Here is a 140,037-nt window from a genome sequence, read left to right as displayed (position 1 = left end):
GCAAATAATATGTATACACTAACCACACCATTTTTACTCTAACCCACAAATTTGTCACTCTTTCTACTCTACCTCTGATATTTGCTGATTTCTATGTTTAAAAACAAAACAGGTTTCATTGTTTCTCAATTGGAATCGGGACCATTCACATGCTTCAGAGTAACTTATTTGTACAAAAAATATTCAAAATGTGATAATATAATAAAAATGTATCGAAGGATTAAGAAAAACAATGTTGACTAAACTGCAACTTAAGCGCCTTATTATTAAAAGTTTTCTGTGCATTTATGTTTATACCACACACAGATTGTTGGGGTATTAATTCAGTTGTATAGTTGTGTAGGCTCATGAAAGGTTATTAATAGAAACAGCACAGGTGTTTCCCTCATAACAAACAAATGTTTGATTGACAAAAGTAAGAATTTACAAGCACACAATTAGGATCCAAAACATTTATAGAAAAAGCCTTATCCCCCCCTTTACAAAGCTTGAGAAGATAGGGACTCCTACTGGAGGGAGTTTGACATTTAGAGTAAAGTTTTGAATTATACGTCTATTCAGTGTTTCATGTTTGGTGAAACTATGATCAGAAATGGAGTATTATTTTCCCCACCTGACAGAAATGAAGGAATTGTTTAATAAACAAGCTAATGTTCAGTATTGTGTTTGTAAAATAGGGGGCATCTGTACTGTTTCTCTGAGTATTATATGTCTAACAGCATATCACTGATCTATTAATTTAACTGCAAACTAGTAGGTATCTTGTTGTGCCAACTTAAGATGGAAAATTGTTTGAGCACAACATAAGTTGACTTTAATCAATATGACTTGTTAAATGAGCTTAATTTGTTTTTATGTTCACTTGACTTCAGTAGTTCAATTACTTATATTATTATTTAATATTACTGATGGTAATCATAGAGGTGGTTATAACTATGCCATTCATAAAAGGAAAATAAACTGCCATTTAATGGTAAAGGCTAGTTTATTATCAGAGAACAACTTTAATCCCTCTATCATATTCAGACTTAACTTGTCAAGGAGACACATACAGGCCTCAACACTTTATACGCAAATCACAGTGATGATGACAATCATCAAACACATTACTGAGTAAAAATATGAGCTTTGAATTATTGCTGCATGACAAATAACTGAAAGTAACAACAAACACAACAACCAAGAGCATAAATAAGAGCAGCAAACAGTAAAAAAAAAAAAAAAGTAAAGGTAACGCAGTAACACTGCAATTTGCATAATTTATTCATGCTCCAGTACATGCTGGAAATTTGAATATGTGAGCGGGATGTGCGTAGTTCTCTTGACTTATATTTTTGATTACAGATAATAATTTTTCTAAGTTCGATAACTTATCACAGGTGTAGTAAAAAAACTTGGATAATTGAGTTATCTCAACAAGATCAGTCGAGGGCAGTTATTCTATCTCTACATTTTAAGTTATGATAACTAAAAGGCAAAATTACTTTTTACAGCATAGAGATCAGACATTGGGAAAGTCTGAGGAAACTGAGCACTAGAGGTCTTTTTGTTATTCTAGATGTAAAAGCTCATTTACCATATACACCGATCAGCCACAACATTAAAACCACCTGCTTTGTGTAGGTCCCCCTCGTTCTGCCAAAACAGCACCAACCCGCATCTCAGAATAGCATTCTGAGATGCTATTCTTCTCACCACAGTTGTACAGAGTGGTTATCTGAGTTACCGTAGACTGTCAGTTCGAACCAGTCCTGAGTAAACTCTAGAGACTGTTGAGCATGAAAATCTCAGGAGATCAGCAGTTACAGAAATACTCAAACAAGCTCGTCTGGCACTAACAATCATACCATGGTCCAAATCACTGAGATCATATTTTTTCCCCATTCTGATGGTTGATGTGAACATTAACTGAAGCTCCTGACCCGTATCTGCATGATTTTGTGCACTGCACTGCTGCCACACGATTGGCTGATTAGATAATCGCATGGATGATTGTTGGTGCCAGACGGGCTGGTTTGAGTATTTCTGTAACTGCTGATCTCCTGGGATTTTCACACACAACAGTCTCTAGAATTTACTCCGAATGGTGCCAAGAACAAAAACATCCAGTGAGCGGCAGTTCTGTAGATGGAAATGCCTTGTTGATGAGAGAGGTCAACAGACAATGACCAGACTGGATCAAACTGACAAAGTCTACGGTAACTCAGATAACCACTCTGTACAATTGTGGTGAGAAGAATATCATCTCAGAATGCTATTCTGAGATGTGGTTTGGCGCTGTTTTGGTGGCACGAGGGGGACCTACACAATATTAGGCAGGTGGTTTTAATGTTGTGGCTGATCGGTGTATTTCATACATGTATGCATTAGCTTAATGATCGTTACTGCAATACATTATTTTTCATACTTATTTACTTTTTGTGGTTCTTTATTTTGGTGGTCAGTATCTTCATCTTCATAAGGTAAACATTTATTTAGGTACACATTTAACCATATGTGTATTTTCTTACCCTCATGTTGTTCCAAATCCCTGTGACTTTCTTCTGCTTAACACAAAAGGAGATGTCAGGTCAAATGTTAGGGACATTTAGTCTGTCTGGACAAAAGATGCAATGAAAGTGAATGGTGACTGATACTAACATTCTGCCTGACATCTCATTTTGGGTTCCATGGAAGTCATATGTGGTGAGTGAATGATGACAGAGCTTTCATTTTTGGGAGAACTATCCCTTTAAAAGTGTCAGTTTAGTCCATATACCAGATGTCCATACAGCTGCTCCTTAAATCTGTATAACAAGCTCAAGCCTTGATTTACTAGAAAGGTCTCAAGAACATCTTTTTTAAACAACAGCTTTGTAACCCTCAAATGCATGGGAATTTCACCAAACACTCTTACATATTTGGGTCTTTAGAGACCCGGCACGTATATCTATCACAAATGGATCTACAAAATGCCCAGATTTTTCCAAATATTTTCAAGAATATTAGAAAATAATTGAATAAAATATATTTTGATGTTTCATTTTTCATGAAACAAAGAGATAATGCAACAAATTAGGACAAAACAGGATTTATTACTTTCACACTGAAATTTTATGAGACGCAACTGGCTGTCAAACACATATTGAGCTACACAAACAGTCAAATATAAGATCAACATAAGCTACACATACGTAATGTCTCAGGCACTTATTGAGTCTAAATACAGTAGATATACAACTTAATTTCAATAGTTCACCCAAATGACAATAGTCATATACTGTTCATGTGTTGTATTTGCTATAGTTTACCTCCATGTAGTTTCTTCATCAAATAGCAATGTCAGATGTAAATCAAGTCAATTACTGAAACAACAGCACCACCTTGAGTAAGAATAGCATGTCTAATATGTATGTGTACATGCATATGGGATACAGATAATTCCCCACTGTCACTCAGTAAATCAACGTGGTCTAGTATATATTTGTATGAATATAATATTAATTTCTCTTGTAATAAACAAAGAAATAGATATCCTGCCATAGTAAAATGATATAGATATTAAATAATCATAAAAATATAATTTATGGAAGTGCAGTAAATAAAAAGATAGACAATAACACTCCCCTTGCGTCTCGCTCCTTATCTCAGTTATTTTGTGGCATGTGAATGTCCCTTTGTTGTTGGATGGGCTGATGAAACAATAGAGTTCAAAAATTGATTGCATTGGTTAATGATTTCCAGTGTGCTGAGGACTGACGATAGCGTCTATGTGTGGATTTGCTTTGGGTCTGCCCTGCCTCTGCTGACTGGCGTGCCTTATCTCACAGGAGATGACAGGCGGAGGGGTGCGGCATCTGGGGTTTAAAGAGGTGGCAGCAAGGACCTGTCTCTTTCCTTTCCTGAGGAAAGCTCCCATCACCTTTAGCTCAAACTAGAAACATGACAGTCTATTTTTGCCGCTCTGCACTCCAGGTGAAAAAACGTACTGCTTGAGATGACTTTATAAGGAGATGAAGTCTAGTGTTTTATGGAGGAAATGTAGCAGTTGAATTCTGTCTGACATTCCTTGTGTGAGAGTATTATGAGATGCCTAAACCATAATCTCAGACCTTAGTTTGGGTGCAACAGCAAAATGCCTATAGGCTACACATCAGGTAATTAGATCATCAATATTAGAGCCAATATTTAGAAAGAAATGAGTCACTGTGTGTGATGCAACACTTTAAATGTTTTATAAACCCTGTTAATTGGTTATGCAAGTATGTGGGGTCCATTATGAAACATTTGGTGGTCCAAAGTGTCACACAGAACCTTAAAGGAATAGTTCACCCAAAAATGAAAATTCTCTCATCATTTACTCACGCCATCCCAGATGTGTATGACTTTCTTTCTACTGCTGAACACAAATTAAGATTTTCAAAAGAATATCTCAGCTCTGTAGGTCCATACAATGCAAGTGAATGGGTTCCAAACTTTTGAAGCTCCAAAAAGCACATAAAGGCAGCATAAAAGTAATCAGTAAGACTCAAGTGGTTAAATCTATATCTTCAGAAGTGATATGATAGGTGTGGGTGAGAAATAGATCAATATTTATTTCCCTCTTTATTATCAATCTCCACTTTCAATTTCACTTTCACATTCTTCTTGTTTTTGGTGATTTGCATTCTTCATGCATCACCACCTACTGGGAAGGGAGGAGAATTTACAGTAAAAAAGAAGACTTAAATATTGACCTGTTTCTCACACACAACTATCATAATGTTTCTGAAGATATGGATTTAACCACTTCAGTCTTATTGATTACATTTATGCACCCTTTATGTGCTTTTTGGAGCTTAAAAATGTTGTACCCGTTCACTTGCATTGTGAGGTCCAACAGTGCTGAAACATTCTTCTTAAAATCTTTGTTTGTGTTCAGCAGAAGAAATTCATACATGTCTGGGATGTCATGAGGATGAGTAAATGATGAAAGAAATTTCATTTTGGGGTGAACTATCCCTTTACGAGAATTCACATGCAGAGTTGTCACAGTGAAAGGAAAAAAGAGGAATGGAATGTTAGTTTACTACTTAATGTGCAGTATGCTTTGTAAAAACAAAACAAAAATATGTATATATTAAAAATGGAAACAAAAATATTACACTGTTTTTTTACTTACTATTTTTATTTTTTTTTTACAAATTCTAAGTAGGCACTATTACAAAATAAACATTTCAGACAGTTGTATGCTACATTGTTGTCACCAGACCCCATCATGTTGCATCTGAGAGATGTACAGTAGGCTAAGCATCTTGGAAATAAAAACATATTATTTTGCACTTTTAATTCAACTTTGTTTAGAACAAAAATCTTAACGTTCCAGTAACGAATCTAAAAGAGAAGATGTGTCATTCATCACAATAGAAATAGAAGGTCAAGTCGAGCAAATTACATTGTAGAATACAGTATTCCACGCAGTATGTGCACATTTTTACAGATGTAGTTGATCATCAGGGTATGCTATGCTTAAATAAAAATTGCATGCTGTATACTTTAGAAATAGGACGAATAGTATGTTAGTATGCTATTTCGAACATACCCAGAGACTCTCATAGCCAAAGTCACAAGAGACTGCAAAGGAGTCTGTTCTGTCTCTCCCATTTTCTGCACCTCTGCAAGATGAAAGGCCCCACTTAAATAAAGGAATCTTTATGACTGTTACACCACCCACAGTCTTCATGCCATGTAGAAATGGAGATCTGAGAACAGCTGCAATGATATTTATGGAGATTGGCTGCAAAAATGCACTTACATCAGAGGCAGTCATTGCATCCCATCTATGCAGACCCTCAGGGGCTGGAGCCGCTCTAAACAGAACTCATGAACTAATATGTCATCCAACTTTGCTTGCACTCGTATAACAGGCTCAAAGGCATTGTTACTGCCAGTGAAACAGATCGCTAGGTCACATGTTTAACAGAAATTACAGAAAGCCAATTCACATTAGAGGGCCAGTGGACTATTAAACTGTCACTGCAACAGTCTACAACATTGTGCCACATCATATTACATAAAAAAGTATTATCAGTGATAACAATGCCAATGTTATTTAAGGCAGTGATTTTGAACTGGTTTTCTTCAGGACAAAGATTTTATATTGGACATCAAGTGGGGACCCAACACAGAATCATAGGTAACACTTTCTATGAAGCCCATATTTATAATGCATTGTAAAAGCATTATAAATGCATTCATAATGTCTTATAATACACCTTACAGTTATAATGTATTATAGTACTTTACCTGTTCATAGCTATACCTTAAAGAGTATAATGCATTATAACAGCCAACATCCAATTTTATCTGAACAGAGTTTATAGAATAGAGACCAGTATAGAATCCATTTGATTTGTTTTATACTTGGGTGTGTTATAAGTAACAAAATTTAACTATGTGTGACCTACATGCATAAATCAAATGAGAGTTACTGAAGTTTTAACCTTTTAGCTTTATAACTGTTTTTCTTAATGTCTCAGTTTTCATTGAATGCATGTTCCTTTGTATTCTTTGTATTCATCTTTATATAACTTACATTTTAGAAGCTTGACTTGCAATGTCTTATAACCACTTAAAAAAATCTTTTGGATGCTTTTAAGACATTGCTTTTGTCACTTCTTTGAAGCAAACCTAATGTACACTTACTGGGCAGTTTATTAGGAACACTATGGTCCTAATAAAGTGCCCGATGCAGTCTTCTGCTGTTGTAGCCCATCGGCCTCAAGGTTCGGCATGTTGTGCCTCACTTATCTGAGTTACCGTAGACTTTCTGTCAGCTCGAACCAGTCTGGCCATTCTTCGTTGACCTCTCACATCAACAAGGCGTTTTCACCCACAGAACTGCCGCTCACTGGATGTTTTTTGTTTTTGGCACCATTTGGAGTAAATTTGATAGACTGTTGTGCATGAAAATCCCAGGAAATCAGCAGTTCCAGAAATACTCAAACCAGCTCGTCTGACACCAACAGTCATGCCACGGTCGAAATCATTGAGATCAAATTTTTTCCGCATTCTGATGGTTGATGTGAACATGAACTGAAGCTCCTGAACCATATATGCGTGATTTTATGCATTGCACTGCTGCCACACGATTGGATGATTAGATAATCACATAAATATGTAGGTGTACAGGTGTTCCTAATAAAGTGCTCAGTGAGTGTATATAATACAAATATAGAGTATATAATACATTATACCCTCTGCAGACAAATTTTATGTTGGTCATGTTTAATGCCTTATACTCTAAGGTAAATTCATGAATATGTAAGTATTCTAATGTATTACAATTGTGGTTACAATAACTTATGAGAAGTTATAACATATTATATAGCGTACTATGAGACATTACAAACGCATTATAAATATGGGATTCATAGAAAGTGTATCCCAAAATTGTTTTTCATACACAAAAGTAACATGTTCTTAATATCAAACCTGAATTTATTAATATTTATATTAACTGCATGGGCCAAACAATATGCCAAATTATTAAGATGAGGCTGAAAAAGAAAATCAGCAATTTTATAAAATGTCTATTTATTTAAATGCATTTATTTTGGCATCCTAACAATGCATGATTATATGGTTAGTTGCATTTTATTATTTGTATTAAGCATTGTTTTCCCTCTGTTTTCCATGACCATACAAGAACAGACCTTTGGAACAATATGAGGGTGAGTGAAAGATGACAGAACTGTCATTTTTGGGTGAACTATCCCTTTAAGGTGGCAACACACGATGCTCTGCTGTCATAGTACAACAATTCCATGATCTGCCAAGGGTACTGCTAAATAGGTTCAATGGGCGTTGTACCAGGGTCAGTGAACAGAGAATGAGAGGAATCAGGAGCTGTTAAACTATTTCCCCGCTGAGATTAGACCCTGTGCCAAAAAGGATATTATGTAAGAGAAAGTGGGGGTTGTAGAATGTGAGAAGAAACAACAGAATATGCATATGCAATTATGAATCCCCTTCCTCTGCTAATGGAAAGCACACCAGATGAAAGGGGGAGGAGAGCAGGATGAGAGGTGGTAAACATAAAAGGACAGGAGAATGAGGAGATGATCAATTACAGTCTAATTGCAGGTTCTCTAGGCATGGAGTGGAAAAGAACAACACAGGAGGACAAAGAGGTGAAAACAAGGTTGAGGTAGGGGCTGGAAAAGCGCTCCGTTCACAAATTATTACATATTTCTATGTTGAGCTGTAATATGCATATTCAAGGTATAATGGAAGCAGGCTAAATGACTTTTTATTGCAAGGGAAGGATGACAAAAGGACAATTAGTCTGCTCTGTTTAGAGACACAAAGCTGAACAGATATTTGGATCTATCCAGGTTCTAGAAGATTTTATGCATGCTGTGGTGTGCATCAGGAGTCACATTACAAATGTATTCTCCAGCATTTGTAAGTTATGTATCATCATGTAGACTGCCAGAAAGAAGAGAATGTATTAAATGGATTCTTTGAGTTCACCTAAAATGCTTTTCATTTTTTAGGGAGAATAGATAAATCCTAACATTCATATGATAAAAGTTCTCAGAATATTTACAGTAAATGGTAACTATTTTAGGGTTCTATTCGTTAACCTCACATGAATTAACAATGAATTAACATTTTGCAGCATTTACTAATCTTGGTTAAAAGGAATATTCCGGGTTCAATACAAGTTAAGCTTAATCGACAGCATTTGTAGCATAATATTTATTACCGCAAAAACATAAATTCAACTTTTCTTTTAAAAAAAGCAAAAATCTAGGTTACAGTGAGGCACTTACAATGGAAGTGAATGTGGACAATTTTTGGAGGGTTTAAAGGCAGAAATGTGAATCTTATCATTTTATAAAAGCACTTACATTAATTATTCTGTTAAAACTCTTAAAAAACTTACATTATTTGAGCTTAAATTAAATCTTTTTTACAGTCGTTTTAGGGTTTGTTGACATTACATCATCAAGGCAATGAAGCTGTAACATTGGCTATAACTTTACACAGACAATGTTAGTAAGTGATTTTAACACACTAAAATCATGTTAACATGAATATCGTTTACGTCTTGTGACTATACTTTTGAAACAGTGAGTATTTTAGAGTTTACGGATTGGCCCCATTAACTTCCATTGTAAGTGCCTCACTGGAACCCAGATTTGTGCTTTTTGAAAGAAACGGTGAGGTAAATCAAATTATTTTTTGTGGTAATAAACGTTATGCCACAAATGCTATTGATTGAGATTAACTTGTATTGAACCCGGAATATTCCTTTAATGATAATAAAAAAATAAAAATATTTAACATGTTAATATCAGTTAATGCATTCTGAGCTTACAAACTAACAATGAACAATTATATTTTTAATCATTAATAGAGATTAACAAATACTGTAAATAATTATTGTTCATTGTTGGTTCATGATGTCTAATGCATTTACTAATGCTAACAAACAGAACTTTATTGTATAGTGTCCCCATTTTAATGACACTACTCATATTACATTCATGCACGTACCTCAGTTTAGCTCTGACAACTAAAAAAATAAATGATAATAATTATTATGAGAAAAAAGATTGTCTATGGCCTCACGAGATGTGGTATTTAGTGTGGTATGTTCGTTTGCTTGTTTACCTTGTTTTGTTCCATAAAATTGACAAGACGTAAACTTTGATCAATATTTAAGTCCTTTTTTACTATTAAAATGTATTGCAAAAAAGGAATTAAATATTGATCTGTTTCTAACCCACAGTTATCATATTGCCTGGATCACACCACTGGAGTCCTGTGGATTACTTTTATGAGTTTATCTGCTTTTTTGAGCTTGAAAGTTCTGATCACCATTCACTTGCATTGTATGGACCTACAGAGCTGAAATATTCTTTAAAAAATCTTCTTTTGCGTTCAGCAGAAGAAAGTAAGTCATACACATCTTAGATGGCATGAGGGTGAGTAAATGATGAGAGAATTTTCATTTTTGGGTGAACTATCCCTTTAAGGCACATTTCAACCTAAATCTATCTATTGGAAGTTACAATGAAAAATCTGTTTCTGACATTTCTGACCAATTTGTTCTCTTTTAATATCCACTCCCTCAAAAACAAATGCCATAAGTTCATTTACATTGTTTATGAAAACTCAGTTTAGCTGTCAGTTACTATTCTTGAGGTTTTAAAAAGAACTGATGGACCTGATGCACCCCATTGAGAGCTAGAACCCTAATCGTGACCTTGAGGAGGTTACTCCATGTGACTCTACCCTCCCTAGCAACTGAGCCAATTTGGTTGCTTAGGAGACCTGGCTGGAGTCACTCAGCACGCCCTGGATTCAAACTCACGACTCCAATTGTGGTAGTCAGCGTCAATACTTGCTGAGCTACCCAGAGGGGCTGGTTTGAGTATTTCTGTAACTGCTGATCTCCTGGGATTTTCACACACAACAGTCTCTAGAATTTACTCTGAATGGTGCCAAAAACAAAAAACATCCAGTGAGCTGCAGTTCTGTGGATGGAAACACCTTATTGATAAGAGAGGTCAACAGAGAATGGCCAGACTGGTTTGAACTGATAAAGTCTATGGTAACTCAGATAACCACTCTGTACAATTGTGGCAAGAAGAATATCATCTTAGAATGCTATTCTGAGATGCGCGTTGGCGCTGTTTTGGCTGCACAAGGGGAACCTACACAATATTAGGCAGGTGGTTTTAATGTTGTGGCTGACCAGTGTATTTTAGAGCAGAGCGTAATATGTAAATGTATATTCATTATTGAAATGTTAAAATTTTTGGAAACTTGAGATTTGTGCAAACCCTAAATTTAGAAGTTGAAACAATCTTTTTACATCAATAAACAAATGGACTCAGTTTAGAGAAATTACATTATTTTATTGATTCCTGATGTATAATGAATGAAAATGCAATGACAAAACCAGTACCAGTTGAATGGACTCGGCAGATAAGCCTATCCCTTCCTTTCTGCTTGCATCAACCTCTCCCATCCCATTGGCTGGGGTTAAAGAGAGAGGCGTCATAAAGAGGACAGTGGACATTGCTGTTCTGCTGCAGCCATTCATATGGCAGAACTGGCATTCTGGACTCACCCACTGAACTGAGAAAAGCTGCTCAACCCTTTCTCAGATCCATGGGGCAAAACCGAATACCTTGTTTTTCAACAGAATGAAAGCGAAGAACATGAGTTTATTCATTCATAGCACGTCTCACCACAATCATCAATCCATTAAAAATTACACTGCTGCCCCTAAAACCATGATGAATATTGTCCATACTCTGACTATAATGAATGAAGTTAGCACTCCACCCTATTCTAACCAGCAAGAATTCTATTTAGGAAAATGACCCAAGAAAGAGAACATCGACCTAACTTCATCAGGCATATGACAATGTTACATGGATTTCCTACATACTAACTATTACATGTTGAGGAAGCAGGTTGATGTGGACAATGCAAAATAAACAACACCCTAAATTTGGACAACTGCATTTAGATCTTTGAAACAAAATAAATAATTGATTGTACTATTAAATATCGATTAAATTAAACCAATTAATTACACCAATATTTATGACTATTCAGGCCCTAGGATGCATTGGTGTGGTAGTGTGTCCTGTATTGAAACATTTGTCAGATGGCTTAAAAGATAAAACTCTGACTTTGATTGTCAATTTTGGATCTTTGCAATTCAAAGCTTTTTATTTATTTTATTTCATTTATTTTTTTAATCGTTGGAATGTTTTCTTAGAAAAAACAAACTCCATTGTAGTGTGAGATCTCAAAGCAAAATACAGTGCTTTGTAAACTCCATCTCATCACACTGAAAGAGTTGAAGGGATAGTTAACCCAATAATGAAAATTCTGTCATCATTTACACACCCTCATGTTGTTCCAAATCTATGTGGCTACACTTTCATTGTATGGAAGAAAAAAAAAAAGGAAATGAAAGTGAATAGTGACAAACTGATACACATTTTTTGTGTTTCACAGAACAAAGTCAGTCAGTCATACAGTTTTGAAACAACATGCAAGTGAGTAAATTATGACAATATTTATTTTTAGGTTTACTATCCCTTTAAACATCAGATGTATTGGATACTGTTTAAAACTCATTACTGGAAAAAAGTTCCAAAACATGTTTGTCAAACTTTTCCCAGAGTTAAAAAAACCACAAAAAAACCCCCAGAGAAAATAGAAAACATAGTAACAGCTCTATCATGGAAAAAATAAAGCATAAGGATTTGACAAAAAGAGTGTTTGAAAGAATGAGATGTAGAAGAGAATGAGATGACCAAATACACTGGTTTGTTGTCCATTCCATCTCCCACCAGATAAAGAAAAATCATTTTTGGTCTGTTGCTCTCAACCCTTTTGGTTGAACAGGGGGAGGAAATGGACAGCAGATTAACCACACATACTCCGTCTTAAATCTTGACACACACACACACACACACACACACACACACACACACACACACACACACACACACACACACACACACACACACACACAGTGTCAGTGACTCCCACAAACACTATCTCTGTTTTAGTTGCACACACACTCAAATCAAGACCACCAAGGACACAATAAATGAAAGGCAAAGTTAAAGGGGGAAAATAATGTTGATCAATAAGAGACTTTAGTCCCTTTGTGGTGCTGTGGATTTATGTCAGGGTTGGCTGCACCTCAGGCAGACTTGCATTATTGTTGCTGTTGCCCTCCTGTGTGCCGACCACTGAGCCGCGGTATGGCACCTCTATGATTCTAGGTTTGTCGATGATGCGGGCACAGCGATTGCCCTTCTCCACGATGCCAATGATCCAAGCCTGTTGCCCATCGCCCGTTCCGCTGTCCTGCCCCAGTGCTCCTGACACATCCACATGACTGGATTTCATCTCGGCGCAAAAGCGGGCAGCCTGCTCCCGTGGCAAACAGATCAACAGACCACCTGAGAGAGACAGAAAGGAAAAAGACTTACAGAAGACTTTAAAGCTGAAGTGTGTAAATTCAGCATCACCAAACGGAAATGCAAAAATAAACATTGTTTTCAAACAGCTTCCCAAATACCCCTCCCATCTGCCATTGATTGAACAGACAGACAGTTTTGTCCCAAACTTACATTATTGGTTGAGAAAATATATTGTAATGGTGGGCCGGTTGGGATGCTCAAACAAACAGAGCCACATTGCTAAAGTATTTTAACATCGAAAAAATTACTTAAGTTTTAAGGGCATGTAGAAATCTCAGCTGACAATATATTAATTTTAATTTCTATGCAAATGTATTGTCAGGGTTCCCACACTTTTTGACCAATATATGTCTGACCACATTTACACATGGTATTAATATCTCGGGTGATCCGATCACGTTGTCAAGCGAGACACATCACTGTTTACATCTGGTCGCTAAATGAGTCTCCTGTGACCATTTGTGTTCAGATTTGGAGGGGAGGGTCTCTGATTTCATGACAATATACACCAATCACTGTTACTGATTAACAGCATGTTTAGTTTTTGTGTATGTATCTGCTTTTTTGAATGGTTACTTCCTTTTAACCCTTCTATTGTCTTAGGGTCATATTTGAACCGGCATGGGTAAAGAATACACTACAAATACTGCATAAGTGCATAGTTTTTGATACCAGAAGCAAATGTTGTGACTTTGTCAAGACAATCGAAACAAACAAAATAAAGAAAATGTGTTTCTGTACATAATTGTTAAGTGAAATAACTATTTAAAACCAGTTGTTCCTTCCATTGTCTTAAAATGTCAATTTTGACCCATATGGGAAAAAACAGTTGTGACCTTTCAACTTCTGGCATTCTGGATGTAATGCAGCTTTAAATAGGTTTTTGCACATATATGAATAAACTTTGACCTAATAACATTTCAAATTTTCTCAAATTTAGCCCCTAGCCCCATACTGTTCTCTAGCTTCCCCACCTGTTACACTGGGTACTGCATCTTTCCCACAAATTGCATAATTTTTCTCTAAAAAATACTTTTAGTAACATTATTTTTTTTATGGAAGGGAACAATGGGGCTAAAAGCCCACACAATGTGAAAAGACCACTGGATGTAAGTTTCTCCAAAAATATTAGATGGCAGAAAGAATTGTTACAGCACCTCCCTAAACCCCTGTAACACTGCAACAAATTGTTTTAAATTAGTTGGGAAGTAATGGATTTATTGCCATGGACATGACATCTGTTATGAATGCAATGGAGATTCATTTGTGAAATAGGCATGTACTCAAATTGTAATTCCAAAATGTACACTGTTGATTTTGTACAAGCAGAATAAATCAGATTTACAAATTTTTGTATTATAGATGAAACAGTATAAAATGCTCAAAATGACCGAAATAAACAAACTGAGAAATCCTTTGCCAATATTTGCCAAGTTTTTAAACTTTTTTTTTTTTTTAATTCTTAATAAAAACAAAAAACATTAAATGTTCAGAATGTAGGATCCAAGAATGTACAATAAAAAAAAAAAAAAAGAGAAGCACCCAAAGTGTGTTTGTCCATTATGTTGAACTGTGGCTCTTACCTGATGTTTCAGAGGAGGTACCCTGCAGAAGCCCAAATAGGTTGCCGCAAGCTTTGCTGACTGCAGCCATTTTAGAGATAATGGGAAGGTTGTGAATGACAAAGGCGACGTCATTTCGCTGCTGCTGTGCAAGATTACGTGCATGACCAATGATCCCAAATCCTGTGATGTCCGTGGCAGCATGTGCATTAAATTTATGCATTAAAGCAGCAGCTGAAAAATAAAATATACGAGAAACATTAGCAAACCTTACAGTACATAGACACCTGTGAATTCATTCTAATTATGCTCAAAATCACCCAAACATCTAAAAAAAAACCTCCCAATACATTGCTAATAAGAACCTTAGGAAATAAATTAAGCAGCAAATAAAAAAATTATCATCCCTCTTAGCTCCTCAAAAGACAGGCAGGCATTTTATGTTGGCATATAATATTGGTTAATTATCCTGTCTCCTTTGCTTATCATTTCAAAAAGACAGATAAAGGGCATTTAAATTAGAACAAAATCTACATGGTGTGTACTGAATATTGAACCCATTGTTAAAATTAATCCATGCAATGAATGCTTATGCAATGTGGTACCAGTGCGATTGAGGGTGGCCATATTGAGCATAGCTTCCTGATAGGCATGCTCCACCTCCTCCTTGGAAATCACCAACTTTATCTTGTTCCATTTATCTGGCTGGAAAAATGAAGTACAAATGTGAGAGACAGAGGTGAGATCGAGGAGATGTGATGCAAACATGCATGATTGTCATCTCTTTATATCGCCTACTCAAACAAATATATAAAAAAACAATATAGCAGCACTCACCATATCCATCCACTGATGGGCATTAACTGCTACTTGAGTTCCCAAAGGTTTGGTAAGAACTAATACATCTCCAGGTACAGCACTGTCAGGCCTGTTCACAAACAAGCACATGTAGCCAGACACGTGAGCTTTTACAAAATGACAAAAGCCTCTGAAAGGCTAACAATTCATATTTGTAACATTTTCAAATCAGATAAAGCAAATATTAGATGTAACAGTCTTCTTTGTTATAGGATGAATAGAAACATACATGATGAAGTCATTGGGCTGGCACACCACAGTGGCCACACCCCCAATGATTATCCAGGGATTGATGACTGTTTGTCCTCCAGTTACTGAAGTCCCGCCCTCCTCCGCTGCATCACGGAAGCCCTTCATCATTAAAGGTATCACATGCTCCCTCTCCTAGAGCAAATCAGTACAGTACATACTGTATAATTAACCAGATAATTAACCATTTCATGCCCAAGTTCCTTAACCCCTTAAACCCGCCGACGTATCCAAAGAAGGGTGCTATATCATGAAAAGTTTACGCTTAAAACTTTAAAGTCCCCGCATACATAGATCAGGCATTTAGGGTATCATTTGACAGCTCTGAATCTGAACATTTCAAGGAATAACTTCGCATTTCACCTTCACATTTATGTTACATAAAATAACAAAATAAGGTCTCAGAACATTTGTGTCGCAAATTAGCACTTAAATGGACAAGTCATATATCAAATGAAAGGTCTGATTTTCAGGAATGTGTATGTACAGTTTATTATGTTGCCCTAATAGCACAGTTTGAAAGATTTTCAAAAGAATCACAAAGTGAAATACGATTTCGTAAGTCATCAAATACAAATGCTCTTATGCGCCGATCATTGCTGCTGTAAGCTTCAAATAGCCAAAAACTTTATATCTGCTCTTATCTTAGTTTTCTAAAAAAAGAAAAAATGACCAGCTTTTTACTTTACTGTGAGCTTGCTTGGCTGGATAATGCAATTTTTTATTTTAGATGTCCAGAACAAAATATGTCATCCAGCAGGAAATGCATGATAAACAAATTATCAGAAAAATTTTTCCACTATTGATGATAGTGTTATATATATATATATATATATATATATATATATATATATCTATCATAGCAAAGGGATAGAATCTCAGCTTTCTAATTACTAGCCTGAGCTTCTAGTCCACTCAGATAATGAGATATTCAATAAAACAATGAGGGTGGTGCATGAACTGAAAATTAGACTGAATGTCTATGGAGGGCTAAAATGCATTAGAGCGCCACCTACATTTCAGAACTGTATATTATGGAATGTGACAGAGAAATGTTTTTTTTCTAGTGCTTGCTGCCCTCTAGTGGAATGAAATAAGACTTTTCAAAGTGAGATGGAGAGAACAGAACCAGAATGTGTGTGTGAATGGTGAACTTATAAATTGGAGTGTGAAAAATTGCAGGTGGCAGGCCAAAAATGCACCACAGTTTTCCTGCAAAAACCTAATGTAAAAATATAATCAAATCTATGTTAACAGAAAATGAAACCTCTCGAAAACATTGTCATTCTTTTGATTTATTATATTAGAGAGAGAGTTAACAGCTCACCTTCTCATTCATCTTCTGACTGACACTAAGAAGCATGAGCATGTTGTCGCACTCTGTGATGCCCATGGCATACAGATCACTCAGTACATTTGCACAGGCAATTCGTCCCTGTAAAAGGAGGGCGTGATAGAACACACAATTAATAGGATATTCATTTATATGTGAGGGACACACTTTTATGAAGCATTACTTACCATCATGTAGGGATCCTCCACTAAAGGATAGAAGAAATCAGTGGTCTGGACCAAAGAGAGACCTCCATGCCTCAGAGGAATCACACATGAGTCCATTCCAATACCTGCAGCCAAGAAAGATTGTTAAAATCATAACACCTAAAAGCCTAATTATGTTAAATTAAAATGACCATCTATGTCTGCTTCAATCTTTAGTTAATCAGCTTGCTTTAGCATTCTTACAGGATTACTTAAGGCATTTCTAAAGTGTCAAGCATTAACTTAAGATCAAGTCCATAGTTCACATCCCTTTCAGATGACTGTATTACACTTACCAGTAGTTTTTAATCTAAAGGACATAAGCCAAAGGTAAAACAAATCTGACGCTGTTATGTAATTTAATAGAACGGGACTAGGTAAATCATATAAAAACATACGGTTTAATTAAAATTATATGGGTTTCGAACTTCGAAGTCTATGTTGCACTGTGCCACCAAGTATGTATAAATCACATTAATGTTCTGTAAAAACTTGCACTGCACATTTCTATTACTTGTTATATACATTGCTGCTCTCCTACTATTTAGTGCACATAATGCCTTCCACTTTAGGAGTTCATCAGTGGTGCAACTGTCCCATTACCATGTTTTAAATACAGAAAATTGTATTCACTTTTTTTTACTCTATACTTCCTACATCATAACATTTTTGTTTACATTCTGTGTCTTTCTGCACAATTGTCTATTTTGTCATTTTCCTGCAACCTGAGCCACGTCCTATGCATTTCTCAGTAAAGCTTGTTTAATCTGTGCAAGTGATAAAACAATTAGACATTTTATGACATTTATCTAGCACAAAAAAAAACATATAGATGAATGCACATACTTTTACAGTGTATGAATGCATCAATATACCTTGCTGACTATTGCTAGTAGTATGAACTTTATACAGACACTTATTTCCTTAATCAAATAGATAGAAGACGGAGGTTTGTTTCAGGAAATGGTTCGTTTCTCTTTTATTTTGGCAATTAAAAAGCATTTGTTCTTTGCTTAACTAGCTGGTTAACTATCAAACTGCTATCAGACGTGTCTATATGCACAGCTATTTCATTATGCCAGTTTGACAGGCAGCACGTGTAATGATTTACCTAGTCGAGGACCCTGTCCAACTGATACGAGCTGCCCGAAATCCGCAGTCTCGTCTCCAACACCCGTCCCCGAACCGCCATCCGCTCCGGGCGGCCGGTCGGGCTCCAGTCCCTGCAGGAGTTTGAGCAGAGCCTCCTGCGGGACTTTACACCCTCATCCTTTCAGGTCGGAGAGGGCCGTGAGTCGGAAGCTGCGGTCTAGGCCGTGCTCCACCGGGTGAAACGCCTGGTATCCCGCCGGGTAAAATGCTCCATACCCTCCCGCTCCGCCAGAATCACCGGAAGGTGGCTCGGAACCTGACATGGATAAAACGCTTTTATTTACGCCTCATTCAAACGGTGATAAACAGACACGCGAGACAACGTGAAATAAAGTTTGATGGACTGCAAGCGCGTGTGTTCGTTTGGTCAAAGCAAGAATGGAGGAGGCGCGCGAGCAGACTCAACCATTTTACTCTTTAGAGGGGAGTTGTGTGTTATTTTAGGGCGTGATTTTCGGGAATTCGCAGCTGACATATTACGGACAGTGTGCATCCAAAATTTGACACTATTAATATAATTAAAAGACTCTTGCTTCAAATTTAACGATCGAACATATTTTGCACTTGACTACTCACGCCTTCCCCACCCTCCCTTAAAAGTAAACTTCGACTCGTCTGCTATCATGAGCTCCGCCCATTATGGATCTGCATTAAGACACCTCAGATCAGAATCAGAATGAGCTTTATTGCGTTGTGTTCTCACGTACACAAGGGATTTTTTTTTTTTTTTTTTTTTTTTTTTTTGGGTGATAGGAGAAACAAGTGCACACAGAACATTACAGTGAGACACAGAATATAAAACAAGGTAAGAGTATAAATAGACATACAAATAATAGTACATATAACAGAATGGCGTTTGTACATGTGCAAGTTGTAATATATGTGCAAGGTGGGGGTATGTACAGTTATTGAATTAAATATGTGAATTTACATATGTACATGAGATACGTATTTACATTATTGCACTATGGGGAGTCCTGAGGCAGTTAAATTGTTCATGAGGAAAATGGCCTGAGGGTAAAAACGGTTCTTGTGCCTGGATGTCCTGGTGCTCAGTGCTCGTAGCGCCGGCCAGAGGGTAACAGTTCAAAGAGGGAGTGGGCAGGGTTTGTGGGGTCCAGAGTCATTCTACCTGTCTCATCACCTGGGCTGTCATTATGATTAACACCTGTCTCATGTTATAGTGATGGCAGAGGGAGACCTGAAAAGGCTGACAAGCGCATCAGTCGGGAAAGAGAGAGAGAGACTAGAGAAAGACTGTTCCTATGTGTGCGCAACAAGAATAATTGTCTCGTTTGTGTGTGATTACTTGGCCACTGAATGCCCTTTTGTTTGAGTTTTGTGAACGACGCTGAAGAGTAATAAAATATTCACGTTGACTGTTTCCGCTGCCTCTTGACTCCTCCATTTTTCCTGCAAATACGAACTCTGTTACACTGGTGCCGTAACCCGGTATTTGGAGGATAACGTCATCATGGACCCTTCAACTCTGGATGAAGTAATCAATTCCCTCGCCAGCATCCAGCAGAACCAACATCAAGCCCTCATGGATTTAAGCCTGGAGCAGGAACAGTGTTTCCATTTCCTGCTTCAGGCCTAAGTGGAGGATCGGCAGACATTCCGGAGCCTGATCGGCAGAGAGAGGGCTGCAGCTGCGACCCCATAGCCCACAATCCCTTTTACCCTCATCAAAATGGGGCCACGCGATGATCCCGAGGCCTGCCTCGACTAATTTGAAAAGTCGGCCGAGGGTGGCCATCTCCACACCGACCAATAGGCCTGCCTGTTACCTTTGCTAGCACAGCTAGGGGCCCAGCAACTTCCTGCCACCAGTCTCCTCAACTACAGAGACCTGAAGAAGATAATCATGTAATGTGTTGGCTGTAGTCCTGAGCAGAACCACAAGCACTTCAGGACCATGAAGTTTGGGAAGCACGGCCAGTCATTTGCTTTCACGCATCAGAGCCGGGATGCCTGTTGAAGATGGCTGCTGGCTGAGGGAACCCGCGGCGCAGTGGATATTGGCGACCTGGTGACAATGGAGCAGTTCATCTCTCAACTCTGTTGGGGGATGACCGAGTGGGTCCAGTGCCACCGCCTGGCATTGCTGGAAGAGGCCTTCAATCTGATAGAAGACTACATGGTGGCGTTTCCAGGAGGTAGCGAACCAGAGGCTTCTTCTTCTCTCTCTTCTCTTTCTTTCTCTCCTACCTCTCAACCCCCCCGGAAGTGGGGAGGAGCCCTGCCCAAACCCTTCCCCTTGTCTGTGTCTCACCCTTCCCCTGTCTTCCTCCACTCTCCCCCCCAGGTTGTCGAGACTGCCCCCTGGGCACAGTAGTGAAACCTGGGCCGGTCTGTGTGAGCTGCGGGGAAGCCGGGCACTGCCAGGATCCATGTCCAGTGATGGAGGTGGGGATGCTGATCCAGATCCCTGATGCTCTGTAGGCCGCCCCCGATCGGGCAGGGATGTATCGGATACTGGTGAGTTTAAAAGGGGATACATATCAAGCTTTGGTGGATTCGGGTTGTACCCAAACCTCTATCCACTCACGCTTGGTGCAAGGCGGGGCATTGGGTACGAATAAATGGGTGAGTGTGCAGTGTGTGCATGGGGATATTCACAGGTATCCAGTGGTTACCATTGAGATGCTATTTAGGTGGAAAAAGCATAGAGTAGAGGCTGCAGTTAATTCCCATCACACCCATCCACTGATTTTGGGAACAAATTGGCCTGATTTTAGGAATTTATTAACGGAAATATGTGTGGATGTGTCCTGTAAAATGTTGTCTCGGTGTGTGACGTGCGATGCTATGGCTGGGGAGGCGGTGCCAGGGCCGTCTATGTCTGCTCCGTGTCAAGATGATGCAAGAGAGGGAATTCCTGTCCTCAGGGGTTTCCCTGAGGGGGATTTCCCTCTAGAGCAGTTATGTGACGAGTCCCTCAAACACGTGTTTGACCAAGTGAGAGTCATCGTTGGTCAAAAGCTCCAGCCTGACGTTGCACTCACATACCCATATTTTTCAATTATTAAAGATCAGTTGTACTGAGTGATGCAGAACATTCAAAATAAAATAACCCAATTATTAGTGCTGAAGAGCCGTCAGGAAACCCTCTTCCAGGTGGCTCACCATAATCCAATGGCTAGCCATTTAGGTAATGAGAAAATGCTTAACTGAATAATGGCCCGTTTTATTTTGGTTGGGCATTCACGGACACGTTCGCAAGTGGTGTGCGGCGTGCCGTGAATGTCAGTTGGTGAATCCACCAGCCACCCCAAAAGTGCCATTGTGCCCTCTACCGCTGATCGAGGTCCCCTTCGAAAGAACTGCCATATACCTCGTTGGGCCATTAGAATGGACCGCATGTGGGCATTGCTTAGTATTAGTTCTGGTGGATTATGCAATGTGAAATCCGGAAGCAGTGCCCCTGCCCAACATTTCAGCACGTAGTGTTGCGGAGGCACTCTTTAGTATAATCTCCCGAGTATGGATTCCAAAAGAAATCCTCACTGATCAAGGCACTACATTTATGTCACGAACACTACGTGAAATGTACAAATTGTTAGGTATTAAATCGACTCGCACCAGTATTTACCACCCACAAACAGATGGGTTGGTGTAATGATTTAATAAAACCTTAAAAAATATGATTGGTAAGTTCGTACACAAGGACGCTAGAAATTGGGATGTGGCTCGAACCCCTGTTATTTGCAGTGCAAGAGGTCCCACAAGCCTCCAAATGGTTTTCCCCATTCAAGCTGCTGTATGGGTGTTGGCCGCGCGGCGTGCTTGACGTGATGTGGAAAGCTTGGGAGGAGGGACCTTCAAACAGTAAAAATGAAATTCAGTACGTTCTTGATCTTAGAGCAAAGCTCCACACTTTGGGTCATTTAACACAGGAGAATTTGCTCCAAGCTCAGGAACGTCAAAGCCGACTGTATGACAGGGGTACTCAACTATGGGATTTCGCACCGGGAGATAAAGTGCTTGTATTACTGCCCACCACAAGCTCTAAATTACTCGCCAAGTGGCAAGGGCCCTTTGAGGTCACACGGCAAATCGGAGATCTCAATTATGAGGTTAGGCGAACGGACAGGGACGGGGCACATCAAATTTACCACCTCAACCTCCTAAAATCATGGAGGGAGGTGGTCCCTGTGGCCTTGGCGACGGTAGTTCCGGAGAGGGTGGAGTTCGGGCCGGAGGTGACTCTCAAACCAAATTCATTCTCCCCGGTCCCGTGTGGAGACCACCTCTCAACGTTGCAGCTCACAGACTTGGCCAAGTTGGAAGCGGAATTCGCGGATATGTTCTTGCCTCTCCCCGGTTGCACGAACCTCATAGAACACCATATCGAGACCACCCCGGTGGTGGTGGTTCGTAGCCGCCACTATCACCTTCCTGAACACAAGAAAAGGGTTGTTCAGGAAGAATTAGAGGTAATGCTTGAGATGGGCGTAATGGAAGAATCGCACAGCGATTGGGCTAGCCTGGTGATTCTGTCAAGAGTGACGGAAGGTCCGGTTCTGTGTAGACTATCGCAAAGTGAATGCAGTGTCCAAATTTGACAAGTACCCAATGCCTCGGATTGACGAGTTGCTAGATCGGTTGGGCGCAGCTCAATTTTATCGACACTGGACTTAACAAAGGGTTATTGGCAGATCCCTTTAACTCCAGTCTCCCGAGAAAAAACTGATTTTTCCACACTGTTCGGCTTACACCAATTTGTGACTCTTCTGTTCAGTTTGATCAGGGCCCCGGCCACGTTTCAGCATCTCATGGACAAAATTCTCAGACCACATACAGCATATGGCGCTGCATATTTAGATGATATTATTATTTATAGTACTGACTGGTGGTGGCACATGCAACATCTGAGATCTGTCCTGAGATTGCTGCGATAGACGGGACTCACGGCCAACCCTAAGAAGTGCACAACTGGGGGATGTAAGTTCGGTCCGGTGTTCCACTTGGGTCACGGGCAGGTGTGACCCCAGGTTAACAAAACCGCAGCGATCGTGACCTGCCCGAGGCCCAAGACCAAAAAGGAGGTAAGACAGTTTCTGGGGCTGGCTGGCTACTACCGAAGGTTTGTGCCTAGTTACTCTGACGTCACCAGCCTGTTGACTGATCTTGCAAGAAAGGGGGCCCCCGATCCAGTCCAGTGGATGGAGTCGTTCCAACAGGCTTTCCTAAAAGTAAAGTCTGTGCTTTGTGGGGGGCCGCTTTTACATACTCTTAACTTCTCTCTCCCCTTTATTTTGCAGATGGATGCATCCGACAGGGGGCTGGGGGTGGTTCTCTCGCAGGAGTTGGGAGGGGAGGAACGGCCGGTACTGTTCATAAGTTCTCCTTGAGGGAGACAAAGTACAGTAACATCGAGAAGGAGTGTCTTGCGATTAAGTGGGCTGTCCTAACCCTCTACTACTACCTGCTATGGTGGGCCTTCACCCTCTGCTGAGATCACATCCCACTCCAATGGCTCCTCCACATGTAAGATACCAACGTGCGGATCACCCAGTGGTACCTGGCACTTCAGCCGTTTAAATTCGAGGTGATCCACAGACCGAGATGGCTGTGGCTGAATTTTGCTCCAGAAATGGGGGGGCATGGATGTGCGTCTGTCTGCTGGAGAAGGAGAGCGGTAAGACTTGTCACCTGGGCTGTCATTATCATTAACACCTGTCTCTCATTATAGTGATGCCGGAGGGAGACCTGAAAAGGCTGACAAGCGCATCAGTCGGGAAAAAGAGAGAGACCAGAGAGAGACTGTTCCTGTGTGTGTGACAAGAATTATTGTCTCGTTTGTGTGTGATTACTTGGCCACTGAGTGCCCTTTTGTTTGAGTTTTGTGAACCACGCTGAAGAGTAATAAAATACTCACGTTGAGTGTTTCCACTGCCTCCTGACTTTGCCCTGAAAGTACGAACTCTGTTACACCTTCTCTCTGATTTGGTAGCTGAACCAAACCAGACAGTTATAGATGTACACAGGACAGACTCAGTGACGGCTGAGTAGAACTGTGTCAGCAGCTCCTGTGGCAGGTCTAATGCAAATATACTGCCAAACTGCCCCAACTGCCTTAAGTAAATATAAAATATCCATATCTGTAAAAAAAAAAAAAAAAAAAAAAAAACGTATGCAAATAGTGGAGTGAAAGCACATCAAACAAAAAATATATATATATACACTGGCGGCCAAAAGTTTGGAATAATGTACAGATTTTGCTTTTATGGAAAGAAATTGGTACTTTTATTCACCAAAGTGGAATTCAACTGATCACAATGTATAGTCAGGACATAAATAACGTGAAAAATTACTATTATAATTTGAAAAAAAATTAAACTACTTCAAAGAGTTCTCATCAAAAAATCCTCCACGTGCAGCAGTGACAGCTTTGCAGATCCTAGGCATTCCAGTTATCAGTTTGTCCAGATACTCAGGTGACATTTCACCCCACACTTCCTGTAGCACTTGCCATAGATGTGGCTGTCTTGTCGGTCACTTCTCACACAGCTTACAGTCTAGCTGACCCCACAAAAGCTCAATGGTGTTAAGATTCATAACTCTCTTTTCCAATTATCTGTTGTCCAATATCGGTGTTTCTTTGCCCACTCTAACCTTTTCTTTTTGTTTCAAAAGTGGCTTTTTCTTTGCAATCCTTCCCATAAGGCCTGCACCCCTGAGTCTTCTCTTTACTGTTGTACATGAAACTGGTGTTGAGTGGGTAGAATTCAATGAAGCTGTCAGCTGAGGACATGTGAGGCATCTATTTCTCAAACTAGAGACTCTGATGTACATATCCTCTTGTTTAGTTGTATCTGGGCCTTCCACATCTCTTTCTGTCCTTGTTAGAGCCAGTTGTCCTTTGTCTTTGAAGACTGTAGTGTACACCTTTGTACAAAATCTTTTTTTTTTTTCTTTGCAAATTCAAGCATTGTTTAGCCTTCATTCCTCAAAACAGTGATTGACTGACAAGTTTCTAGAGAAAGCTGTTTCTTTTTTGCCATTTTTGACCTAATATTGACCTTACGACCAGGGCGACAGGTCTGTAGACTTAATGACTACAGACCTGTCACCCTGACGTCTGTGGTGATGAAATCATTTGAGAGACTGGTGTTGGCCCACCTGAAGAACATCACTGGACCATTTCTAGATCCCCTTCAATTTGCTTATCGAACAAACGGGTCTGTGGATGATGCAGTCAACATGAAGACTATCCATCTCATCAACAGTTAAATTGCCCCATTGAGCAATAACTATGTGCAATACACAGTTTAGTCTTTTTTATATTTATCCAACACATCCAACCTCTTCTGCCATTTCATTCCTCTGGAGAAAAAAACTTTTAAAAAAATGTGCACTGTACATAACAGATTTGTATTAGATTGCACTACGTATGTGTATGTGTGTATGTATGTGTGTGTATGCACGTATGTGTATAACTATTTTTTATTATTGTCTCTGTCTTGCTGCTGTTTTTGTATTGTTTTACACTGGAAGCTCCTGTCACCAAGACAAATTCCTTGTATGTGTAAGTATACTTGACAATAAAGCTGATTCTGATTCTAAAGACATGTCAGTCTATTGCATACTGTGGCAACTCAAAAACAAACACAAAGACAATATTAAGCTTCATTTAACAAACCAAATAGCTTTCAACTGTGTTTGATATAATGGCAAGTGATTTTCTTGTACCAAATTAGCAATTTAGCATGATTACTCAAGGATAAAATGTTGGGAGTGATGGCTGCTGGAAATGGGGCCTGTTTATATTTGATCAAAAATGACTTTTTTTCAAATAGTGATGGTGCTGTTTTTTACATCAGTAATGTCCTGACTATACTTTGTGATCAGTTGAATGCCACTTTGGTGAATTAAAGTACCAATTTCCTTCCGAGACATCAAAATCTGTACATTACTCCAAACTTTTGGCCGCCAGTGTTTGTGTGTGTGTATATATATATATATATATATTATTGTATATCATTAAATACAGGGCCATAGCAAGGAATTCTGGGTGTCCTGACTGTATTTTTGTCTGGACCCTTTCATATTAAAAGTAGTTTAATATTTGTTGTAGGCCCACCTGGTCCTGTAAGCCCCTAAAATAGTTTTACCGCCTTTCACCCCATTAGCTATGCCCCTGATTAAACAGGACTATGAATCAGTATTTAACAACAGTCATTCATAGTTAAACTAAACTGTTTGATCTAATTTCACAATGCCGATAGGTTGAGTGGTAACTAAAACTTAAAGGGATAGTTCACCCAAAAATAAGAATTCTCTCATCATTTACTCACCCTCATGCCATCCCAGATGTGTATGACTTTCTTCTTATGCCGAACACAAAGATTTTTAGAAGAATATCTAAACTCTGTAGATCTTTTCAATGCAAGTGAATGGTGACCAGAACTTTGAAGCTCCAGAAATCACAAAGGCAGCATAAAAGTAATCCATATGACTCCAGTGGTTTAATATACATCTTCTGAAGCAATGCAATCAATTTACAGTAGGTGAGAAACAGCTCAATATTCCAAAAACAGGACACCTATCATACTGCTTCTGAATATATGGATATAACCACTGGAGTAGTATGGATTACTTTTATGCTGCCTTTGTGATTTTTGCAGCTTCAAAGTTCTGGTCACCATTCACTTGCATTGTATGGACTTACAGAGCTGAGATATTCTTCTAAAAATCTTTTTGGGTGAACTATCCCTTTAAATTTACGATAAAAAAATCTGAAACATTTCCAAAAAAGTCATTTATTCCCATATTCAATTAATTTCATTGACATTTCAAAATACAGAACTGGACCACGATGATAAATTACACATAATTCATCTCAGTCTTTGTTCTTCTGAGGTTTCAAATTAATAGCACAGATGTAAAATACGTAAGTTTTAAATTCTTGACAGTTTTTGTTACATATACACATACATATATATACATATAGACTTCTCATCTCCTCTACGGTATTAGTGATTTTAAGCCTGGATGGCACTTTTGGTGCTGTAGGCCACGTAGTACACCACAATGCCGATCAGTGCAGCCAAGACCTCTGTGGACACCCAGGGACCACTCCATGCACCCTGTAATTCATAAATACATTGAAAAGGATCAAAAGATGAGCAAGAAATAACATAAAATAAGCAAAAAATTATTGACTTTGTAATAATACATTGTTGTGTAGTTATATACATTTTGAAGTGGAATTTTTTTCTTGGCTCTGATCCTTACTGTTCTATAATTCAGGGATGCAAAAAGTGAGAAAGTCAGAGCAGGTGTTCCAAATGTTTAATTTCTGTTGATTTGTTTGTTGTATTTAAAGCTATTTGTTGCATTTAAAGTAGAGCTGTCAGAATTAACGCGTTAATGCATGCGATTAATTAAAATTATTGCGATTTCTTGATCGCAATTAACCCATTTACTTTTAATACAGCATAAACACTTTGAAGGGCGGAACCTTTGTAATGTGTCTGCCCGGAGTCATTACACTGACGCACACTTCACAACACACACACCAGAGCCCTTTATACCTAGCTTAGCATAAAATAAATGCAGCAGTCCCACAGACATTCTAAGGGCGGTACTGTTGTAAAGCTCCTTGGTCGTAACACACTTGTTGGCCGTTACGCTCTCTTCTATGATAGAGAAGAGAGCGAATTATTTACTCAGATAACAATAGGAGGTTGTTATCTGAGTAAATAAAAGAAACTCTGCACACACACAACAGCGCTTCCCTGTCAGTGATAAAATGGAGAAAGGAGTTTTTAACGCTATTTGATGTACAAAACACTGGGACTTATGGAAATCAGGTATATTTCAGCCTACGTAATGTGCATTTTAATTACCACAGAAGCATGTCGAGTCTTAGCTATCACTAAAACCCATAATGGGATGTTTTTGTCTGCAAGCGCTTTCCATGTGGCATTCAAAGTGACTGGAATTGACGCTCTGACACAAATCTAATGTGGGTTCACGATTGCTGTAACAAAGCGGATAGCCACAGCCTACCGGATGATTAATATTGTGGAGGATGAGGGTTTAAGAGATTTAATGCCCATTACAATGAACATTTACCTTATGGGGTTACTAGTTCTTTCAATTAGTAAAACTCTGAATTAGGCTTTGGGAAATGTTTAATGTTACTTGAATTGTAGCGATTTTAGTGCATTTCTATCTTTATATTGTATTTATATTTATATTGGACGGCTCTGTTTGGAAAATGTTAAAAGCATTATATTGTTACATATTGTTTTGTTTTCTTTCCTAAGATGGAAATAAATGCATTTTAACAGAAAAGGAATTATATAGTGTCATATTTCAACACTTTCAAAATCTGCGATTAATTGCGATTAACTGAAAAAAATAATAATAAAAATAAAAAATATTTAATCTTCCAACAGCACTAATGAAAAACTGAAGTATGTAATTTCTGCGACACTAGCGCCATCGAACGGAATTGCAAAAATATCCAATGTTTTCAAAACATCCTTTTGAATATGCCCCTCATCTACAGTCAGATAGTGTACGCCATTGGTTGAGTAACATTACTGGGACGGGTCTAAGCGGATCGCTAAAAACAAATAGGAATTTTTATAGTGCCACAGAAACAGTGTTAACAGTTTGAAAAAATGAACCTATGAATGGTTTACTTATAGTTGTCTCTGCATGTTAAACTGGGATAGAAGTATTTTAACACTGAAAATGTTACATAATTCAGCTTTAAAGCCTTTTACGTGTTTAAAATCACCCTTTCAAATGATTTAAATAAGAAAAATGTTGAAAATTTCTCCAAACAATTTGGGCAAATTAGCTTCAGATAAGGTGACTTCATGCAAGTAGTTTGCATCCCTGATTAGTCTTGCAAGTTTTTGTTGACATTACAGATGGAAATGTGTACTTACCCTGTGATCCACATTGACAGTGAACAAAGGCTTGATGGCATCAACGTCTTCGTTATTTCTCTGAGCCTGAAACCATTCAATAAGCATGATTAGCAAAACAGACAGTCTCCGCTGCAGACTTTTCCATTGTTTTCCAACACATTATCCATACCTTTCTTAGAGTACTATAAGACTCCTCATCAAAGAATTTAACCTGGTATGTGCCTGAGCTGGCCTGCTTGTGAGGAAAACTCCACGAGACCTAAACAAAAGAAGTTGCAGTTAATTCCATGTGAAGAAGTGTCTTGCAAGACTTCTTTAGGAGAGTTCAAAAATAACTTTAAGAAAAGGAGAGGGAACTTACCTGGTATTTACCAACATCTTGGCCTCTGGTCACAGGAAACTGTTTGCCATTGACATCTGCATACAGGGCAACACTCTAAAAACAAAAGAGAAGCTTTATATTTCTGTGCTAATAAACGGTGAATTTATGTAACTGGTAAAGGAACTGTCAGACGTCTCACCTGTGCTCCGTTTGCACACGCCAGACTCAACTCAACAATGAACACTGTCTCAGAGGAGATGAGCGCATCTGTCGTCGTGTATGAAGACGGGGAAATGACGGGGTCTGTGCAAGTCTCAGCTGGAAAGACAAAACATTGATCACTGCTAAAATCATTGTGAATAATAAGCTCCGTGTCAGTCAACATACAAGATAAGCCATCGATAGCCTTTTTAATGAACGAATGGATGTATGAGAAGTGTACCGCTGAATGAATTGAAATAAAAGGAAACTCAAACACACTACTGCTTACAGTAACTATAAAGATGGGATTTAAATTAATAAACATGATCAAAACGGAACCAATTCAATTGTGCTTGCGACCAGCAGCAAACACATGAAATACAAAGCTATTTGCCACAAACGGCGGTGTTGCTTTTGTATCAAATATCCGAAAATAGGACATTACCTGCACAAAGGCTCAGACAAAGAGCCAAAATAGCTGCTATAAATCGCATCATATTGATCCCTGGTCACTTGAATCCAGCTCTATTCACTCAAACCTGAAAGAAAAAGACTAAACGCGACCGTCCACCCAATGAAAAACAGACAGACACGTCACCTCTAAGAACTAATGACGTGTGATGGGGACTGAGCCCTCTAGTGAAAGCCTCCGATATTGCAGGCCTATATAATGACACTCATGTCCTCGGGTGAAAAAACAATTCTTTTCAGTCATTTGGGAATGATTTCTACACCCTCTCATCTACAGTGGAGCAAAAGTATCTGTACACGTAAAAATGTATGAATGTCATTGCATTAGATAACAAAACATCAAACAAGTGGAATCTGCAAACATATTGTGATATAATAACTTTCTTATAAATCTTCCCAGAACAAACTTCACTTTTCTTAACCACTTTTGCCATCCATTTTAACCAGCTGGTTTCAAAGATAATTTTTTTTATTGGTGGTATGAACTCAGTTCCTCCCAACTTACACAAGTGTAGTTCATGACGGTTACAATTGCTATGTTCCACTCAGTTTGTCAATAAGTAAGTGTCCAAATACTTTGTCTTCATTTTTGAAGAGTATATCTGTTGTAGGTTTTTTTTTTTAACTATCAAAAACCTACCAAACTTCTTTTTGTGAAATGTTTTGCATGAAATATGTGCTTGCGCTATCTTTCTTTAAAATAAATTCCACTGGGTTTGTAATTTTGTTATTGAACGTAATAGAGCTCTTCAGGTTGTAGTCCAAAAACCTGGAAGAGAATTTGCCATGGGTTCCCTCTGGATTTTCCTAACCCTAACTTACAAGTTAAGTAGGATTTTGTAGTAAACATTACTTGATGATACTTGGACGTTTTGTTTTACAACATTACGTGAATTTTTAAGCCCTATTGAATTACATACAAGATTTTTTTTTTTTTAACACACGGCGGATTTATGTTTGAAGCATGAAAGTGTGTAATGTATGTTGTAGAACAAAATGTCCACGTATCGTCAAGTAATGTTTACCACAAGTTATTTAACTTTTAAGTTGAAAACACCCATTATAAAAATCCAAAGGAAAATCCAGAGGGAACCCATGGCGATTTCTCTTCCGGGTTTACCAACAAATTGACATCACGGCTGAACAGCTCTATGACATCTATACATGTAAGTGACCCTTAAAGCTAAGGTGTGTAACTTTTTCACCTATCCCAGAGTAGTGCACTGCCTGGCCAAAAAAATAAAATAAATTGCATACTCTAACATTTTGTTGGACTGCCTTTGGCTTTGATTACGGCACGCATTCGTCGTGGCATTGACCTTATGCAACATCACAACATTTATATCCATCCAGAGTTGCATTAATTTTTGGCCGAGATCTTGTATTTGTGGTGAGTGGGGCGTGGTAAGAGGTTATGTTTAGCAAAGAAGCCTAAATTAGGATTTTGGTAATTGTAGATATTAGAATGTAGCCAACTACGCCACCCTGGGAATTTCACCCAGGGAATATACACAAACATGGAATTAAATCCATGCACAAAATGGGTCACACAGGTCCATTTTCACCAAAGAAAGGCAAAGAGATGTGGATACCAGTATAAAAATATATTTTCTTCTTATTCGTCACCAAATTATTAAAAACAGTAAAAACACTGGTAAACTCTGTGGTGGATCTAGAATCACATCAATCAAAATTCACACACAAATACACACTAAACAGAGCTGAGGCTTTCCAGCAGGGAGCAACTAATTGCAGAGACCATCTGTCCTGGAAAACACCACAAATCACACACACACACTTACACACACACACTTACACACACACTCGAGTCCCTAAAAATCATATAGTGATAAGCACAGCACGTAGTGAAGAAAAAAACACAACCAGGTACAGAAGGTAAGTAGTCTCCCTGCCTCAAACACTCAGATTCAGCAAAAAAATAAAAAAAATATATATATATATTTTTATATTTTCATTCAAACATTTAGTAAGAGAATGACACAATAATTGGCTGAAAACCCCTTAAAACAGGGCCAAACACAAATTGAGCCAAGCAACGTTTAGTACAAACACAAAAACATGTACGCATATATCAGTGTGATTGGGTTTCAGAATCACTCCGAGAAAGGTAATCACAGTAAAACCCAGACCAAATTAATTGACCCTCCTTAAAAGGAAAGCCTGAGTATACCAGATTGTATGAACAATCGAATGTGCGTACTGAAATATGCCCGTGCCGTCAGGGAAGAAAAAAATCCATTGTTGGGATAACCTGGTCATTCAGGTAGTCAGCTGACTTAATTTTATTGCCACATAAGGATGCTGAGCCTAGACCCGACCAACTGAAGCAACCCCAGATCACGACACTGCCTCCAGAGGCTTGTACAATGGGCACTATGCATAACCACAAAACTTTTTTCCATTGCTCCACAGTCTAATCTTTATGCTCCCTAGCAAATTGAAGTTGTTTTTTCTGATAAGCCTCACTAAAAAGTGGCTTTCTTGTGGCCACACAGCTGTTTAGTCCCAATCCTGTAAATTCTCGTCACACTGTTTGTGTGGAAATGCTCTTACTTTCACTATTAAACATAGCCGTGAGTTCTACTGTCGATTTATTACGATGTGACGTCAAGCATTTTAGTGATCTCTGATCACGATCATTCAAGATTTTTTTCTGACCGCATTTCTTCTGCGAAGCTGACGGTTCACCACTATACTTCCAGGTTTTAATAATGTGTTGGACAGTTCCAATAATTTGCCCCTTCTGAAACACAGTAACATCTTTTCCACGACCACAGGTTTCGTCTTCTGACATGGTTGTTTAAGAAATGAGAAGCTACACACTCCATCAGTTGGGGTTAAAAGAATTGTTGCCAGCTGAAATGTATTAATCACTGCAATAATGATCCAATCATAGGCTCTTAAGTATCTGCTTATTTAAATCCACGGTGACTTTCTTTTTGGCTAAGCAGTGTATGCAGAGACAAAAATATCAAATTCATAGGTTTAATTTCTCAAAAACTGTAAACACTGTGATGCTATAAAAATTTTGAGTGACCTGTCCAGCCCAACACAACAACATCGACTCAACCAACTGCATAAGTTAGGATGTGGGAGTATCTGCTGGATCAACAGTAGACGGACTCATTCGCTGTTAGGTTAGGTTTAGGGTTAGATTTATTGGCAGGGTTAGGTGAAGGCAGAGGTGGGTACAGTAGCCAAAAACTGTACTCAAGTAAAAGTACAATTACTAAAAAAAACTCAAGTAGAAGTAAAAGTACTAACATAAATAATTACTTGAGTAAGAGTAAGAAAGTATCTAATTAAAAGAGTACTCAAGTAGTGAGTAACTCAATACTTTCACAAATGACATAATAGACGTTAACTCCCCAATATTCCATTACATAATACACATTGAACATGTATTACAGAATTATTATTATTATTATTATTATTAATGGAAATTATATCATCATTCACCATCATGTTGTTCCAAACCCGTTTGACTTTCTTTATTTAAGGAGATAGTAGACAGAATGTTTGCGTCACTCTTTACTTTCAGTGAATGTGTTTTTTTCCCTCTGTATGTTGAAAGTGAATGGTGAGTGAGACTGTCAGTCCCTAACATTCTGTCTAACATCTTTTGTGTTCCACATAATACAAAGTGTCACACTGGTTTGGAACATCATGAGGGTAGGGAAATGATGTCAGAATATTCAATTATGGCTGAGCTATCACTTTAAAGGGATAGTTCACCCAAAAATGAAAATTCTCTTATCATTTACTCCCTCATGCCATCCCAGATGTGTATGACTTCCTTTCTTCTGCTGAACACAAATTAAGATTTTTAAAAGAATATTTCAGTTCTGCAGGTCAAAATTTTTATGCTACATAAAGCACATAAAGGCAGCATAAAAGTAATTCATAAAACTCCACTGGTTAAATCCATATCTTCAGAAGTGATATGATAGGTGTGGGTGAGAAACAGATCAATATTTGTCATTTTTTGCTAGACAGCAGGGGGCGATAGGCAGAGAAGAATGTGAATCACCAAAAACAAGAAGAATGTGAAAGTGATCTGTTTCTCTGTTTCTCATCCACACCAATCACATCGCTTCTGAAGATACTGATTTTACCACTGGAATCTTATGGATTACTTTTATGCTGACTTATGTGATTTTGTTTAGCTTTAAAAAGTTGCCAAGTTGTTCATTTGAGTTCAGCATATGAAAGAAAGTCATACACATCTGGGGTGGCAAGAGGATGAGTAAATAATGAGAATTGTAATTTTTGGGTGAACTATCCCTTTAAGGGCTCGTGTCAGATCTGGATGAATTTGTCAATAAGAAGAGAGGTTTGGAAATATTTCTAGTAATTTTTACAGTGAAAATTTGAAAATGTCCCACAGGGACATTACATATAATGCTGAAATATAAACCAAAGCAAGATCATGCTTTATTAATGCCTTCTTTCACTATTTCATAGCTTTTAAAGTCCTGTGTGGATTCTTATTTCAGTGTAGTTACAGTTTTCAGTGTCGTAAGTATTTAGATCATTAGTTCTGTACAGTAGTACCGCCGCTCTCTAAATGCATATACGCAGCCTAGTGCGTAGGGCACCAACCCCGGTCGTGAAACACTCGCTGTGTCTGAAACCGCCCCCTATCCACTATATAGTGCACTATTTCAGGTGTCTGCCATTTTGTAGGATTGCCTGAATTCTGAGTGAGCCACTCATTCCCTACTTTTGTTCACTCATTCTTACCCACAATGCACTCTAATTTCGAGTGTACATTTGATGTACTTGATTAAAATAACAACATCTAGAGAGGCAAAACATACAGATACATTATAAAATGTACTCTTTATTTGATAAAATGTGTTTACTCTTTATATTAACGCACATTATATATTAAAAATGACAAACAGAATGAAGATTTATTGTATTTAATATATTATTTAATAACAAGAAAGGTCCAAGTATTTTAAAATTTCATGTTAAGTTGTTTCTGCGACAGAACCAGAGCTCCGACGTCAGCGTCCGAATTCACTCATTTCGTTCACTTACTGCTGAGATATAGTGCACTAACTGCCATTCACTATATAGGAAATAGTGAATGAGTGAACGATTGAGGACACAGCCATTCTCTTCGCCAAACGATTGCCTCGCGCCCGCACATCTCTCACGCACGCGCTCCGCGCACCTCGCTGTGAATGGCAGTGATTTACACTTAACTTGGATGTTTACATGTATTTATACATTTAATCCGCCTGAAGTAGCTGCAATAGTTGCCAGTACCCCCGCGGGGGCGCGGGGTAAATGCGTACTGATATATTGCTGCACTGATTTAAAAATGTACACTTAAAAACTGATGTCATAAGAGCCCAGTTACATTATCACCCTGAAAATGACCATCTCATTACAGAGAAAAGCCCGCGTTAGGATTAGAGCCAAAATTTACCTCAGCCTGCTGCCTTAAATTGGAGCTGTGATTTTAATCTTGAAATATCAGCTTGTCTTGGTGTTAAATGAAGGCACTGCATGATGAAACTATACTTTTTTCACTGCTCGGAGCGAAGAAAGTGTTTCACTTTGAAGAGTTTTATGCTGCAGTAGTAATTGAGTGACAGTCTGTGACAGCAGCGCCTGCAGCTGTGTGAACTTCCGCTGTCCTCAAAGTCCCATTCAGTAATCTCTCAATAAATTACACATTAATTAAAATTAAAGCCAGTAATTTAACGACAGGAACGCCACCCACTGTAAAGAAGTAAAAGTAAAAATATATATATATATATATATATATATATATATATATATATATATATATATATATATATTTTTATTTTTTTTTTTTTCAGATTAACCATTTTTATTGATTCACATATATGAACAAAGTAAAACAAAACATATACACAGAATCAATCTTAACCCCCACTATTACCCCTCCCCCTCCCAATCCCACCCTGACCCCAACAACATCACAGTGGTCTCAAATAATATAGACACACACACACAAAAATAAACAGATAAAAAAATCAAATAAAAAATATAATAATAATAATCACATATTCATAAAAGACAAATACCCACCCCATTTCTCCACAACATCTTGTACCTCCCCATTCTTCTAAATGCCCCTTCCTCAAAGGCCGCCACCCTTCCCATCTCCGAGCACCACTCCTGAAAAGAGGGTGCTCCAGCCAACCTCCAGCCTCTTAAAATAATCTGCCTGGTGATCATGACACTGGTTAAGACCAAACTTTTTATGTGTCTACTTTCAATGTTGATGACCGCCCCATTGCCCAAGATACAGAGTCTGGGGCAAAATGATACCCGAGTGCCTAACACAACGCACACCAGACTCTGAACCTCTAACCAAAACTTCTGTATCTCACCACACCCCCAAAAGACATGGGTTATATCTCTGTCCTCTGATTGGCATCGCCAGCAGGTGGGTGTGTCTTTGAGACCAAGCCTATACAATTTAGAGGGGGTCCAATAGAACTGATGCAAAATCTTGAATTGTATAAGGTGCACCCTTGCATCTCTAGATGTAGTTTATATGTTTTTAGAATCCTAACCCATTCTCCCTCCACCAATTCCAAGTTTAAATCTTTCTCCCATAATCTCTTGAGAGTGGTCGAGGCTCCGTCCCCCAGACTCTGAATTAACAAGGAGTAATACACTGATGCCTCATGACCTTTTCCAAAAGCAGTAATCACCTCTCCTAGAGTATCTGCTGCTTTAAGGGGGTATATGCTATTCCCAAAAATAGTACAGAGTAAGTGGCACAGCTGTAGATACCTAAAAAACTGAGATCTGGAAATCCCAAAATGCTGAACCAAATTTTCAAAGGATCTCAACACACTGCTCTCATAAAGATCACAGAGTGTATTAACCCCCCTAGCAATCCACTCTGACCAACAAAAAGGAGACTTATTAATGCATACAGGTGCATCTCAATAAATTAGAATGTCGTGGAAAAGTTCATTTATTTCAGTAATTCAACTCAAATTGTGAAACTCGTGTATTAAATAAATTCAATGCACACAGACTGAAGTAGTTTAAGTCTTTGGTTCTTTTAATTGTGATAATTTTGCTCACATTTAACAAAAACCCACCAATTCACTATCTCAAAAAATTAGAATACATCATAAGACCAATAAAAAAAAAACATTTTTAGTGAATTGTAATACTTCCACCTCTCTCAGGTGGAAGTGTCCAATGAACCAAATGTCTAAGACTGAATGCATAATAATAAAATAAAATCTTGGGTAGGCCTAACCCACCTTTGTCAATCGGCCTATGTAATTTACTGAAATTTAACCTGGGACGCTTACCATTCCAAATGAAGGACTTCACTATGCTATCAAATTGCTTAAAATAAGAGAGAGGGACATCTACAGGGAGAGATTGTAGCAGATAGTTAAATTTTGGAATGCAATTCATTTTAATAACATTAACCTTCCCAATCATCGATAAGTGTAATGAAGCCCACCTGTCCACATCATTCGAAAACCTTTTTATTAAGGGATCAAAATTAACTCTGACTAAATCAGACAAATTTGCTGGGAATAAAATTCCCAAATACTTAATTCCCTGTTTGGGCCACATGAAGGCGCCCGGCTGGAAAGCCGTTACTGGACAGTACGCTGTCAAAGCCAAAGCTTCGGATTTAGACCAATTGACTCTGTATCCTGAGAATTTGGAAAAGGAGTTAATAATTTTGTGGAGGCAAGGCAAGGATCTAGTGGGGTCGGAGACGAATAATAAAATATCATCTGCGTAAAGCAGAAGCTTATGCGCTACACCTCCTGCAATCACCCCTGGAAAATCATCCTCCCTTATAATCGAGGCTGCTAATGGTTCCAGGGCAAGACAGAACAATAATGGGGAAAGAGGGCAACCCTGCCGGGTGCCCCTATCCAGAGTAAACTCATTTGTTTGTACCGCTGCTACAGGGTGTCTATAAAGTAACTTATTCCAACCAATAAATGTATTCCCGAACCCATACCTTTTGCAAAATCTTGAAAAGATAATCCCATTCTACCATATCAAACGCCTTTTCGGCGTCAAGTGAGATGGCAGCAACCGGAGATTGATCATTCGCTACTGACCACATGATATTGATGAAACGCCTAATATTATCAGAAGAACTATGGCCTCGAATAAACCCCACCTGATCTATATGTATAAGAGATGTCATAACTTTACTTAATCGATTAGCCAGAATTTTGGACAAAATTTTTACATCTAACTGGATCAGCGAAATTGGGCGGTAACTTTTACACTCGCTTGGATCTTTATCCTTTTTTAGAATCAGACTGATCCGGGCTTGTGTCATGGTTGGCGGAAGCTTTCCATTCTTTAATGAATCAGTATAAACTTCTAACAAAAGTGGCGCCAGTTCTGTAGCATAAGATTTGAAAAACTCAGCGGCAAAGCCGTCAGGCCCTGGAGCCTTGCCTGTAGGCAGGGACTTAATTACCTCATCAAGCTCCTCCAAGGTTATCTAAGAATCAAGAGAGTTATTTTGCTCATTCGTCAGTTTAGGGAGATCTAATGGTTCCACAAAGTTCCTAATATCTTCCCAGTAGACGAAGACGTGGACCTATAGAGATCAAGATAGAACTCATTAAAAGCATTATTAATATCAATAGCCGAGGTAAATATTTCACCACAAGCAGATTTCACTGAGGGAATGATAGAAAAAGACTCTCTCTGCTTTATATATCTAGCCAAAAGTTTTCCTGCTTTATCACCTGACTCAAAGTATGACTGTCTTGCCCTGAATAACCAAAACTCCACTTTCTGTGACAGAATAGTATTACATCTGTATTTCAAACGAGTCAATTCTCTGAGGCCATCAGATGACATACGGCGCTTCAGCTCTGCCTCTGCACTTTTAAAATTCCCTTCCAACTCCACGAGTTCTTGTGTTTTGGATTTTTTGATGAATGAGGCATACTGTATGATCCGACCCCTAAGAACCGCCTTAAGTGCCTCCCAAGCCACGCCCACAGAGGATACCGAGGACCAGTTGGTCTCCATATAAACACTGATTTCAGTCTTTAACATTTGTTGGAAATCAGGATTTTGCAAAAGGGACACATTAAGGCACCAACTATAAGATTTATTTTTCTCTATATGTGGCATCACCTCTAAACTCACCAGGGCGTGATCTGAGACTAAGATATTTCCAATTGAGCAATCAACAACAGATGAAATAAGGGATTTGGATATTAAAAAAAAAAAAATCTATTCTAGAATAAATCTTGTGGACTGATGAAAAAAATGTATAGTCCCTACCAGATGGGTTCAAAAGTCTCCAAATGTCTGTAAGACCAAGATTTTTACACATCCTGTGAAGCATCAATGTTGCTCTAGGGGATTTGCACACTTTTGCTTCACTATGATCAAGCACTGATTCCATCAAAAGATTAAAGACTCCTCCCAATATTATATCATGAGGGGTGCCAACGGTTTGCAACATCCCTTCAAGATCTATAAAAAAGCCATGATCATCAGCGTTAGGTGCATAAATATTAGCCAAAATCAACCTTTGCCCTTGAATTTCAGCTAAAACAATAATTACTCTTCCTAATTTATCTTTGCTCTGTTTGAGACATTTGAATTGTAGATGTTTATTAATCAATATAATGACTCCCTTGCTCTTACTTGAGCCAACACTAAAGAAAACATGTCCACCCCATATCTTCCCAAATTTTTCAGCTTCCTGCGGGGAGAGATGTGTTTCTTGAAGAAACACTATATCATATTTCTTACGTTTAAGAAAAGTAATAACCTTCCTTCTTTTTATGGGGTGCCCCAACCCATTCACATTCCATGTGGAGAGAGATAGTACACTCATATTAACATTTGACATTTTGATATAGAAGAAAAAATAAATTGTGTGTCAAAAACAAAATTATAAAGACCACATTCCCCAATAGTGAAACAATCAACCCCCGAAAAAAACAAACAGAAAAAAGAAAAACGTGCGCATTAACCCCACGCACGACAGCACCAACCGGCGACAATCCCTCTAAACTCAAAAGGTCCATGAACGCCCACGAGTCCCCACGACAACTTTGCCATCGGATTGCTCAATTTTGTCTCACAAATTTGCAAGGCAAAATTACATAACAGAAAATACTTTGTAAAATAAACCCAGTCAATAGGAAGAATGAACACTAAGAACGTGTAGATTCATTCACAGAACTGTTTCAAGGATGTGATCTTCCACAAGACAAATTCCAGCTGATATAAAACCGTTCAGATCCCTCGGACAGACAAACGAATGTTCAGTGAGCCAGCTGTTATGAGTTCAGCGGATGACGTAATCATTCCAATGTCCCATAAAAATAATAATTAAAAAAACTCAAAACAAACTACAGCCAGCAGGAGGAATAAGCACGAAGAACGAACAGATTAATCCACAGCTGTTCCAAGGAGTGTTATTCAATAGAACAAGCTCCAGCCACTAGGCGGAACCAATACAAAAAGAAACAAAACCGGCATCCCGGTTCCCCGGATGGTCGAGTCAATTCACTCGGAGGCTGCATAAAAGTATATACCATGACTTACATAATCCGTCGGCTTCATAAAAAACATCCTTTGTGTGAGCAGCATGTAGAAATTTTGCGGTCATCCATAGTGTCCACTCTCAATCTGTCTGGGAACTTCAATGCAAAAGTAATCTTTTATCAATGCAAAAGTTTCTTTAAGGAAAAGTGTTATTCACAAAACAAGCTCCAGCTGCTCGGCGGAGCCAACGCAAAAAATCCAAAATGTCGCCCAGCATCCTCAAGAGTTAGTACAGCGAGTCAGGCCCACTCACATGAGAAACATCCAATGGTTTACTCAGTCATTGATTCTATAAAAGACATTGCCAGATTTGGACATGTGAATACTTTGCGACCGTTTATCGTTTCTATTCTCAGTTTGGCAGGAAACATCAGAGCAAACGAGATGTTTTTCTGATGTAAGAGTTTCTTACATTCCTTGAACCGATCGTGTTTCTCTCGTCGAACTCGCAAAGTCCGGGAACAAGAAAATATTATGGTTCTTCCAAGAAAGCTTTCCTTTGCTCCTCGCCTGGTGCAACACAAGATCTTTATCGGATGATCTCAGAAATCTGGCCAGAATCGATCTAGGCCTGTCTCCCTCAGCAGATCTGTGAGCTGGAACTCTGTGAGCTCGCTCAATTTCCAGCTTGTGCCCTGTTATGTCGAGCAGACTCGGGAAAAACTCGTCTAGGAATTTCACCACATCTCTGCCCTCCTCAAGCTCAGGAATTCCAACAATTCGAACGTTATTCCTGCGGCTTATATTTTCAAGATCTTCAAGCTTTTCAAGGAGATGTTCCATATCAACTTTGGTCGCGGGTGGATTAGCGGTTAATTCCCTCTCCGAAGATTCCAGAAAATGTTTTTCAACATCAGTCACTCTTGTACCTAACTCAGAGAATTTTATTTCCATCGCCGTGATCGCACAGCTCGTTGCTCACACGTCTGCTCCTTGCATGGCGTCCAGGGTGTCTCCGAGCTCTGCCTCTGCACTTTAACATTTCCTTCCAAATCCACGAGTTCTTGTGCTTTGGATTTTTTGATGAATGAGGCATACTGTATGATCCGACCCCTAAGAACCACCTTAAGTGCCTCCCAAGCCATGCTCACAGAGGATACTGAGGACCAGTTGGTCTCTATATAAACATTGATTACAGTCTTTAACATTTGTTGGAAATCAGGATTTTGCAAAAGGGATACATTAAAGCGCTAGCTGTATGATTTATTTTTCTCCATATGTGCCACCACCTCTAAACTCACCGGGGCATGATCTGAGGCTAAGATGTTTCCTACTGAGCAATCGACAACAGATGGAATGAGGGACTTACATATAAAAAAAAAATTAAAATCTATTCTTGAATAAATCTTATGGACTGATGAAAAGAATTAATATTCTCTACCAGATGGGTTAAAAAGTTGCCAAATATCTGCAAGACCAAGATTTCTACACATCCTGTGAAGCATAAATGTTGCTCTAGGGGGCATGCACACTTTTGCTTCACTATGATCAAGGACCATCAAAAGATTAAAGACTCCTCCCAATTAGGACTGCACCTAACGATTATTTTTTTATCGATTAATCTAACGATTCTTTTTCCGATTAGTCGATTAATCTAACAATTAAATTGCCGATTATTCTAAAGATTTATTATAATTATTACTTGATTAATATAACAATTAATTAAACCAAAATAAATATAAAAAACTTGTCTCATTAATATTTCAATATTTTATTAAATCATCTTCTCTTAAACACAAACAAATGTACAAGAAACAAAGTGTGCCCTGCAGGGCATTATTCTGCAACAAAAAACAGTGTTACTATGAATGCAAACTTTAATACAGTGAAAAAGACACTCTATTAGCATAACATAAATATATATATAAATAAATAAATAATTTCAACATTCTTTTGAATGTCCATGTACTAAAATAAAATATTTGATGCCATGAGTGTACCTTCATTTACTATTACTATTATTCTGAATGGCCATGGAAAATGAAGCAATGTGATAATTTTACCTGGTCACAAAAAGTAGTCTGTTAATTTACTTGATGAACTTTCACCTTTTGCTGACCCTTTATGCTTCACAGAGCTAATGTGTGCTTCTAAATCACTTGCACCTTTATTAGCAACTAACACATAAGTGCCAGCTTTACATGTCAAACATTCTGCTTCACACGGATCTCGACCTGGACGAAAGCATGGGAATTTTTTGTGTAAATCTTCTGTAAATTTGCACTTTCGTTTGGGCATTGTTTCCACTCAGCTGTCATTTACTGCTACTGTCAAGATGTTTGATGGCGAACACAACAGCGCTTTACGCGTTCGCGGAGAGATTGACAGGCAGGAATTTGGCCAATAGTTGCTGCAAGCCTCTTATAATTGACCAATTGGTGTGCGAGAAGGCGGGACTTACAAAGAGGTGTTAAAGCAATGCAAATATGCACGCACACACAATGAAGTATCAGACCAGATGCACATCATAATGCAACTAAAACTGGATGCATTTTTAAGGTCCGAAAAAGAGGACATGTCCGGGAAAAAGAGGACGTATGGTCACCCTACGTTAGCAGCGGTGCAGAAATAACTTTTAACATAGGGGCGGAAACATTTAGAAAATCAATTTAAAGTGACTACTACTACTAATCCACTCGTGGTGAACATTTGACATTTGATATAATAGAAAAAATAAATTGTGCATCAAAAACAATATTACAAAGACCACATTTCAACATCAGTGCAACAATCAAAGCCATCCAAATTGAGTCCCTGGTCTGCAGGCCCGTCAGAGGTTTCAGCTTGAGCACGTAAGTGTCTTTTAATATCTCCAGAGCCCTAGTATTTTGAATTATTTGCCATGTTGACTTTAAAAAACAAATATGTAGAAGGATGTGTCGAATCTAATCTATTTATACCACAAAAATAATTAAAAACTAGCAAAGCGCACAGAGTTCGTGGTTTACACCTCTGCTCCTCGCACCGCATCACCAGCAACCTCTCATACAATATTAAAAGACCAACATGGGGAAAGAAATCTCCAGACATAACCAAGCAAACAAAGCAGAAAATGCAACTCTGCTCATGGATATCCGCTTTAATTTCTGCAACGTGCCTCAAATGAAACTCTGAATATCTTTAAAAGACTTTGTCACTAACATGGCAAATTTGGGCAAAATCTGTTTGTTTTTTTTTAATTTTGTCCTCAAAAGCGCTCATTCTATCAACGCAGAACCTTGTGAACACAACTCAGCTTTTAGGTGGACTGATGAAACGTCCTGTGTGCGTCTACTCGTGGAAGTTCCATCGAACCTGCCAATCGGATTTGCGCTGACTTGATCGAAAAAGCGTTTTCCAGGTTTGTGTGCTATAACTATCATACGGTTGTAGTTATGGGAAGATCGGATCATTTTACTGACTTGAATCTTTGAGTCTCGTTCAGCAAAATGAATGTAGAGCGGAGGAGGGCAGGGCAGGGCTGGAATGACTCACGCCCGGACCCCAATCAGCCTGAGGGGCGCACGAGGGATAAAGGGCGGCCGGGACGACAGTTCGAGAGAGAGACAATTACAGGTAGCTGCCCTGTGTGTAGTAATGTTTGTGTGTTTTTGGTTAAGTTGATCATTAAACTATTATTTATATTCTCAAGCCGGTTCTCACCTCCTCCTTTCCCTCTAACCCCCTTACAATGAAGTCATTTCGTTCATTTGAGCAGAATTAAATTAAAATGTTACATTTTCAATAGACAAATGCCCCACAACACGTATATTTACGCAAACTTTTATTATAGTCCCAATAAGGAAAAACTGATAATGCAGCCAAGGACAAATTATGAGAAACAGAAAGATTAGTTCACCTCTGGAATCTTCTTGTCCCAGTGGTTGGATCTTTTGTCACTGCATAGCGAATACGACGTCACGTGACAAAAGAACAAACGACTTGGACAAGAAGACTCGAGAGCTGAACTAATCTTTCTGTTTCCTGTACAGCGCCTGTTAGGTTTTCACGTATCAAACGAACGGAGGTTGCGCAATGCACATGCGCAGCCAACACAAAATGAACGAATCACTGTCTGAGACTACTCGTTCTTCTGAGTCACATAAAAGATTTGTTCAAAATGAACGAATCGTTCATGAACGACCCATCACTAGACGGTTGGTGCACGGACTGTGGGTGGTTCGTGGGCGTGCCGTCTGAGCAGACAACGGCTGTATCTCGTTTGTAAGGCTGCATGCTAGGTAGGACGCGTCCTTTGAAGGCTGCAGTATACCGAGTGTCCTCCTTTAAACAAGTCTCGTTTAAACGAGATGGAAACGGAACGTAACATGGTTGCTATGACAGCACGTCACTCTTTAACAAGCGCGAGCGCTTTGAGTGAGAAGGGAACAAAGTCCCTTTAGAAGGGAATGTATGAGATACATTTTAGGAGAGTTATAATGATGTAAAGAGAAAAGAAAATAGATTTTACACGTGTACTTTTAGTCTAATACTTTATTTTAATTATATATTAATATAACTATACATATTATATAAACTGCACCCATCTACTGAGGTACTTAAACTTGGGAATTAACATTCCTTGCGTTTGAACATCATATTTACGGGCAAATTGGCGTCATTTTTTTTTTTTTTAGACATTTCCGTTGAAGCAAATAATTGTGGGTTATGAGTGCCCACGAAGGTTACACCTCATGCATCCTCCGAATTCCCGTGAAAGAAGGTCGCATTTGAAGTGTCCTGCTCGCTTTTCTGAAACGAGACAGCCTCGATGACGTATGCGGCTGACAAACGTGACCTCCGGAGGACGCAGCCTTCCAAATGAGACACATCCTACGTGTAGGAATTCTGTAGAACTCCAAATAAACACAGCATGTGAAAAGAGGTTACCTTCTAGATACGACTGTTCGGATGGCTGTTTAAAAAATGTTTATTTTTGCAATTCTGTTTGGTAAAGCAGAAATGACACACTTCATCTTTAATTGTGCAAATACTTTTTTGGGACACTATGTGCAAAGAATCAAATCATAAGATGTTCATAACATTCATACTTTTATTTCTTTAAATTTCTCCATAACAATAGTCTGTACAAAGTTGTTTTTTCCATATTCACTTTGGCTAATATTACACAATATTAATACAGGCCAGCATGAATCCTCAAGAGAGCATACATCCAGAGAAACAAATACCACAGGTATAAAAGAAACATTGTCACTGTCAGATGTGTGCAGACGTAAAGCAGACACAAACAATCACACATGCAGTACATTAGACTATGCAGACACAGAAAGGCAGCACAGATGAGCTTTACCTACACTAAATGTACTGGAACATGGTGGCAGCTCTATAACCACAAAGATAAAAATATCTGCTATGTGTCTACTTTAACAAGTCACTCTGCAGCAGAAGCAAATGTTCAATGTTTTCAGATTGTTCTCGTCTTCTTGTCTTTAGCATGTTCTAGGTGTCTTTTTTTTTATTTTTTAAAAGAGTTCACACAGATGTTAAGAGAACACCTGAACCTCTCATCCTCTCACTGGATACAGTCCATGACGTGAATTTGCAGGGTGTCCATGTCCGGAGCCTTGTACATACATTTGGGGCAGCGATAATCAGGCAGCTCTTCTTGATCGTCTTCTCTTCTGCGTGCAGATGGAGGTTGGGCTGGGTTGAACATGGCTGCTCCTTGGAAGGGTGCTTATAAAACATTTCAAATTAAGACCCCAAGCAATATAAAGAGTAGAATACTATACTGCACTAATCAAAGACTATAATAATTTAGTTAGATAATAAGAGACTCCTTTAGGGAAAAATAAAGGAATGAAAAACATGGATTGGTGTATGTTTTACCAGCTGCAGGTGGGAGAAGTGGTCGAGGCCTGTAGTCCTCCAAATGCCTCTGTTGCATCTCCTCTATGCGAGCTCTGTGAGGTAACATGCACATATAACCCATAAAAATGTTAATCTTACATTAATATTGAAAGACGATGGACAAAATTACTATAGGATTCTCTAACTAGATACGAGAATAGCAAGTTCCCAATTTTTGTATTTTAAAGCTGATCTAGAATCAGTTTTGTCAATTTTGTTGTGATAGAGGTTATGAGCGGTGTGTAAACGCTTCACAAAGCAGAAGCATATTAAGTAAACAAATATTGTGGTTTTCACTCTCAACTCCTACCGTGAGGTTCCCTCCAGTTTGAGTCTATCTATCTCGGCCATTGCCTTTGTAAGCTCCTCCTGCAGCTCCTCTTTCTTCTGATTCAGTTTCTCTCTGGCTTCCCTCTCAGCCAGAAAGTCCATTTTGTAGATCTCCGCCTGCAAAAGAACATGTTTGTAATTGTGTTTGTGCACAAATAAATGTAAGGTTTTACAACAGTGAATGACTTATGCAATTATTAGCAGATCATATGAATGAGGAACTGTGTAAAGTTAACATGACTGGAGAGGTGTACATGTGTTCACCTGAGCAGTTAGCACTGGTATAGTCTCTAAAGTAGCTCTCAGCTGCTCAGTTTCTTCCTTGAGTTTATCGATGAGGTCCTGTTTCAAAGCGAGAGCTTTCTCTGCCTCTGCTAACCTGTTAGCCAGTGTATCTGCCTCACCGCTCTGCAATGGAAATACCACACACTCTTTCCATTAACATACTTATAATCACAAACCATGCACTGTCCTATTTAAAAAGGTGCCGCAACACAAACATTAGTGAAACAATTTTCTAGTCTGGGGCATGTAAATCTGAAATACAGAAATGTTTAAGCTTTTTTTTAATTTTTTATAAATGTACCAAATCACTTACCCGGTGATTAGCTTGCTTTTCACTTTTAAGCTTGTTGTCGTAATCCTGAAACAGGCATGTGTATGCATGCTGGAGCTGGGCCAGCTTCCTCCTGAGGAAGAAAACCAGAAACTGTGTTACAACTGTAACAAGGAAAAAAGTTGTCATTGGTATGGGCCTCTCCATCAGCAGAACTGACCTCTCCTCTACGATGACGAGCCTCTCGTTCTTCAGTGCAGTTTCCAGGTTCTGTGTCTGCAGCAGAAGATTGTCCACCGTCACACTGTGCTGCTTTTTCTGCTGCTCTATCTCTCGCTCTAAAGTCTGCAAGCGTTCTGTCTTCTTGCCCAGCCTAGAAGAGTACAGTAAACAGGCCTTGTATCCACAGCGGCTCATTCTCATATACAACACTGGCACAAAACAAAGTTTATTCCAATTTAGGCAATAAAATTAGGGTTCCCACTCTTTTCAAGGCACAATTTTCCAGGACATTTCCAGGATATTTTATGTGCCCAACAAGTGTAATATTTAAGCAAAAACACATGCCTCCATTTAAATCGTGCTTTTATTTGGGCATTTCTGTGTGTTTTTGATGGTAGTTTCTCACCTCCAGATAAGCAGTTCGCTACATGACCCAGTGTGATTATTAATCCCCATAAAGCTGGGTTTTAAATATATAAATACATGGTCTGCATGCACAGCGCACTTCAGAGTGCTCCGCTCTCTGTCATCTTACACACACAAGATCATACATGATGATCATGATGAGGTGTTTTCAGTGTACAAGTGGCTGGCTTTACACATTCATTTTAAAGCGTGCATCACTTGCAGATTATATACAGTATTTGCTTAATTAAATCACAGATTTTTGGAGTTTAATTATCCCACAAGGACATATCGCAATTTTTATTTAATTAATTGTGCATTCAGACAAACTTTTGTCCTAATATGTAATATTCCATGATATTGTGTTTTATAGCTAATGCCATTTTTATGACTAGATTCAATGATTCAGTCAGTGTTGTATGTGGTAACCGCAGTATACGCAGACTCCGATCATTGAATTATTGAATATTAATTCACATCTCGAGGTATGAAGACCGAATCACCAGGTTACAAACTCAGGATGTTGATTCATTTTCAAAAAAAATCAGTGGCCGTCCGCCAAATGTTTTTGTGGTTAACATAACAGCAATGTTGGAACGAATTGTTTTTATTTTGTACTATATCAATACTTAAACTATTTAGTCGGAGCAGATGAGCAGAGAAAGTATCTGACAGGGATTCGTTTATGGCAGTTAACCACTGACAGTTAACACATCTGCCGGCAGTGACAAATTGATAAAAGATTTAGCATCTTTGTTTTATTTGTTTTATTTTATTTTTTTACATATCACAAAAACCTTCTTAGACACGCAGTCAAACAGTTCTATAATACCAAAATATTTTCCAGGACAAATAATTATTTTCCAGGATATTTCGGTATTTTTCTCATTTTCCATGACTTTTCCATGTCTGGAAAACTGCACTGCAAAATCCCAGGTTTTCCAGGATGTGTGGGAACCCTAAAAATACATCTAAATTTTTCAGCCTTTTGACAATATTCAATATACAGTACATCTTGATATTTATTTATCTACTCTGATTTGGCTTAAAATGGAGACTTTTGCCAAGTAGATTCAAAATGTTTAATGTAAGAACTAAAACCGGTAAAAATCATGATCAAGGCATGTTTTCCACATAAAATATGATTTAATTTTCATGTATATGCAGCAATATAACAAAGTAATAAATAGAAATAATTATCTATATGTATTTTTACACAATTATTTCAATATATGAAACATGCCTAGCAGAGGATTCTGTGGAATTTATTTTTACGAATTAGTGTATATCCAATAGATCGATCAGCCCTTAACACACATACATGAAGATGTTGAGATTCACTTACTTATCCTCTAAATGTCGTCTCTCTGCTTCACTCTTCTCTAGCCAGTTTTGTCGTTCATTTAGCTCACCGAAAAGAGACGTGACTTGAGCTCTCAGAGCTTCACTCTCCTTTGTCAGCTACAAATATAAAGACAGTGACTTACTCATCCAACTCTACAGTAACTTCTAATATTACACAACATACATACAGCTGAAGTGGCATTTGCCAGATGAAACAAAAGCTGTTCCAAAACCTAGTGATCTGCCTACCTAGACAGCATTTTAATACATCAAAGGAACATTCCTGATGCTCCTTGACTCTTCCAAAATGTAAGCAGCAACATAATACCGATTTATAAGATACCTAATTTTGGCCAAATTCTAAGGCAAAAACTCAGTGGGAAAAAAAAATCATCCAAGATGGCTGATGGAGAGAAATTAGAAAATTACTAAATACAATTAATTCAATACTGAGAGTATCAATAGAAATAGTTCCATCTAATAATAATGCATCATTTTTTAGTTTTGATTACAATTTTGACAATTAATTTCACCAAATATTTTGTGCTTATTAGAGTATTGCATCATTAGCTTAGCAACATGCTAACAGCAACCTTTAAGACAAACGCACCACCCTGCATTTGCTGGTGGACACTATACAACTGATTGCACACTGGGTGTATCAACTACACAACCATTTGTCCCCCATTGAGGCCCTGTGTACACCAGGTATTAAGAGGCATTTTTGGCGAACTGATGTCAAGTGTAGAAGCGAAAACACATCACCGTTACACCTGGTCGTCTCTTTTGACCACTTGTGTTCGGATTTCGAGGGGAAAGACTCTGATTTCATGATGACATAAATCAATAATTATGTAAGTGTATTACTAAATGATTAAGCGCAAAATAGTAAAAGTAAAAGAAAGCACTACAAAGCTCTGTACTGGCACACAGTTTCTCATAATTATACTTTGTGGCAGTGGGGGCGTGGTCAAGCGTCCATCCGGAGAGAGAGAAAGCGGTAAGGGCACTTGCACCTGAGCTAGTTTATGTTGAACACCGGTCTCTAATTACAGTGAGCATGGGGAGAGCGGCATAAAAGCAGCCACGCCACCAGCAGAGTGGAGAGAGTGTCTGGCACAAGGAAGGCCACGGTGCTCCTGAAGCTGTTACATTTAATCTGTTATGTTTATGAAGCTGATGTGTTTAAGTGACTACGTGCCTGTGAAGCTGATGAGTTTGTGAAGTTATAAAGCATTAAAGTGGCTGATTAAAAGTCCTACATGAGTCTGGAAAAACCTGCTTCCCTGTGTTCTCCTTCCCTTCTGCTGTGAAGCTGCTCTACATACTTGCATTTAATAGAAGTGCAAACATGACTTTAAGAGCAGATTTCTGAGTTATTTTAGTGGAATACATGTATTAACTGAGCTTCTGATGTGCGTGCTTCTCATATCTGTGTCCCTGCATGTTGATACCAGATACACTAAATCATTTTGTGAAGTTCTTGTGCATGCACATGTATTCATTTTGTCAGATGGATATTTCCCATTTAAAAATGTAACATTTATACTGTTGTTTTATTAGGCCACACTCCACTGATGTGTATGTGTGTGTTTGATAATGTGTTTGAAGTTTACCAATTCCAAAACAGTTTTAGACAGTTCACTAGGTTTTGGAACAGAGTTGAAGGTTTTATCTGTGCTTGTGTACCTGAACGAAGTCCTTCTCCTTCTGTTTGAGAAGAGCTTCAGTTCTGTCTCTCTGAACAGAGTTCTTCTGAAGGCAGTCCAGCTTCTCCTGGAGCTCCCTGTATCTACACCACAGAAAAGACAGAAACACCACTAACTGCCCAGCTTACTATAAGTTCACATCTAAATACTACTTTCATTCCAGTGAAAGACACCATGCTATATCAACACCAATGAGGGGGATGAACATTCATGCACACATTCAATGACATCCAGATCCCCTCACCTGCCCTGTGTAGCCTGAAGCTGCTCTGTTAGTTTGCCCAAGTGAGAGCTAAGCAGATACATCGGTTAAGGCATTAAGACAGAGAAAACAGAAATCCAAAACCATTCATATTAAATTAGAAAAGTGAAGCGGGACACCCCTTGAGATTTATTGCCGAGCATGCAGAGCTGAGTAAGTATAACTAGGTTTCCCCTGCATTATCAGGCCATTATAAATCTGTAATGTGAGAGAGATCATGGTAAATTGAATGTGTGATGGTACCTTTCTGCAGGAACAGTTAGAGTGCACGTCTGTTGCACTGACTCTTCAGAAACAGCACTATTCTGTTAAGAAAAGGAGGCAAATCAGCCATTTCTTCATCAACTAAACCAAAATGAACAAACATCTACTAAACCAGAGCATTTATGCACTATATTTGCACTTGTAAAACATTAAAGAATAAAGTCTTAGATATAAATGTATTAGCATATGGGTAATTGACATGACATTTCAAGTAGTGACTTTTATAAATATTATTCATGTGATTTTATGACCAAATATTAAAAGCCTACACTGTATATTTAAAAATGCATTTGTCACACTCCAGAACCATGCACGTAACTGAAAAAAGCTAAAGGTGATTAAAAATTAAAATAAATGGTCTCCAGTAACAATATCTAAAATAAACACTTTCTTACACATACTGTATATATAAATTTTAACCTAAAATCTTGATGTTGAAAAAAGTTTATGGACATCAATTACCCATATGCTAAATCTAATTGCTGCAATACACATACGTATACTAAATGTTCTACCTGAGCAAGTTTGGAGCGTAACTGCTCCACGGTGGCGAGAAGGTTTTCCCTCTCTTTTTCACTTTCTGTTTTCTCCTTCTCCAGTTCCTCATTCCTCCTCCTCAGTGCTCTCATCCCTTCATCCATCTTCTCTTTGTGGCTTTTTAGCAGTTTTAGAAATTCATTAGAGCCCTCAGCAGGCTGAAGAGTCGAGAGATGGAAGATTTGGAAAGGATGAAGGAAAAGATCAAACTACCACTGACCAGCTGATTTTTAACATTACCACTGAAACACAGATTTTAGCTTCAAGGATGTATAAGGGTCAAACAGACTAGTCGACTATAACTAACATAGTCGAATAACATACCTGAAATGGACTAGTTGCTTACCATGTGATTTATAAAATGGCATCTGTAAATAATACAGCAGGTGTGGAGCCCAGTGGCTCTGCACTCAAAAAGTGAAGTGGGTCAATTGTACTTTGATAAAGATCACATAAATGCTACATTAACCTGAAATATATGCAGGTTCGCCCACAATCTAGCTGGCTATCTAATGGTTGACAAACATTTTTTTTATTATTACATATGACTAGCTAACACCCATTACATGGTAGTGAACTGACTCAATTGTGAAAAATGGTAATATGTTAGGCTATGATACTAAAGAAATATTATTTTTCAACATCTGCACGGCCTTGGCAATCAGCAACATTGTTTCAGTGGCAAATTATTGCATTTTGATGAAAGATCAAGAAAACAAACAATTTCTTTAGAAAAATGTGCATAGATGAATCCTGTGCATTAAAGTCTGTATGAAGTCAACATTTTCCCTATTTATTTTCTTAATGCATGTTCAAAATTTGACCTCGTAATCTTTAATAAAAATGTAATAACTTGCTCTTCAGCTGATATGACTGACTCCAATCTGTTGACGTATGTGGGTCCCACTCGGCAGTTAAGTCAACAGCCAAAAGTTTAGTCAGTTTTAAAGGCCCAGGTATACTTAGTTTTTGCGCGTTCTGGATCAGATTGCGCCCGGCCGACCGCGTTGCCTTTGTTAGTATACTTTTCTTACCACGAGTGAACACGTTTGATGCATGTGCATAGAGTCAATGGCCAGCGCATGCGCAGACAACGCGCACAGACAAAGACTGCGTGCGTGAGTCAAGAAAATCTAGGCAGCGTGCGGTCAAGCCCCACGCATCATGCATACTGTACACGGAGCGATTAGCAACATAAACCCTGCCCCTTCAACATCTCATGTACAAAAACCTGCCGTCGAAGCTGCAAACGCAGAGATGGTGAGGTGGTTTATTTTTGGTTGTTGTCCTCCCATAACCCTGTTCTCTACCACAAATTACCTTGGTTATGGGCCCACTGGCTTGAATTTGTACATTTTGTAAAAAAAAAAAAGTGTAGCGTTAAAAATTAACAAAAGAAATTCATTTCTGTTCCAACCCCATTACTCTGTGAAACAAATGACCTCTTGCATTCCAAGACATACAGAGGGGGCTGATAGTGATCTATCAGCCTATTGGCTGAGGTGTTTGTATATTTGGGGACTGCAAATGGTCAAAACTTGAGTGCAGTGGGAGTTAAAGGTGGTCTGCTGATTGGTCAGTTTAAATGTCTCTGGTCTGGTTCTGGTCACATGGTCAAGGAAAGGATAAAACAGGATCATGACTTATGCTCGGGGCTCGCTCTTCTTGGCTCTGGCTCTTCTCTCTGGGCTCTGCAATAAGGCAAGACTCTAGCTCTCCATGGCATCTCTCTCTCTTTCTATCCTCCATTCTCTCTTACTCAGGTATTATGCATACTCATTACATAACCAGCCAACAAACACAGCCCATCGCATTCTTTGCTAACAATGAGGCTGGAGCCATTATACAAGCCAATGCAGATGAATGAGAAACAAGTGAGTAAAAATCACATATGTCAATGTTTTAAATCGCAATACACTAAATATAAAGAGAAAAAAGAACTCTTACTCGTGCTGTACATCCTGAAAAAGAGCTGCATTAAAAATATAAACTCCAGCAACTTTCCTCTCATTCAGCTCCCGTGTGCAATTTCTATTCAGAAGTGATCATCCTTATGCCCTATTCCCTTGAAAGACAATTAACCATCCACTGTAAGTGCTTCAGAGGGCTAACAGTTGATAACAGCCATTCACAACTCACTTTTTAAGTGATTGTTTTCGGAAATTATGTTTAGAACGATCCTACAGCATGGATTGCGTTCCAATTGAAATGCCCTGCAAAGGCATTATCAGCTAAGGTTAAAACACAGCCACGTGTGCTGATCAGATGAAGGGGAGATGGGGGTCCCGTACGACATACCTTCTCCTCTCGGTCAACAGATCCTGATCCTCGCTCATTCAGTGAAGGCCGTATTCGTTCAGTGGGTCACACCAATTATATGCTCCTTCACAGCCCACACATGATTGCTATTGGCTTGAGCTATAGTCAATCTTTACAGGCATGAAAAGCCACCAAAGCAATCTCGCACTTCAAACAAGAGCTCACTGGCTTTGAGAGGGAGAGCCGTCAGTGAACGTGAAATATTAGTCAGTGTATGGAGGTGAACATGAATTATTCATTTACTTCAAAGATTAGTTCAAAAAGACTTCACAATTGCGTGTAGTGTTGAAAATGTGCAGCTGACTGGGGCTAGTGCAAGAATGTTTTTTTTTTTTATTTGGAATGCCCAATGTGCTTTTTAAGTCCTTGTGGTCGCACAGTGATTTGCCTCAGTCCGGGTGGCGGAAGACGAATCCCAGTTGCCTCTGTGTCTGAGACCGTCAATCCACGCATCTTATTGTGTGGCTTGTTGAGCGCGTTGCCATGGAGACATAGCACGTGTGGAGGCTTCATGCCATCCACCGCGGCAACCACACTCAACTCACCACGCGCCCCACCAAGAACAAACCACTTTATAGAGACCACGAGGAGGTTACCCATGTGACTCTACCCTCCCTAGCAACTGGGCCAATTGATTGCTTTGGAGACCTGGCTGGAGTCACTCAGCACGCCCTGGGATTTGAACTAGTGAACTCCAAGGGTGATAGCCAGCGTATTTTACCACTGAGCTACCCAGGCCCCCTAGTGTACGAATGTTAATGAAAAATGACATTTAAGCAGCGGTACTCATAATTTTAAATTGAATGCATACATGGGAAACACTGTCTTCTGAAATACAATTTTTTTCAACATTTTGAAGTACACTGGCATTTAGATTCCCTTAAAGCTAATAGATATAGATCAAAAGCATAAAACTTTAATTTTGATTACACAGGTTTTCAAGACCAGAGACATTTATTACAGTAAATAGAGTTAATTTTGATTTTATTGATTAAATCATTTTCAACGAGGAAAGACCTACCACATCCAACATGAGTAGGCTTGGGATCGATGCCTTTTCCCACACCGATAATCAGTGATCTTCCCGATGATTATCGATATATATATATATATATATAGGGATTTCTTTTCAGATATAAATAGGGCTGCACATTGCACAAAGGTCTTTGTCTCTTCAGACATATTTCTCAAACTTGAAAATGTGTGTGTGTGTGCTTCAGTAAACAGAGGCGAACTGAGTGTATTGGAAAGCACACAAATTGGGCTTTTAATTTAAATGTCGGTTAATTTCGGGGGCCTGGGTAGCTCAGCAAGTAAAGACGCTGACTACCACACCTGGAGTCGCAAGTTCAAATCCAGGGCGTGCTGAGTAACTCCAGTCAGGCTTCCTAAGCAACCAATTGGCCCGGTTGCTAGAGTGGGTAGAGTCACTTTGGGTTATCCTCCTCGTGGTCGCTATAATGTGGTTCTCACTCTCGGTGGGGCACGTGGTGAGTAGTGCGTGGATGCTGCGGAGAATAGCATGAAGCCTCCATACGCGCTAGGTCTCCGCGGTAAAACGCTCAACAAGCCACGTGATAAGATGCACGGATTGACGTCTCAGACACGGAGGCAACTGAGATTCGTCCTCGCCACCCGGATTGAAGTGAGTCACTACGCTACCACGAGGACTTAGAGCATTGGGAATTGGGCATTCCAAATTGGGGAGAAATGTGAGAGAAAAAAAAAATGTCAGGTAATTTCAATATATCGATGCCAATAATCAATATTTTTCGACATCCCTAAACATGAGCCACAAAAGTCTGCATTAGTAAAACTATTCTGTCACTCACACTAATGTTAAATATAAATTTACTAAAGCCTCAGATGACAAACATACACAAATTACTTACTTGGACACATTTTCCCATTACAAATATTTAGAATTATGGTACATTACCAAACTTTGTGGGATTGTGTGTCTGTCAGTGTCTCCTTCAGCTCGATCTGTCAGAGCAGCTTCATTTAATAACTGTGGAATGAAATACAAAGGAAAATATTAACTTTACCGATGAGCATTCAATTCTTTTAAAAGTGTATCTGGCTGTAAAAAGGAAACGTACTTCTGGTGTGTCCATGAGGGCATTTTTTTCTGTATTAGTGCACTTTAGCTCTTGGGCCTGACCTTGACTTCCAGTCTCTTTAGAGAAGTCAACACTTTGACTTCCTGTTTGACTGATAGTGTGGTTGAGCTGCCCTAACAAGCTCTGGTTTTCCTGCACCAGTCGCTGCACTAGGGCTCTGGCCTCACGAAATCTACAACTCAGGAACTCTCGTTCCTCCCTAGACCTCCTCTGCCATCCCGCCATTTCTTCACATCTCTCCTTTAGAGCATCATTGCTTCGCTTCAGCACCTCTGTGGACCATTTAACATTTCATACATTCAGCCAGAATTCATGTATTGTATTCAGTAAATGAGAGGCACAGAGTCTGGCACCAACCACACTGTAGTCTCACCTCGAAGCTGGTTATTATCTGTGAGGAGTCGGTGAACCACCTCATTTCCTGCTAATTCAGGAGGGACCCTCAGAGATCCCTGTGAACTGGCCATCAGTGACCCCTGACCGCCGGCCCCAACAGTTTCCTCTCCAGTCAGCTCCTGCTGCAGAGTGCAACCCCCTGACGGCTGCGGCTGGACCATGGCTCTAAGAGAAGACAAACCAATAATAAACATTTATTTAATGCTTGCCTTTACTACGGATTGGTGTTTGACTGTTGATGAAAACACAAGTCACAATTTTACATAATCCAATATCCAATTCGAAAGTGCAAGATTAATCCCGCTTTCAGTCACAAAGCAAAACCTTTTTTTTTTTTTTTTTTTAAAAGGCCACATCTAGGCTCCAGATCGTATTAACGTTAATAAATGTATATTTTACACCATCACAGTACTGATTTCACATATTGACTCCAGATCGTATTAACGTTAATAAATGTATATTTTACACCATCACAGTACTGATTTCACATATTGACTCCAGATCGTATTAACGTTAATAAATATATATTTTACACCATCACAGTACTGATTTCACCTTGTTTCTCAGTGCGGTCCACTATCGAAAAAAAATACACACTTCAAAGAAACAGTGAGGACTAATATTAAGCTGTTATTAATATTTCATCGTCAGATTGAACATCCTTCGACAGTACAAGAGGTTGAATTTAATTACGACTTAAAAATGTTTTGTTTACAGGCTCGTGACAGCGTTCATCTAACTCCACGACTAGCATCAGTTTGTTAAATACCTTTCAGTAATAAAAAAACACACCAAAATAACATGCTTCAATGGGTTAAGATATACATAAATGTTGTAATAAGCATAACGTATGATGTAACTGGAGGGCAAATATTACCTTCTTTAACCCGTCAACAGTGTTTTAACTCTGCGCTAACACATATCCGCTTTAAGGAGACAATCCGGATGACATCTGCCAAAACAACACGGCCCGGTAAATATTCAACCACAGGCGCACAGCTCGGCCAACATCTTCAATCTCCCCGGGCTGGCAGTATCAAGATTGACCAAGTAAATCAGATTAAAAGTATCTACAGAAGCTCAGACAGGGGCAGACTGTCGAGGAATTCCCCCGCGGTACTTCCGCGCTTGATTACACAGCGCGCTGTTTCCGGGTAGTGGAATTATGGGAAGACATATGACCGTTAAGTAATTTGTGCATTCAGCACTGGTGTGATGTTACAGGGGCGTTGGAACTGTTTGAAAAGTGGGGGATTTTAAAAATCTCACCAGCGTCTCTTCACAGTTCCACGCAGTTTTAAAAGGCCTTTTAAACTCATCTAGGCTATTTCATCCACATTCTGGCTAACCTGCACTGCAGTGTAATCTTCAATCCTCACCTCGTCATCACCTTCATTACAGTCTTTTTGCTGTCTGTCTATAATTGTGTCATTAGGCACTTTAATCTGTAATTCAAATATCAGGACAAATTACCTAAAGTGTACTTTTTCTTAGGCCTTAAACACTGTTATTCAAATAAGACCTTTCCTGAACACTTTCAGAAGCTTGGGTCACCTCTCAGTCTACACATTATTATTATTTATTTATTTATTTATTTATTTTCTAAAATAGATATACCAGAAACATCACCATTACCATTAATCTACATTCAATATAATGGCCAAAAAACAAACAAGCAAAAAAAAAAAAAAAAAAAAAAAAACATGGAAAAGTCTAAGATCAATAGCATTGTTTATTAAATAAGATATGCCATGTGATTATTGTTGTCACACAATTGAACCTGATTAAAGAAGTCCCGAATTTTTGTCCCTGACAGGTTTTTTTTTTTTTTTTTTTGTGCTTGAGATATTATTGGTTATGTTTCTGTATAAATAAATGACTTAACAATAAGAGGTCAGAGATTACAAACTCTTTAATAAAGGTACTAAACTTACGTTCCATCTTTGGAATGTGGGCAGCAATTTTTCTATACAAGCGGCATACATGTGCAGCTCCTGTCTACTTGAATGGGGAAAGACCGAAATCTCCAAAACGGTTAGTCAAGATTACGATCAAAGAACATATTTCAAATCAGCAGTAAAATCTGACAACACTGGTATCATAAATTGTGCTTATTTCCTATATAATATATATAGGAAATATATCCTATATAATAGGATATATAATAAATGTATCCTATATAATATCCTTAATCCTATATAATAGGATTATTGGTGCCCCCCTGCCCACCCTCTAAGACCTGTACGTCTCCAGAGTGAGGAAACGTGCAGGTAGAATCACTCTGGACCTCACACACCCTGCCCACTCCCTCTTTGAACTGTTACCCTCTGGCCGGCGCTACGAGCACTGAGCACCAGGACATCCAGGCACAAGAACAGTATTTACCCTCAGGCCATTTACCACATGAACAATTAAACTGTCTTCAGGACTCCCCCATAGTGCAATAATGTAAATACGTATCTCATGTACATATGTAAATTCACATATTTAATTCAATAACTGTACATACCCCCACCTTGCACATATATTACAACTTGCACATGTACAAACACCATACTGTTATATGTCCTATTATTTGTATGTCTATTTATACTCTTACCTTGTTTTATATTCTGTGTCTCACTGTAATGTTCTGTGTACTTGATTCTCCTGTCACCAAAAAAAAAAAAAAAAAATCCCTTGTGTACGTGAGAACACTTGGCAATAAAGCTCATTCTGATTCTGATTTCCCGGCTTGTGTAGCTAATGCGCATGCGCATTCTCGAGTTGATTGACATGCCATGTCTGTATCTAAAAGGTGATTGGCTCTTTTACCTGTAAGGCAGGACTTCCTTTCTACATCTGTTGACCATTGGGCGTTCCAATTTATCCTTTTCATTTTAGTAGAAGTGGCCCAAAAGAGTCTCTGGTGAGCACTCTGAAGGGAGCATGTCTATCCTGTAGGAATGTACCCTTCACAAACAGTCTTGTGGAAGGGCCCTTTGTGAAAAAAATCATTTTCTTACTTTCGTTTGGACCAGCAGTGCCCTTCAAGTTGTAGTAGGGGTACGAATTTAGTACTTTCTTAAAGTGAGGAGGACATGTCACCCACAGTTATAATGAATGCTATGCCCCTGGTTAAATGTGTTTTCTATGAACTAGAAAACAACATACACTACCGGTCAAAAGTTTTGAAACACTTGTCTGAAATGTTTCTCATGATCTTAAAAATCTTTTGATCTGAAGATGCTTAAATGTTTGAAATTAGTTTTGTAGACAAAAATATAATTGTGCCACCATATTAATTTATTTCATTACAAAACTAAAATTTAATTTAAAAAAAAAAGTTTTTGAAATTGATGACTTGGACCAAATAATAAAGAAAAGCAGCCAATAAGTGCCCAACATAGATGGGAACTCCTTCAATACTGTTTAAAAAGCATCCCAGGGTAATAACTCAAGAAGTTGGTTGAGAAAATGTCAAGAGTACATGTCTGCAAAATCTAGACAAAGGGTGACTACTTTGAAGATGCTAAAATATAACACAGATTTGATTTATTTTGGATTTTGTTTAGTCACAACATAATTCCCATAGTTCCATTTATGTTATTCCATAGTTTTAATGACTTTACTGTTATTCTAAAATGTGAAGAAAAAAATTTATAATAAAGAATGAGTAAGTGTTTCAAAACTTTTGACCAGTAGTGTAAATTTGACCTTTCAGCTAAAAGACTTTAGTTTGAGCCAATCAAGTTCACTGCTAAGGACTGAGAAAGAGTATTTGAGCCCCATTGTCAGTGGTCATGCATTTTGTACTTGCTCTAAGCAGACTGAAGGAAATGTGATCAGGTGTCATATTAGCCATTAAGGGAACATAATTATGAGAAGTTATAACATTTACAAAAGGGATTCAAAGGCCACTATTATGAAAACTTCTAAAAGATTGCCCAGTTGTATTTACACAATTACATAAAAATAAGAACATTTTCTTCACATTCTTGATAAATGAGAGCTTACAACTTCTACTTTAAAAGCCGTAAGTGGTTGTTTTAATCAAATACAGATCTTAACATCCATAGTAAATAACAATATGACTCTACCATCAAATAATAATAATAATAATAATAATAATAATTGCTTTATAGATAATACTGGTACATGACATTGCCTCATATCAAACAGTGCAAACAAATAGTCATATACAAAACAAAGACATTTAATTAATATTATTAATATTGTTTTGCTTATGTCAAATAAATTGTTATAGATAAACTTCGGAGCTCTTTGTCATTGTGAAAGAATGGTACACTTTAATGGCATAAAATGTTTGTCACTGCATTTGACATTCAACATAAAGTAAAAATCAAGTTAATAATATGTAATCCTCATTTTCTCCCCAATTTGGAATGCCCAATTCCCAATGCGCTCTAAGTCCTCGTGGTGGCGTAGTGACTCGTCACAATCTGGGTGGCCTCCGCGTCTGAGACCGTGTGGAGGCTTCACGCTATTCTCTGTGGCATCCACGCACAACTCACCACGCGCCCCACCAAGAGCGAGAACCACTAATCGCGACCACGAGGAGGTTACCCCATGTGACTCTACCCTCCATAGCAACCGGGCCAATTTGGTTGCTTAGGAGACCTGGCTGGAGTCACTCAGCATGCCCTGGATTCAAACTCGTGACTCCAGGTGTGGTAGTCAGTGTCAGTGCTTGCTGAGCTACCCAGGCCCCCGTAATCCTCTTGTTTGGATGTCTTGTAGTAACTAGAGCTCTCTTTGGTGACTTTTCAGGACCAAGGCAGAAAGTCCTTATAGGGACTTCAATTGCGAGAAAAGCTTTTGACTAACTTCCTCAAATTCTATCTTCTTGTTCTTCCTTACTCGTTTGAGAACAGCACATATATGCCACTGCAGCAGCGGGCCACAGATGTACAGAATGGAGCGATGAAGATATTGACCACACTCATCCACAGTGACCTTACACAGGGCAAGCAGGTGTGACACACCTGAATACAAGGCATCACACACCTAACAGCAAGAGACAAGGAGAGACGTATTGAGGATGAGTTTGATAAGTAACTTGTAATTAGTCTAATTAGTAATTAGTAGGGAATTGAGAAAATTAGCTTACCAGATGTGCATACAGGCCAGCAGGGCAAAGAGACAGCCAAAAAGGCAAGACACAGGAACAGCACATAATGCTGTCAGACAACGGTAGCCCCACAGCCGCATTGACTCAAAGGCAATTCCACTGTACACCCACACACGGTCATAGCTATGTGTGGAGGCAGGCTCTGCCAAAACGTCACTGAACTCTACCTGGTGTCACAAATGAGGAGTTACATATAGTTTCCAAAGCTAGTCAATTGATGTAGACCAGTGTTTCCTCGCCCTATTCCTGCAGGCCCCCAATATTACACATTTTGGATGTCTCCCTGGGCCTTAACTGCATGTGTACTGTTGGGAGTCTTTCTGGAACAGAGTTGGGAAACTACTATGTTGTTTTATACCTACGTTAAAATAAAAAACAATTAATTTGTAATATTACAAGGATAAAGTCATAACAGAAACCTTCTAGAGCCGTCAATGAAGGCTAAACATAGTGTAATGCTGCGGTACACTTGCGAGGAGATGCTTCAGCATGCTGAATAAAGCTTTTGTGAGGAAACAGATCATCACTTAATGAACTGACCGCCTGTCCACTAATCTTCAACATGTTTAACACTAAATAGTCCTTTAGGAGTGAACTTTGTGTGGAGATTACTACAACAAAATTGCTGTTTTATAAAGGGAAGTCGCAGACAATTTTGCGACAGGTAGGTGTCAGTTTACATCTTTCCCCATTCATTGTTATGGTATCCAAAAATGGTGATTTGCTGTCGTAACACGCTAGATGACCGTTACACGCAGAGGTTAGTATTTCAGTATAAAAATAATCTCATAATAGGCTTTTTATGAGAAAAAAAAGTTTCAAGTGATAAAATTTCAAGACCAAAGTCGTAACATTATGATAACTGGTATATTCTGACAATAAAGTCAGAATAACGAGAATAAAGTGGAAGCATTACAATATTAAAGTCATAATATTAGTAGAATTAAATTGTAGCATTTACCTTAGCATTAGTCTTATGACTTTATTTTTCCAAATATTTTGACTTTAATCTTTTAATGCTAGAATTTTATTCTAATAATATTACGACTTCAATTTCACAATGGGTAATGCTATATTGGTAATGCTGTGAATTTATTCTTGTAATTCTGGTTTTATTGTCAAAATATAATTACTTAATCTCTTAATCTTACTTGCTTTATACTTGTAAAAGGCCTATTATGAGATTATTCTCAAAGCATGATGACTTTATTCTCATAATGTTACTACTTTAGTCTTAAAATCATTTTTTTTTTTTTTTACGTTGCACAAAACGCTGTCATAGGAAACACTGTACAATGTGACTTTAAATTATTGCTATTTGTTTATTAATTTGATTTCATATATGGTTTATATAAACCATTTTACAAATGAGAATAATATAAGAAGCTATCAATCCAAGGGGGAAAAAAATACACATGTAGTCATTCTGTACCAAATTTCAATAGAGCTGTTCTGCCGTGATGTCAAATTGTCGGCAAACCCGGAAGACTATTTCGCCATGGGTTTGCTCTGGAATTTCCTATGGGTTTTTATAATGTTTTTTTTTTTCAATTTATGATTAAAATGTGGTCTGTGATAAACATTACTTGAATATGCTTGGATGTTTTTGTTCGACAACATAAATTACACACTTTCATACCTCAAATGTGAATTTTGAAGCCAATGTTTTAAAAAAAATATTATGTTGCAAAAACATGGCTGCTTCAAATGTTACTTTTGAGGTATGACAGTGTGTAATTTATGTTGTAGAAGAAAATGTATATTCAAGTAATTCTTTACCACAGACCTTGTTTTACTCATAATTCCAAAACTATATGAACTATATAGACTATTATAGAACTATATAAAACTATCCCCAGCGTACTTCTCTCACCTTCAAGTGTTTGTTGACACCACAGGGATCCCTGATGTCAACGTGAGTGAGCGAAGTCTGGGGAGTGATGGAGGGAATAGAGGTGAACTGGAGTGGAGAAGGTGGAGAGGGGTGGATCTTCTTCAACTCATAATCATCATCATCATCGTCATCAATTTTACACTCCACCAGGTACTCGTCTGACATCATATTGACTGCAGGGCAGATCACACACATCCTTATGTTTATCTGTAACAACTTACAATGCAAATCAGTGCTAATCAACAGTAGCATATACAGTGCATCCGGAAAGTATTCACAGCGCTTCACTTTTTCCAAATTTTGTTATGTTACAGCCTGATTCCAAAATGAAATTCATTATTTTCCTCAAAATTCTACAAACAATACCCCATAATGACAACGTGAAAGAAGTTTGTTTGAAATCTTTGCAAATTTATTAAAAATAAAAAACGAAAAAAATCACATGTACAGACGTATTCACAGCCTTTGCCATGACACTCAAAATTGAGCTCAGGTGCATCCTGTTTCCACTGATCATCCTTGAGATGTTTCTACAACTTGATTGGAGTCCACCTGTGATAAATTCAGTTGACTAGACATGATTTGGAAAGGCACACACCTGTCTATATAAGGTCCCACAGTTATCAGTGCATGTCAGAGCACAAACCAAGCCATGAAGTCCAAGGAATTGTCTGTAGACCTCCGAGACAGGATTGTATTGAGGCACAGATCTGGGGAAGGGTACAGAAAAATTTCTGCAGCATTGAAGGTCCCAATGAGCACAGTGGCCTCCATCATCCGTAAATGGAAGAAGTTTGGAACCACCAGGACTCTTCTTAGAGCTGGCCGCCTGGCCAAACTGAGCGATCGGGGGAGAAGGGCCTTAGTCAGGGAGGTGACCAAGAACCTGATGGTCACTCTGACAGAGCTCCAGTATTTCTCTGTGGAGAGAGGAGAACCTTCCAGAAGAACAACCATCTCTGCAGCACTCCACCAATCAGGCCTGTATGGTAGAGTGGCCAGACGGAAGCCACTCCTCAGTAAAAGGCACATGACAGCCCGCCTGGAGTTTGCCAAAAGGCACCTGAAGGACTCTCAGACCATGAGAAACAAAGATTGAACTCTTTGGCCTGAATGGCAAGCGTCATGTCTGGAGGAAACCAGGCACCGCTCATCACCTGGCCAATACCATCCCTACAGTGAAGCATGGTGGTGGCAGCATCATGCTGTGGGGATGTTTTTCAGTGGCAGGAACTGGGAGACTAGTCAGGATTGAGGGAAAGATGAATGCAGCAATGTACAGAGACATCCTCGATGAAAACCTGCTCCAGAGCGCTCTGGACCTCAGACTGGGGTGAAGGTTCATCTTCCAACAGGACAACGACCCTAAGCACACAGCCAAGATAACAAAGGAGTGGCTCCAGGACAACTCTGTGAATGTCCTTGAGTGGTCCAGCCAGAGCCCAGACTTGAACCCGATTGAACATCTCTGGAGAGATCTGAAAATGGCTGTGCACTGACGCTCCCCATCCAACCTGATGGAGCTTGAGAGGTCCTGCAAAGAAGAATGGGAGAAACTGCCCAAAAATAGGTGTGCCAAGCTTGTAGCATCATACTCAAAAAGGCTTGAGGCTGTAATTGGTGCCAAAGGTGCTTCAACAAAGTATTGAGCAAAGGCTGTGAATACTTATGTACATGTGATTTTTATTTTTTATTTTTATAAATTTGCAAAGATTTCAAACAAACTTCTTTCATGTTGTCATTATGGGGTATTGTTTGTAGAATTGAGGAAAATAATGAATTTAATCCATTTTGGAATAAGGCTGTAACATAACAAAATGTGGAAAAAGTGAAGCGCTGTGAATACTTTCCGGATGCACTGTAGCTCATTCGAATAGGTTGTCAAGTTCTTTTTCAAATCCTTAGATTATATAGCATAAATTTAATATTTCATTTCACATTATACAGTACACATTGCAAGCAGCATGTGACAAATAAAGGGCCCTGTGTCACAGGGTCAGACAGACAGGACACACCCTGACAACTGTATTCTTGCTTACTATATTTACTCATGCTAGATACAGTAATAAAGCATGCTTGCCTGGTAAGAGTAGTACAGAATAGATAGATAGTATCATCAGTACTGTGTGGATAGATGTCAAAGTTGACAAATGTTCTTACTAAATCAAATAGTAAGTTAAACAATTATTGTCATAAAGCAATAAAAAACAAAAATTGAGTTATGAAAATATACTGTACAGAGAAACGAGACTGCATCTGAGTGTAATCAGTACATTTCAAGAGTATTAAGTGAAATATTCTCCTTTGGGAAATTCAAGAATACAATGTAGAATATTAAGTAGTAGGAGTAGTATTTAGTAACCATGAATACAGTAAATTTCACTTACCCTATTAAATAGCCCTGGTCCAAAAATAAACTGTTTGTGAGGATATTCCTGTGCAGATCAGTATACTGTAACTGTTAGTTTTTTACTAATATTATGATCTATCTGACTGATGGACTTAAAGCTTTGTCCTTCCAGTCTCCTTCCACATCTTTCTGATAAATGTGATATGTTTTGCCTTGTGTGGCCTGTATCAAACTAATATTGAGCCACAGAAGGCATGGTGGGGACCGTCTCACAGCATTGAAGTGCAACCTTACTCTCTCTGACCAGTCCTCTGTTCCATAGTCTTGTGTTTGAATGTGTCTGTACCTGGTGAAGAATGAGTGGGCTGAGTGTAAAGTTATTTTGGGGAGAGGAATGAAGGGGGCTCCACTGATCAGGTTACTAGGCTAACCCTATTCAACACAGCCAGTTTTCTCACATTTTATCTTACATTTAAGATAATCATTCATTTATAGTTTTTGGTAGACATAAAGTGGCCACAAAAATATTTTAACTCTTAAACCACACTGTATGAGTGTTATTTGCATATCAAAATACAGTGGCAAGAAAAAGTATGTGAACCTTCTGGAATTAGCTGGTTTTCTGCATTAATTGGTCATAAAATGTGATCTCATCTCCATCAAAGTCACAAGACAAACACAATGTGCTTAAGCTAACAACACACAAACAATTATAATATTTAATTTCTTTATTGAACACATCCCATTAAACATTCACAATGCTGTGGAAAAAGTAAGTGAACCCTTGCATTAATTACTGGCTGAACCTCATTTGGCAGCAACAACCTCAACCAAGCATTTCTGGTAGCTGAGGATTAGACCTGCACAACATGCAGAAAGAATTTTGGACCATTCTTCCTTACAGAACTCCTTCAGCTCAGTCATATTCTTAGGATGTCTGGTGTGAACAGCTTTCTTGAGGTCATTCCACATCTCTATTGGGTTAAGATCTGGACTCTGACTGGGCCGCTCCAAAGGTGGATTATCTTTTTTTGAAGCCATTCTGTAGTGGATTAACTTCAGTGTTGAGGGTCATTGTCTTGCTGCATCACCCGATTTCTACTGAGCTTTAAATGGCGCACAGCCACCCTGACATTATCCTGTACATACAGTATCTTGATAAACTTGGGAATTAATTTTTCCCTCAGCGATGGCAATCAACAATTCAACCTTAGTTTAATTAGTCCACAAAACATTTTCGATGTAATGTTGTGGAATGTCAAGGTGGTCTTTGGCAAACTTAGGGCGTGCAGCAATGTTTTTGTTTGAAAGTAGCAGCTTCCTTCATGGTGTCCTGCCATGGATAACATTCCTGTTTTTCATATAGTAGACTCATGGACAGAGATGTTAACCAGTTCCAATATTTCCTTCAAATCTTTAGCTGTCACTAGGGTTATTTTTTTTAACTCACTGAGCATTCTGCGGTGTGCCCTTTGAGTCATTTTGGCTGGACGGCCACTTCTAGGTAGAGTTGCCTCAGTACCTGTAATTGTCTCCATTTATAGACAGTCTGTCTAACTGTGGACAGATGAATACCTAAGCTCTTCGAAAAAACTTTGTAACCCTTTCCAGCTTTATGCAAAGCAACAATTCTTGATCGTAGGTCTTCTGAGATCTCTTTTTTTTGTGAGGCAAGGTCCACGTCAGCAGATGCTTCTTGTGAATAGGAAACTCAAAATATTTGAGTGCTTTTTATAAGTCAAAGTAGCTCAAACACATACCTCCAATCTCAGTTCATTTATTGGACGGCAGGTTTGCCAACTCCTGACTCTACTTAGCTTTTGTTGACGTCATTAGCCTAGGAGGTGCACATACTTTTTCCAACCTACACTGTGAATGTCTGAATGATGTATTCAGTATGTACTAGAACAATACAACAATTTGTGTGTTATTAGACTAAACAGATTGTGTTTGATCATTTTTCAACATTTTGAAGATCAAACCAGATTTTACATTGAAATATATAATAAATATAAAATAGATAATAAATTTATATATAAATGCAGGTAATTCCATAAAGTTCACATACTTTTTCTAGCTACTGTATAAAACCAAGGGGTAAGATAGCAAAAGTAGCCTTTTCAAGCAAAGCATTTCACAAAAATATAAAATTATTTGAATGGTTATCACAAAAAGTATTTGGACAATTACTGGTGGTCAAACGTCAATGGAACATGTCCATAGTTCATGTGATGATCTACACCTATGGTAACTCTGCAAGAACACCTGTGTGACTTTATACCTCCACTCAAAATTACCTTGGGACCAGTTGGTTAAAAGTAATAGCAAAAATGGCTAAGACAAGGAAATTCTGAGAAAAGTTCAAGCAGATGACACTTGGTTTGAGTGGCAATGAGATTCATACATTTTTAAGTGTGGCTTAAGTGTTCATACTTTTTAATGCCGCTATACAAACCGCACCATGTTTCTTTCAGTATGCATTATATTATGCATGAATATGGAAGAATATTAAACAAATGTTTAAAAAAATAAGTCACAGTATTTCAGAATCTATATGATTTATTTTGATTATATTGTAATCCATACATCAAAGATGATATCATCTAACAGAAACACACTACTAAGGGGAATGTTTCAGTGATTGGGTGGAAGTCAAGGGAGATTAGTGACCAGGGTTGTATTTATGTGCTCTAGGCAGTGAAAAGGAAGTGAGTGCCATTGTACTTCCTGTGACTGCACATGCTTGTTCACAGTTTTATAATTTCTCCAGTTAGTTCTCGTTTCTCTGTCTTTCTCTCCCAAATTTGACAATTCCTGAGCTGCTCAGAGTGTCTGGTGGCACTTGTCTTCACAGTTGTCTTGCAAGTAGAGCCAGAGGGGTAAAGGCAGCTATAGAACTGTGCTTATTTTGGCTGCTCTACCTGTTCCCACGCAAGACCATCCATGCCAGTGTGTTTGCATGCATGTGTGGTGGCTCCTTTTCAGTAGAATGTTTTTAAAGAATAGCAATTGTAAAAACAAATCAGACAAAAAGCTCAAATTAATATTAAATATAAAAATAAAAAAAATAAAAAAACTCCATTGGTTATTTCCATTGGTTTTGTAAAACTAAATAACCCTACTGATAAAAACACTGGAGGATTTTAAGTTATCATGTTGTACCTTCAGTACAATATACTTTGGCTAAGGATACAGATTCAGTACTTGAGCTATGCACAGTGTAGAAAAGCAATGAGAAAATCAGCTTCAACTTCAAATCTAATAAAAAAATAAAACTTTAAAGATAAAATCTCTCCTGTAATAGACCTTAATCAGGGTAGACAGGGCATTTAATCTGACAGAAATGAAAAAAAGTACTTAGTATTAGCTTTTCTACACTGTGCATAGCTCAAGTACTTGCATTTGCGTATGTGTACTTGGGTAAAGTAAAGAACAACAACAGTACGACACATTGTATACACTGTACTTCCGTCCATCTCAGCCTGGTTTTCATTTATGTCAAATTAAATATGGCATCTACCCGAGGTCTAATAAATAGTACAACTACAACAACTGAATGGGATACTGGTCTTCATAAAAGTCATATTTTACATTGTGTGTGGCATGTCTATATCTAAAATAAACAATGTGGACTCTGTCTATGATAGACGTCATTCCCACATCACACTTGCCATTCAGTATCTACATAGTTTGAGGGACTTTCTAAACACTTTGGTCTGCCGTCTGGTACTCCATGAATACATCATCAGCAGATATATATACTGTATGTATCTCCATAGCAACACTGCATAACACTACAGTAACAAACTACAGACACTGGACGTCACTGCAATGGATGATTAGATGAAGTCAGAAACTCTTGACTGAGGACCAGATTAATTGTCGTCTTTAGACAATAACAGAGCTAAAACACAAATACAACTAATAACAGGATCAATAAATTGGATTTACACAAAATTCAACCATAAACAATCACAGGATGCATGACTGGTTATGATTTAACTGAATCCTTTAATACACTTAAGTTAATAAGGCATAAAGAGTACCACATATTGTATGTCTGGAAAAATATATTCATATCTGTAATGAGTTCGGCATTTCCCCAACACTCATACTTGTATTCACTCAGAGATCATCCTCCCCTCTCCCTCAGTCCTGTTGGTCTTGGGGTTTGAATAGTCCTCTGCCACGCAGGCCAAAACCTCCCTTCTTCACCGGAGGCCGAGCAGCAGCGGAAGATACTGAAGGGATGGATGTGGGGGCGGAGGCGGGAGGAGGGCTCGAACCCAAGACTTCTTGAGGAGAATGACGAGACAACAGCTCCTTAAAGACTGAGTTCATCTGCCGACTGACCTCCTATGAGAGACAGAGACAAATTGAAGAGAAGAAAAGAAAAGAGAAACAGAAGGAAAAAGTGCTATTACAAGCAAGTTATTTGTAATTATGTGGCAAATAAGCATCTGATTTCCTTTCAAAACTCAAAGTGGAGAGCAAAATATTTCCCAGTATTAAAAGGATAGTTCACCAAAAAAAAAAAAAAGAAAATTCTCTCATCATTTACTCACCCTCATGCCATCCCAGATGTGTGTCTTTCTTTCTTCTGCAGAACACAAAGATTTTTAGAAGAACATCTCAGCTCTGTAGGTCCGCACAATGCAAGTGAATGGGTACCAAATGTTTGAAGGTACAAAATGCACATAAAGGCAGCATAAAAGTAATCCATACTACTCCAGTGGTTAAATATATATCTTCAAAAGTGATATGATTGGTGTGGGTGAGAAATAGATAAATATTTAAGTCCTTTTTTACTATAAATTCTCATCATTGCCCAGTAGGTGGTGATATGCACAAAGAATGCGAATCACCAAAAACGAAGAAAAATGTGAAAGTTAAAGGTGAGATTTATAGTTTCTCACCCACACCTATCATATCGCTTCTGAATATATGGGTTTAACCACTGCAGTCATATGGATTACTTTTATTTTTGGAGCTTCAAAATTTGGTACCCATTCCCTTGGACCTACAGATCTGAGATATTCTTCTAAAAATCTTTGTTTGCATTCTGGAGAAGAAAGAAAGTCATACACATCTGGGATGAAAGTGAGTAAATGATAAGAGGATTTTCATTTTTGGGTGAACTATCCCTTTAAGTGAGATATCAATGAAGAGAATCAGACCTTGTCAATATGTACTGTCTGTCTGTCTGCTGCTCCTCCTACTGGCCTCAGAGTGTCTAAAGTGTGTCTGCGCTCTTGATGACTGCAAAAGAGAGACAGAGATAGACATAGGCACATACAGTATGTCAAGGTTAAGAGTTATTTTACATACATGTTATTTACTTTAAACAAACATTGAACTGAAATACACAGATGCCAGAGCACTACGCTGGCCCAAGCCAAACACACACACACGCATCCATACACTCTGTTAGAACTGACTCCTACATCATTTTGCATCATGTAGAGATAGATTTTAGGTTGCAGGCAATTGCAGTGGCTAGTTTAGATTTAGATTTAGTTTATTTCACCTTGACAGAGTGTTTGCATTGTATTTGACTGGACGGGCCTCTAGCACTATAAAAAGCAGCATAAACATTGCTCTTAACATCTTAAAAATAAGGTTGAAAACAGTGGCGAATTCTCAGGGCCAGCAAAGCCTTCTCTACTGGCCTAACACTTTTGTCCATACCACGTGCAAATGTGAGATAATGGGGTATAACTTAACTTCTCTGGTTAGTTTGATAGAAAGCCTTCTCTACTGGCCTAACATGCCAAATAAATAAATATTTTTCATCCTTTCTTTCTCAATCACCTTTTTGCCTTTGTATTTTTAATCGCTTTCCATTCTTAATTAATCTACAAACAAATAGAGAAAAATGAAAAGTTTATCCAGTCAGAATTTATTCCTTGATGCTTACAAGCAAAGTGTGACAACTGTTTCACAAATCGCATGCCCGAAGCCTGAAGCCGAAGCAGCGTGTGAGTTTGAGCTCCACCCCGTCAGGCCTTCAGAATTTCCACAGAATCCCTCAACAGTGCAAATGAATGAGCAAATAAAGTCAGATTCATCAGCCAATCAGATTGATTTATTTGTGTGATCTTTAGGATATGTCCCGGTCGAGGCCTTCTAGCTGGCCTTGAGTGACGCAATCACACTTTAAGTGACGTAATTTGAAAGCGAAGAGGGCGAGATTGTCATTGCTGCTATCGCCTTTGAGAAAGAGATCCTTATGGATTTAAAAATACAAGATGTTCTGCATGACCGTGTGATTGTTTAATTTATTAAACAGGAAAGGAGGGCTGATTTTCACTTCAAGCAAATTGGTAAGTGCTTTTTGCATTGTTATAGCAACAACAGGAGTTTTCTAAATGTAAATTAGGCTGCTTGAGCATTCAGTGTCAGATCAAGTTTTGAAAAGTAGTGCTGCGTTCCATTCAACTCGGAAAGTTGGATTTTACAACTTCAAACTAGGAAATGTGCAATGGAATGCATCTTGAAGTCAGAATTACAACTTGTAGGCTCGTGCAGAAATTCTCAAGTCCGATTTCGCCGAGATGCAGGGGCATGATGTCACACAAACATGTCGACACTCAGAGAGATATACAAAGTAATTGATAAACATTCACTTTATTAAGTAAGATCAATAAATGAGTTTACAATTACATTTACATTTATGCATTTGGCAGACGCTTTTATACAAAGCGACTTACAGGGCCCTTATTACAGGGACAATCCCCCTGGAGCAACCTGGAGTTAAGTGCCTTGCTCAAGGACACAATGTTTTAAGTAATACAATTAAGTAATATCGATAAATGAGTTTGTTTCCACATTACATGATATTAAAGCTTGTTTAACAAATGCCTGCAGAAACAGGTGTATAAAACTTTATAATCTCTTTTGATAATCGTACACCTGAAGCACAAATGCTAGCGCTGCAGCCCTGTTTATCAGTTGGGTTGCTAGGAGACATCTCTAATAAGAGTCAAACCCTTGCTAAGCTAACGGCAGCATTGCAGTTTTGTTTCCTTAAATGTCATCTTCTGAATATCGGGGAATGGAATGCATTTATGGTTGGACATATCAAGTAGGAATATCCCACATCCAACTTGAATGAAACGCAGCATAACCGTGTACCCGGACGAAACGAAACTTACTGCAAGCAACATTTAAATCGCAAATATTATTAGATAGATTTTTCCAGGTATTATAGACCTCCTTGGTAGATTCATATGAAAAATTATGATTTTTGAATGTCTGTTCAGGAGACGTTCATTTCACAAAACAGACATGCTGCAGTTAAAATTAGGCTTGCTTGAGCATTAAGTGTTGTTTCAAGTTCTGGCTTTCGTGCTTGGATGTGTTTTTAAAATGTCAATTGGTATTACTAGTTAGCTGTGACATAATGTATGATGCCCAAAGGCACAGGGTGTCTTATTCATTGTGAAACTGTTTTCTTAATGGCATGAATCACACTGAAGGCCTAGACTTTTAATGCTGGCCCGCCACTGGTTGAAAAACTCACTGTGGTTTGTAGTGGTCATGTTCTTGTCTCATAAAACATTACACAGTTTCAGCTGTTGGTATCATGAAAACAGCACCTTCTTGTTGGGCCTCATGTATTCAGATAGAAGACAAAGGCAGGCCTAATACAGTCGTAAAAACCCACCCACACACACACACACTGTCACACACACACACACACTGTCACACACACACCTTATGTGTTATAGGATTATTTTTTTATTCCCATATCTAATCATATCACTGTTTAGTTTGTAGTTGTAAGTCGGAAGTTTATTGACTGCATTGTATTGATTATTAATTGATATTACTGCATAAATAAGCTTTTGTTTATATTACAAAGAGAAGTGTTTTGGTTTGTTTTGCATACGCCTGTGTCATGCTGATGGGATGTCAGTGCTCGGATTCAAACCTTCATTCATTGTTTTTTTCCGGAAAATCGATATTCTTCGGATGTCGATTTTCCTAAGAAAACAATCTAATATTGAGACTGTTTTACTATCTGGTTATTAGTCCCTGATTCCAGGGTGGTGCCCCGTCAATGTTAATCCTTATTAATATTCTATTGATTTTTTGATCATTGATAATTATCTTTGATGATTGAATTTGAATGATCAATAAGCTAGTGTTAATTTTAATTAATGTTTCATCGATGTTAACAATTAACGATTATCTTTGATAATTGTTGATTTAAAGGATTTAAAAAAGCTAACATTGATTCTCATCAATGTTCTGTTGATTTTAATAATTAATAATTATCTTTGATAATTATTAATTATTGCTAATAACCAAACTTGCTCCTAAACGTAGCACACTACATTTACTGGAGCCCCATATGAGGTTTTAATGAGTTAGATCCAATTAATTAATTTAAATATGAATTAATATCTACAGAAATAATTATTTATTTCTGATAGTAACACTGATCTAAACAACCAGTAAAGCCCTACATAATAATTGGTACCCCGTGTGAGGCATCCTACATTCTGTTCTCCTACCCTGAGACCTGGCGTGCAACTGCTGATGACTGTGGAGGAAGGATGAGTCGTCCCTCGGGCACCTGCAGAGTGATCTTCCGTATGGGGCTTCCACTCCCACCTCCGCCTATACTGCTGCCTCCACTGCTTGTCCTCTGCCGGCCAGGCAGAGATGCGCTGTCACTGTTCACCCTCATACTGGAGAATGTCAGCAAACATACAGTAAGATCTCAGTGGGCCTGTGTAGAATATCCATGGTCCATTATTAGCAGTGCTTTGACTAAATGTACCGGGTGCTGTGTTCGCTCTGCTGTTCTTCTGCTAGATTTCCTGTGCTGCCCCCTCTGCTGTCCTCCTTCCCTCTGCCCTTACGCTCCACCCTGAGAGAGTATGAGAAGACAATGAGATGAGGATAAGTTGCTAAAGCTACCATGATCATTTATGAATTGAAGGAATATATTTATTTATTAACAGTTACTTTGGTTCTAGTCAAGTAGCTGCTATAGACCTTAGTCTATAATTGGCGTCTTTTTTAATTTGATGCAAACAAAAAGAAGGCTGTGAGGGACAGAATTACAGTCTGTTCAATAGGCATCATTCACATAACACGAGCAGAACACATTTCTGTGTGAATTGTTTGTAAAACCAATTTCTTACATAAACTGTTACATTTAATTCAATGACAGAATGTAAGAATAGCATTACAGTTTGAACTTTCCACAAATTTTCAGTCGTTCAAAAAACCTCATGGGTTGTACAACAGTACAACATTAAACCAACTGCTTCTGTCCCTCACAGTATAATTTTTGTTCATGTCAAATTAAATGTTGCATCTAAGTGACACAAATATTGTCCAGATTTGTAAATTGAAAACTGATTTCTTGAGCTTCTTATTAGTCATGTCTGTGGCATTGTAATGTACAGTTACTGAATTTTAGATTAATTTGTTAACTAATAATTAACAATCATAACGGTTACGGTTAGAAAATATTTTTGCAATATTTATGCCAATTTAATGTTTGAAGGATCCTCATTTAGTTTAAGTTTATGGTGAAAATGCTCTCACCCCTCTATCACACTGATGTACTTATGTGGGATCAGGCCTTTCACTCCGCCTACTTCCCCTCTCCACCAATCAGCAGAGACCTTGCTGTGGAGTAGGAGGTGGTCACCCTGCTTGAATGACAGCTCGACTGCAGAGCGTGCAACATAATCAAACATAGCCACTGCCTCCCACTCTGCACATACAACATACACACACAACACAAAGCACAACAACAACCCACAACGCACAACAAGAATGCCCATATGCCAAAATATGGCATACACAACATGGAATGCAAACAACACAGCATGATGTCAAAAACCAACATGAAACAAACATGGACACATTGAGATAATAAGCAACTGTTAACAATTCAAAACTTTAAATAATAACTTTGCATTATGTGTGTTTTATGTTCTTACCATCTTCATTGGGAAGATGTTCAGCGTCACCCTCACCCTCTTCTGTGATGGGTTCACTGGAGAAAGAGGTTGTTGTAACTTAAAAGGAAACAATACTAACATGCTTGCAAAAGTAAGCTTTAAGCCTTAGAGGCTGTTCACACCGAACGCATTCAAATGCACACAAAAAAGCTAGATGCTGCGCAATGAACAGAACAGAATGCAGGTGTCTCAAGACGAAGCTCTTTTTAACATCACATGACCTTTAAAAACACGGTACCCCTGCGTGAGATGGTCAAAACAGTGAGATGCGGCACAACAGTCAAAGACTTCCATCAATGTTTCTTTGTTTACAGAATCAGAATCAGCTTTATTGCCAAGTATGCTTACACATACAAGGAATTTGTCTTAGTGACAGGAGCTTCCAGTGCACAAACAATAGAAAACAGCAACAAGACAGAGATAATAATAATAATAAAAAATTATTACAAATTGAATAAAAATAATAATTAATAATAATAATAACAATAAAATAATAATAAAATTGAATAGAAAATAAAGTATATATAGAATACACAAAAGACTATATATATATATATATATATATATATACACACACACACACACACATACATATATACACATATACACACAGACACACAGTGCAAGGGAATGTAATGGCAGAAGAGGTTGGATGTGTTGGATAAGTATAAAAAGATTAGACTGTGTATTGCACATAATTATTGCTCAATGGGACAGTTTTAACTGTTCATGAGATGGATAGCCTGAGGGAAAAAACTGTTCCTGTGCTTGACGGTTCTGATACTCAGAGCTCTGAAGCGTCGGCCAGAAGGCAAAAGTTCAAAAAGATAGTGGGCAGCGTGAGTGGGGTCCAGAGTGATTTTTACAGCCCTTTTCCTCACTCTGGAAGTTTATAGTTCTTGAAGGGAGGGCAGGGGGCAACCAATAATCCTCACAGCAGTCCGAACTGTCCTTTGTAGTCTTCTGATATCCGTAGCTGAACCAAACCAGACAGTTACTGAAGTGCAGAGGACAGACTCAATGACTGCTGAGTAGAACTGTATCAGCAGCTCCTGTGGCAGGTTGAACTTCCTTAGCTGGTGAAGGAAGTACAACCTCTGATGGGCCTTTTTCACAGTGGAGTCAATGTGGGTCTCCCACTTCAGGTCCTGTGAGATGGTAGTGCCCAGTAACCTGAATGACTCCACTGCTGCCACAGTGCTGTTTAGAATGGTGAGGGGGGTCAGTGTTGGGGTGTCCCTCCTAAAGTCCACAATCAACTCCACCGTTTTGAGCGTGTTCAGGTCCAGGTTGTTTTGACTGCACCATAGAAAAACAACTAAAAACAGCGCAGATGGATGCAAAAATGCATTCAGTGTGAATGACCCCTTACTCCAAAAGGTCTGTCCCATTTTGCAAACGTCTGCACTATTCTACTCCAATTTGTAGTATGCAGCGCGAGTATACAGTAGGTCCTCAACGAAAATGATACTCTATATCGTATGCAGAACTGCCACGGTAAAACTTTAAAGGTGCTATATGTTAGATTGACAACAAGCATTTGAAATGGATACTGCAGTCCAAATTCAAAATATTGGAGAGTTGTCTGCCCCGCCCCAGACTCGAAACTCATGCGGGTTGCCAGAATGTTGACACGCAAATTAGCCAACTCAGCATCCGTTTTAAAGGATTTCTGGGCTTTAAGCTGTCTCCATCTTCCAAAGGCATCTCCAATATTTATCCTTGTTTTACTACGCCTCTTGTCATGGTGGTTTTTAGACGGATGGCGAGGCTTTTCAGGTCGGGTGGAATCTGTTATCTCTGATCCAGTTCGTTTGCTGGCTTCCATGGCTGCAGCATGCAGTGTTGTTTGCCTGTAAACTTGTTCAAATCTGGCAACCCGGCGGTGTCAAAATACTATTGGTGAATGGGCAGTGGGCGGGATCACACAGGCCAAAACATAATCAGAAATTACAGCCTGGAATGGAAACTTCAAAGTAGAATATACTGGCTGTAGCATTGTTATCGGAGAAGCCAGTATTTCAACTTGCATGTTTCCTAATTCTCTAATGACTTATTATGGTCATTTTATGATTTAGTACAGTAAAAATACTACATATAGCACCTTTAAATTCTTAATTCTTAAATTAATTTGATTTGTTAGCCCTAATGAAAAAACAACAACAATGCATTTCATTAACGGCGCTAACCCATGTTATAACTGACCTGGCTAATCTGAAGTGGAAGATATAATTAATAATTTTAATAATTAATAATTATATTTATTTATCACACATTATACATTTGCACATATACAGTGAAATTCTTTTTTTCACATATCCCAGCTAAGCTGGGATCAGAGTGCAGGGTCAGCCATGATACGGCACCCCTGGAGCAGATAGGGTCAAGGGCCTTGCTCAAGGACCCAACAGTGGCATCTTGGTGGTGCTGGGGCTTGAACCCCCGACCTTCTGATCAGTAACCCAGAGCCTTAACTGCTGAGCCACCACTGCCCCTATTTTTTTTTTTGTTTTCTTTTGATAATTTAATAATTATATTTATTTAATATTTAATTATTAATACTGTGTGGTTCAGTTGAAACCCCGCTTATAAGCGTAATGAAATATATATATGTGCTTCTATTGTTCTTATTATATGTGCCTTTAAAGTTATAGAGGATGATGTGGAGTAGTAAAAAAGCCCAAATTCTTTGAAAATACATGTGGACTAATAGCCTAAGGGCTGAGCGACTGGCTCTCTTGCCTACTGCAGGTTACTGTCGCAAGTTCGAAACTCGCTTTTCTTATCATATTATTTGTTTGTCTGTTTGGATACATGTGGAAATTAAAATACATCCAGCAGATTCACAAAAAGCCATTTTGCGCTGTAGCTGGTACTGACATTAGTGTGTCCCTCAAGATCATTGTTGATCATTTGTTCTTATTATACTTGATATAATTTATACATGGTATTTAATCTTATATTTGTCACCACGATTGTGTTTTTTAAAGGTAAAATCATTGGCGATACAGTCGCATAGTGCGGCAGCGTTCATGATTATATGATAACGTTTATGATTCAACTTAATTACATTATATAGTACAATAGCTTGAGTGTAGTTCACAAGAGTATGTTTCGGGCCTTAAACTCACCAGTATTCTTGCTCGAGAGTCATGCATTTCTCATAGATGGGGCCTGGGAGTTCAGACGGCCCAGGGAAAATGTTCTCATGATGAAGGATCATTGTCTTGACAAGGTCATTGATCTGAGGTGCCAAGGTCACTTCATCACCACCCATCTCCACCCCTCTGAGCAGACTGGGGCCGAAGCACACGGCCAGATTATACGGCTGCATCATGTTCTCATCACTATACTGAGAGACACTGCACAGATACACACAAAAGAAGTTAAGGGTCTTATAACTGCATACTGTAATCAGGTTTGGAATGATTACGAGAGACTTTAAGGTAAAGAAAGCAGGACTCACTGATGAAGGAAGGCGAACAGATAGCGCATCACTATGACAACGGGTCTAGGGAAGGATGAGGCCAATGACTTTATTTGCGCTATTCTCTCTGTCATATTCTCAATCTCTAAAAAAGACACAGGATACAAAAGGGTAATAGAATGTAGTAAACGCACCTGAATTGAGACCTTTTAAAACAGCAACTTCAGTGAATAAAAGATTCTAGTAGCAACTGATAACAGCATAGACTATATAATAGCATAGATATAGTGGCCCAAAAAAATATTAGGACACTTGCATGCTTTGATATTTTATCCAGTTTAATGACATACATACAACTGTGTGTTAGTAAAGGCCATATATGCACATACGTGCACTGCACACATACACAAACAATTACACAGAAGCAGAAAGAATAAATAAAAGGCTTCTTACGGACACACTCCATGAGCTGGCTGAAGCTCTCCTCAGGGAACAGGGGTTTCTCTAGACCTCTAAAATAAAGCTTCAGAACCCCTGCCACTGAATCAATGTCACTCTCACTGTCGGTCAGCGGGTCTTCTCCTGAGAAACATAAAAAAATGAGATCAAAATGAGTGACAAACAGTAACAGACTGAAAAGACTGAAAAGGCATTTTACACTTAAAAATTATGATAAAAACAAAATTAATATAAGATATATATATATATATATATATATATATATATATATATATATATATATTTATCTTATATTAATTTTTATACTTAATATATCTTATATGTATTTAATAATATTAAATATATAATTTAAATATTCATGAAACATGAATGGAATAATATTTATGTTGAAAAATTTATAACTGTAATATTTTATAATTATAATAATATTTGTGGTCATGATTGTCATTTTGTTGATCATTATGTTGATTATCACATGAATTGATACAAGGACGTTGTGGTATATTGATACAACTGTGTTCATTAATTTACAGGGATAGTTCACCCAAAAATGAAAGTTCTCCCATCATTTACTCTCCCTCATTCCATACCAGATGTGTATGACTTTCTTTCTTCTGCTGAACATCTAGGATGGCATTAAGGTGAGTAAATGATGAGAGAATTTTCATTTTTAGGTGAACTATCCTTTTAAATACTGTATTACCTCTTTCAAAGGCATTCCTGATATGATTGACCTCAGTCTGTGACCCAGGCACTCTGAAAATACCTTCATGATGCAGACCTTAAAAAAAAAAAAAAAAAAAAAAAAACCATTCATTTTCATATCTGGATACTCAGACTTTCGCATTAATACTGCCAACTTTAATAGGCATTGTTTTGATATGAACAGTTTTACCGTGCAGATTGATGAAGCGAATGCAGCTCTCCACCACTAGGGGGATCTGTTGTCCAGAGCTCTGAAAGTGAGAGAGAATGGAGGGGAATTGACAAAATGATTATGCTCTGAATATTTGGAAAGGAGTTGAGATATTTAGGAATCATGAAGGGAAATAAAAATACTTATGAAGTATAAGTAACACTGTGCATAGAGAAACAGTGCAGAATACATTTTTGCACACAGATGCACACAGATGCATGCATGATGGGGAAAGAGCAGTACCTGGGTCCTCGACATCTGCCTCCTCCTTCTACAGTCACAGCCAGCCAAGCAGACAGAGAGAGCCAGAGAGACAGAAGGGAAGTAAAAAGGAGGAGTAGATTGTGTAGCATGACCAGAAGGAGTGTAACACATGGAAAACAGGGAGAGAATGACACAAAAGCAAATGAAAGCAAATGCAAAAGCAGTCAGAAAGAGGAAGTATTGAAGAGATTAGGGAGAGAGGGAAAGACAAAAGCAGAGAACAAGGAGTTTAAATGAAAAGCAATACGTCAGGACAACGTCCCTGTTTTAATTTAGATTTAGCTAGACAAAACTAATGTGCCTTAAAGACCCCATGAATTCACTTGACATTTGAAGTTTCTTTCCTGTGTAGATTTATCTCTTATTGAAACAGGAAGTTATTTGCGTCTCTGAAACCTAAAATGACAAACGGGACACCCTTCAGTCTCGTGGAGATCACAGATAAGACCGCAAGTATCTAGTGCGCCATTTGTCGTTTAAAAGAGCATTTGATTGGATAAAAATCTCTGTGGTGCAAGATGAGTCATCAATAATTTTGGTCTGTTTTCCCAAAAGAGAAAGGCTGTACATTTTAAATGCATATCTGCTTAATGTTAATATTGTCAGCTTGCTTAGCCAGACCTCTGACTGAAATGGCAAATGATCTGTGGCTAATGCTGTGTTCCATTCAAAGTCTGATGTGGGATATTCTGACTTGACATTTCCAATCTCCAACCAAATAGGCATTCCACTGACATATAAACAAACACAACTGCAGCGCTCCCAATAGCTAAGCAGGTGTGCGATTGTTACCAGATATGTCTCCTAGCAACCAAATTGATAAATGATGCTGCAATTCTAGCATTTGTTGTACAGGTGTATGATTATCAAAAGAGTATAATTGTTTTGATCACCAGTCTCTGCAAATGTTTGCTAAATGGTTTTTATTATCATGTAATGTGGGATTTTTGGCTCATTGATGGATATTACTTCATAAAAGTGAATGTTTAACTCTATAAATCTCCTTGGGTGCTGACATATTTGTGTGACGTCATGCAGCGAAATTTCCGCATTAGTTTCCAAACTGGAATTCTGACTTCAAGACGCATTCCATTGCATTTTTCCTGGTTGGAAGTTGGAATTTCCGAGTTTCCAAATTGAATGGAACACACTACGACAGGAAGAGCTGTTTAACTGATAAGAAAGAGATCAATCAGAGTCGTTTTTTTCATTATGTGTCAATTTTGATGTCATGGGGCCTTTAGGTGTCAGAAACAACACATGTTAGCATCGCTAGGTTCTAACCATATTCCTTGGCCTAAATCTGATTTCCATCCACTTAAAAATGTCAGTTTTACAGTCATGGGGCTGCTGCACCCATTGATCAAGCATTCAAGACAAAAAAAAAAAAAAAAACTGTTGTTGGCAAAGCAGTTATGTGGCCCTGACTGCATTATCCAATTATTAGCGGTGTAACGAGTGCACATCTCATAGATTTACTGTCCACTTAAGATGAAGAGATACACCAGCCGTTGCTAATGCAGGGTGTAGTTAGACACTCCACCACATTAGAATAACAATGTGAGAGTGGAAGGGAGCAAGCGTAGTACCAATCACCTTTATTTTATGGAAGAAATATGCAATGGAAGTGAATGTTGACTAAAGTTGTCAGTCCCTAACGTTCAGCAAGACATCTCCTTTTGTGTTCCACAGAGGAAAGAAAGTCATAGGGGTTTGGAACAACATGAGGAATTATTCATTTCACCAACAGCAAGACTCTCACTGTCAACCAGCTTCCATAGATCATTCTGGTTAACCTGCTTAACCAGCTATGTATTGCTGCTGAACATGTCTGTGCTAGTCTACCAGCCAGAACATCCCATGATAACACACCTGCGTAACCCAGATGTCTACATGATTTGTATTTATCTGGAAGATTTTTTATTTTTTTATTTTATTTTTTAGCATTTGCTCATCCATAATTCATCTGTAAAACAGCCCCTGCCTGAAATTACAAGAACAATCAACTAATGCCTTGGAGACATTTACAGTATGATGAGGTAAATGTAGGTAAGAATGTAGGTAAATCTGATGTTTTAAAGATGTTTTTCAGATGTTTGTATATAATTAGAATGCAATTCTTTCCAAATGAATTGCTCAGATGTCTTGGGGATGTTTGTGTGCTTATAAGGAGAACTAGCCAGCTCAAATCAACCCTGCAGAAAAAACAGTATGTTTAAATCAGCCTAAGGTGGTTTGATGGTCTTTCAGCCTGGCAAAGCTGGTATTCAGCTGATCTAGCTGTGGTCTCCCTGCCTGACCAGCAGACAAGTACTTCAAACCTCTCTAAATCCATCCAAACAGACCAGCCTGTCCAGACTGGTGGCTAGCTAAAACCAGCACACCACCAGCAGGGAACCTGAATCTGCTGATCTAAGCTGGTCTTTTCTTCAATGCAGACCGCAGGTCTCCTAAGAACATTGCTGTTAAGCTAACAACATTAGTGCAGTTCAGAGCAAGGCAGATTAGACAACACAGACAGCAAGAGTGACACCTCTGTGCAGAACATAGCGGTTGTGTACAGTAGATATCATGAGCGCTATGCAAAAATTTAAAGTGCGATGTCTGGAGTTCCCCAGTGCTATCAGAGGGCCACATCTTTAAACAACTCTTTATAAGAATTTGCAGAACACTATGTCAGCAGAGCAAATAAACATTTCTGAAAAGGAGTACATAATGCTACTGTTAGCATATTAGCTTAAACAGAAGTAGGTGAGTAGCTCAAATATTGGCAGTGGTTAAGATGAAGCCCAGGATGCAGTGTTTTAATAGCCCATTACATGCAAGAGACATTCAGAATGAGAGCAAAGATCATCATACTGATGGAGAAGGTTGAAATGATGACAGTTGTATTTAGAGACTTCTGTAAAGGAGCACAGCGGATAAAGCTGGTCAGTTATGAAAGATCTCCACTTATTATAGACAGAAATATCACATGCACACCTAAACTACATGGCCAAATGTGCACCGATCAGCTACAACATTAAAACCACCTGCCTAATATTGTGTAGCTCCCCCTCGTGCCGTCAAAACAGCCCCAAACCGCATCTCAGAATAGCATTCTGAGATGATATTCTTCTCACCACAATTGTACAGAGCGGCTCTCTGAGTTACCGTAGACTTTGTCAATTCGAACCAGTCTTGTCAGTCTCTGTTGACCTCTCTTCAACAAGGCATTTCCGTCCACAGAACTGCCGCTCACTGGATGTTTTTTGTTTTTCACACTGTAGAGCCGAGGAGGTCGGGGCCGGGTTGGAATGACGCATGCCCAGTCCCCAATCAGCCTGATGGGGCGCGCAAGGGATAAAGGCGGCCGGGGACGACAGTTCGAGAGAGAGAGAATTACAGGCAGCTGTACTGTGTGTGTGTTTACGGTTGTGTGTTTTTGTTTAAGTTGTTCATTAAATTATTATTTAAGTTGTCAAGCCGGTTCTCGCCTCCTCCTTTCCCTAGAACCCCCTTACACACACCATTCGGAGTAAATCCTAGAGACTGTTCTGTGTGAAAATCCCAGGAGATCAGCAGTTACAGAAATACTCAAACCAGCCCGTCTGGTACCAACAATCATCCTTGCGATTATCTAATCAGCCAATCATGTGGCAGCAGTGCAGTGCATAAAATCATGCAGATACGGGTCAGGAGCTTCAGTTAATGTTCACATCAACCATCAGAATGGGGGAAATATTTAATCTCAGTGATTTGGACTGTGGCATGATTGTAGGTGCCAGATGGGCTGGTTTGAGTATTTCTGTAACTGCTAATCTCCTGGGATTTTCACACACAACAGTCTCTAGCATTTACTCCGAATGGTGCCAAAAACAAAAAACATCCAGTGAGCGGCAGTTCTGTGGACGGAAATACCTTGTTAATGAAAGAGGTCAACAGAGAATGGCCAGACTGGTTCGAACTGACAAAGTCTACGGTAACTCAGATAACCCCTCTGTACAATTGTGGTGAGAAAAATAGCATCTTAGAATGCTATTCTGAGATGTGGGTTGGTGCTATTTTGGCAGCACGAGGGGGACCTACACAATATTAGGCAGGTGGTTTTAATGTTGTGGCTGATTGATGAATGTGGACATCCAAACCCCATATGTGCTTGTTAAACATTTTCAAAACAAAAACTTTTAATTTTAAATCCATTGGCATTAATAGGGAATTTGTCCTCCCTTTTCTGCTACAACAGTTTCCACTCTTCTGGGAAGGCCACTTGATGGCCTACCACCTAGGTGTTGGAACATGGTCACTTTTCCCCTAAATGCTGGAACATGGCTATTATTAAAGGAATATTCAGTGTTCAATACAAGTTAAGCTTAATTAACAGCATTTGTGGCATAATGTTGGTTACCACAAAAAAATTATTGACTCGTCCCTCCTTTTCTTTAATAAAAGCAAAAATCTGGGTTTCAGTGAGGCACAAAGGAAGTGAATGGGGCCAATCCATAAACGTTAAAATACTCACGGTTTCAAAAGTATAGCCACAAGACATAAACAATATATGTTAACATGATTTTAATGTGATAAAATTGCTTACTAACCTTTTCTGTGTAAAGTTCTGGCCAATTTAACAACTTTTTATTGAACCCGGAATATTCCTTTAAGACACAAGAGCATCAGTGAAGCATTTTGCTGGTGGCTTTCTGTGCCATGGTTTCATGTTGAATGTCACTGAGATCTTTGGTACGCCCCATTCTACTGAAAATGTTTGTGTAAGGAGAAAGTGTGGCTGGATGCTTGATTTTATACATCTGTTAGTAATGGGTGTAGCTGAAAAAGCTAAACCCTGAAATTAGAATGTAGTGCCCACATACTTTTGGCAATATAGTGTATATGCATGCCTGTACCCCAACCCCCCCCACACACACAGGTGAGCACACATTTTTGTTGGCAAGCACATGGATTATTAAGCTGCACAAACTGTGAGCACGTCTGTCTAAAGCTATTTGATAAGCTGCCGTGTCACTTTATGGAAATAATGTAGCATGTCATTTCAAATAAGATTCAGCAATCGTGCAAACCGTGCCATGTTCTCAAACCACACTCATTAAGGGAAGCACAATGTCAATGAAGTGATCACATTATCTCCCTACTGTATGCATTCTCATTATCTAACATTCCTTTGAATAAATTTACAGGCCAATGGTCAGACAGATGTTTCACAAATAATCTTTAACAAACCATTTAAAAGGCCACATCAATAAACCAGATGCATTTTTACAAGACATATACAACAGCAATAATCAGACAAAGTGGTGGCCATGCTTAAAGCCATGTCAGAACGATTCAAATGCAACAGCACTAGAAATTACATTAAACAACAAGTGACCGGTTACAGATGACATCACAGAAGCACAATAAGAATGTAGCACCAGTGTTATAGAAGGTAAGGATGGATTATGGGCCAGGCCAATGGGGCCAGTGCCAGGGTCCTCAAATTGAAAGAAACACAGAAACACTACAGATGAAAAAGTATGAAAAAAAAAAAAAACAATTCTGTCCTGTCAACAGCTGTTGCTTAGTCCCTAACATTTTGTAACTAGGATATCTTATAATTGTAGGACCATAATCCGTCCTTGATGGAAGGTATGGAGTAAAGTTAGAGGAACACAGCAAGAACATTACAGAAATCTATCTGTAACAAATCAGAGGGCTGTCAGCCAAAGAGCTATACCTGGATGAAGGAGAGCATGTCTCCAGAGAAGAGTTTGTGGTTGTACTGGGAGCAGGGCCTGGCTTTCCGCACACGCACTGCTCTACCAGGCTGCATTCTGGGAAATATATACACGGGCACTCCACTGTGACACTATGGCATCAGTGAACTCATGCAAACATGCTAACATATCAGTACTCACAAAATAGACACACTCACAAAACCATAAACATTCTCTTTGGCATGCACACATTTTTGGGCAATACACAACAACACAAAAAAGGCTGAAGTTTAAACTGATGTATTTTAGCCTTGTTATGAATTTGAACACTTTGTGAATTTGACTGTGTTTTGTTCATTCACTCAAGTCATTTAAACTGATCATTAAATTCTGCCTGTTTTTCAATTGATCTGCCTTTAATTCTGCTGAACACACAAAGGCCGTCAGCCAGGAAACACGAGCAGATGTTTGCTGGATTGTGGTCTGTGTTGTCAGCACATGACTGTATGAACAGCACATAGTCACAGAGAGACAGATGGGATGGGAGACGTACCTGGAGGGATCACTGTCAATAGACTCAGCTGCAGGAGAGAAATAGAGGGAAAATGGGGAGAGGATATTACAGAATTGGCTATCACAGTTACTCTCTCACTTCATCTCTGTTACATGCATTTCACCCTTACAAAAATTTGGCATGGTAACCATAGTTTTTGTTAATAAAAAAATAAAATAAGCATAGTTACTACAGTTATTAAAAGAATAGTTTATGCAAAAATGAAAATTCTGTCATAATGAAGTCACTCTCATCCTGTTCCAAACCAGTATGACTTTCTTTGTTATGCGGAACACAAAAAGAGATATTTAAGAGTTTTAATGAAAATCCCGGTCCATCTAGTCAATACAACGGCAGTTATCAATGGCAATAGTGATTCATTTTAATGGGGCAGTCACACAAGACTATAGCCCTATAGAGCTGTTCAGCCGTGATGTCAATTTGTCGGTGAACCTGGAAGTCTAATTTGCCATGGATTCCCTGGATTTTTCTATGGATTTTTATAATGGAGTTTTTGAAGTTATGAGCAAATGTCAATTTTGAAGCCGACATGTGTTTTTAAAATATTATGGAATTCAAAACTGTTTCAAAATTCACGTTTGAGGTATGACTGTGAGTAATTTATGTTATAGAACAAAACGTCCATGTATCGTCAAGTAATGTTTACTACAGGCCTTATTTTACACATAAGTTCAAAAACCCCATTCTAAAAACCCACAGGAAAATCCAGAGAGAACCCATGGGCGAATTAGACTTCCAGGTTTTTGGACTACAACATCAAGAGCTCTATTCAGACGTGATTCGTTTTATATGGGGATGTGGGGTAATGTAATAATTATGAGAGCTTCTCAGTAATTTTAGTCCCGTGCGAATCACTCGTGTCAGTAATTTTTACAGAGTTTTTGTGGATTGCGCGTTCCCGTGTGGGTAAAAAATACAGCATGTTTTACCTACAATAAAAAATTTTAATTAACATTTTTTTACTGATTCCTATATTAAACACAGAAAAACAAAACATATATACACAGAATCAATATTTAACCTCCACTATTACGCCTCCCCCTCCCAATCCCCAACCCCACTCTGGCCCTCAACAACATTCCAGTGGTCATACATGATTATAGACACACGCACAAAAAATAAAATAAAAATAATAATAATAACAATCACACATATTAACAACTACACCTCTCGCTCAACTGCCTCTCCCCGAGAGCCCTCCAAAAACGCAAGTGTGGCAGCGGGGGCGTGGTCAAGCATCTCTCCGGAGAGAGAGAAAGAGGTAAGGGCGCTTACACCTGAGCTAAATTATGTCTAACACCTGTCTCTAATTTCAGTGAGCACGGGGAGAGCGGCATAAATAGAGCCACACCGCAAGTAGAAGACAGAGAGAGAGAGCCTGGGCACCACAGACCCGAATAAGAAGCAAAGAGTTTTTATTACAAATGATGAGAGTTTATTTTGTGAAGCGGTGTGTGATTATAGATTAACTTACTGAATAACGCAAAGACTCTGAGACTGCAATTCTGCTGCAGAGAGAAAATAGATCCTTACCTGAACCAGGAAAGCTGCTTCTCGCCTCCTCCTTACAGCAAGATATCTGCCCCATTTCCCCACAAACGAGTCCAATTTCCCCAGTCTTCTAGATGACCCTTCTTCAAAAGCCACCACCCTCCCCTTCTCCGGGCACCACTCTTGAAATGGGGGCGCTCCAGCCGACCTCCATCCCCTTAAATCTATCTGTCTGGCGATCATGACACTGGTTAGGACCCAAATCTTTATGTGTCTATTCTCTACATCGATGACCACCCCATCGCCCAAAAGACAGAGTCTGGGGCAAAATGAAACCTGAGTGCCCAATACGTCACACACAAAACTGAACCTTCAACCAAAATTCTTGGATCTTAACACACCACCAAAAGACATGGGTTTTGTCTCCATCCTCTGATTGGCATCGCCAGAAGGTAGGTGTGGCTTTAAGACCAAGCCTATACAATCTAGAGGGGGTCCAATAAAATCGATGTAAAATCTTGAATTGCATAAGGTCTCTAGATGCAGACTTGACATTTTTTAGAATCTTAGCCCACACTCCCTCTTCCAATACCAAGTTTAAATCTTTCTCTCAAAATCTCTTGATAGAAGTTAAAGCTCTGTTCCCTAGACTCTGAATTAACAGGGAGTAATACACTGATGCCTCATGACCTTTTCCAAAAGCAGTAATCACCACTCCCAGAGTGTCTGCCGCTTTAAGGGGGTGTATGCTACTCCCAAAAATAGTACAGAGCAGGTGGCGCAGCTGTAAATACCTAAAAAACTGAGATCTGGGAATCCAAAAATGTTCAAAGGATCTCAACACTCCGCTCTCATAAAGGTCACCGAGGGTAGTAACCCCCCTCACAATCCACTCTGATCAGCAGAAAGGGGACTTATTAATACCTAATTTTGGGTTCACCCATATGCTTGAGGCAACATTTAAATAAATGTCCAAATTAAACACTCGTGCTTTGGATTTTTTGGTGAATGAGGCATACTGTATGATCCGGCCCCTAAGAACCGCTTTAAGTGCCTCCCAAGCCATGCCCACAGAGGACACTGAGGACCAGTTGGTCTCCATATAAACATTGATTTCAGCCTTTAACATTTGTTGGAATTCAGGATTTTGCAAAAGGGATACATTAAAGTGCCAACTATATGATTTCCTTTTCTCCATATGTGGCAACACCTCTAAACTCAGGGCGTGATCTGAGACTAAATAGTTTCCAATTGAGCAATCAACAACAGATGAAATGAGGGATTTGGATATAAAAAAAAATCTATTCTAGAATAAATCTTATGGACTGATGAAAAAAATTGTAAAGTCCCTACCAGATGGGTTCAAAAGTCTCCAAATATCTGTAAGACCAAAGTTTTTACGTATCCTGTTAAGTGTCAGTGTTGCCCTAGGGGGCTTACACACTTTTGCTTCACTATGATCAAGGACTGAATCCATCAAAAGATTAAAGTCTCCTCCCAATATTATATCATGAGGGGTGTCCGCGACTTGCAACATCCCTTTAAGATCTATAAAAAAGCCCTGATCATCAACGTTAGGTGCGTAAATATTAGCCAAAATAAGACTTTGCCCCTGAATTTCTGCTAAAACAACAAAGACTCTTCCTAATTTATCTTTAATCAGTTTGAGATATTTGAATTGTAGATGCTTTCTGATCAGTGTAATGACTCCCCTGCTCTTACTTGAGCCAGCACTAAAGAAAACATGTCCACCCCATATCTTCCCAAATTTTTCAGCTTCCTGCAGGGAAAGATGCGTTTCTTGAAGAAACACTATATTATATTTCTTACGTTTAAGAAGAGAAATAACCTTCCTTCTTTTCATGGGGTGCCCCAACCCATTCACATTCCACATGGAGAGGGACAATCCACTCAAATTAACATATGACATTTTGACATATTAGAAAAAAATATATTGTGTGTCAAAAATAAAAATTATAAAGACCACATTCCAACATTAGTGCAACAATCAAACCCCAAACTTCCCCCCGAACCAAACAAACAGAAAAAAAGAAACACGTGCGCATTAACCCAGCGCACGACAGCGGCAACTGGCATCCATCCCTCTAAACTCAAACAGTCCATGTATGCCTACGGGAGCCCCCACGACAACTTTGCCATCAAATTGCTCTGAGACAGAATTACACAACAGAAGATCTATAAAGCAAACTCCAGCCAAAAGGCAGAATAAACACAAAGAACATGTAAATTCATCCACATAACTGTCCCGAAGGTGTTTTCCTCCACAAAACAAACTCTGGCCGCTAGTGAAACCAGCACAAAAAAAAAAAAAAGCAGTTAATTTTCCTCGGACAGTCAAATGAATGTTCAGTGAGCCGGCCCATTCGGCTGTTAAATGAGTGCAACAAATGACCCAATCACTCCAATGTCTTGCAAGAAATACTCCACAAAACAAACTCCAACCATTAGGCGGAACCAGCACAAAAAGAAACAAAAGGCGCTCAGTTTCCTCGGACGGTCAAGTGAATATTCAGTGAGTCGGTCCACTTGGCTGCAACGTGAGTACCACAAAATAACTTACTCAGTCCATTGACTTTATGAAGGACATCGCTTGTTGGGGCCATCCTTAGCATCTATTCTCAATTTGTCCGGGAACATCAGTGCAAAAGCGACCTTCCGTTGATGCAAGAGTTTCTTGCATTCCTTAAAACGATCACGTTTCTCTCTTGTCGAATTCGCAAAGTCTGGGAACAATAAAATGCTGTGGTTCTTCCAAGAAAGCCTTCCTTTACTCCTCGCCTCGTGTAACACGAGATCTTTATTGGATGATCTCAGAAATTTGGCCAGAATTGATCGGGCCTGTCTCCCTCAATTGATCACCGAGCCGGAACCCTGTGAGCTCACCCGATTTCCATCTTATGGCCTGTTATGTCAAGCAGACTCGGAAGGAGCCCGTCCAGGAATTTCACCATATCCCAACCTTCTTTGGCCTCAGGAATTTCAACAATCCAGACGTTATTCCGCTGACTACGATTTTCCATATCCTCCAACTTTTCACAGATGTGCTCCAAATCCACCTTGGTCGCTAGCAGATTAGCAGCTAATTCCCTCTCTGATTACTCCAGATAATCGATCCGTTTCTCGACATCCCCCACTCTTGTAACCACCTCAGTGAATTTTATCTCCATGGCAGTGATCAATCGATATATTACAGCAAGATCCTCCAAGTCAGCAACGACCTTCGTCAGCATTGCTGACAAGTTCAACAATTCACGCCGAATTTCCCTCAGTTCTCCAGCCAAATCTGCTCCCTGGTCCGGGGCCTTGTCAGGGGCATCAACTTGAGCACATAAGAGTCTTTTAATGTCTCCAGAGCCTGAGGATTTTGAATTATTTGATATATTGTCTTCCTAGAACAGTTAAGGATCAGGGTGTATCGAATCTCACCGGTTTATGACATAAAACGTATTAAAACCAGCAAAGTGCGCAGAGCTTGCCGTTCACACATCCTAACCTTGCATGGCGTCCTGAAAACCCGCTCCCGTGCAAATTGACATGTTGGTAAAAAGCCCATAAATCTGCACTTTCCAGCCCTCGAGCCCTTTAAATATTGCTGTTTCTTAAGTTCTCCAAGTGTCTGAAGTGGATGTTGGTCAAGAAAAAATGCCAGAAAATGTAAGACGTGGTTCACAACTTCAGATAACGCTGGCTGTTGCGTTTGGACTGATGCATGTTCTTCACAAGTTTTTTATGCTGTCGAGTGTTTATTTACCCATATAAAAGAAAAAGAAATGAGCAGTTTTTTGGGTTTGGAAAATTAGAAGGAATAGCACTTAATTTTTTTTTAAGAGCAGAGTGAGTGCAGGAAATTGCGTTGAACTCTGCATTTCGGAACATATACTCCGGAGGGACAAATAAAACTACATAATGTGAAGTGATTGTCCATATTTTTAATATAAGAGTGAAATATAAGATTACGGGGTTGTTAATGTCACCAGTTCTGCTGTATTTAGCCAGATATTCCAAATCAATTTCTTCTAATAATCGCACATACAGTTTAAGCTCATGTTTAATATTTCCTGCATAATTAATCAGCACAGTTTACATTTTCTAATAGGTCAGTTGCACATGACAGCAGTGTGTAAATTATGTAGAAACACCTATATCTGCTATTTTTACAGACATAGCTTATCCCTTGTGAATCGACAGTAAATATTACAGACGTCTGCAGTAATAATTACTTTAAATACATATGTCAGAAAAACTAATCCCATCCAAATAGCTTATGAGCAAGTAAAATGATTTCAGACAGAGCAATGGAGAGGATGTGTCATGCACAGGGCTTCTAGTTTTTATTAAATAATAAATAACAAATAATATTCTTTTCAAAATGTTCAAATATACCGTCTGCTCACTTTCCTGCAACAATAAAAACATGCTGCTTTGAAATACGCAATATTTGTTTTGAGCGAGGTCAGTGTGTGATGTTTTGATCATCTTTTGGTGACACGAAAATGACTTTCGAGTATGAATTCCAAGTAACATGGACTACCTTTTTGATACTTCTGGGTGCTAAAGTGAGTCACTATCAACTGCCATTATATTAAGACGATGGACGGGGTCATTAATTAAAACATTCATTAAATCTCCTTCTGTTTTCTGCGTAAGAAAAGTTCATACAGTTTTAGAACAAAGTTTTAGGTACACTACAGGAACCGCAGCCACAGCCATCCACAGAAACTAGATTTCCACACAATTAGAACTCTATTCAAATTTCTATTCAAAGTTCTGAAAGCTTATTACACTGTTTGAAGAAGATCCCATATTAACTCGTTTAACACTAGTAACTATGGTACTCTGGTGGTAACAATGGTATGTTTACTTTTGTAAGGGCATTGTGGTGTTGCTACAGACAACTTTCACACACGCACTTTCTTTGATGTTTTTTCTTTTTTTCTTTCTTTCTTTCTTTCTGGTTCAAGCTGGTTAATTGTGGTAAATTACCTTTTTGTATGGCCTCTTTAAGTAGGTCATGTTTGGCCTGGAGTTTCGAGATCAGAGAGCTGCCACTTATTTGCTCCTTCACTTTCTGAAAAACAACATGCAACAAATAAATGACTAGCTGTGTCATATTTAGTCATTGTGGTATTTTACTTTTCTGCTATGTGATTAGCTAATTGCACTCCATGTTTTAGTTTTAATGCACAAGATGTTAATCCTCCAATCCTGGCTAGAGATCTTACTGTAAAGTAGAAGGTCTCTGTGTCCTGTTGATTGGCTCTGCGTTTGGCCAAGGTCGGTTTGCTCCCTGCACCATCACCTGTGTTGTCCACCAATGGGGTGGCAGTGGTGTCAGGGGTGGGGTTGCAATCATCATCACAGATGCTCTCCAGAAGGTTAGTGTGCGTTGTCTTGAGTGTCTTACTGACCTGAAGGGGACAGAGACATCTTTGACTATCAAAAAGCCTCTACTCGAGAAATACTTATACTAGTATCATAGGGATGCAAGGAGCGCAAATATTTTTGTGATCAAAGATTAAAAAGCGTGCAGTGGATTTTACCTCCTCTGTTTCCAGGGTAACAGAGGCCAGTCTGGACTGAAGCTGCTGGAATCTGGTCTCAAGCTCATACCTCACCTGGCCTTCTGCGCTCACCTCACAGACCTGTCACACACATAAAACCAATTATTCTACATAAGGGGCGATTCAGTCCAAATGCGTCCCTGCGCTTGCAAAGAAAAGATACGTGATATTTCAATGCATGTTTTTTACATTTGAAGTTCTTTTTAACTTAATTCAATTAGACTTGCCACAAACGGTCAAAGATGTCCGTCTAGTGCAAAAACGCGTTAAGTGTGAAAGGCCCCTAAGGGTGGTCCATCCTTATGGTGGCTGCCATGTTGAGATCACATGTCTAGCCGAATACTACTCACTTTATCTTAGTAAACATTTTGGTGCAGAATAAAATAATCATGAATGACAAATAAACCTGCGAATGGGGTATTGCTACAATGGCATCAGTAACAGAAAACATTTGTGTGATGCTGCATTCATGCAGACAGGGGAAAACTAATGCATTAACAAATGTTAACAAACATAACCTTATCCTTGTGGAACCCCATGTACACATGTGTGGATGTGGTATTTTGGCTTCGCTATATGCAACGCGTAATTTAAATTCATTTAAATCAACTGATCTCAGTTCAGGAGACTCTGGGCTGTCAGTGAAGGGTTAAACTTTCGACGCACAGAATCATGTGACAAAACAACATGGTGCCAATCACACCAGAGTTTGTCTTCGGGAGAAACGTCAACAAAACTACATCTGGTAAGGAACCTAATTAAGTTTTTACACTGAAACCAGTTTGACTCAAAAGATTAGAGTATCTAGTTTTATCCGAAATGGCTTTTTTTTTTTTTATTTAAGCAATTTTTTTGCAAAACACCACACTGCTAAACACAATGTATACTAATGTGAAAAATGTTGCTTTCAGGGGCTTTATATTGAGTTAGGATGAAAATAAGTGCATTCACTCCTTAAATTCAACCAAAAGTTAAATATTCAGAATTGATAATGCTACAGTTTATTTTAACATGGTTGGCAGTGACTGGATGATGCTGTCCATTATATTGAATCTGAATTATTAATGCTTATTTCTGATGTAATGTCTGTAACGTCTCAAAAACATGAATAACCAACACTTCTGGAAACATAATAAACATTTTGATTAAGAAAATTACTTTCTATGGCTTGGTATTATTTAAAATTGTATAATTACACCACATAAGTGGACATAAACTTTAAGGAAAACTATTTGCTCTAAAAATGTTTTTTCTTACATGTTTATTAGGTGCTACTAGTTATAAATAAAAAAGGGAAAAGGAAAATGCACACAGCAGTCACACTTGGGTCTCAGGAGGTTATTGTAAAGTGTTACCTTATTGCATATAAATTAATCTTTTATTTCTATTTAACTTCATAAAATATTTAATTGGATAATATACTACATTACCATGATACATCTTATAACCCTTAAATATTTGGGAGATTTCATCCATTCTAGAGCTACAAAAAGCCTTACTACAAGAGTCTGTTGTGTTACCTGGTCTCCTTCATGAGGCTGGTACTGAAAGCGAAAGGGCAGGCAGAATGCAGTGTTGTGGGCCTGGAGCAGGGCATCTCTATCCTGACCCTGACTGAGTCCAGTCACTGCTGTGTCAAGCTGCTGGAGGCCATTTTTCATGTTCTGGATGATCCGGTTTCGGTAGGAGAGGTACCCGCGTATAACCCGAGAAACAGACAGGTGGTACCCCAGATCTGTGCACTGCATTTCAGATCAGCCAGATGCCATAAGACAGTATAAGGCAGAATACAAATAAATAAATACATAAAGTCATTGCTGAGCAAATATGAATGTTCTGATTTGTGCTCACTGACTAATCGTGTTGTAGTGCTCTTGCGTTGACTTCTTCCACATTGTTGGAATTACAAATAGTCACAAATGTTATGACTTAAAGGGATAGTTCACCCAAAAATGTACAATTTTGTTTTGGTTTACTCACCATCATGTTGTTCCAAACCTGTATTTTTATCTTACTTCCATCAAACACAAAAGGAGATGTTTAGCAGAATGTTCATGCTGCTCTTTTCTATTCAATGAAAGTGAATGGTGAAGAGTGGTAGTCTATTTCCAAAAATTAAAAAGAAGCTCCATAAAAGTAGTCTACAAGACTCGTGTGCTATATTCCAAAATCTATATTCTACCCAAGCTTTGTGTGAGGAAAAGACTGAAATTAAAATCATTATTCACTGAAAAGTTTTCACTCCGCCATAGCTGTCAAGTAGCTGAAAATGTGTGATTTCAATATGCGTATATTACATTTGGCAAGTCATGATCAGTTATGAGACACACAAGAATCAATGACGTTCGTCATCACTGACGTCAAACCTGCCGTGACACACGAGATATAGCGCAAGTGTCAAGTGGACTACTTTTATGATACTTTTATGGTGCTTTTTAAAAACATTTCACTTCACCGCTCCTGATCACCACTCATGTGAACATTCTGCTTCATGTTTTCATTTGTGTTGGACACAAGAAAGAAAATCATACAGGTTTGGAACAGAACTATGGGGAGTAAAAGATTACAGAATTTTCATTTTTGGGTGAACTGTACCTTTAAGATGTAAATGCCACAAAAGATGTTGAACTCTAGCATTCTTTGAATACACACTACATAGAGAAAAAAAATTATATAAAAAGGTACAGGTCTGTGGTATTTTTTGGTGAGGGGTCAAATCAAAATGAAAAGGGAAATAAAAATAACCAAATCCTAAAGAGAGTCTAGACAGAAGATTATTCAAGTCAATGGGACAGCAGCGTGTTTGACTCACATCAATCAGTGTGCAAATGTCCTGCAGATAGTACTTGTTCATGGAGGCATTAGCTGCTGCCAAGTTGAGCAAGTAGTCGTTACGAGCTTTAGTGCACTTCAGCTGAGTTTCCTGTACTTTCCCATGTCTCTGTAAAAAAGACAAACCCACACACACACACAGTGGAAACAGTGGGGTTAGAGATAAAGTGAGATCTTGCTCTTCCTGTGCCATCTTCACAGAGCAAAGTTCCGGATGTCACTAGCTTTCATTCAAACAAACCACCGTCTCTACCTTCTCCATCAGTCTCTCCATTTTTTTCACCGAACTGCGTCTCTGCCCTCCTGACTGGCTGAGTCCAAAATCAGCTGATTTGCCTGTCTGTTTCTCCTCCAGTCGTGTGGCCTCTTTGAGCTTGCCTTCCGCAGCCAGACAGTCGATGTGGTACTGATGATACGTTTTCAAAGCCTGTCGGGTATTAGACACCAAGCTAGCATGAACTGACATGAAGAATATGTAAAAATGTGACATGCTCAGATACAATCAAAGAGTACTATTTTTTAAATTCGATGATCAAGCCAAGTGTATTCATTACCAGTAACTTTAAAGACCTCACGAAATTAAAATTGGGAGTTTTGTGGCTTTTTGTTCATATCTATAGGCTCTTTCCCACCGTAGGGATTAAAGCACATTTTCAGTACTTTTACTCGTAACTATTACTTTTCATCATTTTCACACTTCAGGAACTACAGTTACTCTTAAGCCCAAAGTATATTTCGGTCAGACATGCTGATCGTTCGCATACAGGATGCGTGATGCAAATCTCGTCATCAGCAGAGTGCTCGAGCACTGAACGCGATTTTTCTAACCGCGCGTCTTTGAAAGTGCAGAGTGCGCATGCGCCTGGAATTATTTGCATGACTTTGTAGATCCACAAGATAGCAATACTCACATTTGAGCCATTGGTGTCACGAAGAAATGCTCGATGAAGATATAATCGTGTGTAAATAACAGGAGACGAAGGTTAAAAACAACAACAGTAGATATGCATGTCAAGAGCTCGTGTGTGAGGAGGTCAGGAGATACCTGTATTTGTATAACTTGAGTCTGAAGGAATATAAAGACATCTTTATGGGTCTAAACTCCTGAAGAGAAATTGTCCGGAGTCTCATAGAAGTCATAGCGTGCAAGCGCCAAATGCTTGTATATGCATGCACCGTCAAATGGAGTATACTTTGACAGGCTTGTGTTCGACTGTACGCAGACGCTGAGCGTTCGCATCAAAATCGAAGTATATTTTGGGCTTTAGCTGTTTAGAGAGACTTTTTAGCTCCCACTCCAGGGAAGGTACTTTTTGGGACAAGAGGGACTATGGGAGGTGCTGCAGCCTGTAATTGGTCAAACACTTATTATGCACAAAGCAATGAGAAACGCAAGGACACGCCAGCCGTCATGAGTAAACAAACATGTTCTGCTAGCCAGTTCCTCAGAGGATTATTCTAAATGTCCAATTCCCTAAACAGAAAGAACATAAAACCAACAAAGTATCCAAAGAGTATTGCCTGTTTCACATATTATGTGTGTGCGAGGGGGAGCAGAGCGGCTGCATGACTTCAACAGGAGATGCAGTTTGAGTTTTCAAAGCATCTGTACTGTGTAAATAAAGTGATTTCTGGATTACTACATTGAATTTTTTCCTGGGATAATGGAAATAAATAATAAGATGGTAATTGTAATTGTACACTAAACAGTCATGAAACCTAATTTACATGAGGAAAGTGTTGCGTGCCTGTTACCACGTGGTTAACTTGTTTCAAGATGTCTTTCTTTCAGTCAATGGGTGAGTAGTTCAGTACAGTATTTTATGAGTCATGAAAATAATTGTAAAAGATTGCATTGATAAATAAGTTTATAGTGCATTTTCAAAATGTTTTCCACCGAGATCAGCATGCGATGTGTAATGAAGTATTTAAGGCACACGATTTGGGATAGTACTGACTGACAAAGGCAGGGCCCATATGATGTCACTCACATGTGAGTGGATTTTTTTCTGGGGGGGGGGTGGGTGTTGATCGCTTATAAAGTCACAGTGTGGGATGAGTTACACACTTCAGTTTGATACTTTGGGATAGGTTTGGGTTAGTATGAGCAATAATAATAATGATACTTCCCTAAGCTAACACCACTTATGAGCTCTGGAAAGCAGGTGGCCATTAGAGCTTTTTGTGGTACAGGATGTACAACATTCACTGGCATATAAGGGGGAGACAGAAAACCAGACAGACAGACACACACACATCCTATCTATTTTGAATCAACTGTCAACGTATTGGCAAATACGTGCATCATGTGGTATTTAGTCAAGATTAATCATGTCTCTGACTGCAGAGAAGTGATGTAATTCACAGCTGATGCCATTTGACTTCATATCAGCTCATCAGAGCATGTTGCTCTGTGTAAATGCAGCATGTTTACAGCGAAGCAGCATCCAACCCACCGTTTGAAGCTCTGTGGTGATTTTCAAGAGCTCGTCCTGCATTTGGAGACCCACCTCCTTGCTCTGAAACACAGTGAAAAGAGTCAGTCTGAAATAAGGAAGATGGGATGGAAGTATTTTGCGTGGGAGTATGTCGGTAAATAATAGAGGAAGAGAAAAGGGAGCATTAGATGTGAGAGCTTGTTATAGAGAGGGAGAGATTTCTGTACCCTCTTTGCCAGGCGGTGTGTGTCCTCTATGCAGTGTGAGAGCCGCTGTGTGAGGGTGTTGCTGCAGAGTTCACTCATTGAGCTGTGATCTCGGCTCTCCTGTCTGGTTTGGGTCAGCAGAACCGTCCAGCACTGAGCCACCGACAGGTCTATCTGCTCCTTTCTAAAGAGACACAGAAGCAGAGAGAATGAAAATAATCCAGAGAAGCATGTAATATATACACTACCGGTCAAAAGTTTTGAAACACTACGGGGTTTTTTTCACATTTTAGAATAATAGTAAAGTCATGAAACTATGGAATAACATAAATGGAACTATGGGAATTATGTTGTGACTAAACAAAATCCAAAACTGTGATATATTTTAGCATCTTCAAAGTAGTCACCCTTTGCCTAGAATTTGCAGAAATGTACTCTTGACATTTTCTCAACCAACTTCTTGAAGTATCATCCTGGGATGCTTTTTAAACAGTATTGAAGGCGTTCCCATCTATGTTGGTCACTTATTGGCTGCTTTTCTTCATTTTTTGGTCCAAGTCATCAATTTCAAAAACGTTTTTTTTTTTTTTTTTAATTAAATTTTAGTTTTATAATGAAATAAATTAATATGGTGGCACAATCATATTTTTGCCTACAAAATTAATTTCAAACATTTAAGCATACACCTTCAGATCAAAAGATTTTTAAGATCATGAGAAACATTTCAGACAAGTGTTAGAAAAATTTTGACCGGTAGTGTATATTAGTGGTAGACCAATATATTGGTTTTACCGATTAATCTGTGCCTATAGTTGCATTTTGGAACTATCGGTTATCTGAAAAAATCAATGCCGATAGTTGCCAATCATTTTTTAATTTTTTATTATTGTTATTATTTCTCTATGTTCCTTTGTGGTCGGCATTGGAGGATTCTACAGTTAGAACGGATTGATTCTTCAATATAACAGCGTCCTCTAGAGGTGAAATTAAAACAATAACTGATACTTGTGGGGATTTGCTTTATCTAAATCTTTCATCATATTTTTATTGGTTAATAAAGTGTTCTAAAATAAAGTGAAAGAATGCAAAGGAAAATGTGAACATGTCCCATCAGCACATACATTGTTTCTCCAACTTCATATCTTGTAAATAATAATAATAAACCTTATTCCTCATTAAACCTTATCTGGTGAAATACATACACTGATGAGCCAAAACATTATGACAACTCACAGGTGTAGCGAATAACGTTGATCATCTTCTAACTCGGTCACTTGTCACGGTCTGGGTAAATTAGATGGTAAGTGAATAATCAGTTCTCGTAGTCAATGTGTTGAATGCAGGAGAAATGGGCAGGAATAAAGAGCTGAGCGACTTTGACAAGGGCCAAATTGTTATGACCAGACGAATGGGTCAGAGCATCTCTGAAAATGCAAGGCTTGTGGGGTGCTCCCGGTCAGCAGTGGTGAGTACTTACAACAGTGGTCCGAGGAGGGACAAGAGGCAACAGGGTGTTGGGCGCCCAAGGCTCACTGATGCCGAGGGCAACGAAGGCTATCCCGTCTGGTCCGAACTGACAGAATGTCTACTGTGGCACAAGTCACAGAAAATTTGAATGATGGTTACGGGAGTAATGTGTCACAACACACAGTGCATCGCACCCTGCTGCGTATGGGGCTGTGTAGCCGCAGACCAGTCAGCGTGCCCATGATGACCCCAGTCTACCAGCAGTGGAAGAAGGTCACCTGGTCCAATGAGTCCCCTTTTCTTTTACATCACGTGGACGGCCTTTTGCATTTGCGCCATTTACCAGGGGGAGTGATGGGAAGACGACAAGCCGGTGGAGGGAGTGTGATGCTCTGAGCAATGTTCTGCTGGGAAACCCTGTGTCTGGCCGTTCATGTGGATGGCAATTTGACACACGCCACCAACCTAAACATCGTTGCAGACCAGGTACATGCCTTCATGGCAATGGTGTTCCCTGACGGATTTGGCGTCTTTCAGCAGGATAATGCGTCCTGTTATACTGCACACATTGTTTGGGAATGGTTTGAGGAACATGATGAAGAGTTCAATGTGTTGCTTTGGACTCCAAATTCCCATTTCTCAAAAAGCCAGATTCTTGAGTCACGTGACGCCATATGAGGATCGGACGTGTGAACGGCGAGCTCTGCACACTTTGCTAATTTTAATACTTTTTATGACATAAACTGGTGAGATTCTATACACTCTGTTCCATAAATGTTCTAGGAGGACAATATGTCAAAGAATTCTAAATCCTCAGGCTCTGGAGGCATTAAAAGACACTTACGTGCTCAACCTGATGCCCCCGAGCAGGCCAAAAGCCTGGAAGTCATTTGTGACGGGGAGGTGCGGGAAATGCGGCGAGAGATGCTGAACATATCGGTAATGCTGACGAAGGTGGATCTTGCTGTGATATGTCAATCGATCATCACCATGGAGGCAAAGTTCACTGATGTGGTTACAAGAGATGGGGATGTCGAGAAATGGATCGATTACCTGGAGTCATCGGAGAGGAAATTATCTGATAATCCACTAGCAACCAAGGTGGATTTGGAGCTTGTCTGGGAGAAGTTGGAGGACATGGAAAACCATCGCCGGCGGAATAACATCCGTATTGTTGGAATTCCAGAGGGAGTAGAGGGACAGGATATGGTGAAATTCCTGGATGGGCTCTTTCCGAATCTGCTCGACATAGCAGGCTATAAACTGAAATCAAGCGAGCTCATAGGGTTCCTGCTCGGCAATCCACGGAGGGAGACAGGCCCCGATCAATTCTGGCCAAATTTCTGAGATCATCCAATAAAGCTCTTGTGTTACACGAGGCGAGGAGTAAAGGAAGGCTTTCTTGGAAGAACCACAGCATTTTCTTGTTCCCAGACTTTGCAAACTCAACAAGAGAAATACGTGATCGATTCAAGAAATGCAAGAAACTTTTACATCAACGAAAGGTCACTTTTGCACTGATATTCCTGGCCAAATTGAGAATAGATGCTAAGGATGGCCATAAAACATTCACATGCCCACAGCAAACAATGTCCTTCATAAAGTCCATGGAGTGAGTAAGTCATCTTGTTGTACTCATGCTGTAGCCGAGTGGACCTGCTCACTGGACATTCGCTTGACTGTTTTAGGAATCTACACACTTGTTTTGTGCTGTTCCGCCTATCGGCTGGAGTTTATTTTGTAGAGTAACACACCTTCAGGACAGGTTTATGGATGAATCTACATGCTCTTTGTGTTTATTTCACCTATTGGCTGGAGTTTGTTTTATAGATTATCTTTTGCTGTGTAATTCTCTTACAAAATCTGTATAGAAACACCGGACTTGAGCAATCCGACGGCAAGGTTGTCATGGGGGCTCACGTAGGCGTGCATGGACTGTTTGAGTTTGGAGGGATGGAGGCCAGTTGGCACTGTCGTGCACGGGGTTAATGCGCACATTTTTCATTTTTCTGTTTGTTTTGTTCTGAGGGATGTTCGGGATTAGATGGTTGCACTAATGTTGGAATGTGGTCTTTATAATCTTTTTTTTGACACACAGTCTATTTTTTCTTATATGCCAAAATGTCAAATGTTGATATGAGCGGATTGTCTCTCTACACGTGGAATGTGAATGGGTTGGGGCACCCCATAAAAAGAAGGAAGGTTATTTCTCTTCTTAAGCGTATGAGATATGATATAGTGTTTCTTCAAGAAATGCACCTTTCTCTGCAGGAAGCTGAAAAATTTGGGAAGATATGGGGTGGACGTGGTTTTTATAGTGCGGGCTTGAGTAAGAGCAGGCGAGTCATTACACTGATAAGTAATCATCTACAACTCAAATGTCTCAAACAGATCAAAGATAAATTAATTAGTAAGAGTCATTATTGTTTTAGCTGAAATTCAGGGACAAAGTTTTATTTTGGCTAATATTTATACACCTATCGTTGATGTTGTTTTTATAGATCTTGAAGGGATGTTGCAAGCCACTGGCACCCCTCATGATATAATTTTGGGAGGAGACTTTAATCTTTTGATGGACTCAGTCCTTGATCATAGTGAGGCAAAAGTTATGGTGGTGAATTGTGTGTGGATGCCGCGGGGAACAGCATGAAGCCTCCACACGTGCCATGTCTCCGCGGTAACACACTCAACAAGCCACGTTATAAGATGCACGGATTGACGGTCCCAGACGCGGAGGCAACTGAGATTCGTCCTCCGCCACCCGGATTGAGGCGAGTCACTATGCCACTACGAGGACTAAGAGCACACTGGGAATTGGGCATTCCAAATTGGGGAGAAAAAGGGGAGAAAATAAAAAATAATAATGCTTTTAAAGAATTATATCTTGATTTCTATAGTTCCATGTCTTCGTCTACTGATGAAGATATTAGAAACTTTGTGGAACCATTAGAACTTCCTAAACTGATGACTGAGCAAAAAAATTCTCTTGATTCTGAGATAACCTTGGAGGAGCTTGGCGAGGTAATTAAGGCCTTGCCTACAGGCAAGGCTCTGGGGCCAGATGGCTTTGCCGCTGAATTGTTTTTAGATCTTATGCTACAGAACAGGCTCCACTCTGCTAGAAGTTTATACGGAATAATTAAAGAATGAAAAGCTTCCGTCAACCATGATGCAAGCCCGGATCAGTCTGATTCTTAAAAAGTACAAAGATCCAAGCGAGTATAAGAGTTACCGTCCAATTTCCCTGATCCAGCTAATGTTAAAACATTGTCAAAAATTTTGGCTAACCGATTAAGTAAAGTTATGACATCTCTTATACATATAGATCAGGTGGGGTTTATTTGGGGCCATAGCTCTTCTGATAACATTAGGCATTTCATCAATATAATGTGGTCAGTGGCGAATGATCAGACTACGGTTGCTGCCATCTCACTTGATGCCGAAAAGGCGTTTGATATGGTAGAATGGGATTATCTTTTTAAGATTTTGGAAATGTATGGGTTCGGGAATACTTTTATTGGGTGGATTAAGTTACTTTATAGACACCCGGTAGCGGCAGTACAAACAAATTGATTAATTTTAGGTTATTTTACTCTGGATAGGGGCACCCGGCAGGGTTGCCCTCTTTCCCCATTATTGTTCTGTCTTGCCCTGGAACCATTAGCAGCCGCGATAAGAAGGGAAGATGATTTTCCAGGGGAGATGTGTGGCGCATAAGCTTTTGCTGTACGCAGATGATATTTTATTATAAGTCTCCAACCCTACTAGATCTATGCCTTGCCTCCATAGAATTATTAATTCCTTTTCTAAGTTCTCATGATACAGAGATAATTGGACTAAATCTGAAGCTTTGGCTCTGACAGCATAATGCCCGATAACGGCTTTTCAGCAGGGTGCCTTCCAGTGGCCCAAACAGGGCATTAAGTATTTGGGTATTTTATTCCCAGCAAATTTGTGTGATTTAGTTAGAGTTAATTTTGACCCTTTAATAAAAAGGTTTTCGAGCAATGTGGGCAGGTGGGCTTCATTACATTTATCTATGATTGGGAAGGTTAATGTTATTAAAATGAACTGTATTCCAAAATTCAACTACCTGCTACAATCTCTCCCTGTAGATGTCCCACTCTCTTATTTCAAGCAATCTGATAGCATAGCGAAGTCCTACATTTGGAATGGTAAACATCCCAGATTAAACTTCAGTAAGTTACATAGGCCGATTGACAAAGGTGGGCTAGGCCTACCCAAGATTTTGTTTTATTATTATGCATTCGGTCTCAGACATTTGGGTCATTGGTCGCTTCCACCTGAGAGAGCCCCTCCCTTGTTTTGTATTGAACTGGAAGTTCTTGCCCCTATTCAGTGGCAGGCCTTCAGTGTGATTCAAGCCATTAAGAAAACACAGTTTCACAATGAATAAGACACACTATGCCTTTGGGCATTATACATTATGTCGCAGCTAACTATTAATACCAATTGACATTTTAAAAACACGTCCACGCACGAAAGCCAGAACTTGAAATGACACTTAATGCTCAAGCAAGCCTAATTTTAACTGCAGCATGACTGTTTTGTGAAATGAACGTCTCCCGAACAGACATTCAAAGATCATAATTTTTCATATGAATCTACCAAGGAGGCCTATAATACCTGGAAAAATCTATCTAATAATATTTGCAATTTAAATGTTTCTTGCAATAAGTTTCATTTCGCCAGGGTACACGGTCATGCTGTGTTCCATTCATGTTGGATGTGGGATATTTCTACTTGATATCTCTGACCATAAATGTATTCCATTCCCCGATATTCAGAACTGCAACGCTCCTGTTAGCTTAGCAGGGGTTTGACTCTCATTAGAGATGTCTCCTAGCAACCCAACTGATAAACAATGCTGCAGTGCTAGCATTTGTGCTTCAGGTGTACGATTATCAAAAGAGATTGTAATGTTTTATACACCTGTTTCTGCAGGCGTATGTCAAATAAGCTTTAATATCATGTAATGTGGAAACTAACTCATTTATCGATATTACTTAAAGTGAATGTTTATCACTTTGTATATCTCCCTGAGTGTCGACATGTTTGTGTGACATCATGCCGCTGCATCTTGGCAAAATCTGAGTTGAGAATTTCTGCACGAGCCTACAAGTTGTAATTCTGACTTCAAGATGCATTCAATTGCACTTTTCCTAGTAGGAAGTTGTAAAATCCAACTTTCCGAGTTGAATGGAACGCAGTCACTTGATCTGACACTGAATGCTCAAGCAGCATAATTTACACTTAGAAAACTCCTGATATTGCTATAACAATGCAAAAAGCACTTACCAATTTACTTTAAGTGAAAATCAGTCCTCCTTTCCTGTTTAATAAATTAAGCAATCACACGGTCATGCAGAACGTCTCGTTTTTAAATCCATAAGGATCTCTTTCTCAACGGCAATACCAGCAGTGATGACAGCCAACTCGTCAACAAGATCTACCACTTTTCGCTCTTGAATTACGTACATCACTTAAAGCGTGATTACGTCACTCAAGGCCAGCTAGAGGCCTCGAGTGGGACATATCCTAAAGATCACACCCACCAAGAACAAATAAATCAATCTGATTGGCTGATGAATCTGACAATCTGACTTTAGTTGCTCATTCATTTGCACTGTTAAGGGATTCTGTGGAAATTCTGAAGGCCTGACGGGGTGGAGCTCAAACTCACGCACTGCTTTGGCTAAGGAGCATGGCTTCGAGCATGTGATTTGTGAAACAGCTGTCACACTTTGCTTGTAAGCATCAAGGAATACATTCTGACTGGATAAACTTTTCGTTTTTCTCTATTTGTTTGTAGATTAATTAAGAATGGAAAGCGATTAAAAATACTAAGGCAAAAAGGTGATTGAGAAAGAAAGGATGAAAAATATTTATTTATTTGGCATGTTAGGCCAGTAGAGAAGGCTTTCTATCAAACTAACCGGAGAAGTTAAGTTATACCCCATTATCTCACATTTGCACGCGGTATGGACAAAAGTGTCCAGAGTGTTTCATTTGGACATTTATTTAAATGTTGCTTCGAGCATATGGCTGAACCCAAAGTTATGTATTTATAAGTCCCCTTTCTGCTGGACAGAGTGGATTGTGAGGGAGGTTAATACGTTCGATGACCTATATGAGAGTGGAGTGTTGAGATCCTTTGAAAATATGGTTCAAGATTTTGGGTGTCAAAATTCCCAACGTCTCAATTCTTTAGGTATTTACAGATGCGCCACCTGCTTTGTACTATTTTTGGGAGTAGCATACACCCCCCTAAAGCGGCAGATACTCTGGGAGTGGTGATTACTGCTTTTGGAAAAGGTCAGGAGGCATCAGTGTATTACTCCTTGCTAATTCAGAGTCTTGGGGACAGAGCTCCAACTTCTCTCAAGAGATTATGGGAGAAAGATTTAAACTTGGTATTGGAGGAGGGAGTGTGGGCTAGGATTCTAAAAAACATCAAGTCTACATCTAGAGATGCAAGGGTGTGCCTTGTGCAATTTAAGATTTTACATTGATTCTATTGGACCCCCTCTAGATTGGTCTTAAAGACACACCCAGCTGCTGGTGATGCCAATCAGAAGATGGGTACACAACCCATATTTTTTGGTTGAGGGTTCAGAGTTTTATGTATGATGTATTGGGAACTCAAATTTAATTTGACACCAGACTCTGTATTTTAGGAGATGGGGCGGTCATTAATATAGGGGCTAAGTAGATAAAAAATTGGGTCCTAGCCAGTGTTATGATCAGCAGACAGGTCATCCTTAGGGGATGGAAGTCGTCTGGAGCGCCCTCATTTCAGGAGTGGTACACGGAGATGGGCAGGGTAGCGGCATTTGAGGAAATGTCATGTAGAAGGCTAGGCAACATGGATTTGTACATCAGGAAATGGGACAGCTATTTAGCCTTTTTGGAAGGCTCTCGGGTAGTTTCTAAATATTTTCTGCTGTTTTATTGTCTAATTGTGTGTCTTTGTCAGTTGGCTTTTGACCACTGGGGTGCTTGTTTGTGTCGGGTGTGGGGGATTATGTTCGGGGGGAAAAGTTGTGATTTCATGTGGTTTGATTCTGCATTTTCTGTTGTCTATTTGATTTGCTTCATGGAATCAATAACAATTGTTAATAATTTTAAAAAAAAACACCAAATTCTCAGTCCTATTGAGCATCTGTGGGATGTGCTGGACCAACAAGTCCGATCCATGGTGGCTTGAAGGATCTGCTGCTAATGTCTTGGTGCCAGATACCACAGGACACCTTCAGGGGTCTTGTAGAGTCCATGCCTTGTTGGGTAGGTGCTGTTTTGGTGTCACTCGGAGGACCAACATCATATTAGGCAGGTGGTCATAATGTTTTGGCTCATTGGTGTATACACAAAACTAAAATATTCACTATATGTTTACAAAACCCTTCATCTGGTGATATATATTGGCTATAAAAAGCTTATGTCAGGTCTCTTAGTTATTTTTTTCCTTCTCCTTCTGCCTTGTCCATGTGGTTTTTGTGTTTCCCTTGTGTGTCTGTTTGTTTTTATTTTACAGGTGCCATGTGCTTTTGCAGCCACGAGGTTTCCCTGCAAGGGCTCATTGGTGCAGCAGCTCATTATCCTGATCAGCAGCACCTGTTCCTTGTTTCTCCTGTCCTATTTATTCCCTCTCTGTTTGCAGAGAGGGAATAATCATTCTCTGAACACATCTTCTGCCTCAATCCCTCTTGGCTCTGTTCCTAGCTATTTGAGTGGATAACCCGTCAAGCTTGTGGTTCTTCTGCTCATTTGATGCGGAGGGAGCTAACCGCTACATCTTCTGTTCAGACACCTTCTGATTCTTCACCCAATATTAAGCCCATGCATGTGGGCAGAACTCATCTCACCCCAGAAGTGAGACTGCACCAGATCCTCAAGGGGTTATGCCTTACTGCAGGAAGCCAGGACATTTTGCTACCACCTGTCCTTTAAAAGCCACGGCTCGCCTGTAGTCCGGGGGATATTGGCGAGTGCAACCCCTTTTTCCCATGCCCATGGAGCCTGCACTCTCCTCTCTGCCATCTTGTGGTCTGGTCACTGGTCTCATCAGTGCTCCGTCCACATTGACTCTGGGGCAGAGGGTAATTTCATCAACATTTCTCTGACTGCCAAGTGGGGGTTTGAGGTGAAAAGGCTCTCCACTCTCCTGACTGTCAGCGCCCTCAATGGCCAATCCATCGCTGAGGTTTCGGAAGTTACGTCTCCGGTGAGCCTTCTCATTTCGAGCAACCACCAGGAGAAGTTGGTGTTCTATCTGTTGGACACTCCCTATACTCCTGTGGTACTTGGCCACCCCTGGCTGTCCCTGCATAACCCTCAACTGAATTGGGTAGAGAACACTGTGATATCCTGGAGTTCATTCTGTCATGCTCAGTGTCTTTAAGTCGGTCATGTCTTCTGCCTCTTGTCTGTCAACAGTTCTGTGAGATTGGTTCTTCTGTTAGTTTGTCATCAGATTTCCACCCCCAGACCAATGGCCAGACCGAGCGGTCCAACCAGGACCTAAAACGTATGCTCTGCTGTTTGGCCTCCCAAAACTCATCTTCCTGGAGTCAGCAGCTCACGTGGGCTGAGTACGTCCACAACACTCTGCGGATGTCGTCTATTGGTCTCTCCCCTTTCAATGCTGTCTCGGCTACCAGCCCCCCCCCTCTTCCCTTCATTTCTTTCCCATCAGCCAAGGCTTTTACTCAACACTGTTGTTGTACCTGGAAGAGGGACAGGGGGGCGCTGCTCCAGATTCAGGGGCATACTAAGAAGGCAGCGTTGCAGCTCAGGCTCACCCTGTCTTTCATGTCTCCTGTATAAAACCTGTCTTTCATAGTCCTCTTGTTCCTACTGTCTCTTCTCTTCCCTCCCCTCATCTTGTAGATGTTCTCTGGTTTACACTGTGCAGAGGCTGCTGGATGCTAGATGCCTCTATATATAGATATATAAACCCCTTTGAGTTAATATAAGAATTGTCGTCGGGGTCCTGATCACCCTGCCAGGTTTATATAGTGACCAGCTGACTCGACATTACCATTTACATTTATAGAGTGATTACAGGTAAAGTGAGACACTTTCTAAAAGGACAGTTTTTAAAAGTACAAATATTCCACATAGTTTCTTTTTTGCATGCATAGTAATTATAAAAGAATGATCAAAATGCTGTTTAAAATAGTTTTATATGGAGTATAGCATCTCATAGCAGGACATGTCAACTTCCCTAAAATATTTAATGTCACCTACTCATATACACACACACACACACACACACATATACAGTTGTGCTCAAAAGTTTGCATACCCTGGCAGAAATTGTGAAATTTTGGCATTGATTTTGAAAATATGACTGATCATGCAAAAAAACTGTCTTTTATTTAAGGATAGTGATCATATGAAGCCATTTATTATCACATAGTTGTTTGGCTCCTTTTTAAATCATAATGATAACAGAAATCACCCAAATGGCCCTGATCAAAAGTTTACATACCCTTGAATGTTTGGCCTTGTTACAGACACACAAGGTGACGCACACACGCAATTAAAGGTTCATTTCCCACACCTGTGGCTTTTTAAATTGCAATTAGTGTCTGTATATAAATAGTCAATGAGTTTGTTAGCTCTCACGTGGATGCACTGAGCAGGCTAGATACTGAGCCATGGGGAGCAGAAAAGAACTGTCAAAAGCCCTGCGTAACAAGGTAATGGAACTTTATAAAGATGGAAAAGGATATAAAAAGATATCCAAAGCCTTGAAAATGCCAGTCAGTACTGTTCAATCACTTATTAAGAAGTGAAAAATTCGGGGATCTCTTGATACCAAACCAAGGTCAGGTAGACCAAGAAAGATTTCAGCCACAACTGCCAGAAGAATTGTTCAGGATACAAAGAAAAACCCACAGGTAACCTCAGGAGAAATACAGGCTGCTCTGGAAAAAGACAATGTGGTTGTTTCAAGGAGCACAATACGACGATACTTGAACAAAAATGAGCTGCATGGTCGAGTGGCCAGAAAGAAGCCAATGCCACAAAAAAGCCTGGTTACAATATGCCCGACAACACCTTGACAGGCCTCACAGCTTCTGGCACACTGTAATTTGGAGTGACGAGACCAAAATAGAGATTTATGGTCACAACCATAAGCGCTAAGTATTGTGCTCCTTGAAACAACCACACCGTCTTTTTTCCAGAGCAGCCTGTATTTCTCCTGAGGTTACCTGTGGGTTTTAATTTGCAACCCGAACAATTTCTGCTCCCCGTGGCTCAGTTTCTAGCCTGCTCAGTGTATCCACATGAGCGCTAACAAACTCATTGACTATTTATACACAGACACTAATTGCAATTTAAAAAGCCACAGGTGTGGGAAATTAACTTTTAATTGCCATTTTAAACCTGTGTGTGTCACCTTGTGTGTCTGTAACAAGGCCAAACATTCAAGGGTATTTAAACTTTTGAGCAGGGCCATTTAGGTGATTTCTGTTATCATTATGATTTAAAAAGGAGCCAAACAACTATGTGATAATAAATGGCTTCATATGATCACTATCCTTAAATAAAAGACAGTTTGTTTTTGCATGATCAGTCACATTTTCAAAATCAATGCCAGAATTTCACAATTTCTGCCAGGGTATGCAAACTTTTGAGTACAACTGTATATACATAGAGAGAAAGAGAGAGAAAGACCATAGAGAGGGAACGGGAAAGTATTAGCAGGATGCAATCTGGCCACAATGCAGGTCAGAATCAAACCTGCCTCTCCTGCATGAGCACCATGTCTCAATGTGTCTGGAGCATGTGAGCTTTTTATTTCATAATGCTAAAAGCACCATGGGTACCTTTTGGTCTTGACGGTGAACTTCTCGCTGAGTTTTTCCAGAGAGCGGGCGTACTCTGCCTCAATCTCACCCCGTCTGCGTAGGTACTCGCTTAGATCCTGCAGCTGCTGTGTTTTCACCTCTAGCTGCGCATCCAAGATTTTTAGCTGCTCCGAGAGCTGACCACGCACCTCTGAGCAAGAGATAGAGAGAGAGAGAGATGAGAATGCATGGATGGATGGATGGATTTCAGCAAAAAAGGGGCGTGATAACTTTCTAGCCCCCTGCACCAGTGTCCCTACCCTGGGGCTGAGAGCTGATTGGATGAGGGAAAACATCATTCCTAATACTGGCTATAAATATAACCTCAGATTACACGCCAGGCCTACATCTCACACATCGGGCACAGAGCATTAAAGGTGCACTCAGTCATTTTTGCCTCATTAAAAAAAGTTTAACACATGAAGAAATGAATAGTACTTTTGAAATATAGTTTAAAAGGATGGACAGAAAAGCAGTTTTATTTTATATGGAGTGCCTCATGGGGGCCGCCAAGTTCAGACCGCATGACTAGTTAAATACTTTTCACTTTGTCTTAGTATCCCCGATGTTGGACACTGTCGCTCACAGAATAAATTATACTGCAATTCATTTTCTTAATCAGTATTTTTGACTTGTTTTCCAGTAACAAAATATTGAAACATTTTTAAACAAGATAAATCTACTTAAGCAAAATGTTATTTTAGCAAACATTATATTTTTAGGTCAATGGTTTATCTTTTAACTTTAAAAATATCACAATAAATAAAAAATAAAATATATACAGGTGCATCTCAATAAATTAGAATGTCGTGGAAAAGTTCATTTATTTCAGTAATTCAACTCAAATTGTGAAACTCGTGTATTAAATAAATTCAGTGCACACAGACTGAAGTAGTTTAAGTCTTTGGTTCTTTTAATTGTGATGATTTTGGCTCACATTTAACAAAAACCCACCAATTCACTATCTCAAAAAATTAGAATACATCATAAGACCAATAAAAAAAACATTTTTAGTGAATTGTTGGCCTTCTGGAAAGTATGTTCATTTACTGTATATGTACTCAATACTTGGTAGGGGCTCATTTTGCTTTAATTACTGCCTCAATTCGGCGTGGCATGGAGGTGATCAGTTTGTGGCACTGCTGAGGTGGTATGGAAGCCCAGGTTTCTTTGACAGTGGCCTTCAGCTCATCTGCATTTTTTGGTCTCTTGTTTCTCATTTTCCTCTTGACAATACCCCATAGATTCTCTATGGGGTTCAGGTCTGGTGAGTTTGCTGGCCAGTCAAGCACACCAACACCATGGTCATTTAACCAACTTTTGGTGCTTTTGGCAGTGTGGGCAGGTGCCAAATCCTGCTGGAAAATGAAATCAGCATCTTTAAAAAGCTGGTCAGTAGAAGGAAGCATGAAGTGCTCCAAAATTTCTTGGTAAACGGGTGCAGTGACTTTGGTTTTCAAAAAACACAATGGACCAACACCAGCAGATGACATTGCACCCCAAATCATCACAGACTGTGGAAACTTAACACTGGACTTCAAGCAACTTGGGCTATGAGCTTCTCCACACTTCCTCCAGACTCTAGGACCTTGGTTTCCAAATGAAATACAAAACTTGCTCTCATCTGAAAAGAGGACCTTGGAACACTGGGCAGCAGTCCAGTTCTTCTTCTCCTTAGCCCAGGTAAGACGCCTCTGACGTTGTCTGTGGTTCAGGAGTGGAATACGACAACTGTAGCCAAATTCCTTGACACGTCTGTGTGTGGTGGCTCTTGATGCCTTGACCCCAGCCTCAGTCCATTCCTTGTGAAGTTCACCCAAATTCTTGAATCGATTTTGCTTGACAATCCTCATAAGGCTGCGGTTCTCTCGGTTGGTTGTGCATCTTTTTCTTCCACACTTTTTCCTTCCACTCAAATTTCTGTTAACATGTTTGGATACAGCACTCTGTGAACAGCCAGCTTCTTTGGCAATGAATGTTTGTGGCTTACCCTCCTTGTGAAGGGTGTCAGTGATTGTCTTCTGGACAACTGTCAGATCAGCAGTCTTCCCCATGATTGTGTAGCCTAGTGAACCAAACTGAGAGACCATTTTGAAGGCTCAGGAAACCTTTGCAGGTGTTTTGAGTTGATTAGCTGATTGGCATGTCACCATATTCTAATTTTTTGAGATAGTGAATTGGTGGGTTTTTGTTAAATGTGAGCCAAAATCATCACAATTAAAAGAACCAAAGACTTAAACTACTTCAGTCTGTGTGCATTGAATTTATTTAATACACGAGTTTCACAATTTGAGTTGAATTACTGAAATAAATGAACTTTTCCACGACATTCTAATTTATTGAGATGCACCTGTATGTCACGCCTCCCTCGGGCACTCCACCTCCCTCAGCGCTCCGCATCACCCGATTTCTAATCCACCGCACCTGCACTCCATTCACTCGCTCATCACTGCCTGCATAAATTACTCACCTTCACGCCACTTCACTGTCAAGTCTCACACAAACGACTCTAGTTAGACGCAGTGTTTATTTTCCTGTCTGTATTTGCTCTTGATCTTCGTCGATATCTGTTTAGTGCTTACCCTGCTGTTTCGCCTGTTACCTCTTCTTCAGTTCTGTAGACATCAACCTTGTGAAACCCTCTTCAGTTTGTGAAGCTTCTCTTCTGTGTGATATCACCTGTACCATTGATCTCACTGTGTAAACCCTGTGAATCTCAGTAAATGCTCTTGCACTTGGTTTCACTAACTACAACTTGTGTGGCTTGAATTCCTGACAATATATATATATATATATATATATATATATATAAACTCAGCAAAAAAAGAAACGTCCTCTCATTTTCAACTGCTTTTATTTTCAGCAAATTTAACATGTGTAAATATTTGTATGAACATAAAAAGATTCAACAACTAAGACATAAACTGAACAAGTTTCACAGACATGTGACTAACAGAAATGGAATAATGTGTCCCTGAACAAAGGGGGGGTCAAAATCAAAAGTAACAGTCAGTATCTGGTGTGGCCACCAGCTGCATTAATTACATCTCCTCATTGACTGCACCAGATTTGCCAGTTCTTGCTGTGAGATGTTACCCCACTCTTCCACCAAGGCACTTGCAAGTTCCCGGACATTTCTGGGGTGAATGGCCCTTGCCCTCACCCTTCGATCCAACAGGTCCCAGACGTGCTCAATGGGATTGAGATCCAGGCTCTTCGCTGACCATGGCAGAACACTGAAATGTCTTGAAGGAAATCATGCACAGAACGAGCAGTATGGCAGGTGGAATTGTCATGCTGGAGGGTCATGTCAGGATGAGCCTGCAGGAAGGGTACCACATGAGGGAGGAGGATGTCTTGCCTGTAATGCACAGCGTTGAGATTGCCTGCAATAACAACAAGCTCAGTCCGATAATGCTGTGACACACCACCCCAGACCATGATGGACCCTCCACCTCCAAATCGATCCCACTCCAGATTACAGGCCTCGGTGTAACGCTCATTCCTTCGACGATAAACGTGAGTCTGACCATCACCCCTGGTGAGACAAATCCGCGACTGGTAAGGACCTGCCTTACAACATGCCTACAAGCCCTCAGTCCAGCCTCTCTCAGCCTATTGCAGACAGTCTGAGCACTGATGAAGGGATTGTCCGTTCCTGGTTTAACTTGGGCAGTTGTTTTTGCCATCCTGCACCTGTCCCGCAGGTGTGATATTCGGATGTACCGATCCTGTGCAGGTGTTGTTACACGTGATCTGCCACTGCGAGGATGATCAGCTGTCCTTCCTGTCTCCCTGTAGCACTGTCTTAGGCGTCTCACAATACGGTCATTGCAATTTATTGCCCTGGCCACATCTGCAGTCCTCATGCCTCCATGCAGCATGCCTAAGGCACGTTCACGCAGATGAGCAGGGACCCTGAGCATCTTTCTTTTGGTGTTTTTCAGAGCCAGCAGAAAGGTCTCTTTAGTGTCCTAAGTTTTTATAACTGTGACCTTAATTGCCTACCGTCTGTAAGCTGTTAGTGTCTTAACGACCGTTCCACAGGTGCATGTTCATTCATTGTTTATGGTTCATTGAACAAGTATGGAAAACATTGTTTAAACCCTTTACAATAAAGATCTGTAGTTATTTGGATTTTTACAAAATGATCTTTAAAATACAATGCCCTGAAAAAGGGATGTTTCTTTTTTTGCTGAGTTTATACAGTGGTGTGAAAAAGTGTTTGCCCCCTTCCTGATTTCTTATTTTTTTGCATGTTTGTCACACTTAAATGTTTCAGATCATCAAACAAGTTTAAATATTAGTCAAAGATAACACAAGTAAACACAAAATGCAGTTTTTAAATGAAGGTTGTTATTATTAAGGGAAAACAAAATCCAAACCTACATGGCCCTGTGTGAAAAAGTGTTTGCCCCACATGTTAAAACATAACTTAACTGTGGTATATCACACCCGAGTTCAATTTCTCTAGCCACACCCAGGCCTGATTACTGCCACACCTGTTCTCAATCAAGAAATCACTTAAATAGGACCTGCCTGACAAAGTGAAGTAGACCAAAAGATCTTCAAAAGCTAGACATCATGCTGAGATCCAAAGAAATTCAGGAACAAATGAGAAAGAAAGTAATTGAGATCTATCAGTCTGGAAAAGGTTATAAAGCCATTTCTAAAGCTTTGGGACTCCAGAGAACCACAGTGAGAGCCATTATCCACAAATGGCGAAAACATGGAACAGTGGTGAACCTTCCCAGGAGTTGCCGGCCGACCAAAATTACCCCAAGAGTGCAGCGATAACTCATCCAAGAGGTCACAAAAGACCCCACAACAACATCCAAAGAACTGCAGGCCTCACTTGCCTCAGTTAAGGTCAGTGTTCATGACTCCACCATAAGAAAGAGACTGGGCAAAAATGGCCTGCATGGCAGAGTTCCAAGATGAAAACCACTGCTGAGCAAAAAGAACATTAAGGCTCGTCTCATTTTTGCCAGAAAACATCTTGATGATCCCCAAGACTTTTGGGAAAATACTGTGGACTGACAAGACAAAAGTTGAACTTTTTGGAAGGTGTGTGTCCCATTACATCTGGCGTAAAAGTAACACTGCATTTCAGAAAAAGAACATCATACCAACAGTAAAATATGGTGGTGGTAGTGTGATGGTCTGGGGCTGTTTTGCTGCTTCAGGACCTGGAAGACTTGCTGTGATAAATGGAACCATGAATTCTGCTGTCTACCAAAAAATCCTGAAGGAGAATCTCTGGCCATCTGTTCGTGACCTCAAGCTGAAGCGAACTTGGGTTCTGCAGCAGGACAATGATCCAAAACACACCAGCAAGTCCACCTCTGAATGGCTGAAGAAAAACAAAATGAAGACTTTGGAGTGGCCTAGTCAAAGTCCTGACCTGAATCCTATTGAGATGCTGTGGCATGACCTTAAAAAGGCAGTTCATGCTCGAAAACCCTCCAATGTGGCTGAATTACAACAATTCTGCAAAGATGAGTGGGCCAAAATTCCTCCACAGCGCTGTAAAAGACTCATTGCAAGTTATCGCAAACGCTTGATTGCAGTTGTTGCTGCTAAGGGTGGCCCAACCAGTTATTAGGTTTAGGGGGCAGTCACTTTTTCACACAGGGCCATGTAGGTTTGGATTTTGTTTTACCTTAATAATAACAACCTTCATTTAAAAACTGCATTTTGTGTTTACTTGTGATATCTTTGACTAATATTTAAACTTGTTTGATATTCTGAAACATTTAAGTGTGATAAACATGCAAAAAAATAAGAAATCAGGAAGGGGGCAAACACTTTTTCACACCACTGTATATTCTTAAAACAAGAGAAAGCAATTTGCCAATGAGGTAAGAAAAAAAACCTAATTCAAGATATAGTCTCTGAAATTGAATCTTAATATTTTATGCATTTTTGCTTCTCCATTAAATGTATCTTATTTTAAAAATGCTTAGACATCTTTACTGGAAAAGAGACAAAAATACTGATTAAGAAAATGTTTTTGTTGCAGTTGAATCATCGCTGGATTCATTTGCTATTCTAGTGGCATCAGTCAGCGAAAACTTTTTGCATGATGCAGCATGCATGCATTCCTCTAGGTGCCAGTATAAATCCCAGATGGTTTCCATATCAGCCAGCGCAACATAAACAAAAAAAGACCACAGAGTGCCCCTTTAAATGTAGGGAAGTACTTAGTTCATTAGTCTACATAGTTTGAATGAGTGAGATTAAAGGGAGCATAATACTGAGTTACATTAAATTTTCTTTACCTTTGATTTGTGTCTCATACTCTGCCAGACTCCCCCTTTCCTTTCTCAGTTTTCCATGTGATGTCATGGTCTCCCTTGCTCGTGTAGCTGTCCCTTTGACTTGGTCAGGCCCAAAGTGTCTGGTTCACAGTGAACACACAGGTTTTTTTTGTCTCCACAATGAAACTGTTTAATTACTGTTCCAATGTGGTGTTGTTGTTTTGGTTCTTCGCAAAAATGAGTTATATTTCCATTATATTACAGAGACTCTTCACGTACAGTCTGGAGTTCATACCAGGCAACTAAATAAAAACCCTGTCTTTCAATCTGTGCTTTCAGCGAAAACGGAACAGGGAAGTCTCTGTGTGCATGTGTGTGTGTGGACACGGTAGTGAGCTCCAATCTAAGCAGTTCTCTCAGCACTGTGTGTGTGCATTCACAGTTTCATTTTCAGAGCTGAGAATATGGGAGCTTTGCAGGGGCCTGATAGTTTTCATCTGTTTCCTGAGACCGTGGTTAATTGTGATTGTCCTTGCCTGGAAAGGAGAGTAAGAGAGAGAGAGAAATACAGTTAGGAAAGTTGTGTGCGAAAATACTTACATTTTGCATTTGTCTAATTGACTACAATTTTTTTCCTTACAAATTAGATTATAAGCATAACAATGTATGTGAAACGTTGAATTGAAAACATCTTATTTGATGTTCCCTTTTGCTTTAATGACAGTAGCATGCATTCCAGTTGGCATGGAATTCACAGCATGATTTGAGCATTTTCCAAGAGTATCTTGTGTCCTTCAATGGATGCAAAGAAATCTAAACTTTTGTACAAATTAACATGGTCAATAGCACACATTTAAGTCTACATCTCACACACCGGGCAAACACAGAGCATTAAAGGTGCACTCAGTAATTTTTGCCTCATTAAAAAAAGTAACACATGAAGAAATGAATAGTACTTTTGAAAGATAGTTTAAAAGGATGGACAGAAAAGCAGTTTTATTTTATATGGAGTGGATTGTCTCATGGGGGCCGCCAAGTTCAGACCGCACGACTAGTTAAATACTTCTCACTTTGTCTTGGTATCCCCCTGATGTTGGACACTGTCGCTCACTGAATAAATTATGCTGCAATTCATTTTTTTAATCAGTATTTTTGACTTGTTTTCCAGTAAAAAAAATATATCGATATGTTAAATAAGTAAAATCTACTTAAGCAAAATTTTATTTTAGCAAACATATTTTTTTAGGTCAATATACTGTATATATATATATATATATATATATATATATAAAGTGATCTAGAAATAAGTATATTTTAATATTTCTTATTTATTTATTAATGTCATAATGCTTCTTTGTTTAAATGTCTCATAATTCTGTTTATTTCCAGGTTTAAATTAGATTTTGAATCCCAGATTGTCTACGTGGACTCAGACTTGTGAGTACCACTGTATAAAAGGAGTAAACAAACACAGACAATAAATGAAATATGGAAGTAAACATAGAAATGTAAGATGAGAGAAACACTGAGACACAGGAGAGGAAGAGGGATAATGTTTTTTTTACATCAAAAAAACAGTTAACTGAACTGAGCACACCTGCCCACATCCTGTTTGTCTTCTGCAGTGTGTGATTCAGAAAGACTCTCAAATAAAGACATCCTGTCAATCCTAAATTAAGTATTCACTCTAGTATACACAACTAAGCAAGAGCTGATAACCGTCAGAACGTGGCGGGTGAGGTGGGGGGTTATAAGAAGCTCTGTTTTCTTACAAAGTATGTGACTGATTGTTTGTCACAGGATGGCTGCCTGAAGTGTGCTGGAGTTCCTGTGAGTTGCGCCAGTTATGGCCGTTGGTCTTGTGAGAGGGTGGAGGGACCTGAATCATCATGGCTCTCAGCACAAACACACACACAGTTATAGTCAGACTGGAAAGTGATGCTCTAGCATGGTGCATTAAGACTTTTGGGTACCACACAATATATGGTGATATTCTGTGAATTAAGAGGCAGATGTAGCCATCCTCACGAATGCACAATTGAGTTATGTACGTTTATATGTACATACGTTTATATGTGATTACATTTACTTAAATTGAATCACATTGCGAGTGGCTAGAATGCTTGAGGAATTCTAGTGATTAACATTTTTATTAATTTTCAAAACAAAGAAAAACAAAACATATATATGATTCAACATTAACTCCCACTACTTCCCCTCCCCAAACAAGAACCCCACCCGACCCCAAACGAACATCCCAGTGGTCTTACATAAGTACACACATTTACAGAGAATAAAATAATATATATATACACACACACACACATACATACAAACATATACATACATACACACATACATACACACATACACCTATAATAAACATACAACTCTAAACTATACCTCTCTCTTCAGAGACCCACTGCGAGAGCCCCCCAAAAACGTCAAATATCTACCCCATTTCCCAATAAAAGAATCCCATATCCCCAGCCTTCTACATGTTACCTCCTCGAAGGCTGCCACCCTTCCCATCTCCTCGCACCACTCCCGAATTGAGGGTGCTCCCACCGACTTCCAACCCCTTAAAACAATCTGCCTGCCTATCATCGCACTGGTGAGGACCCAATTTTTTATGTATTTATCACCTTTGTCGTTGACCGCCCCATCACCCAAAACACAGAGTCTGGGGCAAAACGAAATCCGAATGCCCAACACGTCACACAGAAAATTCTGTACCTTCAACCAAAATTCCTGAATCTCAGCGCACCACCAAAAAACATGGGCCATGTCTCTTTCCTCTGATTGGCATTGCCAGCAGGTGGGTGTGTCTTTGAGACCAAGCCTATACAATTTAGAGGGGGTCCAATAGAACCGATGTAAAATCTTGAATTGTATAAGGCGCACCCTTGCATCTCTCGATGCAGTTTTTATGTTTTTTTTAAAATCCTAGCCCATTCTCTCTCCTCCAATTCCAGGTTTAAATCTTTCTCCCATAATCTCTTGAGAGTGGTTAAGACTCCGTCCCCCAGACTCTGAATTAATAAGGAGTAAAACACTGATGCCTCATGGCCCTTTCCAAAAGCAGAAATCACCTCTACTAGAGTATCTGCTGCTTTAGGGGGGTGTATGCTACTCCCAAAAATAGTACAGAGCAAATGGCGTAACTGAAGCTTGAGGAATTCTAGCAGTCCAGTGGTTGTCAAGAGGTTTTGCTTCAGGACCTATATTTTACACTGGCCATCATGTGGTAAACCTACACAGTACCAGAATTGTTAATATTATCCTATTTACCAACCAAACATATGGAACAAACACTGGGCCAAATACTGCATTAGTATTAGTCATATTACTAATTGACAGATGAATTTGGACCAAAATAGTTTGCTTTGAATGAATGCACTGCCTGTGACACCAACAACAGAGGATATGGGAAGAGTTCTCTTCTACCTTTAAAAGGTGTATAAGCCTATTTATGTTGTACGATGGCGTTTTAGTGCCAGGTCTTTTATTTTATTTATTTTTTATCTAAGATTTAGAGAATTAAATTGTATTATTTTGAGAATAAAGTCAAAGTTACAATAATAAAGTGTAGCATTATAAGATTTAAGTCAAATTTCAAAATTACGAGAATTAAGTCGTAGCATTATGAGATTAAAGTCGTAATATTTTGAGAAAAAAGTAAAAATGATGACAAAGTCGTAATGAGATTACGACTTTAAAGTTGTAATTGTTTTTAGATTAAAGTCACAATATTTTGAGAATAAAGTAAAAATTACATCAATAAAGCTGTAGCATTATGTGATTAGTCATAATATTTTGAGAATAGTCAAAATTACGAGAATAAAGTTCTAGCATTATGAAAGTCGTGATATTTCGAGAATAGTCAAAATTATGAGAATAAAGTCGTAGCAATTTATTTATCCCCTTTTCTCCCAATTTGGAAAGCCCAATTCCCACTACTTAGTAGGTCCTCATGGTGGCACGGTTACTCACATCAATCCGGGTGGCAGAGGACAAGTCTCAGTTGCCTCCGCTTCTGAGACCGGCAATCTGTGCATCTTATCACATGACTCGTTATGCATGACACCACGGAGACTCACAGCATGTGGAGGCTCATGCTACTCTCCGTGATCCACACACAATTTACCACACGCCCCATTGAAAGCGAGAACCACTAATCGCGACCACAAGGAGTTTACCCCATGTGACTCTACCCTCACTCAGCACACCCTGGATTTGAACTCGTGACTCCTGGGGTGGTAGTCAGCGTCAATACTCGCTGAGCTACCCAGGCCCCCTAGTTGTAGCAATTTTTTCAGAATAAAGTCATAATTACTAGAATAAATTCATAGCATTATGAGATTAAAGTTGTAATATTTTGAGAAAAAAATAAAAATTACAAGAATAAAGTCGAAGCATTATGAGATTACAGTTGTAATATTTTGAGAATAAAGTTACAATTATGAGAATGATGTCATAGCATTATGAGATTAAAGTTGTAATATTTTGAGAATCTTTGTACCTTTTCATGTACCAGTGAAAAAAATATCTAAATAAATATATTGGTACTACACTTTTGGGTTAAATAAACATGTGTTTTTACACATGTAAGACACATCATGCACTCTCAGTCACTGAGCGGCTGTGGCAGCCTGCTCCTCTCTTCCTTCAGAGTGGTTAGAGGTCAAAAGCCTCAGCAAGCCAATCAGAACTCAGCAGAGACTTCATTATGATAATGCTATTATTGATTCACAGACTCGGATTTGTGCACAATGGTGATTGATTGTAATGCAAAAGTGTATGCGATAACTGCTGTATGTCAATGGTTTTTTGATACTCTTGGTTTCTCTATTTTGTAAGAAAGAATAAAGCATTTTAAATAATAAACCCTTCTATGATATGAAAAATTGCAAGGTTACATTTCTAGAAAAAGTAGTGGTTTCCACTCCTTTCCTCATTTAATTGCATAATGCATTTAGAATTCACAAATCAGCACATTAATGGTGAATTCATTATTTTATAGATAGGCTTCACAAAAGCAAGCACGTATTGATCCAGCAGTGGAATGCCTGTCTGAGGACAGGTCCAGTATCCTGACTGAGTGAATGTGCTTGTTTAAACTTGATCTGTCTGCTGTATTGAGTTAAAGAAACCCTGGGGAATTGGAGATCCATGGGATCAATCCTGTTTTACGCTCCCAGTGGAGGCAGGGATGAGGATCAGCTCTAGTCTTATCTCTCAGAGCAGAAGACCACAGGGCCTCCTCACACACACACACACACACACACACACACACACACACACACACACTTAGAGCCATTGCTGAAACCTCTTCTGTTCTCTTTCAGTGTCATGGAGTGATGCTGCTGCCACACAGACAAAATCACTAAACATAAGCTAATACATCACAAAATATTTAGTTAAAGGCTTTGCTCACCCATTTGCTCACAATAATGACCTTATAAACCTGTATTACTTACTTTTTTCTGTGGAACACAGAAAAAGTTATTCAGCATAATGTTTACAGTAAGATGCTTTTTTTCATAGAATGGAGGCAATGGTGACTACATTTGTCAAGCAAGACATTCAGTGAATAACGAATTTCGGACTATTCCTCACATGAAGCTACTGTATGCCTTCAGAAGACTTGGAATGTAGCACATGAGTTGCATGGCCTCCTTTTATTATGCTTTTGTATCGTTTTTGGAGCTTGACAGTCACAGTCCCTTTGATATTCAAAAGTAACCCTCCCAACCCTGTATACCAGGGCCTTTAATGTGTGAAGACAAGGAGCATATTTAAGCGCACAAATGTACTCATGCAGGGTACTGTTGAAACACTACCCCGGGACAGGTGTAACACTAATTTGTGATGTGCTAAATAATCATTAGCCAAAACTTATGTGATATATACTGCCACATTTTATACTCTGAATGTTTTCAAATATTTCTAATGCTTGCATATGTATCAATTCTAACATTTCAGCTGGAACTCCTCTCTTGATTTTCCTAACCCTGATACAAGGCATCCTGTGACATGAACACATGCCTGCCTCTCTCTCTCTCTCTCGCTCTATACGTCCATCTATCCATCCATCCATCCATCTATCCAATAAAGTGGGCTGACTACCATAATGATGCACATTCATGTTATTGACTACGATAAAGTGCATTTCTGCAAATGCAATTAGCGATTATTGCTTGAGACTAAAAAGCTCATTAAGATGTGGCTCACTCTGATGACTGCCCATAGGAAAGAAAAATCACAAATGAGATCTTTTAATATCTCAGTTATTTCTCCTAGACAGCAAGGAGATTAAAGGGAAAGCAAATAGAAACTGCTTCTATTCTGCTTTTCAGATTTTTCTCCTGAGAAAAGGGACCCAGTAAACTCATGGTGTGTTCTCAACTAGTGGCTGACCGAAATGGGTTATTCATGCTAATGAATATTACTAGAGAGCGAGATGCTGATATTTGTGAGATACAGGCTAATACAATTTAATTATATCAATTAAGATACACATATACAATGAAATTAAACATTTCTTTACACAATATTTACTTGAAATTAACTAAAAATTGCCTGTTTGAAATTGTACATGGCAAGGCTGTTGGTAGATTTAGGAACTGACACAAGGGGGAAATAACATTTCTGTTAATCGACCAATCAGGCTATCGGCTAATAATCTTCTAGCATATTGTCCGATTTATCGGCCTGGATGATACATCCAGCTATCACTAATCAGATTCTCAGAAATTTCAAGGTACCAAAATTCTACTATCAAAAGTCCGATTTAAAAATGAATTCTGAAACATTTGAGCTATTCACATTCATTTTATAGCTCTATAGTACTCTTACTTCATGTCTACAATTGTCTCATTAGTGTCTATTTTTATTTCTGAGGAATTTTAAAAAACACATTTTAAGAAACACATCTGAAACAAATGTAATACTTAAATGAAACATAATTGAGATCTCCATTAGGTCACCTGAGCAATGAAAGAGCAACCTCTGAGCAAAAATAGTTTACTCTGAGTAAAATGGATGTAAGTGTAAGAGATATGGCATTTGTGATAGATAGAGAAAGATTTGAGTGTCAGCTCAGAGCAGTAAATGTGGAACTGAATAAAGGTCATGCTGAGATGAGGCTGCTTATCTGACAATCACGATTCACTTTACTGCTCTGTCTCTTCTTTTCAGAGTGTGTACAGGAAAACAAACACAGACACACATTCTCTTACACACACTCTAATCCCATATTAAGCAGCTTGAGTCCCCCCAGTGTTTTTTGCACTTCCCCTGAAGTCTGACATTGTGATGAGCTCTGTGGGTAGAGAGAACACATCTCTCCTTTCTCTGCTCTTATCTTATCCAACAAGCCATTTCAACCTAAATACTCATAACTTGCATTTTCAATTCCTCTTTCCAGGGAGCATCACTAAGGTGATTTGTGGCCATACAAGCACACGCTTAACCCAACAGAACAGATACAAGAGCAAGATCAGTGGAAGGTAAAGAAAGAAAAGGTGCATTTATGGGTTGAAAAACATAAGAATCAAAACACTGACATGAGGAACAAAATTGTTGTTATAAAGACTTGTTATCAGAGAATATATACCTATACTATGTTTACTTTTCTTACCCTATTGGCAAATAGATATTTCTTTTTTTGGGGGGGGGGGATTTTTCCCCTTTTTCTCCCAATTTGGAATGCCCAATTCCCAATGTGCTTTTAAGTCCTTGTGGTCGCATAGTGATTCGCCTCAATCTGGGTGGTGGAGGACGAATCCCAGTTGCCTCCGCGTCTGAGATCGTCAACCCGCGCATCTTATCACATGGCTTGTTGAGAGCGTTGCCACGGAGACATAGCGCGTGCGGAGGCTTCACGGCATCCACACTCAACTCACCACGCACCCCACCGAGAACGAACCACATTATAGTGATCACGAGGAGGTTACCCTGTGTGACTCTACCCTCCCTAGCAACCGGGCCAATTTGGTTGCTTAGGAGACCTGGCTGGAGTCACTCAGCATGCCCTGGGATTCGAACTAGCGAACTCCAGGGGTGGTAGCCAGCGTCTTTACCACTGAGCTACCCAGGCCCCCTGGCAAATAGATATTTCTTGTTTTAAAGCACTAATCCAGCAAAATTATGTTAAGTTTAAGCTTAAAACAAGATTAAAAAAACAACTAACCTATTGCAATTATAAGTGCAACAGGTAATAGTACTTTTGAAAAACGATTCTAAGTTCAGTCATGAAACTCTCCAATGTGCATGCAGAGGTCCTTTGACATGTATTCCGTTAAGCCAATCAATTTGTGTACTATGTTTATCTAAATGTAATTCAGTTGTCTGCAGCTAGCTGGTCTCACTGGAGCGTGCCATGTGAGTTTTCACTCTGAAACCCTCCTCCTCCCCAGCATCACCCATCTAGATCTGCTTCACAGGGATTGTATGTTTGTGCACTTGTGCAGCGACAGCATGTCCTAAATGCTTGATGCAGAATGACTTATGTATGTCTAACTGTGCAGCAGCATGTCTTACATGCTTAACACAGCTTCTCTTCATACTTGCTCAGCAGAAGCAGCAGCATAAGCTGATCTAATCCACCAAGACCAAACCTACCATTTTATGACATCCATAATTACACGTTACATTTATTCTGTGAGTTGTCATGACTTAAATATGCTTAAAGGAATATTCTGGGTTCAATACAAGTTTCAGGTGCACTCAGTAAGTTTTTGTTCACGTTGTCTTGGACTTACACTGACACCTAGTGGTGTGGATGCAGCATCGTTTAAACACAATAGCTTTTAATAGTTACAGATGCCATTGTAGAAATTCACTATTCACAGCCAGCCAGGCTTAATTAAATCCCTGAGTGAAAGTGTCCAATATCAGGATGGTTACAAAGATTAAGGGAGTAGTATTTGGCTGGTCATGTGATTCTAACATGGTAGCCCCCCTGAGGGGACCCTCGCCATGTACAATAAAACAGCTTTTATAAGGTTACTGATATAACTGAAGTCTTCATCTCATGTGATTGGTCATGATTTTAGACATTGGTTTCAAAATTACAATTAATTTCTTTAGAAGTAAAAAATATTAAATGGGAAAAAAATTATCACCTTTAAGCACAATCAACAGCATTTGTGGCGTAATGTTGATTACCACAAAAAATTATTTTGACTTGTCCATCCTTTAAAAAAAAAAGCATACTTTTAAAAGGAGGTGCAACACTCACTCTTTAAGCACAATTAGTGCTACAATTTTATTTGTTTAAAAATACATGATGTTTCGGCCAACCTCAGGGCCTTCATCAGACATCAAAAAGAACTTGAACAAACAACAATTAAAAACTTCCCCAATTACACATGTGTGTCCCTCTAATTGGAGGAGTGGCTTTGAAATTACTGGATAATTCACTCTCCCACTCCTTAAATAAAGCAAAAATCTTTATTACAATGAGGCCCTTACAATGGAAGTGAATGGGGCCAATCTTTGGAGGGATTAAAGGCAAAATGTGAAGTTTAGAATTTTATTAACCACTTAAATTCATTCATCTCTTTAAACTCATGTAGTATTTGAGCTGTAAATTAATTTAAGTCATCATTTGTTTTTTTTTTGTTTTTTTTTTACTCATTTTAGGGTTTATTGACATTACATCGTCATGGAAACAAAGTTGTTAAATTAGATATTACTTTGAACAGAAATGGTTAAAATAATTTTATCACACTAAAACCATGTTAACAGGCATATTGTTTAAATCTTGTAGCTTTATTTTTGAAACAGTGAGTAATTTAACATTTACAGATTGTCCCCATTGACTTCCATTGTAAGTGCCTAATCAATATTATGCCACAAATGCTGTAGCTTAACTTGTATTGAACCCGGAATATTCCTTTAAAATCATGTACACTCACATGAGACACCAGCTTAATAAAAGCTGTTTTATTTTACATGGAGCGGGTTGCCACATGGGGGCAAACATACAGTATTTCGATCACATGACCAGCCGAATGCTCTTCACTTTATCTTGGTAACTTCCCTGTTTTGGACACTTTTGCTCGCAGAATAATTACACATGGATAACGATAAACATGCTATTTCTACAGCAACAGTAACTGTTTTAGTGTGATGCTGCATCCAGGCCGACAAGTGTCAGTATACATCCATGACTGCCATATTGGTCAGCGAAACAAACAAAAAATTACTGAGTGTCCCTTCAATTCAAGATATACTATCTGAAAAAGTAATAAAGAATACATTTACTTGATGACTTGTTTCAAGGATGTTTAGATATTTTCACTGGAAAACATAAAGACATAAATACTTATAATGAAAATGTTTTTGTAGTGATATGCAAGAAAAGAAAAAAAAAAAAGAGAAAGAGGAAGGACAGGGAACCCCTCAGCGAAATGAAAAAGCAACCAAGGTAGAGGAGGAGAAAGGGACGTGCTGAGGTGGAGGATTGAAACACAGAGGTGTGAAGGACTGCCTGATAAGGATCAATGCTGAGACACACTGAAAGAGGAAGCAACCAGTCGGTGTGCAGTTGTTAGTGGCTTTCACTCCTGTGTAGCACTCATGCGCACCGATGACAAATCAGTCGTATACGCAAAAGCATGTAACCTATGCAGGGACGTGGTGGATGGATCAGCCAAAAATATCCACTCACACAAACAGAATAAATACAGTACATGATATAAATGCTCACTGTCATACACAAATAAACACACTCCAAGACATACACACTGAACAGAAAATGCATGCATCTAATGCTTGCTGTCATATACACACAAACATGTCAGTGAGCAACAGAGCACCCACTGTCTGTGTGTTTGGTAGGGTGTGCAGTGATGCTCTATGCATAGACATACTGTGAGTTTAATGAAAACACAAATGTAAATTCATAAATAATAAACAAAGCCCAGTCTTACCTCATTCTCCGTAGTTCTGTCTGTCTCTCTCTCTCTCTCTCTCTCTCTCTCTCTCTCTCTTCCTTTTCTCCTCGCTTGCTTTCCCTCCCTTTCTTGTGGATACAGTCAGAGAACACTGTTTGAGTCACATAAATTTCATGGAGCCAGTTTGATTTCTTTCCCTCTGACACATTCTACATAGATGACTCGCTCTCTCTCTCTCTCTCTCTCTCTCTCTCTCTCTCTCTCTCTCTCTCTCTCTCTGAGACGTGCATACAAAATAAAACAGCACTGTCTCTCCCTCACGCGCACACATATACAAGCTCACAAATGCATGCATGCCTCTCTTGTGCACACACACATGTATACACACCACAAGCGCATGCTGAACCAGTCAGAGTCAGTCAGTCAGTCACTCTCTCTCTCTCTCTCTCTCTCTCCCCCACTTCTCTCAGGCAATCAGAAATAACATTATAACCTAAGCCACACCCCTTTCGCCCCTCTCCCCGCAGGCTTACTATAAATACAGGGATGGATATGAATATGCTTGTTCTCTTAGACTTCCCCCTCCCGTTCTACTGCATCTCTCATTCCTAATATTCTTTCAATCTCTCTCTCTCTCTCTCTCTCTCTCTCTCTCTCTCTCTCTCTCTCGCAATGAAATGCTTCTCTTATGACCTTGCATTGTGCTCACGACTACCAACCCCCGTTCTCCCCTCTCTCTCTCTCTCTCTCTCTCTCTCTCTCTCTCTCTCTCTCTCTCTCTCTCTCTCACACTCTCACTCTCACACACACCCACACATACACTGGACTAATGTACAGTAATGAATCTATTCAATACAACAGACCTTGCAGATAATGGGCTGTAAACCCCATATAGCCAATCCAAGACAGATTAAATCCGCTAATGGCAGCACGTGATGTGTTTCTACACAAAAACACTTGCACCTGCTGGCACTGTTAACTACAAAACCGTGCACAGCTGTTCACGCGCATGTCGTCGTGTGCTAAAGACGATGTGTTACATCTATAACGCACAGAATGTGTACATATATATATATATATAGTCCATTAGATATATGCTTAGTTATTCTACATATAAGATCAGGTCAAAACAACAGAACAGTCTGTTTTGTGATTAGAAACGCAAGAGTTCGCACCTCACAGGAAACGAGGCTTAAGATACCCACATAACCGCCAATTTACTCGCAGTAAAATACATCACAGCAACACCTTCAGACGCTAAAAGCGAGCTGATACTTAAATATGTTAAAAATAAGTTAAATATGCACGTGTGTGGGTTGTTAAAGTGTTTGAGGGTTTTGTTTTCTTTTGTTTGTTTTTTTGTCAGGGGGAGTCTGTTGTTCAGCGTGCCAGAATCATTAAATTTGCTGTGGAAACATAATTACAATTTGCTAATTAATTTATGAGAGGCAGTTATATTTTCGCTTTCAGTAAAAATACAGTTGAAGTCAGAAACGTACATACACTTAGGTTGAAGTCATTAAAACTCATTTTTTAACCACTCCACAGATTTCATATTAGCAAACTATAGTTTTGGCAAGTCGTTTAGGACATCTACTTTGTGCTTGACACAAGTAATTTTTCCATCAATTGTTTACAGACAGATTGTTTCACTTTTAATTGAATATATCACAATTCCAGTGGGTCAGAAGTTTACATACACCAAGTTAACTGTGCCTTTAAGCATCTTGGAAAATTCCAGAAAATGATGTCAGGCCTTTAGACAATTAGCTTCTGATAGGAGGTGTAGTGAATTGGAGGTGTACCTGTGGATGTATTTTAAGGCCCACCTTCAAACTCAGTGCCTCTTTGCTTGACATCATGGGAAAATCAAAAGAAATCAGCCAAGACTTCAGAAAAAAAAAAAATGTGGACCTTCACAAGTCTGGTTCATCCTTGGGAGCAATTTCCAAATGCCTGAAGGTACCACGTTTGCAAGTATAAACATCATGGGACTGCGCAGCCATCATACCGCTCAGGAAGGAGACACATTCTGTCTCCAAGAGATGAACGTAGTTTGGTGTGAAAAGTGCAAATCAATCCCAGAACAACAGCAAAGGACCTTGTGAAGATGCTGGAGGAAACAGGTAGACAAGTATCTATATCCACAGTAAAATGTGTCCTATAATGACATAACCTGAAAGGCTGCTCAGCAAGGAAGAACCCACTGCTCCAAAACCACCATAAAAAAAGCCAGACTAAAGTTTGCAAGTGCACATGGGGACATTGACTGTTTGGCCATAATGACCATTGTTATGTTTGGAGGAAAAAGGATGAGGCTTGCAAGCCGAAGTACACCATCCCAACCGTGAAGCATGGGGGTGGCAGCATCATGTTGTGGGGGTGCTTTGCTGCAGGAGTGACTGGTGCACTTCACAAAATAGATGGCATCATGAGGATGGAAAATTATGTGGATATATTGAAGCAACATCTCAAGACATCAGCCAGGAAGTTAAAGCTTGGTCGCAAATGGGTCTTCCAAATGGACAATGACCCCAAGCACACCTCCAAAGTTGTGGCAAAATGGCTTAAGGACAACAAAGTCAAGGTATTGGAGTGGCCATCACAAAGCCCTGACCTCAATCTGATAGAAAATTTGTGGGCAGAACTGAAAAAGCGTGTGCGAGCAAGGAGGCCTACAAACCTGGGCCAAAATTCCAGCAACTTATTGTGAGAAGCTTGTGGAAGGCAACTTAAAACATTTGACCCAAGTTAAACAATTTAAAGCCAATGCTAACAAATACTAACAAAGTGCATGTAAACTTCTGACCCACTGGGAATGTGATGAAAGAAATAAAAGCTGAAGTAAATCATTCTCTCTACTATTATTCTGACATTTCACATTCTTAAAATAAAGTAGTGATCCTAACTGACATAAGGAATTGTGAAAAAACTGAGTTTAAATGTATTTGGCTAAGGTGTATCAACTTCTGACTTCAACTGTATAATTCAAAGCCACATCATTTGCAACATAAGGAACCAATTTCGGTTTGTAAATGAGAAATAATTGACTTATTGCCTATAATAAGCACAGCTGTGGGGTGTTCAAATATTTCTAATCATTTACATTTGTTTTAATATTTATGGCGGATTGTACATGGGTGAAATTCCTCCCCTGAGTTTTGTAAGGTGTAAAGAGAAGTTCACCCCCCCCCCCCCACCCCTTACCACCCCCATCTTTCCTGTGCTTGCTTCCTTCCTCTCTCGGGTTAAGCCTCTGCTTCTCTCTCTCTCTAAAATCCTCAGGATGTGATGATAAATACAGATAAATTAAGTCCCCAGATTCCAAAAATCCTATAATGTAAAATATACACACACTTAAACAATTTATTAACACACAAAATCAGAGAGAAATTTGCACAGCTGGGGAAAATATTCACAGTAACTCACTGCAGTCCAATCAGTGCAGTAGATAGAGATATATAGATTTTATCTATTTAGTCTCAATTAGGGGCTTTGTGGGGGTCATGACATGACACCCTTTTCTTCCATTCTATTCTATTTGCAAAAGGAATGATTGGGAGTCTAAAATTTATATTTCCTATTGGCACACTAAAGCTGAAGATATAAATAACCATCTTAAGACAACATTTTTTTAGTTACAAAGATTTTTGCACAGTACTGTGTATTAAAATGAAATTTCATCCTCGTTTTAAAGGGATAGTTCACCTAGAAATGTAATCATTTTCTCACCCTCATGTTGTTTAAAAATCATATGACTATTTTTCTTCCGTGGAACACAAAAGGAGATAGGCAGAAGACATGCTGACTAACATCTTTTGTGTTCCATGTAAGAAAGAAAGTCCTATGGGTTTGGAACCACATGAGGGTGAGTAAATGAATTCACATTTTCACAGAATTTACATTTTTGGGTTACGTAACTGTAACGGGGTAAGGGATGTGCAAGGAGGAGGCGGGAACCGCCTAACAGTCAACATAATGTTTAATGATAAAATTCAACATTAAACAAACATAAACAAACACAGACACACATGCAACGCAGCCACATGTGTCTCTTTCTCTCTCGAACGAGCGCCTCCGGCTAGTCTTTATCCCCCTCCCGGCTGATTAGCCTGATTCAGGGCCGGCCGTGTGTCCTCAGGGCCCGGCCCCGCCCTCCTCCTCATCACAGTAACCCTTTAAAGGGGTCATGTCGTGAAGAATCAAATTTTCAATGATATTTTGAAATATAAGAGGTCATTCTATCAAAACATACTGTCAATTTCAACTCAAAAATTAATCCCCTATTGAAACAAAGCTGCAAAACCACCACATTCTCTACTTCTGCGACTTCCCTATGTCAATAGGGGACCCATTAATTTGTGACTGCCTCTATAGCAGAAAAACATTGACTACTTTGTCATTTCACACTTGGCCCCGCTCACACAGGCCTAGTGTGGCCTCACTATTCCTGAACACCAAAGGGGACCTATCTGTACTATTTTGTATTATTTTTGTAAACATGCACTAGACAGAGGTCTTTGACCATTTACATGTTTCTCGCGTCACTGCACTTTTAAAAGGTGCGGTGTCAAGTTACAACTCTGTAAAGGAGAGCCCATCCGGTTTCATAAGCTGCTCTGGGTCTTGCTGTTTTGATGCTGGACACGTTCTTTCGCTCATCTGTGCTATTTTTAATTGTTGATGTATGTAAACATGCATTAGATGGACGTCTTTTACCATTTTGATGTGTTTCCAGCAATGTGATATTGTATGTGTGTCTACTCACCGTGCTTTGGACTATGTATGTGCCTTTTTTATGGCTCATTTCAGTGTGGATTGCTTGTGAACCAGTCATAAGACGATTCAAGCTTTGCAAAGTAACTGTCATTGAAGGATGGGGCAGTTAAAAACACTTGGACTCGATCGCAAAACTGTAAGTAACCAGTTCCATTCATGAATATTTCAAATGTCATGACTGTTTGATAGTTTATGGTGCTGAGTGTTAACAGTTGTGCTTGAGATGAACAGTGTAATAGATTTGGATGCAATGTGTTGGATGTGCATAATGTGTAAACACTGAAATTTAGTTTTATAATTTTGTGGAGCTTGTTCATTCTCTGAGTTTCAAATATGTCAGACTGTATTTGCGGGACTGCGCGATGTTAGCCAATTATAACAGTGGGCATTTACGTTGGAGTTTTAAGGAGGCGCTTAGGCCAAAACTGAGCGTTTCAGACAGAGGGCTAGAGACAATGTTGAAAATGATAATTTATTACTAAATTATGACTGTTTTTGTGCAAAAAAACAAAACAAAAAAAGACACTTTACTAACATGATCAGTGGACCTCAGAAGAAAAACAAATGCCATGACCCCTTTAAGCATAAACCTTTTTAAATTTATGCATAAAACCAGAAAAAATTATTTACCAATGGAGCAAGAAAAATAAACTTCAAAATTCAAGATATAGTCTCTGAAATCAAGTCTTATATATTATGCAATTTTGCTTTTCAAGTAAAGTAAGGATGTTCAGATATTTTGACTTGAAAACAAGATTAGTCAGTTGATCATGACTTATAATGGTCATAGACGTAATAGCAGTGAGAACAAGGATTGTTGCACATGTTCCAATTCCCTTGTGCCAAACGAATGGCCTGTACAGGAATCATCACCCCACCCATGTGTGCTTGGAAAGGCAATTCCACAGTGAAGGATGGCTGAGGGGAAGCCAGTATGTGACTCCAAGATCATTGTGACACAAAAAGCATAACAGGTTGTCACATTTGTGTGATACGTGATGTGATTTACAGGTTCCGGCAGGTAACAACATACACGGTTTAACATTGGGTGTGCTACCTCCGATATGCTAACGCTGTCATTGGTTCTTCACTTGCTCCTCATCCTACTTCAACCCTTACTACTCCGGACTGTCCTCCCTAGGGACGGTTCAGTTTCCACTTGTTCAGTTAGTCCTCACAGCTCTGATCTACTTCATCTCTCTAGCTTCAAACACTTGAAACCGCACAGCGATGCAAATGAATGCTGAGTGGTGACAACAAAGCTGTTCTCTCCGACAGTGGTCAGCTGAACACATCAACAAAGCTCTTGTTCAGAGATGCTGATGATGTACAGAACTGTGATGCTCATCACTCTATTTTCAGAGCATTTTTTGCAAATGCTTTTATCCAAATGGAGGCTGAATAGTGATTGATAGTGGATGGTGATAATGCAAACATGGAATTCATTTCAGTAGGTATGATCACTGGGAGCTGAACCTCTGACTACCAGATGAGCTAAAGGTACCCTAAATTTGTATTTTGTACCCTTTTGAATTTTTTATATAAATCTACACAGATGTTTAGAAAAAAAAAAAAAAAAGGTAAAACAAAAGTCTGCAAAGTTCTTGCATGATCTGTGTAACGAGGTTAAGATGGGCAAGGAGGTGGGAACCAGCTGAACAGTCAATGTAAAAGTTTAATAACAAACTGAACTCAAACATAAACTGCAAGATGCACACACTCAGCTTCGTATGGCTCCCTCTCTCAAACTAGCATCTCCGCCCCCCAGTGCCAGGCGTGCGTCATCATGGCCCGGCTATGCCCCCTCTCCTTGTCACACTCCTAAACCACCAGATTCAGGCCAGGGAGACCTCCGGCCTGACTCCCCCCCCCCCCTTCCTGGAGGGGAGGTGTTGCCCTTTCAGCCGTCATTCCCCACCTCCTGGTAAACAGAGACGAGGGGAGGGCGAGGGGAAGAGAGAAAGAGCAAGCAGGAGAGACAGAACAAGAGAGAGAAAAAGTGGCTCGCCGGTCCCCGGACACGCTGTCGCCTGGCCCTCAGCCAATCCTCCGGCTCCTGGTGGATGGTAGCAGCTCTTCCACTTCCCGACGAATGGCAGCGGTGAGGACTCCACAACAGCGCATCCCTCCTCCTTTCCAGGTTTCGGCACCAATGTAACGAGGTTCTTAAGATGGGCAAAGAGCAGGCGGGAAATGGCAGAACAGTCAACGTAAAACTTTAATAACAAACTGAACTCAAACATAACGTAAACTGCAAAACAAAGACGAACACATACACAGCTTCGTGCATCTCTCTCGAACTGCCGTCTCCGCCCCCCCGTTATCTCTCTCCCACTGATTACTCAACTCAGCGCCAGGCGTGTGTCATCACGGCCTGGCTACACCCCCCCACATCGTCACACTCCACCACCAGATTCAGGCCGGGGAGACCTCCAGCCTGACTTACACCCCACCCCCCCTCCTGGTGGCGAGATGTTGCCATTTCGGCCAGCCTTCCCCACCTCCTTGGAAACTGAGAGAAACGAGGAGAGGGCAAGGGAAGAGAGAAAGAGTGAGCAGGAGACAGAACAAGAGAAAAAGTGGCTCGCCGATCCCCGGACACACTGTTGCCTGGTCCTCAGCCACTCCTCCGGCTCCTGGCGGACAGCAGCGGCTCCTCCACTTCCCGGCGGATGGAAGCAGCGAGGACTCCTCAACAGCACATCCCTCCTCCTTCCCAGGATTTGGCACCAGTGTAACGAGGTTTTTAAGATGGACAAAGAGGAGGCAGGAACTGGCAGAACAGTCAACATAAACCTTTAATAACAAACTGAACTCAAACATAACATAAACTGCAACGCACGCACGCACGCACAAGATTGTCAACCCTGGGCAAGCCTGGTTTTATGTCAAATAAATCTGATATTAGAGGTCAAAGGTTTCTAACTCAAATGTAATGAGAATGCTGAAAGTCATGAATTCTGTGGAACGGTTTTCTATAATAATAAAGGGAAAGCTAAAAGGTTTGTGTTAAAATGAACTGCACTCTAATTGCAGTAATTGATGTGTTCAACAAAGTATTCTTAATAACACTATTTAATAGTTATTTAAAGGTGATGTGTCATTTTTTCCAGTGTTTTATACTTTCTCCTTTCCCATCTTAATAAGCTGACACAACTATTCAGAAAGTTAGCTATTAATTTCCCTGAAAAGTGTAAACACAGTTGCACTATCAAAACATTATTCTGCTTGTTTGAGCATCCCGTCTTAAACAATTAAATGTATTTGTGACGGGGCTATTTGTTGATGCTACGAACTCAGAAATTACACAATGCAGCTTTAAACTACAGCTGGAGATAAAAGACTTGCTTGCAAAACTCAAGTAGGACAGCCTGATTGCACAACTCTGTGGCCATTCTAAGTACTACAAATGGGATGTGATTTTAAGACCTCAGATCAATATTTAATGTTTTTTTTTTTTTTTTTTTTTTTTACAATAAAAATCCACATTCACTTCTTTTGTTTTGGCAATTCACATTCTTCATGCACATTCCCAGCTACTGGGCAGGGAGGATAATTTATAGTAAAAAATTACTTAAATATTTATCTGTTTCTCACCCACACCTACATATCACTTCTGAATATTTGGATTAAACCACTGGAGTCTTATAGATTACTTTTATGCTACCTTTATATGCTTTTTGGACCTTCAAAGTCTTGGTCACCATTCACTTGCATTGTATGGACCTACAGAGTTGAAATAGTCTTCTAAAAATCTTCATTTGTGTTCAGCAGAAGAAAGTAAGTCATACACATGACATGAGGGCGAGTAAATGATGAGAGAATTTGCATTTTTGGGTGCACTATCTCTTTAACAGCTTTGACACAATAAAACAGATTCAAGGCCTCATAAACTGTCTGCTGTTTATTTGTATAACCTGCATGCACTTAGAAGACATGCTAGAAAATAAACTATTCTCTTGCAAATTATACATTTTCATAAATAGCTCTAATAACATTTCAACCCAATTAAATGGTGCCACTGACATAACTCTCTTATGCCACATATATACATAAAAATAAATTATACATTTGCACATTAACTTATATCCATTTATATAAATTATTTGAAATTATTTTAATAAGGTTTATAATTATGACAATGTTTTAGTAATATTTATTTGTTGCATTTATGCCCCAGTACTGTAGAACATGACAAATATTTTGAGAGTAAAATATTATTAACCTGTAAAGACCAGCAGTGATCCTATTAAAGGGATAGTTCACCTAAAAATTAGAATTCCGTCATGACCCTCGTGCTGTTTCGAACTCCTCTTGACTTTCTTCTGTAAAGTACAAAAGGAGATGTTTGGCATAATGTTAGGGACTGATGACTGAATGGGCCTCAGTCGCCATTCACATTTATTACATCTTTTTTTTTTTACATAGAATAAAAGTCAATGGTGACTGAACATTAAGCCTAACATCCCCTTTTGTGCTCCCTGGAAGACAAAAAGCCAGGCGGCTTTGGACAACATGAGGCTGAGTTGGGTGAACTATCCCTTTAAGTGAACCTGGAGTAAGGGATTATTAGTGAAATGAGGATAAACATATGATGCCATATTAACCAGGTGTGATACTTTGCAACACACTGTACAAGGCTGAATCAGGGGCTGAGTTTAAGGTAAAGACATGGGGGTGTTCCTCTTGGCATTGGGGGCTGGGCTACTGTGATAGCTGTATTGGCCCTGGGGTGAAAAGGCACCGCTGTGTAAACTAATGTCAGTGTGGATCAGCGCTGTGTGTGCGTCTCATCTGCTCAGCCTGTCTCACAGCCTTTTCCAGCTCCCCCTGGGACAGCAGCCCACAGTGCTGTAGGGCAGAGAGCAGCTGGGCCCGAGAGTTACTGATGAATGAGTGAGACAGGAAATAAGGAAGACCACCTCCGTTCCTCAGAAAGTAGAGTGGTACTCGGACCATACCCAACACCTGGAAAGAGACATGAAAGAGAATAAAATCAGGGAGCACTGATTTCATGGAGCAGTTTATTTCCAGGTTTAAATTAGATTTTGAATCCCAGATATTTTTATGTGGTTTCACTGTCCGTTAATTAGTAAGTCAGTTTGGATAAAAGCTAAAAATCTGCTAAATGACTAAATGTAAATTGTAGATGCTTACAACTGAGCTCAGGTTCTACCTCTAAACCATGATCTTTGGCAGTAGAAACAGCTGCTCTCTCTATGTCTTTCAGCTCTGACTCGGTCATCTTCTTGATGTAGAAGTGTGTGATTAGCCGAGGGCAGGATGTGGAAAGGCAGGAGGAGATGTGATCGTCCATGCCCACCGTTACAGCCACGCCCACCTCCTCATTAAGCTCTCTGCTTAGCCC

The 140,037-nt window shown here is 39.2% G+C and overlaps 6 protein-coding genes across 11 annotated transcripts in view; all 6 read right to left on the bottom strand.

The window, feature by feature from the left end:
* Positions 1-10,868: 10,868 nt before the first annotated feature.
* On the bottom strand, positions 10,869-18,724 carry LOC127420347 (selenide, water dikinase 3-like). The gene is made up of 8 exons (XM_051662560.1): positions 18,306-18,724; positions 17,177-17,280; positions 16,983-17,090; positions 15,636-15,790; positions 15,386-15,476; positions 15,154-15,253; positions 14,570-14,782; positions 10,869-12,965 (listed from the first exon to the last, which is right to left on the bottom strand). Exons 1-8 carry the CDS (start codon positions 18,607-18,609, stop codon positions 12,682-12,684), a joined length of 1,359 nt encoding a protein of 452 aa, XP_051518520.1. The 5' UTR covers positions 18,610-18,724; the 3' UTR covers positions 10,869-12,681.
* An 8,374-nt stretch (positions 18,725-27,098) lies between these two features.
* On the bottom strand, positions 27,099-30,377 carry LOC127420017 (translocon-associated protein subunit delta-like). Its single transcript, XM_051661919.1, has 6 exons — positions 30,210-30,377; positions 29,763-29,881; positions 29,603-29,677; positions 29,411-29,500; positions 29,260-29,325; positions 27,099-27,441 (listed from the first exon to the last, which is right to left on the bottom strand). The coding sequence occupies exons 1-6, from the start codon at positions 30,259-30,261 to the stop codon at positions 27,337-27,339; spliced, it is 507 nt and encodes a 168-aa protein (XP_051517879.1). The 5' UTR covers positions 30,262-30,377; the 3' UTR covers positions 27,099-27,336.
* A 15,457-nt stretch (positions 30,378-45,834) lies between these two features.
* LOC127420114 (NF-kappa-B essential modulator-like) lies at positions 45,835-58,287 on the bottom strand. The gene is made up of 14 exons (XM_051662115.1): positions 58,017-58,287; positions 57,117-57,304; positions 56,723-57,015; positions 56,560-56,631; positions 52,280-52,459; positions 51,744-51,805; positions 51,219-51,321; positions 49,531-49,646; positions 47,779-47,931; positions 47,601-47,691; positions 47,267-47,410; positions 46,983-47,119; positions 46,652-46,725; positions 45,835-46,498 (listed from the first exon to the last, which is right to left on the bottom strand). Exons 2-14 carry the CDS (start codon positions 57,298-57,300, stop codon positions 46,335-46,337), a joined length of 1,773 nt encoding a protein of 590 aa, XP_051518075.1. The 5' UTR covers positions 57,301-57,304; positions 58,017-58,287; the 3' UTR covers positions 45,835-46,334.
* A 2,782-nt stretch (positions 58,288-61,069) lies between these two features.
* Positions 61,070-68,932, bottom strand: LOC127419938 (caveolin-2-like). Of its 2 annotated transcripts, XM_051661771.1 has the most exons (4): positions 66,552-68,932; positions 64,144-64,337; positions 62,250-62,437; positions 61,070-62,146 (listed from the first exon to the last, which is right to left on the bottom strand). In XM_051661771.1, exons 2-4 carry the CDS (start codon positions 64,330-64,332, stop codon positions 61,996-61,998), a joined length of 528 nt encoding a protein of 175 aa, XP_051517731.1. In that variant the 5' UTR covers positions 64,333-64,337; positions 66,552-68,932; the 3' UTR covers positions 61,070-61,995. The 2 variants fall into 2 exon arrangements, with proteins under 2 accessions (XP_051517731.1, XP_051517729.1); XM_051661769.1 differs by lacking the exon at positions 66,552-68,932 and having other exon boundaries at positions 64,144-64,456.
* Positions 68,933-69,554: 622 nt separating this feature from the next.
* Positions 69,555-130,354, bottom strand: LOC127419937 (SLIT-ROBO Rho GTPase-activating protein 3-like). 4 transcript variants are annotated; one of them, XM_051661766.1, is made up of 25 exons: positions 129,927-130,353; positions 120,759-120,879; positions 119,008-119,522; positions 112,706-112,877; positions 100,401-100,563; positions 100,192-100,254; positions 97,989-98,162; positions 97,716-97,844; positions 96,424-96,645; positions 94,883-94,984; positions 94,565-94,750; positions 94,326-94,410; positions 87,810-87,837; positions 87,277-87,373; positions 81,282-81,342; positions 81,090-81,167; positions 80,381-80,509; positions 79,967-80,072; positions 79,632-79,862; positions 76,480-76,535; positions 76,079-76,250; positions 75,303-75,392; positions 75,034-75,210; positions 71,692-71,773; positions 69,555-70,870 (listed from the first exon to the last, which is right to left on the bottom strand). In XM_051661766.1, the coding sequence occupies exons 3-25, from the start codon at positions 119,072-119,074 to the stop codon at positions 70,664-70,666; spliced, it is 2,877 nt and encodes a 958-aa protein (XP_051517726.1). In that variant the 5' UTR covers positions 119,075-119,522; positions 120,759-120,879; positions 129,927-130,353; the 3' UTR covers positions 69,555-70,663. The 4 variants fall into 4 exon arrangements, with proteins under 4 accessions (XP_051517726.1, XP_051517727.1, XP_051517728.1 ...); XM_051661767.1 differs by lacking the exon at positions 120,759-120,879 and having other exon boundaries at positions 76,079-76,205; positions 129,927-130,354; XM_051661768.1 differs by lacking the exons at positions 87,277-87,373; positions 120,759-120,879 and adding an exon at positions 81,546-81,573 and having other exon boundaries at positions 129,927-130,354.
* Positions 130,355-137,308: 6,954 nt separating this feature from the next.
* Positions 137,309-140,037, bottom strand: part of LOC127420109 (U8 snoRNA-decapping enzyme-like) — a 4,591-nt gene continuing 1,862 nt past the window's right edge. The window contains exons 3-4 of one of the 2 annotated variants that reach the window (XM_051662109.1): positions 139,846-140,037; positions 137,309-139,637 (exon numbers count right to left, since the gene is read on the bottom strand). The exon at positions 139,846-140,037 is cut by the window's right edge and continues 34 nt beyond it. In XM_051662109.1, the coding sequence (XP_051518069.1) occupies positions 139,431-139,637; positions 139,846-140,037 (399 nt within the window). In that variant the 3' untranslated portion in view covers positions 137,309-139,430. Of the gene's footprint in view, positions 139,638-139,826 lie in introns of both variants that reach the window. The other variant, XM_051662110.1, reaches the window with a different exon arrangement.

Source organism: Myxocyprinus asiaticus, chromosome 29 (assembly GCF_019703515.2).
Source record: "Myxocyprinus asiaticus isolate MX2 ecotype Aquarium Trade chromosome 29, UBuf_Myxa_2, whole genome shotgun sequence".
Taxonomy (NCBI): Eukaryota; Metazoa; Chordata; class Actinopteri; order Cypriniformes; family Catostomidae; genus Myxocyprinus; species Myxocyprinus asiaticus.
Note: the sequence above shows the minus strand (reverse complement) of the source record. Positions and strands in the feature narration are given on the sequence as shown.

Bases quoted from the DNA above. Each gene is read 5' to 3' on its own strand.
- LOC127420017 (XM_051661919.1), bottom strand. From the start codon at position 30,261: ATGATGCGATTTATAGCAGCTATTTTGGCTCTTTGTCTGAGCCTTTGT. The intron at 29,326-29,410 runs GTATGGATAATG...GAATGGTTTCAG, and splicing joins CTTATAGTACTCTAAGAAAG to GCTCAGAGAAATAACGAAGA. The intron at 27,442-29,259 runs GTAAGTACACAT...TATGAATTACAG, and splicing joins CTGTCAATGTGGATCACAGG to GGTGCATGGAGTGGTCCCTG.
- LOC127419938 (XM_051661769.1), bottom strand. From the start codon at position 64,416: ATGCTACTGTTGATTAGCACTGATTTGCATTGTAAGTTGTTACAGATA. The intron at 62,438-64,143 runs GTGAGAGAAGTA...TTGTGACACCAG, and splicing joins GTGTCAACAAACACTTGAAG to GTAGAGTTCAGTGACGTTTT. The intron at 62,147-62,249 runs GTAAGCTAATTT...TCTTGCTGTTAG, and splicing joins CTGGCCTGTATGCACATCTG to GTGTGTGATGCCTTGTATTC.
- LOC127420114 (XM_051662115.1), bottom strand. From the start codon at position 57,300: ATGGTCCAGCCGCAGCCGTCAGGGGGTTGCACTCTGCAGCAGGAGCTG. The intron at 47,932-49,530 runs GTAAGTGAATCT...GTACTCTTCTAG, and splicing joins AGACGACATTTAGAGGATAA to GCTGGGCAAGAAGACAGAAC. The intron at 46,499-46,651 runs GTAAAACATACA...ATGTTTTATAAG, and splicing joins ACTTCTCCCACCTGCAGCTG to CACCCTTCCAAGGAGCAGCC.
- LOC127419937 (XM_051661766.1), bottom strand. From the start codon at position 119,074: ATGACATCACATGGAAAACTGAGAAAGGAAAGGGGGAGTCTGGCAGAG. The intron at 94,411-94,564 runs GTAAGATCTCTA...GTTGTTTTTCAG, and splicing joins CAGAGACCTTCTACTTTACA to AAAGTGAAGGAGCAAATAAG. The intron at 79,863-79,966 runs GTGAGTCCTGCT...GTATCTGTGCAG, and splicing joins CTGTTCGCCTTCCTTCATCA to TGTCTCTCAGTATAGTGATG.